Source organism: Nyctereutes procyonoides, unplaced genomic scaffold, assembly GCF_905146905.1.
Source record: "Nyctereutes procyonoides isolate TBG_1078 unplaced genomic scaffold, NYPRO_anot_genome, whole genome shotgun sequence".
In the NCBI taxonomy this organism is placed as follows: Eukaryota; Metazoa; Chordata; class Mammalia; order Carnivora; family Canidae; genus Nyctereutes; species Nyctereutes procyonoides.
The window spans coordinates 61,173,475-61,309,267 of NW_026575126.1; the positions used below are offsets into that span (position 1 = coordinate 61,173,475).

Sequence of the window (135,793 nt, forward strand, 5' to 3'; positions counted from 1 at the left end):
TCCTAGAGGGCAGGAACCCCTAGGACAATATCTAGAACTTAGAACAAACAATTGCTGAATATATGAATGAATAGACTTGGTTTTCCTGGCATCCTGTTCTTTTTGTGCCTTCCATCAGAAGACAGAGCCCTCAAAAATCTGTTTCTCTGTAGTACAACACATTTCTTCAGGACCATATAGTAGTTGGCTATATGTAACTACTTCACATTTCTTTCTTTTATTCCCATTTATTTATTCATTTATATTTAGTGATTCATCACATATAACACCCAGTACTCATCTTAACAAGTACTTCACGTTTTCTAAATCTTGAGAGCATGAATATACAAAATGAATAATAGACAGACCATACACAGAAACAGAACTCTGACCCACAATCTGCAGTAACCAGCCCAAGAAACCCATCCATTAACTACAGTAATCTGCCCAAGAAGCCAGCCTGCCACCTATAAGTCAGACTTGTAGGAAGTCACACCTTTAGCAACTGTTCCAGGAAGCCAAACAATAACCCCTGTACTAACTGGCTCAAAATGACCAGGACTTGATTAATAACTGACAGCTTCCTTAATGTTTGTCCCTGCCTCCAACTAAGTAAGGGCCAACCAGGGAAAGCCAACTATGCTCCCCTAACCAATCACAGATTGTCTTGTTTCTACTTAACCAGCTTCCCTAGGCTGACAGCTTCCAGCTGTGACAGCTTCCAGTCAGGGCACACCTAAAGACTTCTCTTTTATTTTTTTTTAAAGATTTTATTTATTCATTCATTTGAGACACACACACACACACACACACACACACACACACACACACAGAGAGAGAGAGGCAAAGGCAGAGGGAGAAGCAGGCTCCACGCAGGAAGCCCATCATGGGACTCCATCCCGGGGTCTCCAGGATCACAACCTCAACCAAAGGTGGCGCTAAACCGCTGAGCCACCCGGGCTGCCCAAGACTTCTCTTTTATATAAAATTCATCCACTCCTCTTCTCTTGCCTTTAAGTATCTGTCAAGGTGGAAGTGATTAGTAGCGGATTTTCTTGCTAAAGCAAGTTCTGAATAAATAGTCTTTGCCTGAATAGGCATTTTGTTGATTTTCATTTATTTTCACAATCCTCTGGTCCAGTTACTGTGATAAAAAAAAAAAAAAAGCAACGATCTCCTTTCCACTCTATCTGTGGGTATTCCCATTTTGGCATAGACTTTTGAACAATTGTTGAAATCAGTCACCTAATTTGCCCTCATCCCTTGCTGCCAGTTGAAGTTCCAGGCCTCTCTGACTAAACACAAACTGAATGCATTGATTGCCAAGTTCTGCTATTTGCCCGTTGAGAACAATCCAACTACCAAGCCAAGACCAAGATACAGAAGTTGAGCCTGATGACCCAGCCTTACCCCTACTGTCTGGAATTTTCCCTCCTCTAATTCCCACAGGCATCTCCAGGCCAGCCCCTCCCAGGTGTAGCTGCCCTTGGCCTATGTTCTCTCCAAGATGGTAGATGCCTGCTGTTCTGTGCTCCCACCTCATCTTCCTAGGACCCCTTGCTCCTTCTTTTTGCCCTAAAAGGAAATTGAGATTAAATAATTCTTGAATCACTAGATGCTGTCTGTGCCGCTCCCAGATTCCTCGACGTGGTCAAGAACAATTTCTCTATGTCGAATGTGTTGGCTGCTAAAGTTTCCCAGCTGCCCCCTTCTCTGGCGAATCATCCTTGGCTGAACAGGAGCTTTCACTATCCCTGGGTGTGGGAGAAAGTGGAAGAGTGTCCAGTGGTAATGGACACAGCAAGTGTCACAGACCAGACCTTGGCCTTAGGGCCCATTCTGGGATGCAATTCCTGCTCCAGAGCTCCCTCTGGGATCAAGCTGAAGCTAGATTCCAGTCTCATTATCATTTAGCTTTTTTCTCTGCTCCATCCTGCCTTCCCTCATCCCTTTCTCCTAAGAGCCTCCTTCAATAATTATTAGCCCTCAAATTCCCGTCTCAGACTCTGCTTCTAGGAAACTAGACCTAAGGCAATGGCCATTTTAAAGAATGTTCTAGACCATTGCGTCATTTTGTTTTCTTTATAACTTTTATCACTATCTGAAAAAATGTTTGGGTTTGTTTCTTTGCCATGGGGACAATACCTGGTATTGAGCAGGTGCTCAATGGATACTTGCTAATGAATGAATGACAGATGCTAATCTTGCAGTGGTAGCAAGGGAGCTTATTCCTTCTGCAATTTTGGAAATATATTTACTTTTTTCTTTTTTTACAGGGAGCTTGCAGTTTTTTGCAAATGCTAAATCTTGTACAAACTTAGAAAGGAAAGTAGGTATATGTGTGTGTGGGAGAGGAGTGATCTTTTGCACCACAGTTCCTGGTCAAGAAGTCTATGTCACCTGTCAGGTTATTTCCCATGTTGCTTAAACTCAGGCTGCCTATCCCAGCCCACTGTATGTTTAGGCAGGACAACCTTGGAGAAGAAAAGGGGCACTGGTAATACTTAATTAACACGGGGTAGCAGCTCTGGGCCAGAGCCCACACAATTCCCATGTTTAAGGCTCCATTAAAGTCAAGGCATCAAAAAAATGAGGGAAGACTTTTTTCGAAAAGGACATAATATTCTTTCCAAAGAAATATCAAAGTAGTATTGAAGGAAAACCGGGGATCCCTGGGTGGCGCAGCGGTTTGGCGCCTGCCTTTAGCTCAGGGCGCGATTCTGGAGACCCGGGATCGAATCCCAGGTCGGGCTCCCGGTGCATGGAGCCTGCTTCTCCCTCTGTCCCTCTCTCTCTCTCTGTGACTATCATAAATAAAAAAAAAAAAAAAAAGAAAACCAGAACTTTGAGGACCTTTCTTGTACTTACTTTTTCATTTAGAATTGTTTTTGAGTTACAAACAGAGTGGAATAGGCAGAAAGCTGGCATCTTTTCTGGTTTAAGGGCATCTTGATCTACACGTTGCAGCTCAAGTGGAGCTTGAGGACCCATTGTTCAAGGTTCCATGCATTTTTAAGGAGTGTGCCGACCAGACTCTAGTTCAGACACAGCTGGATGAGTCCTGTCCTGAAGGTCAATTCAGTTCTCATGAAACTCTTGACACCTGCCCAGTGAGGCGAGTATTATTGTTCCCATTTTGTAGAAGAGGCTACAGATGATTAGTGAGGTTATGTGAACTTGACCAAGGTCAGGCAGACTTTCTATAGCTTGGACTCCAGCCCCGCTTTGCCTGCTCACCTCTGTGAGCTGAATCTAAGCCTGGGAACTGAGGCAGCATTGTGGAGACTTCAGATGGAAAGTATGAGTGTTCTCTCCAAGGGAAACCCAGGAGATAAGGCCAGTAATCAAAACTTCAGCTCCTACCCCTCTTACTCTGACCACATCGTTTCTGTTCTCTTTTCTCTTCTTTTCCCCTGTTTACTAGTGACTTGTATTTGCATCTACTTTTCTCTTCTGTCTCTGTTTCACAGAACTTAAGTACAAATTAAGTTCTTCTATATTCTTCTCATTCCATTCTTCTCATTCTCTTCACTTACCAGCAGTGGGAGTTAGAGCAAAGGCAACACTTTGACTCTCCCAGGGGTTGGCTCATGTCTGTACATGAGCCAAGCCAGTGCTCCTACCTCTTCCCTTCAGTGTTGCCCAGGGTTTTCCTCATCTACCAGGTTCATGTTTGCTGTGTTCCCTAACATTCCTCTACTTATTTCCTAAAGCCTTTTACTCAACCTAAGAAAATCCCTATTGTATCAAAAATTTGCTCCAATTCAAGTTAGTTTGCTTCCTAGAAAGGCTGCTTCTGCTTATTCTGAGGCAGCCTTCTGATTTATACAACTGTTGAGCAGGTCCCAGGATGCTCCGGGCTGAATACGTGGTCCATTAACTTCAGATCTGTGCAGACTCCTTTTCCACATACCCATCCACCCCACTTACCCACCCATCCACTCATCTTTCCATTTACCTAGTCACTTACTCATTTGTCCATACACAAACTCATCTATCCTCTTATCACTCATTTACCCATATATCCAACAGACATGTTTTAGCCTTGTTGTATCTACTCCAGGCCTAATGGCCACCCTTGGAGAGACAGAGAAATGAGCATCCACTCTCAATAGACTCACATTGAGAGGGTGTCACCTTTTATCTTCACTAAGGAAGACTGATTGTTCATGTTCACCCTTGCCCTCAGCCTATTTTTTTAAAGATTTTATTTATTTATTTATTCATGAGAGAGAGAGAGAGAGAGAGAGAGAGAGAGAGACGGAGAGACAGACATAGTAGAGGAGAAGCAGGCTCCCTGTGGGGAATATGATGCAGAACTCAATCCGAGGACCCTGGGATCACGACCTGAGCCAAAGGCAGACACTCAACCCCTGAGCCACCCAGGAGTTCCTTGCTCTCAGCTTATAACAACTGCAGCAACAGATAACAGCAAGTGCTATTTCCCAGGCACATAACTGAGCTGCAAATGACTGAGACCAGAACTGTTGGATCTTCTGTACAAAAGCTTGTTTCCTTGCCTGGGATTAGCTCTGCCATTCTTTAATTTCATGTGGTTATCCATTGGTTGCTTCCTATGTGTCTGGTGTTGTGCTGAATGGTGGGGATAGAGGGGCTAGAAGGACACAGTCAGTCCCTATATATTTTTTTAAGATTTTATTTATTTATTCATAGAGGTGCAGAGATTGAGAGAGAGAGAGAGAGAGGGGGGGGGGGCAGAGGGAGAAGCAGGCTCCATGCAGAGAGCCCGACATGAGACTCGATCCCGGGACTCCAGGATCATGCCCTGGGCTGCAGGCGGCGCTAAACGGCTGTGCCACCCGGGCTGCCCAGTCAGTTCCTATATTGAAGAAATCTATAGTCCCTATCCAAATCCATGGAGTATCAAGGCATTTTTTCACCTCCAAGCATCTCCTTCTTAAATTCATCAAAGCAGAGTTAATCACTTCCTCCCTGAGCCACTCAAGCCATTCTGCTGTCTAGTAAAACTTGTGATTTGAATGCATGAGAATATTGTTTTCCTTTTAGGGTATGATCTACTTGAGGGCCAGTACACTTTTCTGCTTGTCTTGCTTCCCCAGCAGCCAGCCCACAGCCTGGGTCACATGAACAGCTCTTGTGTGGGGGATGAATGGCTGAATGAACAAATGCTGCCCAGGCAGCAGGTGGGCTAGAGAGGAGGAATCATTAGAAGTGTGGTCAAGACTCTGGTGCCTTCATAGATTAATGGAACAGAAATAGAGGATCCAGAAGTGGACCCTCAACTCTACGGTCAACTAATATCGACAAAGCAGGAAAGACTATCCACTGGAAGAAAGACAGTCTCTTCAATAAATGGTGCTGGGAAAATTGGACAGCTATGTGCAGAAGGATGAAACTAGACCATTCTCTTACACCATACAAAAAGATAAACTCAAAATGGATGGAAGATCTAAACGTGAGACAAGAATCCATCAAAATCCTAGAGAAGAACACAGGCAACACCCTTTTTGAACTCGGCCACAGCTACTTCTTGCAAGATACATCCACGAAGGCAAGGGAAACAAAAGCAAAAATGAACTATTGGGACTTCATCAAGATAAGATGCTTCTGCACAGCAAAAGAAACAGTCAACAAAACTAAAAGACAACCTACAGAATTGGAGAAGATATTTGCAAATGACATATCAGATAAAGGGCTAGTATCCAAAATCTTATTAAACTCAACAGCAAAGAACCAAACAATTCAATCATGAAATGGGCAAAAGACATAAACAGAAATTTCACAGAGGAAGACATAGACATGGCCAATAAGCACATGAGAAAATGCTCTGCATCACTTGCCATCAGGGAAATACAAATGAAAACCACAATGAGATACCACCTCACACCAGTGAGAATGGGGAAAATTAACAAGACAGGAAACAACAAATGTTGGAGAGGATGCGGAGAAAGGGGAACCCTCTTGCACTGTTGGTGGGAATGTGAACTGGTGCAGCCACTCTGGAAAACTGTGTGGATGTTCCTCAAAGAGTTAAAAATAGATCTGCCCTACGACCCAGCAATTGCACTGCTGAGGATTTACCCCAAAGATACAGATGCAATGAAACGCCAGGACACCTGCACCCCGATGTTTCTAGCAGCCATGTCCACAATAGCTAAACTGTGGAAGGAGCCTCGGTGCCCATCGAAAGATGAATGGATAAAGAAGATGTGGTTTATGTATACAATGGAATATTACTCAGCCATTAGAAACGACAAATACCTACCATTTGCTTCAACGTGGATGGAACTGGAGGGTATTATGCTGAGTGAAGTAAGTCAATCGGAGAAGGACAAACATTATATGGTCTCATTCATTTGGGGAATATAAAAAATATTGAAAGGGAATAAAGGGGAAAGGAGAAAAAAATGAGTGGGAAATATCAGAAAGGGAGAGAGAACATGAAAGAGATTAGGGAACTCCTAACTCTGGGAAATGATCTAGGGGTGGTGGAAGGGGAGGTGGGCAGGGAGTGGGGGTGACTGGGTGACAGGCACTGAGGGGGGCACTTGGCGGGATGAGCACTGGGTGTTATTCTATATGTTGGCAAATTGAACACCAATAAAAAATAAATTTATAAAAAATAATAAATAATATAATTATTAATAATAAAAAAGAAAGATGAATGGATAAAAAAGATGTGGTCTATATATACAATGGAATATTACTCAGCCATTAGAAACGACAAATACCCACCATTTGCTTCTACATGGGTGGAACTGGAGGGTATTATGCTGAGCGAAATAAGTCAATCAGAGAAGGACAAACATTATATGGTCTCATTCATTTGGGGAATATAAAAAATAGCGAAAGGGAGAAAGGAGAAAGGAGAAAAAATGAGTGAAAATATCAGTGAGGGTGACAAAACATGAGAGACACCTAACTCTGGGAAATGAACAAGAGGTAGTGGAAAGGGAGGTGGGTGGGGGTGTTGGGGTGACTGGGTGAAGGGCACTGAGGGAGGCACTTGATGGGATGACCACTGAGTGTTATGCTATATGTTGGCAAATTGAACTCCAATAAAAAATAAATTAATTAAAAAAAGACTCTGGTGCCTTGAAATCTGCCCTTTTTTTGAGGTTTAAAAAATTTATTTGAGAGAGAGAGAGAGAGAGAGAGAGAGAGAGAGAGAGAGGGAGGGAGGGGAAGAAGCAGACTCCCTGCTTAGTGGAGAGCCCAACATAAGGCTCCATCCCAGGACGCTGGGATCATGACCCAAGCCAAAGGCAGACACTTAACTGACTTAGCCACTCTGGTGCCCCAAAATCTGTCTTTACCTTGTACTATCTGGGCAACTTGAGGCAAATGACTCAATTTCTCTGTGCCTCAATTTTGCATCTGTAAAATGGGGATAATTGCAGCGCCTCACCTTCAACCCCTTGTGAAGATTTTGTGAGCTAACAGACATAAAGCGTACAATGATATGTTAGTATCACCTCAGATATTTTGTTCTGCCACCAAGATGTTAGTACCCTGTGCCTGCTTCTCCCTCCCATGACCCAATCTTCCCAACCACTGGCTAAAATCTTCTAGCACTCTCAAATCATCACAACAGAACGCCATGCTTAGGGCTCTGGGAATTCAGGGAGAACCAGTTAATTGTTCTTGGAGGGCAGCCTCTTCCTGAGAACCTGATTATGCATGTGTGTTTCTACACTATAGAATTAAATAAATCCTGTTTTGAGAAAATTTGGTGGTGAGGTGGGCAATGCTCCTCAAAGAGAGAGAAGTGAGACCAATTGCATGTAGTAAGAGGAAGGGCAGAAACTCTAGGGAAAATCCATTAAGGCGGCATGGGTAAAGGTGGGGTGGAAATGGACTAAAAAACACAAGGGTTCCCACCCACCAGATTTCTGTTCTCTTTCCACAGAAAAGAAACCACCAAGGAAAGAGACCCCAAATTATTCAGTTCTACTTAGTTCAGGCAAATCAAATCTGAATTAAAGCAGCTTCTGTCCTGGTTTCTCTAGTAGCTGTTTTCCTCACCCAGTATGTGACAGATCAGATGCAGCTCCTCTCGCCCCACCGCCCTGCCAGAAACGTCTTCAGGCAGCACCTCTAGGCTCAGGGACAGAGCAGAAACTTACTGAGTGAGGAATGCCAGCAGTGGGAAAAGCTGGTTGGCCTCCTAACTTCCCCAGACCCTCCCCCTCTGAACACCCTAGAGGTAACATATGGACAGAACTGGATGTGACTGACTCATGGCCCCACGGGGCTGAGGAGATTAGGGAACTTGGCTGTCCACTCCTTCCTTGCTTATATTATCTCCCTCAGCTGCCATCCTTTTTCTGGAAGTGTCACACCATGATTCACTGAAATGAAAAGGGGCTGTGAGTGTTAGAGGCTCACTGCCCTCATCTGTAAAATGGATGGGTTGAATTAAAGATATATCCTGTTCTACACTTTTATGGTTTAAGTAATCTGTGCTAAAGGTGAAATGTCTTACCTTGCTTGGCTTTTCCCTGAAGTATCATGGAAGTGTGTTGGGCAGCTTGAAAGAAGAAATGGAGTCTTATCTGTCCAATATTCTTGTCTTGTGTACTCTCACTTACCAACGGTGGAACCCAAGCCCGAGGAAAGGAAGCAATGGAAAGGCCAGGATGCAAAGTATCTTTGAAGGCTGGGGGTCCTCTCTGGCACTCACCCTGTCTGGAGCTCTCAGTCTCACAGGCATCTTCTGGCTTGAGTCATTTCTGGTTTGTCTTTTATTCTCTTCGGAATCTGTGTCACTTCTCCTTTCTCTTTATTGGGTTTCTCTGTCACAGTTTCTTTCTCCCTCAAATTTTCTTCATCTCCAACGATTCCAGGGGTTTTCTCCAGCCATATTGTATCTGAGGTCTTTTCAGGGCTGCTTATCTCCAGTCACTGCTGCCCACATTCCCCATTCCCAACACCTCTCCCGTTACCCTGGCACAGCTGACTCTAGGGTCCCTGGCAGCTTCTGTTGTCAGAACTGGAGACTTCTTCATTTCTTACCTAACTTGACATCTGGGAGCCTGTGACACTGTTTAAACTCCTCTCTAGGCAGTCCTTCCAGGATGCCTTTTTTTTTTTTCCTGCTGGGTTACTTTCTCCCTCTTTGAAGACTCCTTTCTTCTCCGTTTTCCTTTACTCATATTCTGCTGCCAACACTGGCTTTCTCCCCCTCCTCTACCCATCTTTCTCTTCTCTCTTCGCACTTCCACCAGGATCTCATCCAGCACTTCTGATGAATCCAAAACTCATCTCCAACCCAGTCTTTTCTCCTGAGATCCAGCCCCATCCACCCAACCTTCCTCTAGGACATCTCCTGTTTGAAGGCCTTCAGTCTCCTCTTACCCGTAACAATCATCACAGCATAGCCAATAACAGAAACTCTTACACATTCTTCTCAGCATTTCACATTTGCTAATTCAACCTTCCCAGCATCAATAAATATGTATTTTTTTTAGATTTTAAAAAAGATTTTATTTATTTATTCATGAGAGACACACACACACAGAGGCAGAGATATAGGCAGAGTGAAAAACAGACTCCTTGTGGAGAGCCTGATATGAGATTCAATCCTAGGGCCCTGGGATCATGACCTTGGGCAGATGCTAAACCACTGAGCCACCCAGGTGTCACTGAAGATTTTTTTTAAAAGATTTATTTATTTGAGAGAGAAAGAGAGAGAATGAACAGAGAGAGAGAGAATATGAAGCAGATTCAGTGCTGAGCATGGAGCCAGATACGGGGCTTGATCTTATGACCCTGAAATCAGACTTGAGATGAGACCTGAGCCCAAACCAAGAGTCAGCCACCCAACTGACTGTGTCCATTAGGCACCCCTTTTTCTGGAGATTTTTTTTTAAGTAATCGCTATACCCAACGTGTGGCTTGAACTTACGACCCCAAGATCAGGATTCATATGCTACACTGACTAAGCCAGTCATGTGCCCAGGGAAGTGTCTACCTTTATTATCACCCTCTTTTTGTAAATGAGGAAACTGGAACCTAGAAAGATTGAAAGAGTCCAAGCTCTTAAACACTAAATTTTGGTTCTCTAAAAACTGAAGTTGTCCACTAGCTCACTCCATAGGACCATATTACCTTCCTCCTAACTGATCTGTCTCCGGCTAGTTCCCAATGAAACCATGATCCATGCAGCTCCTCTTTCTTGCTTTCTAAAATGTAAATTTTAAGATCTTAGTCTTCCCAATTTGATTCAATGCTTCCCTCTGCCCTCAGGATAAAATAAACATGTCTTAAGGGGGCTTTCCAGGTCTGGGGCCTGCTTCCCCTTCCTCCCCATCCCCTATGGTACTGACCTCATCTCTAGCCACTTCCTACCTCCCACTCTCTGGTTTCCCAAGAGGCCCTCCACTTTCATGCGTCTTCCACATTTGGTTACCCTTTCTGAAATGTACTCTTTTATAGTTAGTTACCTTCAAGACTTAGCCCAAGTCCCCCTCCAGAAAGCCTTTCCGGAAATCCACACCCTTCTAAATTGGGTAAGGTACTTTGTGGTCAGTGGGCTTCTTATTTCATAGCAACATCTTGCTGCTTGCACATTGGCCTTCTCTACTAACCCCAGGGCTGGGCCTTGTGGTTTGTGTTTTATCTCTTTGCTAACAGAGAGGTACACAATCAGCCTCAAATTAGCATGTTGAGTAAATGACTGAATACTTACTCTGTTCTCCTAAGGCCTGGATGCTTGATTCCTAGCCCAAAGATTTCCAGGTCTCAAGTAGAGGGTTCCCATCAGGGTCTTCATTAGGGCCCAACCTTATCATGGCATCTGTCCACCCTCCCTCCCCAGGAGAACTGAAGTTTCAACATCAAGAGGAATCTTCTGCCAGTTGAAGTAGAGAAGCTTAGAGAGGTGGTGCAGGGCAGGGGATTTGCATCCACCTAAACTTAGTTTGGTAAGGCACAAGAAGCAAGCCAAGACATCTCTGGTTAGAAAGACTCTTGGAGGGGCACCTGGGTGACTCAGTTGGTTAAGCATCCGTCTTTGGCTCAAATCATGATCCCAGGGTCCTGGGATCAGGCCTCACATTGCACTCCCTGCTCAGTAGGGAGCCTGCTTCTCCCTCTCCTACTCCCCCTGCTTATGCTCTCTCTCTTTCTCTGTCTAATAAATAAATAAGATCTTAAAAAAAAAAAAAAAGAAAGACTCCTGGACCCAGCATGTGTGGGTTGCCTCAATTCTTTTTTCTGTTTATTTTAGTCCTATTCTCCGCCCTCCAACTCTGAGTCATTCTGACAACTTCCCTCCCTGCTTCTAGTCTCTTGACCACCTCTCTGTTCACTTGCTTCCTCTGCACCTTGGTCTAGCTGTTCCCTTGGTGGCTGAGGAACTCAGAAGCCCATGTCTAACCTTCTAGTCATGACCAGGACCAGAATATCCCTCCTTCTATTGATGGGTAAGTCATGGGCCCCAATGAAGGGACATGAGAAGATTGGAGTCCAGATAGACAGAGAGCTGAGGATATACATGTTTTAGACCCAGACATTAGGAGAGGGACTTGGAATTACCCAGGGTTTCGGTTCTGGAGTTTTTGGAGGGACAGGATATTGAAGAACTAATTTTAGGGGAGTTCAAGAGGTGCTGGAAAAGGAACCAGTTGCCTGAACAATCCAGAGATTTCCCAAGTGGGCAGAACAAGTCAAACTTGTGCTCTATCCACAATGTCACTTTGGCCCAAGTTTTCCTGGATTCTTCCTCCTAGAAGCCCCAGTGGTGGGGTGGCAAAGGATTGTCTTTAAAGCTTGTGTGTTGCTCTATGAAAATGGAGAATTGAAACCTGCCATCTGGCCAATGGGTGAAGAACTATTTCTAGACTGCCTGCAGGAGGGCAGAGGAAAGCCTGAGCTTGGGAGTTCAGAAGTCCAGCAGATGCTGGGGCATTGGACCTAAGGGGGGAGCCAGTGCTAGGGGCTGGAGAGATGGAACAGGAGGAAGACCCTTCTCCACAGCTTCTTTTCTCACCCCCTTCCCCAGCCTTGGCTTCTTCTCTCTGCTTCAACTTGGACACGGAACAGCCAAAAAGCTTCCTTATGGAAAGTGCTGGATTTGGACACAGCGTGGTCCAGTATGACAACTCCTGGTGAGGACTGGGTGGTGACTGGCCTTTGGTTCTCATCAACTTCTCTTCATGCTCAGGGTCGTGTCCTTCCCCATGACCCTCTTCTCCTCTGTCTGGTGTGGCAATTCTCCTAGTATATGAAGAGATAGACTGAAAGCAGGTGCTGTCTTGCCATCTCAATAATCACAACTAATATTTATTGAGCACTTACTAAGCGCCCAGCACTGTGTCAAGCACCCTTTATGTGGGCACTGATCTATTTTGTTTTATTTTAATTATTTTATTTTATCTTAAATTCCAGTAGAGTTAACATATAGTGTTATTTTAGTTTCAGGTGTATAATATAATGATTCAACAATTCCATATATCACCTAGTACTCATCATGACAAATGCACTCCTTAATCCCCATCACCTATTTTATCCATCCTCCTGTGCTCCTCTCCTCTAGTGACCATTGGTTGGTTCTCTATAATTAAGAGTCTCTTCTTGGTTTGTCTCTCTGTCCCTTTGTTTGTTAGCTTTGTTTCTTAAATTCCACTTATAAGTGAAGCCATATGGTATTCTCTTTCCCTGACTTATTTCACTCTGCATAATACTCTCTAGCTTCATCTATGTCATTACAAATGGCAAGATTTCATTCTTCTTTGTGGCTGAATAATATTTCTAACATCTCTATCTCTATCTATCTATACTACATCTTCTTTATCCATTTATCAATTGGTGGACCCTTGGGCCACTTCCATATCTTGGCTATTGTAAATAATGCTGCTATAAACACCAGGGTGCATGTATCCCTTTGAATTAGTATTTTTGTATAACTTTGGTAAAAACCCAGTAGCACAATTGCTGAATATATATAGTATATATATATATATATATATATATATATATATATATATATAGTATTTCTATTTTCAACTTTTTTTTAAAGATCTTATTTATTTTTTCATGAGAAATGCAGAGAGAGAGAGAGAGAGGCAGAGACCCAGGCAGAAAGAGAAGCAGGCTCCGTGCAGGGAGCCTGATTCAGGGCTCAGTTCCAGGACTCCAGGATCACGTCCTGGGCCAAAGGCAGACGCTCAACCGCTGAGCCACTCAGGTGTCCCTATTTTCAACTTTTATTTTTATTTAAAGATTTTATTTATTTATTCATGAGGGACACACAGAGGGAGAGAGGCAGAAACACAGGCAGAGGGAGAATCAGGCTCCATGCAGGGAGCCCAAAGCGGGACTCTATCCGGGGACCCCAGGATCATGTCCCAGGCCGAAGGTGGTGGTAAACCACTGAGCCGCCGGGGGCTGCCCTATTTTCAACTTTTAGAGGAAGCTCCATACTGTTTTCCATAGGCCGCACCAGTTGCATTCTCACCAACAGTGCACAAGGATTCCTTTTTTCTACATCCTCATCAACAGCTGTTGTTTCTTGTGCTGATTTTAGCCATTCTGGGATAGGTGTGAGGTGATATCTCATTATAGTTTTGATTTGTATTTCTAGGTGAGCACTGATTTATTCCTCACAATAACCTTATAGGGGTAGGTAGGCATCAACCATTCAACATATATTTATTGAGCACCTACTACTAAATGTCTCAGGAGCCAGGCATACACTAGAGAACAAAACAGACAAAAACTCCTCTCATGTGGAACTTAAATTATTGTTAATCTCCACTTTGCAGATGGGAAAACTGAGGCTTAGAGAGGTGGAACAAACTTGCTGAGCAGCAGTCTGGCTCCACTGTCTACATTCTTAATTGCAGTGTTCTTTGTTTCCCTCAGGGTGGTAGTTGGAGCCCCCCAGGAGATAAAGGCTGCCAACCAAACAGGTGGCCTCTACCAGTGTGACTACAGCACTGGCAAGTGTGAGCCCATCCAACTGCAGGGTGAGTCACTGCACCTCCTTGGGATCCACGTCCAGACCCCCATGCTTTGGGGACCTGCAGGGAGCACAGAAGACCCACTTCCCAGCTCTAGCTTTGTCTGAGACTCTTAACCTTAGACAAGCTTCCTGACTGCCTCATGGCCTCCCTACCCATCATACCCCTGTACCCCCAGGGCTCCAACAAGACCTGAAAGCCCCCTTCACCTGTCAGATCTCCTTGTCTTGCAGGGTTGAGGTGACCCCTGCCCAGATATTACAAAGCATCTTCTGTCTTGAGGGTGACCATGCACATATCTGTCCCCTCAGTCCCCTTGGAAGCTGTGAACATGTCCCTGGGTCTGTCTCTGGCAGCCTCCACTAAACCCTCTCAGCTGCTGGTGAGTTGTACTGGGTTGTAGAGCTGTCCTGAGGGAAGGAATGGGGACCTGGGTCTAGTGGGGCTAGGGGTCTTGGGGAGGGTGAAGGTGCTGGGATAGGAGGATGGGATGGAAGCAGGAGCAGCCCCTCCCATCAGGTGCCTCTGTCCCTAGGCCTGTGGCCCCACAGTGCACCATACATGCAACGAGAACATATACTTGACTGGGTTCTGCTTCCTGCTGGGCTCACCTTCCTGGCAAGCCCAGAGGCTCCCAGCTGCCCTGCAGGGTAAGTGTTGGTGGCTACTGGCTCCTTTGAGGAGCATACACACTTGTGATTGGAGTACAGTGGGCCAGAAACACTCTAGAGTGGATAAAAAAAGAGCGATCTGGAGAAAAATATTTACTGGTTGGGATAGTGGTTCCAAATATGCGCTGGGGAGTCACTTACTGATTTCACAACTTGCCCTGTTGCCGTCCCACTTTCCTATGACTTTACCCTCCTGGAGCCTTAGTCTCCTCATCTGTCAGATGAGAACAATGTCACACCCAGCCTTGAGAGTGACAGATGATTGTCCATGGCCAGGGTTTAGCACAGTGCCTGGCATGTGGTGAGAGCACAATTAATGCTAGCTATTATTTTTAGGGAGAAGGGGATTTATTTTCACCCAATACACCCTGGGATATAACCAATTGGTTTGTGCAGCAGACTGGGAAAGGATGATGAGGGTGCAAACAGTCTGAGTGTGTGTATGTGTGTGTGTGTGTGTATGTATATGGATGTATATATGTGTGCTTAAGCATATATGTGTGCATGCATGTGTGTCTGCATGTATACTTGCATGCAAGTATATGTATGCATATGAGTATGCAACTGTATATGTGTATGCATATGTGAACATGCGTGTACAAATATACGTGTGCACACACATGTATATGTGCATGCATGTACATGTGTATGTATGTGCATGTGCATGTATGTGCACATGTGCATGTGTGTGTGTGTGTGTGTGTGTGTGCACGCGCACAGATTGAGGCATAGGGCCTGACATCCCTACTGTTGATGGAATGAGAGATAAGGAGGTAAAAGAGTGAGCTTTTCTGACCCAGCCTGGCAGACCTAGGCCCCTCCTTGATTTCACATTTACATTCAGGTCCCTGGGGAGGCTGACATCTAGCCACTGAATTGAGTGCCCTTCTAGCACCTCCCAGACTCTAGACTTCACCCATAGGAACCTGGGCTCCCTTCAGAACACCTGGGAACCTCTGAATAGAAAAGGAAGCTGCGAGCTCTCCTCTCAAACTGGGAGAACTTCCTTTTTTTTTTTTGGACCAATTCTGAATTTACTTAGGAGGGGCCTTGGGGCCTATATTTATGCTGAGTATAGAATAGGGACAGTGTGTGGCTGTTGCCAGGGATGACATTAAAAATATTTAACGGAAGTACAGTTTGGCACTGACTAATGAGGACAGACTCTGACCAGGAACCGTCTCCTTTCATTGCCGGATCATGCCGTGTGGGGGAAGAGGTAGAGTGGGGTTCGGGAGAAGGACGCAGACAGCCACAGGTAGAAGGAGGGGCTGGCTCCCAGCTTCTTACTCTCTGGATTGAAAGAACTGTCACTTTTTTATAAACCAAGCTGGGTACACAGGTGTGAGCAGCTGGATCACAGAGAGAGCCTTTTTAAGGACTTTAGGAGGCCAAAGGGCCCTGTTCGAGGCAGGGACTGGGGAAGCCCCTGGGTCAGGGGGCAGTGAGTTCTCATGGCCAAAGGGCTGAGGGCCTGGGCTCTGGGAGTGTTCCTTGGAGGACTAGGCCCACCTTCTTTCCCAGAGTGTCCGAAGCAAGAGCAGGATATCGTGTTCCTGATCGACGGCTCGGGCAGCATCTCCTCCCGTGATTTTATCAAGATGTTGAATTTCGTGAAGGCTGTGATGAGCCAGTTCCAGAGACCTAGCACCCAGGTGTCCCTTGGGGGAGGGATGGCAAATGTGCAGGGCCCCCTGTAGGAGGTTTGGGGGTGGAATGCCTGGGGTTCTGGTCAAGTGGCCTTGGCTCCGAGCCCCCTGCAATTTTCCCAGTTCTCCCTGATGCAGTTTTCCAACAAATTTCGGGTGCACTTCACTTTCAAAGGCTTCACAAACAACTCAAACCCGCTAGCCCTGTTGGATTCTGTATCCCAGCTAGGAGGGCTCACTCATACAGCCACAGCCATCCGAATAGTCACGTGAGTCCTGACTTCTCCGGGGTCCTTCCCTAGAGTATCTGGGTGTTCCTTTAGACCTCATCTTTCTCCATGAGAGAGAGAAAGGTTGGGACTGAAATTCAGCCTGTGGTCTCCTCATCCAGCTAGGAGCCTATGGGTGGGACCAAGGCCTCCGAGAGAAAGGGGCATCTCCTTGTTCTCAAAAGGCATCTCAAAAGGCTAGCAGCAGGTCTGTTCACAGGTCTCTGGATCCTCTTCTTCTTTGACAGAAACGAACTGTTCAGTGCCTCAAAAGGGGCCCGAAAAGATGCCTCCAAGATCCTCATTGTCATTACCGATGGGCAGAAAAAAGGAGATAACCTGGGTTATGAAGATGTCATCCCTATGGCTGAGGCTGCGGGTATCATCCGCTATGCAGTTGGGGTAGGATGTGGACATGCTCTGCCGCCCCTTCCTCCCCTTGCTTCCTCTTAAGGCAACTTCCCTTTCTAGGACCCCCCCCCCCAACATCTACTACCTTCAGGGTGAAAGCTGTGTTCCAGCCCGGGGACCCTGATCCTTTTCTCTAAACTCCTTGATGCTGTCTGAGCCTCATTTTTCTCATCTGTATACTGAGTGTAATAATATTGACCTTGTGGGGTTATTGGTGGATATTGGCACCCAGCATGTGGTAAGCATATTAGATTTATGATTGTTTTCACTGAGTTGGCCTTCGTTGGAGACAGGTAGGAACAGCTTTTCAAAAGATGCAGTCCTGGAAAGAATTAAATGACATTGCATCGAAGCCCTCCCATGAGTACATTTTTAAAGTGGAGAATTTTGATGCTTTGAGAGACATTCAAAACCAACTGAAAGAGAAGATCTTTGCCATTGAGGGTAAGTCACAGATAAAGGTACTCCCTTCAGAAACCCTCACCTTTAAATACTTTCGCTTCTTGAACCTGGACCCCCATGTCATAGGCACAAACCCTTCCCTTTGGGTATTAATCTCCAACATTAGATCCTCTAAAATGCAGGTGTCCTTTTCAGTCTTGGCAAAGCCTATCTTTCCCTCTGGAACCCAGGTATATAATACCTTCCCTCAGGTACGCAGACCATAAGCAGTAGTTCCTTTGAAATGGAGATGTCCCAGGAGGGCTTCAGCGCTGTGTTCACACCTGTGAGTGGGGCGTCTTTCAGGCCTTTGATGTAGGAGGAGGGAGAGTGGGAGGAAGTGAGTGGAAAAAGAATTCTAAATAATGAGCAGAGTCTGTGGTAGACCTTGCTTTGGAATAGGCATTGTCTTCTTTTAGCTCAGGCCTGCTGCTCAGCCCTGGAATCCTTTCCTCCCAGGATGGACCAGTTCTGGGGGCTGTGGGGAGCTTCAGCTGGTCTGGAGGTGCCTTCCTGTACCCCCCAAAGACGAACCCCACTTTCATCAACATGTCTCAAGAGAATGTGGACATGAGGGACTCTTACCTGGGTGAGAACAGGCCATGGTTGGGAGCACAGGTGGGAGATGAGCTGCCTGTGGGCCAGGAGCTCAGGGGTGGGCAGGAAGCCTTTGTGCTGAGGCCTGCTCTCCTCAGGTTACTCCACTGAGCTGGCCTTTTGGAAGGGAGTACAGAGCCTGATCCTGGGGGCCCCCCGCCATCAGCACACCGGGAAGGTTGTCATCTTCACTCAGGCATCCGAGCAATGGAGGCCGAAGGCTGAAGTCTCAGGGACCCAGGTTGGGTGTTGAGGAAGCCAGAGCAGAACATGAGGGTGGCAGCATCTCTAAGGGCCTAGAGGGAGGAGATGAAGGGCCTTGGGGGCCCATCAAGGAAGGCCCTGGTGGCTGGGGGGAAGTGGGACCTGTCCCTGGGGGTGTACTCTCGTAGGAGCAGGCAAGATGACTTCAGGCTCTGCCCTGCAGATTGGCTCCTACTTTGGGGCCTCCCTCTGCACAGTGGATGTGGATAGAGATGGCAACACTGACCTCGTCCTCATCGGGGCTCCTAATTACTACAAGCCGACCCAGGGGGGCCAGGTGTCTGTGTGCCCCTTGCCCCAGGGGGTGAGTGTCTGATGAGCCTGGGCCGAGTGGGGCCTTGGGTGTGGGGTAGAGGGATGACCTCGGTTGGGACCTGACACTGGTTTTGTCCTGCAGAGGGCGAAGTGGCAGTGTGAGGTCATTCTCCGTGGGGAGCAGGGCCACCCCTGGGGCCGTTTTGGGGCAGCCCTGACAGTGCTGGGGGATGTGAATGGGGACAAGCTGACAGACGTGGCCATCGGAGCGCCAGGAGAGCAGGAGAACCGAGGTGCTGTCTACCTATTTCATGGAATCTCAGGACCGAGCATCAGCTCCTCCCACAGTCAGGTGAGGCCCAGTCACAGGTCCTGTTGTTACAACAACCTCTTCCTTGCTTCTCCCTGTGTTCTATGCTGCCACCTAGAAAATTCTCCTTTACCTCATCTGACTTCCTTTGCCCAATACTGACACCTTGGAGGCAGCAAGCAAACTCTGTGGAATTTTAGAAATGAACACATTGGTATGTTCTCTGCTCTTATGAGGACTTGATTTTTGAGTGAGATCTCAGGCCTTTTAACCTTCCAGTGGCTTTACAAGGTATATAGGCCCAGGCATTAGCATGCCCACTTTAGAAATGAAATCTGCAGCAAGGAGAAGAAGAAGATCAGTGATTTGACTTGTCCAAGGCTTTATAGTGGATCAGGAATGGTGATGAGGTAGGTTCCAATCTCCTGACTTCTAACCCAGTGCTTGGTCTCTTGTTGGCTCCCTGTTGCCAATCTAGGTCTGGCTGCCTCAGTCTCCCTGTCTACTCTCCTTTTCTCTTCCCTAAATGCTATATGACTATTCCCTTTATACCATCAGCAATCCTGCCAAATGTCTGTCTAGTTGGGGATGGTTTCCTGGAAAGGGAGACTTTCTTTTCTTCCCTTGGTAAAAGTTAAAGAAAGCCCCAATTAAAAAGTAAGCAAAGAATCTGAATAGACATTTCTCCAAAGATGATACACAAAGGACCAATATGCGTGTGAAAAGATGTTAACTATCATTAGTCATCGGTCATCAGCAAATCAAAACCACGAGACACCACTTCATACCCACTGGGATGGCTAGAATGAAAAAGACAGATAATAACAAGTGTTGGTGAAGATGTGGAAAATTTGGTACCCTCAGACTGTGATGGTGGGAATATAAAATACTGCGGCTACTTTGGAATACATCTGGCAGTTCCTCAAAAGGCTATATGCAGAGTTATTGTGTGACCCAAGAGAATTGAAAACCTATGTCCATATAAGACATACATGAATGTTAATAGTAGCATTATTGATAATACCCCAAAGGTGGAAAGAATCCAAATGTCCATTAACTGATGAACAGATAAATTCTATCGTTAATAAATTCCCATACAATGGAATATTATTTGGCCATGAAAGGAATGAAGTACTAATATTTGCTATAACATGAATGAGCCTTGAAGACGTTATTGTAAGTAGAAGAAGCCAGAAACAAAAGGTCACATATGTGATCCTATGTATATGAAATGTAAATAGGTAAATCCCCACACACCGACAGAAAGTAGATAAGGGGTTGTTAGGTTGTGATGGTACAGGAAAATGAGGGACATGGGGGTGAGTGATGAGAGGTATGGGTTTTTTTTGGGGGGTGATGAAAATGTTCTAAAATTGATTTGGTGATGGTGGCATAACTCTGAGAACATCCTAAAACTGTTGAGTTATATTCTTTATTTCTCTTTCTTTTCTTTTTTCTTTTCTTTTCTTTTCTTTTCTTTTCTTTTCTTTTCTTTTCTTTTCTTTTCTTTCTTTCTTTCTTTCTTTCTTTCTTTCTTTCTTTCTTTCTTTCTTCTTTCTTTCTGATTTTATTCATTCATTCATAAGACAGGGAGAGACAGAGAGGCAGAGACAGAGGCAGAGGGAGAAGCAGGTTCCCTGTGGGGGAGTCCCTGATGTGGGACTCCATTCCAGGACCCTGGCACCATGACCTGAGCCAAAGGCAGACGCTCAATCACCGAGTCACCCAGTCATTCCTGAGGTGTACACTTTAAAAGAATAAATTGTATGGTATGTGAACTGTATCTCAAAAATTTGTTAGGAAAAAAATCAGGGGATCCCTGGGTGGCTCAGCGGTTTAGCGCCTGCCTTTGGCCCAGGGCGCGATCCTGGAGACCCAGGATTGAGTCCCGTGTTGGGCTCCCGGCATGGAGCCTGCTTCTCCCTCTGCCTGTGTCTCTGCCTCTCTCTTTCTCTATGTCTATCATAAATAAATAAATAAATCTTAAAAAAAAAAAGAAAAAAGAAAAAAATCAAAGGAGATCCCTACAGTACTGTTACTTCCCAGCTACATGATCTTCGTCATTATGCAGCTCTCTGTGCTCAGTTTCCTTATCTGTAAAATGGTAATAGTAAGAGAACCAACCTCCCCGGGCTGCTGCTGTGTGATTGAGTTAGTACATATAGAGTATATACCTAGTATAAATATACATCTGTACCTGGCGTATAATAGGTGGTACACTATTATAATCAGCTATTGTTAGTATAGTTTGACAATTGAAGAAGTTCTAAAGAACTTGGAAACTTAAGGAGAAAATTAAAGGCTTTGTTGACAATAACACCTGATGTCAAGAAACTGCATTCATTCTACACCAACTGGTTTAACTTCCTCTTGCATATCTATGAACACCCTCAACTGAAAATACCACTTGAGTTATAACAGAAAGGGTTGACTCCAAGAGGAGGCCTTTCCAGATTTGCTGGTCCACCATGATTTTCTTCCTTCCTGCCATGATATATCCCATCACATTACTTGACTGGGAAGGACTTGTCTTTTCCCCACTGGGCCTACATACCAACCTGAGGATATGGTGGTAAGATCAGCTTTCCTGAGCATGAGGCCACTTGACCAAGTTTGTACTATCTCTACCTACCTCTTCCTTTCGAGACATCCTTAGTAGTTGGCAAATTTCTCTTTTATTTTATTGTTACTATGCTTAATGTCTGCCTGTCTCAGCAGCACCCAGGGATTTTAAAGGGCACATTATCCAAGCAATTGGTCATTTTAAGAGCAATGGAAATAAAAGAGAAGGAACTCACAGAGGAGGCAAGTTTCCAGAGCATAGAATTTTCTTACGGGTACAGCCATGCCTCATCCCAACTTTTTCCCTCCTTGTCCTCTGAAGAGATAGGGTGGCCCTGGGGAGCAAAAGGGGTCTTGGGCATGGGGTCAGAGGATCTCATTTTAGGTCTGGAGTTGGCCTCTTAAAGGTGGTGTAGCCTTGAACACTGTCTGCAAAGTGGGAAGTGGGGCTGGCTGAACCCTGAGTTCTCTTCTAGCCGTAATACTCATCATAATCAGCGACTAGTGACTTTTGCTGTTCACAGAACTATATGCATTAATTCATTTGCTACTCACAGCTAAACTCTAAGGCATTATCCCCATGTGAAAGATGAGGAAACTGATGCATAGTAAGATCGAATCCTGGCCCAAGGCCTCATAGTTCAAGAGAGGAATCAGAACTGGACCTGAGACTAAGTAGATGAATGAATGAATGAATGAATGAGACATAGGTCACCAGGCCAATCTTTCAATCACAACTTCTTTATCGATGTCTTAGGGATCTTTCCTTTTCTTTGGTCATCTTTCCCTACCCCACTCCTCTTTATAGGTACTACTGGTGACATCTTTTCACTGCTCACCTCTTCTTTCTGTCTCCCTCATTCCTACCTTCCTGTTCCTTTTTTTTTAAAGATTTTATTTATTTATTCATAGACTCAGAAAGAGAGGCAGAGACACAGGCAGAGGGAGAGGGAGAAGAAGGCTCCATGCAGGGAGCCCGACGTGGAACTCGACCCCGGGTCTCCAGGAACACACCCCAGGCTGCAGGCGGCACCAAACCGCTGCGCCACCGGGGCTGCCCCTTCCTGTTCCTTTTGTTGCTGATTTCCAACTTGTTTCCATCAACCTGACTTGCCTTTTCCTCTCTGTTCAGAGGATCTCAGGCTCCCAGCTCTCCCCCAGCCTCCAGCATTTTGGGCAGTCACTGAGTGGGGGTCAGGACCTTACCATGGATGGACTGGTGGACCTGGCTGTGGGTGCCCAGAGACAAGTGCTGCTGCTCAGGTGAGAAAAGTCCTCCTCAGACATTTCCAGATCATTCTAAGTCTGCCTAGGATTCCAGCCTCTTCATTCCTATCCCAGTTTGTCTTCCTGGGACCAAGGGCCTGCCCTCAGCTCAGTGTTCTGCCCATAGGACCAGACCTGTGCTCAGGGTGTGGATGAGCATACAATTCAAACCTACAGAGATAGCCAGGTCTATATCTGAGTGTCGGGAAAAGACTTCCTCTGTCAAGGCACTGGGTGATGCCAATGTCTGCCTTCATATTTATGAAAGTCCCAAGAATCGGCTGGGTGAGTCCTCTTCTTTTTGACCCAAGAAATCCTGACCTTTAGAGTCCCTCAGCTCAGGACACCTGTCTCTTGCCTTGACCCTTGTTCACCTGGGGAGTTCCTGGCTCTCTCAGCCCTCATCCCCTCCTTTCCCCTACAGGTGACCTCCAAAGCTCTGTGACCTTTGACCTGACTCTTGACCCGGGCCGCCAGAGTCCCCGTGCCATCTTTGAGGAGACAAAGACCCGGAATCTGACTCGTGTGCAAGTCCTTGGCCTGAGACAGTACTGTGAGACTGTGAAGTTGCTCCTCCTGGTAAGGGGACCTCGGAATCCTGCATATGGCAGAGATTCTGAGGCTGGCAGTGGCCTGGGCAGGGAAGGAACAGGGTGTGTTCTGACTCTCACTGTGGCTTAGCCCCAGCACAGGATCTGGGATGCAGGAGGTACATAACATTTGTTAGCTGATGAGTAAGTGAGTGAGCAAATGAATAAATGGATGGGCCCTCTACAACTGCTGAGGCTACACACCTGGATTTTAGGAGAGTATTACTACTTCAGAAAACTATGGAGTGAAGTGCTGTGATTCTTTTAGGAGTTGCTTCTCTGAGACAGGCTCTGTCCTAGGCCCTGGGGATATGGCAGTGGACAAAACAGTCATGCCAACAGGAAACTCTGAGAGAAGGCCAAAAACAATCAAGTTCCTAGATAATAGATGTCAGGTAATGATGAATGCTATGAAAAAAGATAGGGAGGAGAAGAGAGAAAATGTTGGGAGACCTCTTGGATCAGGTCAACTTTGGGAAGATCCTGAATAGAATGAGTGAACCATGTGGGATGCTGTGGGGAAGGAGTTTAAGGCAGAAATCAGGCAAAACAGAGGTTCTACATGGTAGAATTGCAGCAGTTGAGCACAGCTGGGTATCATTATTAACCCATTTTACAGATGAGGGAACAGGACACAGCTAGTGACTATAAAGATGCGTTCCTTAGCCACTGCTGTCTTCAATGTCCATCCTCTAGGCCTGTGTGGAGGACACAGTCACCCCCATCACCTTGCGTCTCAACTTCTCCCTGGTGGGCAAGCCTATCCCTTCCTTTGGAAGCCTTCGGCCTATGTTGGCTGTGGATGCTCAGAGATACTTCACAGCCTCTGTAAGTCCTGGTATTGGAATCTTCCAGAAGGGAGTGGAGGATGTGGTCTCCAGATCTTGGGGAAAACCCTGCTTTGCCTTCCCTCTCCTCTCAGCTCCCCTTTGAGAAGAATTGTGGAACTGACCATGTCTGCCAGGATGACCTTGGCATTTCCTTTGACTTCTCAGGGTGAGATACCATTGCCTTAGACCTGCCTGGGTTCCTCAGCTCCTCTTCTGGAACCTGGAACTCTTGTTCTGGCTCTCCTTAACATTTCTAACCTGTGCTCAGAAACCCTGTCCACCATTTCTCTCCTACCTCTCCACTTTGTTTCATCCCCAGACTTTTTCTAGCCCCAGTCCCAGAATCATCTCCTGCCCTCTCCCCTAACACCTAGATTGCAGACCCTGGTGGTGGGGAGTACCTTGGAGCTGAACATGAACGTGATGGTGTGGAATGATGGTGAGGACTCCTATGGAACCACAGTCACCTTCTTCTACCCACCAGGGCTGTCTTATCGACGTGTGGTAGAGAGCAAGGTATTTCTTTCTGGGGAAGAAAGTAGCTGATGGCTGGAGATCAGTCGAAACTCCTGTGCTGGGTTCAAAGCTCAGGCAGGTGCTGCCATTGCTTAGCAGCTTCTTGTAAGCCAGGAGGTCTGAGCTGATCATAGTTGGATGGATATGGTTGTGTTTCTGGGGCTTTCCTTGGCTCATACTGTGTTCAACTCTGGGTATTGCATTTTGGAGACACTGACTACCAGGAATGAGTTCCCACGAGGCTGCTAATGTGGAGAGAGAAGGGACTCTGCCTTAAATTTCTTTGTATCCCACATCATATCAATATTCCTCTTTTAAAGAAAGCATATCTTGACCTTCCAATATTTTAAACATTGTTCTGTAGAAGAAAGAGTTGAATTTATTGGTTACTCTAGATCGGGGCTTTGCATACTTTGGTAAGCAATCCCAAGTCTATATGCCTGATGCACAGCAAATCCAATCACTGAAGTATTGAATATGGAGCAAGGAAAGGGTTTATTGAAGAGACAGCCAAAACAGGAGACAGGAAAGTCAGCCTAAAATCTACCCCCTCTATGCTAAACGAAATAAGTCAGTTAAAGAAAGACAAATACTGTTTGATTTCACTCATACATGGAATTTAAGAAACAAAACTGATGAACATAGGGGAAGGAAAGGAAAAATAAGGTAAGATGAAAACAGAGAGGGAGGCAAACCATAAGAGACTCTTAACTATAGGAAACAAACTGAGGGTTGCTGGTGGGGGATGGGTTAACTGGGTGATGGACATTAAGGAAGACATCTGATGGAAGGAGCGCTGGGTGTTATATGCAACTGATGAATCACTAAATTCTACCCCTGAAACTAATAATATGTTATATGTTAACTGAGTTGAATTTAAGTTAAAAAAAACCCCACACATACACACAAATCTAATTTGTCTGATATAAGTATGGCTACTCCAGCTTTCTTTGACGTTCCTTAGCATGATAGATGGCTCTCCCAGCCCTCACTTTCTTCTTCTTCTTTTTTTAAAAAAAGATTTTATTTATTTACTTGAGAGAGCAGGAGAGGGAAAGAGCACAAGTAAGAGGACTGGAAGAGGGAGAGGGAAATGCAGGCTCCCCGCTGAGCAGGGAGCCCAGTGTGGGGCTTGATCCCAAGACCCTGGGATCATGACTTGAGCCAAAGGCAGACAATTAACCAACTAAGCCACCTAGGCACCCCTCCATCCCTTAACTTTCAATCTTCAGGTGTCTTTAGGTCTGAAATGAGTCTCTCATAGATAGCATATAGAGGGATCTTGTTTTTGTTTTGTTTTTTTCTCCATTCTGATACACTATGTCTTTTGATTGGAATATTTAGTCTATTTATATTCAGAGTGATTATTGAAATAGACTAATTTAGTTCCAGTGTGTTACCCGTGGAATGGATGCTTCTGGTGATGTTCTCTGGTCCTTTCTAGTCTATGTTGCTTTTGGTCTTTTTTTCCCCACTCAAAGGGTCCCCCCTTAATATTTCTTGCAGAGCTGGTTAGTGGTCACAAACTTCTTTAGTTTTTGTCTGGGAAACTCTTTATTTCTCCTTCTATTCTGAATGACAGTCTTGCTGGATAAAGTATTCCTGCTGTAGATTTTTCCCATTCGACACATTGAATATATCCTGCCACTCTCCTCTGGCATGCCAACTTTCTATGGGCAGCTCTGTTGCCAACTTGATCTGTCTTCCCCTTGTAGGTTAAAGACTCCCCCCCCTTGCTGCTTTCCAGATTCTTTCCTTGTCTGTGTCTTGTGAAATTGACTATAATATGCCTTGGCAATGATTGACTTCTGTTGAATTTAATGGGAATTCTCTGTACTTCTTATATTTGATGTCTGTCTTTCCCCAGATAAGGGAGGTTTCCAGCTTACAATTTGAATAAACCTTTTGCCTCTGTTTCTCTCTCTTTATCTTCTGGAACTCCTATGATAGGAATAGTATTACATTTTAATAGGTTGCTGAGTTCCCTAAGTCTGCCTTTGTGATCCACTACCTTTCTTTCCCTCTTTTTTTCAGCTTCATTATTTTTCATAATTTTATCTTCTATATCACTGATTCATTCCTCTGCTTCATCCATCCTAGTTTTTATGGCATCCATTTGAGTTTGTATCTCAGTTACAGCATTTTTAATTTCAGCCTGACTAAATTTTAGTTCTTTTATCTGTGCAGTAAGGGATTTTCTAGTGTCTCCTATGCTTTTTTTTCAAGCCCAGCTAGTATTCTTATAATTGTTATTTTAAATTTTAGTTCAGACATCTTGTATCTGTATTGATTGAATCCCTTGCTGTCAGTTCCACTTCCTGTTCCTTCTTTCTGGGGTAAATTTCTCTGTCTTTTCATTTTGTTCAGAAAAGAAAAGGAAAGAATAGAAAAGAAAAAAACCAAAAAAACAAAACTAGATTCTGGGTGTGTTCTGGTCTGCTTTTTAAAAGAAGCTAGATCCAGGGCAACCCCAGTGGCGCAGCGGGGCAACCCCGGTGGCGCAATGGTTTAGCACTGCCAGTGGCCCAGGATGTGATCCTGGAGACCCGGGATCAAGTCCCACATCGGGCTCCCTGCATGGAGCCCGCTTCTTCCTCTGCCTGTGACTGCCTCTCTCTCTGTGTCTCTATGAATAAATAAATAAAAATCTTAAAAAAAAATAAAAGAAGCTAGATCCGAAAGAAGGGAAGAAAGAAAAAATAAAATAAATTAAAAAAATTAAAGTGAAAATAATAATAGATAATAAAAAGAATTGAAAAAATAATAAAAATAAATAAAAAGGAAGCTAGTTCCTATTTCACCTAGACCTGAAGTTTTTCAGCCCTTTATGATCAGTAAACTTTGTGTGAGTGAGTTGTTTGTGCTTGTTTTCTGGGGGAGAGGCCGGTTGTGCTGATTCTCAAGTGGTCTTGCCCTAGTGGAAATGGGCTTCTGCCTCCCGGTGTGGGGCTTGCTGTAAGGGGCTCCAGATATCACTAGGTGGCACTGTTTTTGCTCCCTGAAGGCTTTCAGGGCTGATGGGGGTGGGGGTTGCGGGTGGGGATGAAAATGGCTACTCCTTGCTTTCTAGCTCTACTGCTGAGAATTTACATTTCCCTCATCAGGAGTCCCTCACAGAAGAGCTGTCAGTCACTCCTCTGTGTCCCTGGCTTCCTTCAGATTCCTGCCTTCACCCTGCTTATTTCTAAGCTGTTTTATCTCAGGCATGTGACTGGGTTTCAGAACTCCAAATTTTAAGAATGCTTGCTGCATGGACCAGCATTAATCCTGTGGGGTCAGGTCTCACCAGGCTTTTGCCCTTTGCGGGACCCTGTCAGGAAAGTGCACAATTTCCCTGTGGTTCAGAGTTTATGTCAAGGTAGAACAAGAGAGCCAGTGCCCAGGCTCCCTGTCCTTAGTTGGAGTCTCTGCTTCTATGCCTGGGAACAGAGCAGCACATCCACGCCACCCATTCTTCTTGTAACCCAGGGGATCCTCAGACTTTGCTGTCCACTTCTGGCTCTCTGTCCTGCTTCCTCACCTGAGCATCTTTAAGTCAGGCAAAATCGTGGTGGTGGCGGACTTCTAAAATTTCAGATGTTGTGCTCTGTTGCTTATAATTCTTTGTGGTATTCATAAGAAGGGCTCTCTCTCCTCCCCCCAGTTATCTCCCCCAAATCAACTCTCTGAACCTCCTACTTCCAGAAGGTGGTTGCTTTTCTACTTGCAGACTTGCAGTTTTGTTTTCTCAGACCTTAGATTGATTGCTTGGGTGTTCAGAATGATTTGATAACTATCTAGTTGTGTTTGAAAGATGAGACAAGCTTACAATGTCCTTACTTCTCGGCTGTCTTAACTCAGCCTCTCCCCCATATTGATCATTTAAAAATTTTCTGGTGCTTCCAGATCAGTATCAGTGCATTTCTGATGTGTCTAAAAAATTCAAGAAATTCTGAAGTCTTCTCATTCAGTTTTTGCTTAACTTCTTGACTTTTATTTAATCTTCTTTGCTTTGGGACCCTTTTTCTTAGTTCAACCAAAATATAATCCTGATAGTATTCAAGCTAATCTCAGTCTCCAGTGTTGACATTCTGGTTGGGATCCATAGTAGCAATGGCCATCATATCAACAGCTCTTAAGGAACTATTGGGGGTTTCAGGATGCAGTGGATTAGCTTCTCTAGCCTTTTCTGGCATCATGCAATATTCTTTGGAAGTGAGAAGAGTCTTTAAGAGATTTTGTGCATGTGTCCAAGTGGGGTTGTGGGAGGCAAGAGTAGAGAACAAATTTTCCATTTTCTTGGGATCATCTCTATAAGTAAGCATATTGTTTTTCCAAGTAAACAAATTTGAAGTAAAAAATAGAGAGTGGACTCAAATCATTCCTGCAGGTAGTCCTCCAGCATCTAAGCATCCAACTGGGAGTTGCCTTAGCAGATATTGCCCTCCTCAGGAATGGGTGACTCCCTGACTAAATTGAATAGCCTGTTGGGTATAAGAAGGGGAGATTGCTCCAACCTCTGGGCCCCCAAGGTAGGGGGGCCTGGTTCAGGGTCCCTTTGTGGCTCAAGTTATTCAGAATGGGGCTGCTGGGAACGGTAGCCACTCTGGCACCCCCTTGGGGCTTAATTCAGTAATCAATAGGTCACCCTCTTTTCTCCAGTTAGCATCAGGCAAGAGGTTTTTAGTGTTACCGTGCTGTTGAAGTAAAATTTTACATCTTTTCTGTGCCAGCTTATTCAGATACAAAAGCATAAAAGACTAAACATAAAGCATTTCATCCCATTTCCTTCCCTTTTACAAAAATCTAATTGTAAGATGGTATTATAATTTATGAATCTATCAATTGGCCATTCTTCTCCAGAGTCTAATGAATATTGTGGCCAAGCTGTGTTGTAAAAAATAACTTTTTTCATAGTTTCATAACTAAATATTACCCAATTTTGAACAATAGAGCCCAAAGAGCTGCATGCAAGAATTAAATTGTCATTTCCCATTTTCTAACTAGAACATGACCAATTTTATGCAAAATTGGTCCCAAAAGCTGCAGCAGCAAACATACCAAATGAAGCCCAGAATACTTCTGTGAGCATTAGTTCCTCCCCTAAAAGTTGGGGCTTCACTGACTGAACCAACTGGCTTTCTAGCCAGACTTTTTTCTTTTTATTTATTTCTTCTTCTTCTTCTTCTTCTTCTTATTATTATTATTTTACAGATTTTATTTATTTTTTCATGACAGACACACAGAGAGAGGCAGAGACATAGGCAGAGGGAGAAGCAGGATCCCAGTGGGGAGCTTGATGCAGGACTCAGTCTCAGAACCCCGGGATCACAACCCAAGCTGGAGGCAGATGCTCAACCACTGAGCTATCCAGGCGTCCCTCTAGCCAAATTTTTCTTAATTAAGCAAGAAACAGAGGCTTAGAAGCCAAACCAAACCTCCCTATTTGGAGGCAAATGAATAGGAGGAAAGAAATAAGCTCACATGCTATCACACACAAAATATGCACTAAAATATGTCTGTTCAAACCAAAGCTGTTTTCTTGTCACAAGAATTAAATTAAACATGGAAAGTCAGTGGTGCCAAATTGGGATGGTATCCCAGAGATGGTCTCTAGGACAAAAGAGCTTGGGCAGCTGCTTGGACTCATCACCAAACTCCTGTTACTGGGTGGAGAATGGAGCAAAGAGCTCCTTGCTAGCTTGCCAAATTTGTAACCAAATACAAGTCCATATCCCCAACATGCAGCCAGGCCAATCATTGAGATATTGAGTAAGGAAAGAGAGAATCAGGGATATTTAAAGGCAATTAAAGAAGGGGTCTGGTTATAGGGGAGAGGAACTACACAACTTTAGGATCAGATAAAGGAAGTTAATAAATAGGGGAGGGTTGAAGTCATTTTATTACCTGTACTGTGAGAAGCTTCTACATAGGCTGCCATGTGATCTATGACCAGAAAATGACATCCTTAGCATGATATGAAGATAGAGTTTCAGGCCCTTCTACGTCAAAAGTTCATCTGTTGTGCATTTGCATGTGGCCAAAGAGACATTCAGTGGTCCTGATCAGTTTTGGACAGTTTCTTGATGAGGCCTCAAGACTCTGAAAAACCACTAAATCAACTATTTTATTATCATGATGTCAGGCAAGATTGTTATGTACAGAAACATGGTAGCAGACTGCATTCAGAGAAGAAAATTTGGGTAAAATGTTGTCGTTGCACTTGTTATTCCTGTTAATCCTTTGGCTACTGTTTCTCCTATTTTCTATAAAGGACTAGATAGCAAATATTTCAGCATTGTGGGTCACATGGTACCTGTTACATCTACTCAACTCTGCTTTTGTAAAGTGAAAGCATCCACTGACATTATGCATATGAATGAGCATAGCTATCTTCCAATAAAAATTTATTTATAAAAATTGGTGGTGAGTTGTCATTTGGCAACCCCTATTCTAGAAGATATAACTAGGACAATAGGGAGTCAAAGAGAAATAGATTGTTTAACAAAAATTTTATAATGAAATGTTAAACATTAATAAAAATAGAAAGTAGTCTCAACAAACTTCCCCAAAACTTTTTATTCAGATTGAACAATTATCAACATTTTACCACATTTATTTCATCTGAGTTTTTTCCCCTTTGCTGAAGTATTTTAAAACAAACCCAGACATCATGTTTTTGTACTCCTCCTTATTTCACTCTAAAGCTCTAGACAGTGGGTACCTCTTACATTACCTAAATGTATCACATTCAATAAAATGAATGATTCCTTGATATTTGGAACATAGTCTAATTTCCTCAGTTGTCTCAAAAAAAATTTTTTTTTACATCTGGTTTATTTGAATCAACGTCCAAACTAGGTTTACATCTTCCATTTGGTTGGTTGATCTCCTTTGTCTTTCTTAGGCTAGGACTATTCCCAATGGGAGCATATTTTGACTTATGTATGAATTAATGCACTAGGAATGGCAAACTCTGACTGTGTGAGGGGTGAGCACCCTATCATTGAATATGCTGGTAGATGTTGTCAACCAAAAGCGATGTGTGGACTTTCATTGGATATTCATTTTAAAAATAGCTTTAAAAAATAAATAAAAATGAACTGTAAAATAACATTATTGGAGAAAATCTGAAGAAGACTGAATATGACCTGGATGTTAGTTGATATTGAATTATTGTTAATTTTGTTGGATGTGTTAAGTCTTGTGGCTATGCTAAAAAAAATACCTTGTCCACAAAACTAAAAGGCAACCTATGGAATGGGAGAAGATATTTGCAAATGATTTATCAGATAAAGGGTTGTATCCAAGATTTATAAAGAATTTATCAAATTCAACACCCAGAAAACAAATAATCCAGTTAAGAAATGAGCAGAATATATGAACAGACATTTTTTAAATAATAAATTTATTTTTTATTGGTGTTCAATTTGCCAACATACAGAACAACACAACACTTGCTCATCCCGTCAAGTGCCTGTTCAGTGCCGGGCACTGAGGGGGGCACTGAATAGACATTTCTCCAAAGAAGACATACAAATGACCAATGGACATATGAAAAAATTCTCAACATCACCTAGAGTCAGGGAAATACAAATCAGAACCACAATGAGATACCACCTCACACCAGTCAGAATGGGTAAAATGAACAACTCAGGAAACAACAGATGTTGGTGAGGATGTGGAAAAAGGGTAACTCTCTTATACTGATGGTGGGTGTGCAAATTGGTATAGCCACTGTGGAGAACAGTATGGAGGTTCCTCAAAAAGTTAAAAATAGAATTACCCTACAACCCAGCAATTGCATCACTAGGTATTTATCCAAAGGATACAAACATAGTGATCTGAAAGGGCACCTGCACTCCAATGTTTATAGCAGCAATGTCCACAATAGCCAAAATATGGAAAGATCCCAGATGTCCAGCAACAGATGAATTGATAAAGAATATGTGGTGTATATATACAATGGAATATTAGCCATCAAGAAGAATGAAATCTTGCCTTATGCAATGACACGAATGGAACTAGAGAGAATTATGTTAAGCAAAATAAGTCACAGAAAGACAAATACCATACGATCTGACTCATATATGTACTTTGAGAAACAAAACAGATGAACATACGGGAAGGAAGGAAAAATGAAATAAGATGAAAACAGAGAGGGAGGCAAACCATAAGAGACTCTTAACTATAGGGAACAAACTGAGGGGAGAGGAAATGGGTAGAGGGATGGGGTAGTTGGATGATGCGTATTAAAGAGGGCACTTGACATAATGAACACTGGGTTAGTTATATGCAACTGATGAATCGCTAAATTCTACTCCTGAAACTAATAATACAGTATATGTTAACTAAATTGGATTTAAATTAAAAAAATAAAGAAATGCAAAAAACAAAACCCTTATATTTTGGTGGCATACGTTGAAGTATTTCTGGATAGAATGATATGATATTCAGAAGATGCTTTAAATTTTTCAGAAAAAATAATGGCAAAGAGCTGAATAAAGCAAGAGCCGAAAAATGTTGGTAATTAAAATTGAGTGATGGGAACATGGGGGATTGACTTACCTAGTCTCTCTCTCTATTTTTGAGTGTTTCAAATTTTCTATAATAAAAAGCTTTTTAAAAAAGAATAATAAATAAAAAGGGGGTAAACTCTAATGAATCTGGCATTTCTATTAGGAAGAAGTTTGACCAGATAGTGTCTAAGGATTTTTTTTAAGTGCCTGAGGATTTTTTAAAAAACATTATTTTAAGGTAGATACCAGGAAACTGTCACTACTTTGTGGAGTCCTTTTGGAACATGAACAAATGCTCACCTGCCTTTTTTTCACCTGCCCTTGCCTAGAGCCAGCTACAGCCACACTCCCCACGCCTGACCTGTGATGGCGTCCCAGCCCAGGGCCAGGGTACTCAGAGCACCCGCTGCAGCATCAACCACCTCATCCTCCGTGAAGGTGCCCAGGTCAGCCTTGCTTCTGTCCACCCCCAGCTCCCCTGCCTTTGCCCTGTCTCACTCCTTGGTGACCTCCCTTATTCCTGCCTCTTCCTCAGATCACCTTCACAGTCACGTTTGACGTCTCTCCCAAGGCCATGCTGGGAGACCGGTTGCTTCTGACAGCTAATGTGAGCAGGTGAGCTGGGAGTATTTAGACCTCCCTGCCCCTGGCCTCCTCCTCTGGGGTCCTTGCCAACTAGGCTCCTCCTCTTTCTCCAGTGAAAATAACACTCCCAGGACCAGCAAGAGCACCTTTCAGTTGGAGCTCGTGGTGAAGTATGCTGTCTACACAGTGATCAGCAGGTACCATACCACAGTCTCTCTATCATTCTGATTGGGCTTGGAGAGGTTTTCAGTCCCTGCAGCAGTTGAACACCTGGGGAATTCAGTTTTTGTCACCACTCTTTCTATTGGTAGGTGATACTGCTAACACCTACTAATCAAGTATCAAGTGTTTATTGTGGGCTACCTATGATAATAATAATTGTGATACTATTATCATTGCATCATACATTTAATAGAACTTATGGTTCTCAGAAGACTTTCTTAAAAGCACCAAGATTGTCCTGGATTTCCTGAGAGATATGAGACATTTCCCTGTCTTGAGGTTTTTACAGCTTTGTTGGAGAGTGAGGTTATCCTGACCCAAGGCGGAATCCCAGTCTCATCAAGGACCTCTCCATAGTTTTGTACCCTGAGGTTATTATGAGTTTCTAAGAGAAGCTAGAAACTCCTTTCAGGGGAGGCCTCAGCTGAAGGTTGAAGAGTCCATAGCATTGAACTTAGCCAGCAGTCATTCTCAAAGGAGCCCTTGACCTCCATTGCAAGGAACAGATCTACACCCTGTAGGACTTTTAGGAAAGCTACTCCTTCCTTTCCCAGTCCCCTTTGGGAGGTATAGGGAGAAATTACCTGCTTGCTGCAGAGGCTGTTAGGGCGAAGCTAGATAAAAGAAAAGACTTTAAAATGCTGCTCCAGGAGGGTAACAGATGACGTGTTTAAAACTCAGGAGTCAGCAATTGCACTGCTGGGGATTTACCCCAAAGATACAGATGCAGTGAAATGGCAGGACACCTGCACCCCAGTGTTTATAGCAGCAATGTCCACAATAGCCAAACTGTGGAAGGAGCCTCGGTGTCCACTGACAGATGAGTGGATAAAGAAGCTGTGGTCTATATATGCAGTGGGATGTTACTCAGCCATTAGAAACGATGAATACCCACCATTTGCTTCTACATGGATGGAACTGGAGGGTATTATGCTGAGTGAAGTAAGTCAATTGGAGAAGGACAAACATTATATGGTCTCATTCATTGGGGAATATAAAAAATAGTGGAAGGGATTAAAGGGGAAAGGAGAGAAAATGAGTGGGAAATATCAGAGAGGGTGACAACACATGAGAGACTCCGAACTCTGGGGAACGAACAAGGGGTAGTGGAAGGGGAGGTGGGCGCGGGGATGGGGTGACTAGGTGACGGGCACTGAGGGGTGCACTTGACAGGATGAGCACTAGGTGTCTTATGCTATATGTTGGCAAATCGAACTCCAATAAAAAATATACAAAAAAATAAAACTCAGGAGTCAAGTTATGTATTTGAGCAGCCACTTTCTTTCTGTAAATACCTTCTTAGTATTTGTTATGTTCTAAGCACAGTGCTGTGGTTGCTTTCTATAAATTCATTTGACATTCAACAAAGATTTATTGTGCCTCTATTATGTATAATCTAATCCAGATGTAACCATCTGCCCTTGTGCAATGTGAACACTCATGCTGTACAACAAGCCCAGGCTTAATCTAGGTACATTCCCCTGTGCTAGTTCTGCCCTTGTGCCTCATTGGACATCCTCTTCCTGCCTGGTTTCACACTCTAAATCACACCTCCACACCAGGAACTCGCAGTAGCCCAGCCAGGTGCATGCTCTGAGCTTGCTTGCTAGAGTGTGCACTGAGGATCCCTGGGCAGGGGACACTACATCTAGGTTTATATTGCTCTACAGTTCAGCTGTACTCTACTGAGTGGGTGAGAACATTCAGAGAGGCCTGCAAGATGAGGTTGGGGCATTTGGGGGGGGGGCTCACAGAGGATAGATGAGAATTCAGAGTAGAAGTGGTATAGAATTAGGACTGTGCAGGCAAAGGGCAGGTACTTAAGAAGTGGAGCAAGAAGGGACAGAGGTGAGACCACCCACCTGTGTGAAGGGCTAGGCTGCTCAGAATGCCTCAGGAGGAATTGTTACACTGAGATCCAGCCGACAATCTCCTGTTAGACCTTCCCTCACCTCTAAGCCCCATGCCCAGAAAAGCCAAGAAAATAGGAGAGGAGGGAGGGCCTGTGGGAGGCCAGACAGGGGTAGTGTCCAGTAGACATTTGGAGAGACTTGGGCATCTGCCAAGTCTTTCCAAAACTCTGCTGTGTCTCACATGCACATTTAGTATCGTCTGTGCCCATGAAAGTCTGAAAGGAAAACTAAAGCACAGAGAGGGATGGCCTGGCCCCTGTTCCCCAGTGAGTCAATGGTATAGCTCTGGGTCCATTTCACTGTAGTCCCTGTCCAGTCCTCTGGGAAGTTTCCTCTGTTGGGAGCTTCTGCAAGAAACTTGCACCCAGCTTGAAGCCCAGCCTTGCTCCACAAACTCTCCCATTATCCCAGTATCAGCCATAGACTTCTTTGCAGGCCACCCCAAGGCTCCCCTCACTACCTATTCTATCATGCTGCTAGCTAGAACCTCTTTAGGAGGCCCCCATGGAACTTCAAATACACCCATGCCTCATTTTTCCCCAGCCACGAACAGTCCACTAAGTACCTCAACTTCTCAGCCTCAGACCAGGAGAAAAGCAGCCAGGCTCACCATAGATACCAGGTAAGTGATGCTGACTCAAGAAGAGGGGCTGTGGCAGGGGGCTGAGAGCCGGTGATTATGGAGGGAAATGGGATTTGACATGGTCTTTGTCCTCACTGCCCTCTTCTGTTGACTGCAGGTCAACAACCTGGGACAGAGGGACCTGCCTATCAGCATCAATTTCTCTGTGCCTGTGGAGCTGAATGGGATGCCTGTGTGGACGAACTTAGAGGTCTTCCACCCCCAGGTACTCTACGACCGTGTGCAGCCAAGCCCTTTACCTCATGAATCCCTGAGGGCCCCATTGAAATGTTTGCTTTCTGTGTCTTCCTAGAACCCATCCATTCAGTGCTCTTTAGAGAGAACAGTGCACACAGAGTCTGACTTCCTGACCCACATTCAGAAGAATTCAGTGGTGGTAAGAAGGGCTCTGGGCCAGTTCCACTTCAAGTCACACATCAGAGGAATTTAATTCAAAAAATCTGTATTATATTCAGATGCCTATTTGCTGAACAGCCTTCTTGAATTCAAGTGTGGCTGCTCTTCTCATCACTCAGTGATGTCTTCTACCTTTAAAACCATCTTTCCCTAGCCTGATGTTACTTCTCTGTCCCTAGAACTGCTCCATTGCTGACTGCATGAGGTTCCACTGTGATTTCCCCTCCTTTGGCATCCAGGAGGAACTTGACTTCATTCTGAAGGGCAACCTCAGCTTTGGTTGGGTCAGCCAGGTGTGTAGGCCCAACAGCAGAGTCTCTCCCCAGGACCAGATGTGTCTGTGCCCACTCTCAAACCAGGACTTTAATTGAACTCTGGACCTTTTCCCAGAGCTACATCCCCAGCTCCTTCCCTCTGTTTGCAGACATTGCAGAAGAAGGTATTGGTCGTGAGTGTGGCTGAAATCACATTCAACAGATCTGTGTATTCCCAGATTCCAGGACAAGAGGCATTCTTGAGAGCTCAGGTAGTGACTATGTGGTAGGCAGCAGCCAGGCTGGTAAGAGGGTTCCTAATGCTAAATCTGTGGTGCTGTGTGGGAGGCTCAGAAGCCTGGAGGGAGGAAGGATGAAGGTCCATCAGCAGGAGAGTTTTCCCAAGCCTTTGAGTGTTTCTGTATCTCACAATTTGGAGAAAGGGATGGAGGGGAGGGAGTTAAAGGTTGGGGAACCTAGGAAGAGTCTGGGACAGCAAGAATTCTGATACTTTCTGATGAGATCACCTCCACTCCAGGTGGAGACGGTACTGGAGAAGTATGAGGTCTACAACCCCATCCCCATTATTGCCGGAAGCTCTGTGGGAGGACTGCTGCTGTTGGCCCTCATCACAGCCATCCTGTACAAGGTGAATGTTTTCATCCTGCTTTTGACACCACCAGCAATTTGATCACACTATTCTTTCTATAGTGTAAGAAAGAGCTCAACTTGGATATAGGTGCTAAATCTCTGCGTATAAGAGGTCCTCTTCCACCTATGACATCACTGGTCCCCCATTGTCCCCTGCGTCCATGCCTTCTTCCTTGTCTAATTCTCCTGCATCCTTTAATTGCTGTCCCTGTTTTTTCCACCCTCTTCTTCCTGTCTTCTATATTCTCGTTTTCCTCAGGACATGTTTCCCTTCACAGCAGATTGTAACATAAAAGCAGTGGCCTGGATTTGGTGTTGATATCACCACTGATTTTTTCCATGAGTCTAGGCAGTGCCTAGTCCATGCTGAGTGTTGATTTCTCATTCTGAAGGTGATTCCCCCTAGCTCACAGATCATGGTAAGGTCTAAATGACCCAGTGTGTCTGAAGATTCTAGTGTAGTCCCTGAACATAGTAGGAGTTCTAGAAATGGTGATCCCTCTCCATCCCCAGCCTTCTCTTTTCCTCCTTCTTCTTTTTAAAAGGGATTTTATTTATTTATTTGAGAGAGACAAATAGTGATAGCAACTGAGAGCACAAGCACGGGAAATGGCAGAGGGTGAGGGAGAAGCAGACCCCCCACTGAGCAAGGAGCCCCATGCAGGGCTTGATCCCAGGACTCTGAGATCATGACCTGAGCTGAAGGCAGACACTTAACAGACTGAACCACTCAGGGCCCCACTTTTCCTTTTTCCACTGGGCTTCCTAATTCTCTTTTCCTTCCTTCCCACAGGCTGGCTTCTTTAAACGTCAGTATAAGGAAATGATGGCAGAAGCAAACGGACAGATTGCCCCGGAAAATGGGACATCAGATCCTCAAGTTGCCCAATAAACATCTACCCTCTATTGTCCTTTGGACCTGTTATCCTCTGAGAGGTTTCCTGACCCTCTTACTCCCATCTAAGTCAGGCCTGCAGGGGGAGAAATGTTCCATGTGAGGGAGGCTAGGATCAGGCTGCTTTCTCTCTCTCTCTGGGAGGAAGCAATGTGTTCACACAAAGTGCCTTGCCTGGAAAGGGCCATTTGTCTTGTCAAGGCTGCAACTCGAAACCCCAGAATGAGATCCTCACTATGACCCTTGGTGGACTTAGTTTGGATTTCTAGCTACAAATACATGAATAGGGGCACCTGGGTGGCACAGTTGGTTAGGCATCTGACTCTTGGTTTCAGCTGAGGGTCATGGGATTGAGCCCCATGTTGGGCTCTGTGCTGGGCTTGGAATCTGCATGGGATTCTCTCTCCCTCTCTCTCTGTCCCTCCCTGCTTGCCTATTCACTCTCTAAAATAAATAAATAAATAAAATCTTAAAAAAAAAAAAAAGAAATACATGAACAATAGCCTCAGGCTCTAGACTCGCTTCCTTCACTAGCCACCGATGATCTTTCTAAAATGTAGTACTAAACGAGCCACAATCCTCATCTATTTTTGGTGTTTGCCTATAATTTGTAGGATAACATCTGAACTTTCCAGCTTGATGTTAGGAATCCAGTTCCATTTCCAGAAAGTGGCCTTCAATGCACACATGTGTCTCCCTGTCTCTCTCATTCCTGGTAAAATACTAGCAGTATCAGCTCTTTGTCTCAAGAATCTCAGTCCAGGGATCCCTGGGTGGCGCAGCGGTTTGGCGCCTGCCTTTGGCCCAGGGCGCGATCCTGGAGACCCCGGATCGAATCCCACGTCGGGCTCCCGGTGCATGGAGCCTGCTTCTCCCTCTGCCTGTGTCTCTGCCTCTCTCTCTCTCTCTCTCTCTCTCTCTCTCTGTGTGTGACTATCATAAATAAATAAACATTTTAAAAAAAAAGAATCTCAGTCCAGATTTTCCAGACTGAACTGGGAATAAAATGTCTACAGATTGGAATTTGTAAACTTAGATTTCTGCCTTTGTCAGCATTGCTGGCTAGGATGGATGAATAGAACCCCAGCAGGGGTATTGCCCCAATGTCACCTTGGCTCATCTAGCTCTAGCATCTCTCAGAGATCAAAAGGCCCAAGACACTTGCATTTTTTGAGGTTGCAAATACAGTAAATGAAACATGATTACCAAAAGTGTGTGTTTTAAATGTTTGTATTGACAAATTGCACAAAACCAATGTGTATGTACCTTTAGTGGGGAATATATGAAAGGTCTAACGTTAAGGCCTTTTAGGGATGTGAGTCCTGTACAATGATGCTCATGGTGTCCTAATCATGGTGGATGCTGGCCAGCCCTGAAGCCTGGAGCCATGACTAGAAAGTTAAATGGAGGGGAGGTTAACATCCTTATATTGGGGTAATCTGACTTCTTAATCTACTCACCAGATTCTCAAGCTGTCACTGATGGGAAGCTGATGGGGATGTCGAGGTGGGCAAGAAGAAGGGGCTCACCTAGAAGGTTACTAGAGTGAACCAGTACGCAGGTGTTTCTTACAAATCCTAGGATGTAGTGAAGGTGACATTGTTTGCATATGGTTAGTGATGGAGGGCACTTTTAAGTCCTATATCAGAGATCTGCTGCCCCCAATAAGGTCATTCTTATTATTATGTCACCTATCTTAGCATAAGGCTCAAAGTGATGGTTGGCACTGAGCTGGGAGTCAACACGTAGCAGGGTATTACCTGCCCTGGAGTGATCTCATTTCTGCTGCTTCCTTCAAGGTATTTGGGTCATGTGGATGTTCTAATTAGAAGTACAGAAAGGGGAGGCAGTTGATTATGTGATTTTAGGGGAAGCTGGAAAATGACCCTTCAATCCCACCCAAAAGTTTCTCCTTCATTCACCATCATAGGGTTCAAAACCCCCTTGGAGTTTCCAGAAGGACCAAATATGCAATAGCCTTGAGTAGGGCTTCAGATTAGACGTTATGAGAATCCAGGTTTATATTGTTTCTTAAAATGTGTTCCATGAATCACTGGTGGTCTCCTAAATGCTAAGTTTTAGAGAAGAAAACAGCAAGAAACAGTTTTAAACCTATACATCTCACACATTTGAAATGGTAACTTTCATAGAAATCCTGCTCTATCCTTAGTGTTGTATTCCTTAAGGTTGTCCATGGACTCCAAGGGCTACAGCAGTGGGCTCTTGTGTAAAAATGAAAGCAACAAGTTTATTTTCACTTATTTTTTCCTTTGCATGTTATTGCTTGCATTCATTTTATTTGCATTTTTCAGAGTTGCTACTATGTTGTATTACATACCTAAATCAGAAAAATGGATCAATGGCTCAAAATGTTTTGATTGAAGCATAAAAATTGCAATTAAAAAGGTAAACTGTTATAACTTAGAAAAATGTCATCAAAATCAATATTGAATGAGATTCCAGTGCACAATTAGTGTAGGGATGGATAAATGCTGGGATGAGTGAATCTGATTCAAAATAGCAGGTGGGGGATGGGGTGACCAGGTGACGGGCACTGAGGGGGGCACTTGACGGGATGAGCACTGGGTATTATTCTGTATATTGGCAAGTTGAACTCCAATGAAAAAATACAAAAAGAAAAAATCTGATCCAAAATATAAAATATATCTAGAAAATATCATACCATTGAAATTGGATCTTATTTGGTCAGATATCTGTTTTCTAAGGCTGTCATCCATTATGAAACTTTATCACATAATGGCTTGAAGCTATCAAAGATTTTGTGTCATTTTGAAACACAGCATAATGACCTCTCAGATAAGGCAACAAGAATTTCTTAGAACGACTGTAACATATTGCTTTCCAATCCCAAATAAATTCATTTTATCATTAAATACAGAGAAGACAACAAGACTAGAGTGGCATAAATCAAAGTTACTCTTATAGCAAAAGTATGTGCAAGTCATATAATTTCCAAGAAGCTTATAAAACCATCATTGAGGTTAATGTCTATACCGGAAGGTTGCTTTTGGCTGCGGGTAACGGGGGACAATCAAAATGCATAAGGTCATATAAAAAGCCTTCACACAAGATGTACAGATATAGTCGGTTAATTCAGACTCTGAACAATAACATTAAGATGCAGCCATCTTTGTGATGCTTTTGTCTTAGACTGTCCTCTCCTCATTGCAAGATGGCTGCCAAAGCTCTAGGCATTTTATCCTCAGACAATAGTGCCCAAAGGCAAAAAGAGCACTGTGTTGGAGGAGGTCACTGAGAGGACATGACCATGGTTGACCCGGGCAACTAGAGGTTCCTCACCCCAGCCCTGTTCTCGGAATATATACTCTGCCCACCATTCCCATAATGAGAGCCTTTTTCAAGGACACAGCCTTGAGAGAGCTATATATTATTCAGTGTTTCTGGATGGCACGTATGCCTGAACCTAGTTAAGGCTTCTATATAACCTTAAGATTCTGGATGGCAGTTGTAAAGATCTACTTTTCTTGTAGCTGCCTAAGACAAGCTTCATATGTAATTTCCCTTGCTTATTAACCCAGCTACCAACCAGTCTGGAGTGGTCTGCCTTTTTTTACTGTCTCTGGCTTCTGTATGGAGGTCCATTTCAAATTTCACCCTGGGAATTCCTGAGTTTGCAAACCAACAATGTGCTAGTCAGCCAGGAAACTGAAGAAATGGGTTTTAGGAGTTGGTTATGACCTTTATGTGGAGAGGGGTGACCCATATGTAGGATGCTTGTGGACCACTGCGTGAATACAGGATGTCCCCTAAATGGTGACCAGTCTGATGCTCTTGTTTGAGGAAATGCACAAAGTGCACTGAAGCAGAAAAGGGAAACACCTGGCTGTGTATTGGGATGGCTTCTATTGTGGGCTGGGCATTAGTGCCCAACTAGAGGCTGAAACTTGCATTATAAGTTAGGAAGAACAACTGAGGTTAGAGAAACATGGACAGATGTCCACTACTCTGCTGGCCTCAGGGGCTGACAGACAAGGTGGGAGAATAGGATAATTAGTTGGAGATCCTAGCATGCTACTTTGCAAAGCTAGGAAAGGACAAGCTGGTATGCTCATGACAAATCCTGATTGGGATGCTAAGAGGTGGAATATCCAAGAAAGTGAGGAATGTGAGGAGCACAATGTTGTGGTGGTTGACAGTGAAATGATGAAACACTTTATGCTGTTTGACCCTTAATATGAGGGAAAGCAAAAACACAACAATAGCAATAGGAATAGCTGACTTTTTTTTTAAAAAAAGGTTTATTTATTTATTTATGATAGACAGGGGGGAGAGAGGGAGAGAGAGAGAGAGAGAGAGAGAGAGAGAGAGAGGGAGAGAGGGAGAGAGGGAGAGAGAGGAGGGAGAAGCAGGCCCCATGCCGGGAGCCTGAGTGGGACTCGATCCCAGGACTCCAGAATAGTGCCCTGGGCCAAAGGCAGGAGCTAAACCACTGAGCCACCCAGGGACCCCTAACTGACTTTTCTAATGCATAGATAACAAACACAGAGAGTTAGACAAAATGAAGAGACAGAGGAATATGTCCCAAATGAAAGAACAAGATAAAACCACAGCAAAGGAGCTAAATGAAATGAAGGTAATCAATATATCCGAAAAATAATTTAAAGTAATGGTCATAAAAATACTCACTGGAGAATCTCAGTGAAGCCATCGATAGAGATAGAAAATATGAAAAAGAACTAATTAGAAATGAAGAAATCAATAACTGAAACCAAAAGTACACACTAGAGGGTTGAGAGACTGAGGTGTTAGAGTAGTAGGAAGCTTGCCTTCACCCTCCAACACAGCTAGATAAATATTAAATCATTCTGAATACCAAAGAAATTGATCTGAGGATTAACAGAACACACTCCACAAGTAGAGGGAGACTGGAGGCCACATTGTGGAAGGTAGGAGGTGCAGAGACATGGTTTTTGGGAGAAATGGATTGTAGGTACTGTGAAGGGGTTGAGCCTAGGTTGCAAAGAGAGATGAGAGAGACATAGATGGAGATAGAGATAGAGATAGATAGATAGATAGATAGATAGATAGATAGATCCCCAGAGGGGATTGCACAAGGAAAACACTTCCCCAAAACCACTGACTGGAAAACTAGAGGGGCTGATTTTTGTGAATTTTTTTAACTAGTAGCACTCAAAGACTGGTTTAGAGGTTCATGGAGTGTCTGCTGTAGAGAACCGAGAACACTGCAGTGTTCCTGTGGAAAAGAGATGCAAGTAAACCCAGCGGGAAGGCAGTACAATCTGAGGATGTCCTGAGATGCACTGGGAGAGAGAGTTCCCCCTTCTTGCAGCACATGTGAGAGAAATGGCATTGCTTTTTCAGGGACAAAGGAGCTGGCAGGTGTTATTACCTTCTCCCAGCATAGTGTCAGTACTGAGGGCAGCTAACTCAGACACTGGCTACTTAGTGTGTTGCTCCAAATTTCATGCTCCTGATCTTTGGTGTGACTGCCCTTCTGGGTCAAATATGCGTTAATCCCAATGTGGTGAGACGCTCCCCCAGAAGACCAGTGCAGGACCCTGTCATACCAGGTCCTTAAAGTTTGAAGTTAGAAAACTCAGCCAGCCTGGGTGGGATAAAGCCCAAAGTTCAGTGCACTTCTCCAGGCAGGCAAGTGACTTGGACACAGACAGTGTATAAGTAGTGATCTGAAAAATACCTAGGACATACAAAGGAAATTAATTCAGTCTTCTGGGAGGGCTTCCCTGACAGCAGCAAGCACAAACTCTTCTCTGGGGACAAAGGAGCTCACTGGCACTGTTTCCTCCCACCCCTCAGCATAATCTAATTTTGGTAATTAGCACAGTGCCAACATTGACTGCTTAAATTGCTTACATCAGGGCATCCTGGGTAGCTCAGCGGTTTAGCGCTGCCTTCAGCCTAGGGCCTGATCACGGAGCCCCGGGATCTCCTGGAGATCTCATGGAGCCCCATGGAGAACCCTGCATGGAGCCTGCTTCTCCCTCTGCCTGTCTCTCTCTCTCTCTCTCTGTCTCATGAATAAATAAATAAAATCTTAAAAAATTGCTTACATCAATTCCCATCCCCCTGCACTCTGCTCTTAATGCTTTTCTTGGGCAAGTGTGCCTGAGAATAAGCACAGCAGGCCCCTCTGCCAGAAGACCAGCATAAACCTCTGCATGCACCATATTTCCTGACCATAAAGTTCTACAAACTTCAGCTCTAGTGGAGATAGCACTTTTAACAAGAAGACCAAAGCACACCTACTTAAAACTCAGCATTCTCTGACCAAGGTCCAAGTATTCCCTACTGCAGGCAATGATAACTTTGCAAAGGGCTGACCTGAGGGATACAACAGCCATAACACAGCAGAAGAGTGCACACATCATAACCAGAGACAATTCCTGAAGCTCCAGGTTCTGGAAATTATATGACCTCTTCTTTATAAAGCCATTGCTCTCAGGAGCAGGAGATATAAAAGGCTTTCCTACCACAGAGAAGACAGAGATCTAGATAAAATGCCAAGACAGAGGAATTCATCCCAAAAGAAAGAACAAGAAAAAATCACAGCCAGGGATATAATCAAAAGATATAAGTAATATGTGTGATCCAGAATTTAAAGCAATAATCATAAGGATCCTAGCTAGTTTGAGAAAGCATAGAAGATGTCAGTGAGTCCCTTACCACAGATATAAAGCAGCTTACAACCAATCAGGCTGAAAGGATAAATGCAACAATAGATTTGAAACTGACTGTATGGAGAGACCACAGGATGGAAGAAGCTGAGAAATGAATAAGAGATAAAATAGAATTATGGAAAATATAACGAAGCTGATCAAAAGAGGGAAAGAAAAATCCTGAATCACAAAAGTAGACTTAGAGAACTCAGTGACTCCATGAAGCATAACATTCATATCATAGGACTCCCAAAAGAAGAAGAGAAAAAGGATAGAAGGTTTATTTGAGCAAATTATAGAAACTATCCCTAATCTAAGGAAGGAAACAAACTTCCAAATCCAGGAAGCACAGAGAACTCCCATCAAAATCAGCAAAACCAGGCTAACACCAAGACATTATAGATAAATTTGAAAATACAGAAATAATGAAAAAAATCCTAAAAGTAGCAAGGCAAAAGTAGTCCTTTACTTACAAGGGAAGAGAAATAAGTTTAGGAGCAGATCTCTCCACAGAAACTTGGCAAGCCAGAGAGTGACATGACTTGGTGAATGGGGAAAATCTACAGCTAAGAATACCCAGAAAGCTATCGTTCAGAATAGAAGGAGAAAAAGGGGTTTCCAGACAAAAACTAAAGGAGTTTGTGACCAATGAACCAGCCCTGCAAGAAATATTAAAGGGGACTCTTTAAGTGGGCAAAAGACCAGAAAGGAACAGAGAAAAATCTATAGAAACAATGGCAAAACAAGCAATAAAATGACATCAAATTCATATCTAGCAATAATCACTGAAAGCAAATGAACTAAATGCTCCAATCGAAAAATAAAGGGTGTCAGAATGGATAAAAAAACAAGACCCATGTATATGCTGCCTATAAGGGGCTCATTTTCAACCTAGAGACATCTGCAGATTGAAAGTGAGGGGATGGAGAACCATCTATCATGCTAATGGATATCAAAAGAAAGCCAGAGCAGCTATACTTATATCAGACAAACTAGATTTCATTTTATTTTTTATTTTTATTTTTTTACAAACTATATTTTAAACCAAAAACTGTAAGAAGTGATGAAGAAGGGCACTATATCATTATAAAGGAGTCTCCCCTACAAGAAGATCTAATAACTGTAAAAGTTTATGCCCCCAACTTTGGGGCACCCAAATATATAAAACAATAATGAACATAAAGAAATTCATTGATTATAATACAATAATAGTAGGGGACTTTAACACCCGACTCATAGCAATAGATCATCTAGGCAGGAGATCAATAAGGAAAAAAACAAGGGCTTTGAATGACACACTGGACCAGAAGCACTTAACAGATATACTCAGAAAATTTCATCTTAAAGCAACAGAATACACATTCTTCTCGGGTGCACATGGAACATTCTGCAGGATAGATCACATACTGGGTCACAAATCAGGCCTCAATAAGTATAAAAAGACTGAGATCATATCATCCATGTTTTCCAATCACAATGCTATGAAACTTGAAGTCAACCACAAGAAAAAATTTGGAAAGACCAAATCTACATGGATATCAAAGAACATTCTACTGAAGAATGAATGCATCAACAAATAAATTAAAGAAGAAATAAAAAATGGAAACAAATGATAATGGAAGCATGATATTTCAAAACCTTTGGGTTATAGCAAAAGTGGTCTTAAGAGGGAAGTATATAGCAAAATAGGCCTACCTCTGAAAGCAAGAAAATCTCAACTATGTAACTTAACCTTACATGTAAAGTAGCTAGAAAATGAACAACAAATTAAGGCTAAGGCCAACAGGAGAAGGGAAGTAATAAAGATTAGAGGAGAAATAAATCATATAGAAACAAAAAGACTCAGAAGAATAGATCAATGAAATTAGGAGTCGGTTCTCTGAAAAAAATTCATAAAATTAATAAACACCTCGCCAGACTTTTTAAGAAGAAAAGAGAAAGGACCCAAATAGGAAAATCATGAGTGTAAGAGGAGAGATCACAACCAACACTATAGAAACACATTTATCGGAGAATATTATAAAAATTACATGTCAACAAAATTGGGCAATATGGATGAAGTGGATAAATTCCTAGAAACATATAAACTACTAACAGTGAAACAGAGAGAAATAGAAAATTTGAACAGACTCATAACCAGGAAAGAAATAGATTCAGTCTTCAAAAATATCCCCACAAACTAAAGTCCAGGGCCAGATGGCTTCCTAGGGGAATTCTATCAAACATTTAAAGAAGAATTAATACCTGTTCTTCCCAAATTGTTCCAAAAAAATAGAAAAGGGAGGAAAACTTCCAAAATCATTTTATGAGGCCAGCATTATCTTGATTCCAAAACCAGACAAAAGACCACACCAAAAAAAGAATTACCAAAAAGGGCCTGATGAACATGGATGCAAATATTATTCCATTTAACAAATGTTAAAATATTAAGTTATTAAATATTAAAATATCAAGGGTTGAATGTTAAATTCAAATATGTTAGAAGTTTCCTCTCCACCTCATATGAGGCAATCACTGTTCTATTTCTACACTCAAAGATTAACTTTGTCTATTTGTATGAAAGGAATCAAACACGCACCCTGCTGTCTGACCTCTTTTACTTATGGCGAGGTTGAGATTCACCCATGTTGTTACATATATCTGTAATCTGTTCTCTTTTATTGCTGACTAGTCAGCCCATTGTATGACTACTAAGCCCACTTACCTATTTTATTTTCCATTTTCCTCTTGATGGAGTCTGCTTTTTTAAACAACACCCTCACTCATGCTCCCCCTCAACACTGCTATCTGAGGTGGAGGTCTGCCTCTCTCCAGGCTCACATCCATGCAGTAGGGCCTCTGCAGCCATCTGTTTCATCCCTTCCACTTACATGCAGCCCGGTTTCTGAGGGTGCAGAGGAGTCCCAGGTCATCCTGGATACCAACAGCATCTCAAAGGCTGGGGGAAGGTGGTCTTCTGGGAAAGCCAGGTCCTGGAAAGGAAACCATCTCTAGAGATGGTGGTTGTGGGAGAGTACAGAGGATTTTCCCTAAGAGTGTCTTTAACTGCCTGCCCCTGTCTGTTCTATGATTAACCAAAGACTTCCTGACTGTGCCCCTCCTTCTGTCATTTCAAGGTCCTGAGTCACTATTTTAACTCTCCCCTAGGACACTGAGTGCCCTTCAGTGCTCTACTGCTCAACACTTCACTTCTCCTTCAATGCGGTGCTCAACAATGGCTTTTAAAATTATGCTCCTCCTGGGTGGTGAGTGAGGGCCCTCAGGGCTGGGAAAAGCCTAGGGGGACATCTCTATCTGGTAGGACAGTCTGAGGCTGGTGGTTAGCTCATATAGCTCTCTGGAGGAGCTGAGAACAGGGTGGGGTGGGGGGCCTAGTGTCCAGAGTCTTGTGTGGAAGGAAGAATGGTCTGGAATTAGGGGAAGGTCATAACCTGGGCAAAGATGAGAGAGGATGGACTAGAAGGTTATGCCTGGATGGAGGATAAGCTCCTTCTCCATAATTCCTCCTGTGGTGGCCCTGGTGTTTGTGGTACGGGGGATAGGAGACTGCCTCAGAGCCCAGGGAGGGGAAATGTGGGATATCACCTCCTTGGTCCTCCACATCATTCATGTCCTGATTTCAGGAATGCTATCCTAACTGCTGCCAAGAGAATAGTCCAGAAATGGAAAACTGTATCAGGACCACATTCGTGGGTCATTTGAAATCACTTGCATGTCAGCTAAAAATCAGATTCCACACAAAAATCCAGATTGTCAGCTTCTCTTAAGAAATGGGATGGTCCAGAGCTCTGAACACTAGAGCCTGGTAATGGCTACTTCCTTTAAAAAGGTCACAGACTTTAAGTGCCCGTCATTTCGGGGTCCTCACACAGACCCACTTCACCGACTGATGTCACCTGCCTGGTCTCTGAGGCATTTTGTCTGAGATCCTTGGCACCCTCCTACCTGTCAGGTCATAGAGCCTGTTTTAAGACTCAGAAATAGAATCATTCTTTGAAAGGAAGATGTGTTATGTGAAGCACCCTTGCATGTGGCCATAGTAGGGTTGCAGCACCTTCAACATCTGGCCTTTTCTCAGAGCCCCAGGGTTCAGGTGTCTGGACCCTGCCTGTCACTTCCTGGCCTGACGCTTTACCTCCTTAGAGCTTCCCTACTTTTGGGGTTGGATTTGACTCCTCTATCCAGAGACAGCTGGGATTTTAGTAGAAATGGGGAGGAGAGATATTGCTTGGGAGTGAAGGTTTTGGCAAAGGCCCTTGAACTAAGGGGGTCTTCCCATGAAGTTGTTGAGATTAGTCACCAGACAGGAGAATCTCAAGGGTCAAGAGAGTGGATTGGAATCCTGGCTGTATCAGTGACTTGCTATGCAGTTTGAGGCCAGTCAAAAAATAGTAATTAGTCATCTGCTAAGGACTGGGCACTGTACCAGGCACCACACAAGACTGTTGCAGTCCTTGCTCTCTTAGAGCCTAGCACCAAGCGAGGGGCCTATGTGAAATCAAAATTATAAATAATTAGTCATAAAGTCCTCAGTCTGTTCTCTAAATTGAGCCTCAGGGTCTTTGTATAATGAGGAGATGGAGGAGGACATCACTAGAAGGGTGACCCTATGCTCTAGTCTGTCTGGTCCAGTCCCAAAGACCCTGGTGTAGTTATTCATGGTGCCCCCTTCATTCTCAGAAGGTCTCAGTTGAGAATATAAATTTACGGACACTTTATCTTTATGGGACATGCCTGATCTAACACACCAGGAGGTGACAGGCCTAATTTCAGATTGTGGATATCCTTTGAAATGTCCTTGAGGGGGCATTTCTCTGGATTATCGCTCTTTGTCTCGTGGGTTGATTATTTCTGAGGGAGGAGGGAGACGGGAACCACACAGATGGCAAATCAGGAAACAAAGAAAAAGAGAACACCCTTCTCCTGGGCAGATGAGCTGGACTGGGGTGGGCATCAAGATCCCAAGAAGTCAGGGGCCCGGAGGAGATGGAGCTTTTCTGACTGTCCCACAACCCCGTCTCACCTCCCTCTCCATATTCCTCAGTCCTGGCTTCTTATCATGGATTCAACTTGGATGTGGAGGAGCCCATGGTCTTTCAAGAGGATGGAGCTGGCTTTGGACAGAGCGTGGCCCAGCTTGGTGGATCTAGGTAGGCCAGGCCCACTTCCCCGACCTCTATCCCCTTCAACCTGCAGGCGAATGGCCGATCGCGGTATGCTCAGGAGGTATCCTGGAGGAAGGGCAGCATGGGCAAGAAGCCTGTCCATCACTCCTCTGAGGCCTCTGACCCCACTACTTACTAATTCACAATCCCAGGAAAGGCCACATGCTCTGCACAAGACCCTGCGTCAGGTGGGAGGTCTCGAATCTGTTTTTCTGTGACCAGTACAGGTGACCAGACTACAGTGTTTTGTAGTCTTCCTCCTGAAATTATTAATAACTTAATCTTAGCTTTTGTGCTTTGTAAGTAAAGACCGATGGGACAGTGGAGATGTGTAGGGCTTTGGAGCCTTGGCTCTTATTCAGCCTGACCTTCCAGGGAATGTTTCTCAGCTGCTGCCCTCAGCCCCTGGCGTGAGCTGAGCAAGGTCAGACTCGGCTTAGGTGCAGGGTCGCCCAGTCCTATGAGGGTTTGCCCTGGCTCCGTGAGTATCCCTATGCCTGAGGGAATGCAACACTAAAGAGCAAACAGGAAATAGCAGGACAGACAGAGAAGAGGATTGCCAAAAAACAAAACAAGACAAAAAACACCCCCTAAACCCCAAAGCACCTTTCCCCCCATGAACAAGAGGCCCTTCATTTTTATTTTACTCTGGGTGGAATTAAATAAGTGAAGGTACAAATTAAGTACCTCACTCTGCCTCCAGGAGCTCGCATTCTCAGGTCCCAGTGACAGGGACAGGGACCAAGATGTTGAAGTGACCATGTGATACAAGCATAACTAAAGTCTGGGAGGCATAGGAAGGGAGGGATCAAACCCAGGAGGGAATTCCAGGAGGTGGCATTGGCAATGAGCCTGGGAGTGCAGGAAGATTCCATTGACCAACAGGTAGCATCATGAGGTCACTCAGTTCTACAGGCACATCCATCCCCCCTCCTCACCCAGCTGGCTGGCTGGGAAAAATGCCAGGTGCCAGAGTTGTGTCTTTGTCTGTTTGGGAATACAGAGCTCGGAGACTGAAGTGCACAAACTTGAATGGTCCAACTGATGAATTTTTCCTATGTGTACAGCCAAGTGACTGCAGCCTAGATCAGGGTGTGGAACATCTTCAGCTCCCTCCCCTGGGTTCCCTTTGGGCCCTTCCTGTGGACACAGAATCGAAAGATAGTCACTGCCCCACTTCCATCACCATCAGTTTGTGTTCAGGCCCTACTGATAACTATATATATGCATATAACTATTGATTGACCACTGTTCACCAATATTTACAATAAAGTAAATAATATATATTGGATGACATTCTGATTGCTACACAGTTAGTGTTTTTCCTGGTTTCTGTTGAATCATAACCCAAATACTGGAAAGATAAGCCTGTGTGTAAGAAGGAATGGAGGAGATAAAGAAAAACCTTCAGATCAATGGTTAAGATCATGAGTTTGTTCACCATTTATGCCACTATTTCCAAACTGCTACATCTGCTACGTCTCTGTCTCATTTGGTCTTCATCAGCAAGTCTCAGACACGCAGGAATTTCAGCTTTCCATAAAGGGATAGCTTTCTAAAGGAACCTTTAAATGCTAACTTAACAAGGCTTGCTTGGCTAATTAATTAAAATACAGCAATATTTGTCTAGTTTTCTCATGTGAATGGAGAGATTATTGATATATACTTCTATTTCAAAATTAAAAAATTCCCTCCTTTCAAGGAATTCTGCAAAAATTATTGCACTAATAGGACTATAGATATTCATATGGATTCTGATACTGCTGCTTTAGATTGTCCAACTTAAATTATTTATATTTAAATTGTCCAATTAATTACAGAATCATCTATCTGTCTTGATAACTCATGGCTTTAGGAGATTTTTCCATCTAACCTGAGGTGATCTATTTCTTGGGTGGCTCAGGATAACGCACCCCAGAAACAAAATGCACTTACCTATGGCTGGGAAATGCTGTTTTTGCTTTGAATAGTTTTATTTTTGGCGAATGCAAAAAACCAACAACACTCAAACCATTTGTGTATATAAGTACACATTTATTTATGTGTACACGCACACAAACAAAAAGTTCAGCATGCTCCTTCAGCACACGTGGGGTTAAACTCAGACCCTCATAGTTGAATAGCCTCATGAGTGGCAAATGCGGAGAGCTTCCCTCTCAAAGTCTCACTTCCCTGTACGTAGCGATACTTCCTCACCTGAAGCGTCCTGTGCCCTTACCCCTCCTGCAACTATATGTCATGCTTGTGCCTTCAGACTCGTGGTGGGAGCCCCCCTGGAGGTGGTGGCGGTCAACCAAACAGGAAGGTTGTATGACTGTGTGGCTGCCACTGGCCTATGTCAACCCATACCACTGCACAGTGAGTGACTCCGCCCAAGACTTGTGGCCCTCAATCTTCCTATACCGCGGTTTCCTTCCTATTGCCTTGGTTTCTGGGAACTTTGACTCTCTCCCCCAAATGAGGGCATGGCCATGAGTGTGATCATGTGTACCTGCCCTCTCAGCACCCCCAGATGCTGTGAACATGTCCCTGGGTCTGTCCCTGTCAGCCGCCGCCAGTCGCCCCTGGCTGCTGGTGAGTTTCCCTGAGTCATAAGAGGGTCACAAGGGAAGGGTGAGGGTAGGGCAGGGGTCAGGGGAGGATGGGGCTGGAGGAGATGAGTATGGAGAGTTCTGGGGGCCTCTTTGCTCACACAGGTCTCTGCCTTTAGGCCTGTGGCCCAACCATGCACAGAGCCTGTGGGGAGAATATGTATGCAGAAGGCTTTTGCCTCCTGTTGGACTCCTATCTGCAGACCATTTGGACAATACCTGCTGACCTACCTGGTAGGTCCCTTTAGAAACAGTGATTCTATGTGAGCACATGCTGGCACTGAAGAGTGAGCAGATCATAAGACCGTAGTTTGGCTTCCTATGTCCATGGCCCCTTCCCAGAGGCCTCATCAAGCCCAAGTAGGTCTGGAAAATGGTTTGGGCTAGCAGGAAGGGCAACTGACAGAAGGAACTCTAAGTTGGTTGCAGGGAGAAAGTTCCGATGGGGCAGAAGTTAGCATCACAGTGCTGGCTTCAGGAGGCATGAGGGTCTCACAGTCATCAACAGGTGAAGGGATGCTTCTTGGGCTTTCCAAGAGGAATGGCCTTGGATGCTGAAAATGTGATGAGGATAATAGTTCCAAGGATAGAAGAGGGAGGCAGTTCTGGATCATTCAGTGCTAAGCTTTAAGGGTATCAAATGATAGGGCCATGGAAAATGTAATGTTCAATTTTTCCAACACTGATGTCTTCCACAGCAAGAACTTGTTGGGGACTCTAAGCAGCATATGAGAGTCAGTCTGAATAAGTTTGTCTTCTGTGTCCTTGGGGCAAGTGACTATGCCCTGGTCTTTAATTTCCTCACTGGTTAACTGGGTCTTAATAATTAAGATGCTTATGAAGATCAAAAGATTTGATATACATAGAGTGCTTAGATCTTGCTTGACACATAATATGTGAATACCTATATGACTGATCTTCTAGCTAGGACCATGTGTTTGCACTAGGAGGAAGAGATAGTGGGCTCCAAGTGAGAGGCCACTCAAGGTGTTGACTGAGCAATGCTTTGGACTAGAGAAGGCATGATGCCAGGTGTAGTGGACTTTTAGGAAAAGGTGAAATTGCAGCAGAAACGACTCCCACCCAAATTGTGAGAGTAGAGTCTACAGAGGGCACAGAGAGAGTGGCGGAAGGGTATCCAGGACTCTTGGGGCTACCATGACCTGCCTGGGATGTCTGTGCAGCCAGGGTAGGGAATGTGGCATTTAAGCACTAGGAGGTCTCTTCTCCCAGATGTCTCCATGACTCATGAGGTGGGATTCCTGATGAAAATGGAACATGGGTGCATAAGCCTGGTATAGGCAAAGCAGGTTTGAGTAGAGTAGATAGAAGGGATTGGGTGCCACACAGTGCCTGATGCCTGGTGTACATCATTATTGCATCCTCACAAGAGCTGAGCTCCTGCTGTTAGGAAGTGAGCCCAGAGCTGGAACCAACCTTGCCTTATTGATTTGGTCTTCTTTTCAGAAGGCGCTCAGCTATAGCCTGATGCCTGCTGTTTGAAGCCCAATAGATACAGAAGGAACAAGAAAGAGAAGTGATATTGTGAGGGAACTTGCCGCCATCCCGGCCTGAGAGAGGATAGGAGGGGCAGTTTTGTGGTGCAGTTAACAAAGTGAGCACAAGTGCAAGATGTGGGAGATGGGGGCCTTCGGCCACGCAGCTGTGGGGGATATCAGATGAGGAGGGGGGCACTGAGGGCTTCTTGGTCTGCCACAAGGGGGACTGAAGAAAACAGGAAAGGAAGTGAGCTTCCATTTCTTCTCAGCAAGGGTGAAATACCACCTGGTTTCACAGGGGTAATGGGGGAGGTGTGGGGAGCAAGGAGAAAGTATTTTTGCTTCAGTGGTAGGAGGCCAGCTGCTACAGTTCAGCATCACACCTCATTACTGTTTGTGGTGGCCCGATTTCCCACCACCCTGGGAGAACACAGGATGAGGGGCACAGGAAACTGGACACACTACCAACTGTGTCCTTCACACAGGCCACAAGCCCTTGTGTGAGTTTGGGGTCAATCTGAAGTGTCTTATTTGTTTATGGGTGATTTTCCACTATGGTGGACTCCAAGAGGACAGGAATGGCAATTTTTAAAAAAATAACTTACTTGTTCAGCCCTGCTCTCTACAAGCCTGGGAGATTATGACACCTTTTAAACTGTGTACTCTGAGCTGTGTAATAGCAGTAGTGCATGAGAAATGTTAGCAAAAGTTCTGAAAAAAAAAACCACAATGTTTTACAAAAAAGATCACAGTGTAACCTACTAGTGCTTCTAGGCAATTGCCACAATTCCAGGCAATTCTGGTAAGGGATGGTATCTTTTTTTAAGCTGTCGTTTTAGACCAGATTTCCTGAGAAATAGACTCTGATCCTCATTCAACAATATTCTTGGGAGCAATAGTTCTGAGAGCATCAGCCAGTGGTTATCACAACAAGTGCACTCCTTAATTCTCATCACTATTTAGCCCATCCCCTCACCTACCTCCCTTCTGGGTACCTTCAGTTTGTTCCTTTTGGTCATGAGTCTCTTCCCCCCTTTGTCTGTCTGACTGTCTCCTTGTTTTTGCTTGTTGTTTTATTTCTTAAAGTGTTTATGTATACAATGGAATATTACTTAGCCATTAAAAATGACAAATACCCACCATTTTCTTCGACGTGGATGGAACTGGAGGGTGTTATGCTGAGTGAAATAAGTCAATCGGAGAAGGACAAATATTATATGGTCTCATTCATTTGGGGAATAGAAAAAATAGTGACAGGGAATAAAGGGGAAAGGAGAAAAAAATGAGTGGGAAATATCAGAAAGGGAGACAGAACATGAGAGACTCCTAACTCCAGGAAATGAATTAGGGGTGGGGGAAGGGGCGGTGGGTGGGGGAGGGGGTGACTGGGTGACAGGCACTGAGGGGGGCACTTGATGGAATGAGCACTGGGTGTTATTCTATATGTTGGCAAATTGAACACCAATAAAAACTAAATTTACAAAAAAAAAAGTGGGCAACGGATTTAGGTATTCTCTGTGGAGGGTGTGGGAACTGGATGGGAACTGTTTCCTAGGCCAAGAATGGCCCCTTAACTCTGTGGAGCAGGAAGGGTTTCTGGGCCCTGGGAGACAGCTGAGACTCACATATGTATCTGTGTTTCCTTCCTCCTTCTCTACAGAGTGTCCAAGTCAAGGGATGGACATTGTCTTCCTGATTGATGGTTCTGGCAGCATTTATGAAAGTAGCTTCAAGCAGATGAAGGACTTTGTGAGGGCTGTGATGGGACATTTTGAGGGCACCAACACCCTGGTGAAGACTGGGTCCCTGAGGCCTGGGGAGTGGGGTGCGAGTGAGAGTTGCCTTGGGGAAGGCCAACCTAGGAGGAGGCCTGGCATTGCTGGGGGTTGGTTCAGTGGACCTGTGCCATGGTGGGGCTAAGTGTCCTAGTGCAGGGCTGATTTGAGCCCTAACCTGAGGAAATTCCCTCATGGAAATTAATATGTCCACACATGGCCTAGGAAATACACTTTTTTACTGTTTACAAGCATGGAAACAAATGTTTTGCTGTGAAATTAGACTGAAGGTGTATTGGCCAAATAATTAATGATTTCTTTATTATGTTTTCCATGTAACTCATGATTTATCTTATTATTTTATTTCCCAGTAATTAGTGTATAGAGTGCAGAAATTCTTGAAAAGTGAGGAAATACAGCCTACAAGTTGTTATGAAATTTTCTAAAAATCCAAGTTTAAGAATATTGAGGTTGGCAAGGTTATTCCTTGCAAACTATGAAAGAAGCATTGTTTGGTTTTGATTTTCTAGTGTTCTTTTGGGGCCAAATTTCTCCTGGGTTTTAGCCTCAAAAACACATGGGAAATGGTTTATAAATCCAAAGTTATTCCAAGATAAAAAGTTTACTAAAGAATAACTCCTGAGCCCCAGGTCTTTTCTCTTGTCCTTTGCAGTTCTCACTGATACAGTACTCCCACCTCCTGAAGATCCACTTCAGCTTCACGCAATTCCAGAACAGCTGGAACCCTCTGAGCCTAGTGGATCCCATTGTACAGCTGAAAGGCCTGACATATACAGCCACGGGCATCCGGAAAGTGGTGTAAGTTCCGCCTTCTGCCTCATGTGGGTATGCCACACCACTTCCTCATGCTGGTGTGCACAGTCCTTCTCCAGGGTTGGGAACTCTGGGGAAAGGGGCTCAAAAGGGAAATAAGGGAGCTGTAGGTGGAGACATTCTTGGAGTGTTCCCCAATATAGGAACGTTCTGCAGTGTTTCTCTTTGCCTGGCCTTGGATGGCTGGAGCTTGGTTCCACCTGGGCATCCAGAGACTTGGGCTTTGATTCAGACACATCCGAGTTCTCATTCTGGCCCCCCGCCGGTGACCTGGGCAATCCTGGGAGGTACTGACTCTTTCTATGTCTCAACAAACTCTCAAATGAGGATAAACTTACAACTTGATTGTAAAGATGAAAGCAGATAACATTCATGCAATGCCTCTGCACAAGAAGTGTTAGCTAAGTGTTTGGCATTTTATCCAGAGAAGCGTGCACCCCCTTTTTACCTTCCTGGCAGACACTTGGGAATTGTTGCTAAGCGTCTTCTTTGTGCCTCTCTCCCCACCCACTCTACCCTCACGTTCCTCCTCCATGTGAGCTTTCTGCATTAACTGAGTGCTTACCATGTACTTGTCCAGCCTTGGGTGCTAGCCATCCATGAAGAAATAAGTTATTGGTGTGGCCAGAACAGAAGATGTGTCTCTCATGGGAAAGGACTGGGCTGGAAGTCTGGGATCTCCAACCTCCTGGGTGCCTCCTTGGGGGTGGTGTTGGAGAAGTGCTGAACAAGGGATGCTCCTGCCAGATGTACCCTCTCTATTTCTGGATGGCTTTTCTGCTTTGAACACTGACCTCATGGGACTGGACAATCAAGAAGAATGTTTCTGTCTCTTAAGTTGAAAGTCACACAGGAGTGGCATCCCTTCCTAGACCTCGGAGCTCCTGTCAGTGGTGGGTGGTGGTGTGGTTCTCACCAACATCCATCCTGATCCTGCTCCCGTCACCAAGAACAGCAGGTTCCTCACTCCCCAAGGCCAAGCCCATCTCAGGGGCTCTCTGCCAATGACTACTTTTTGTTCATCTTATTTTTAGAAGTTGCAAAAAAGATAAATATTCAATAACCTTTAGGCCATTTTTGGAAAAAAAAGTATTAGAGTTACTCTACCAATCACTTCACAGTATTTTAGCAAAAAAGGATTAGTACAAATGAATAAACAAATCCCTCCAGTAAAATACAGGGTCATTTTTATCTTTGTCTTTATTCAGACATATTTCATATAGTCACATTGTTGGCAGAAACTAGTTTCATCCTGCCTTTTTTTTTTCATGTGTTATATAAACCTATGCCATATTGCTCTATTGTTTCCCTTTGAAATAGCTGTGTACTTTCTCACTAAGCAACTAATTTGCTAAACCTTTCCTGATGATGGATGTTTAGGTTGTTTAATCATTGTAACAGCGATCTAACATAGAATTAATGCTTACCGGTAGGCCATTCACGTTTTAAAAGCTTTACTTTGGGGTGCCTGGGCAGGTCAGTCCATTAAGTGTTCAACTCTTATGTCTACTCAGGTCATGATCTTAAGGTCCTGACATTGAGCCATGTGTGTGGCTCTGCGCTGAGTGTGGAGACTGCTTGAGATCCCTATTCACACCTCACCCAAAATTGTGAATATAATAGAAGGGCTGAGGCGATTTCCTAAAATGTCTTACAGAGTCTGAAAGTACCAGGACTCCCCAGTCTCTACAGATGAGTTTCTAGAGCTATTTATTCCTTTCCAGAATCAATTTCATCTCCAGAGAATCATCTCCTTTTCTTCCCTTACAGGGAAGAACTGTTTCATAGTAAGAATGGGGCCCGTAAAAGTGCCAAGAAGGTCCTCATTGTCATCACAGATGGGCAGAAATACAGAGACCCCCTGGAGTACAGTGACGTCATCCCCCAGGCAGAGAGAGCTGGCATCATCCGCTATGCCATTGGGGTATGTCCTCTTCCTCACGTCTCCCTCGGACTCAGGCTGCACCTCACCAGGGAAGAAAGGCTGGCGGGCTCCTCCTCAGTGGCCTCTCTGCCACAGGTGGGAGATGCTTTCTGGAAACCCAGTGCCAAGCAGGAGCTGGACAACATTGGCTCAGAGCCGGCTCAGGACCATGTGTTCAGGGTGGACAACTTTGCAGCACTCAGCAGCATCCAGGAGCAGCTGCAGGAGAAGATCTTTGCACTCGAAGGTAAAGGCAGGGTGTGCTTGGGTCTTGGAATTGAAAGGTTCCAGACCCCGTTGTCCTCGCAATTCTGTGGGTCCATCCCTAGTCACAGCTCACCCAAAATTGTGCCCCAGACCTGAGCTTCAGATTCATTCTTCTCCTTCTGCTCTGAGTCCTTGTGGTCTCCTGGCCCCCACCGCCTGAGTGATCTGTTTCCCTACAGGAACCCAGTCGACGACAAGTAGCTCTTTCCAACATGAGATGTCACAAGAAGGCTTCAGTTCAGTACTCACGATGGTAGGTGGAGCACATACCTGACACCGGGCACCAATCCTGAGCCAGCCCTGTGCTGGGAGCTGGGAACCAAAAGTAAAGAAGATAACGGATTCTGTCTTCAAGGTCACTGTCTGTTTGGAGAGACACATATAGGCAGTGAATGGAGGTGCTAGGAGCACAGCAGAGAACGGATAGTCAAGGTTCTTGCTCTCATAGGGCACATATCCAGTGGGAGGAGACAACAAAAATCTTCAGATGTTGCTAGGTGTCAGATTAGAGCAGGAGAGGTGATCAGAGGAGACCTGAGGAGTGACAACTGAGGCGTAAAGATGAGAAAAGGTTACTCTGGAAAAATCTGGAAGAGATTGCCCCAGGTAGAGAACAAAGCAAGGGCAAAGTTCCTGAGGCATGAACAAGGTTACTGTACTAGAGAGATAGATGGGCCAGCACAGCTGGAACAGAGTGAGTGACGGAGGTGGAAAGATGGGAAAGGCTGATCATGCAGGTGAAAGAAACGGCAATATAGCATGACTTGTGTGAAAGTAGATGTGTGTTGAAACTAACCAGAGGGGTTTGCTTCAAAGTAATTTTAGGGGTGACTTAGGGGGACACAGAAGTGAAACAAAATTGGTCATGAATTTATTTTGAAGCTATGGGTACTTAATAGGTTCTTTTTCCTGCTTTGGCATATGTTCTCAATTATCGGTAATCAAAAGCTTTAAAAAGGCAGTAAACAAAGTATGCTGAGGAGGAAACGCCTATCACTCCCTGTGGGAGCCAAAGAAGACCTCCCATGGGAGGTGAGGTTGAGCTTGACTCTTCCCAAGAGAGGAGCTGAGTCGCATAAAGAGAGAAGAGAGAGGTGTCGAGGTCAATTGCTTCATGTCTTTAAAATATCGGGCAACTCCACAGGCTTGACAGGGTATGGCCTTGGATGTCACCTCAGGGGCTTGGTGACTAGGAGTCATCCTGGTTTGCCAGCAGGGTGGTGGCTATACGTTTGGTTCAGAGGAAACCTAACTCTGGGACACTAAGGATGGAGTAGAGAAGAGCAAACTGGGAGGGCAGAAAGGGAGGTGGGTGAGGAGAGATGGGACTTGTAGGAACAATGGCACTGGGGATGGACTGAGAGACATTAGGAGTGCGGGACACTGAAGCTGCTGAAGAGCACTAAGGAGGCAGAAAGAGAATTGGAAATAATGAGCAGAGTCTGTGGCAGGCCTTGCTTTGGAATAGGCATTGTCTTCTTTTGGCTCAGGCCTGCTGCTCAGCCCTGGAATCCTTTCCTCCCAGGATGGACCAGTTCTGGGGGCTGTGGGGAGCTTCAGCTGGTCTGGAGGTGCCTTCCTGTACCCCCCAAAGACGAACCCCACTTTCATCAACATGTCTCAAGAGAATGTGGACATGAGGGACTCTTACCTGGGTGAGAACAGGCCATGGTTGTGGGCACAGGTGGGAGATGAGCTGCCTGTGGGCCAGGAGCTCAGGGGGTGGGCAGGAAGCCTTTGTGCTGAGGCCTGCTCTCCTCAGGTTACTCCACTGAGCTGGCCTTTTGGAAGGGAGTACAGAGCCTGATCCTGGGGGCCCCCCGCCATCAGCACACCGGGAAGGTTGTCATCTTCACTCAGGCATCCGAGCAATGGAGGCCGAAGGCTGAAGTCTCAGGGACCCAGGTTGGGTGTCGAGGAAGCCAGAGCAGAACATGAGGGTGGCAGCGTCTCTAGGGGCCCAGAGGGAGGAGATGAAGGGCCTTGGGGGCCCACCGAGGAAGGTGGCTGGGTGGTGGCTGGGGGGAAGTGGGACCTGTCCCAGAGGGTGTACCTGTGGCAGGAGCAGGCAAGATGACTTCAGGCTCTGCCCTGCAGATTGGCTCCTACTTTGGGGCCTCCCTCTGCACAGTGGATGTGGATAGAGATGGCAACACTGACCTCGTCCTCATCGGGGCTCCCAATTATTACAAGCCGACCCGGGGTGGCCAGGTGTCTGTGTGCCCCTTGCCCCCGAGGGTGAGTGTCTGATGAGCCTGGGCTGAGTGGGGCCTTGGGTGTGGGGTAGAGGGATGACCTCGGTTGGGACCTGACACTGGTTTTGTTCTTCAGAGGGCAAAGTGGCAGTGTGAGGTCATTCTCCGTGGGGAGCAAGGCCACCCCTGGGGCCGTTTTGGGGCAGCCCTGACACTGCTGGGCGATGTGAATGGGGACAAGCTGACAGACGTGGCCATCGGAGCGCCAGGAGAGCAGGAGAACCGAGGTGCTGTCTACCTATTTCATGGAACCTCAGGACTGGGCATCAGCCCCTCCCACAGCCAGGTGAGGCCACTACCTGCAGCCTCTTCAGTTCCACCTCCTTTTGCAGGTGTCAGATTTGCCTGGTGCTGTGTCTTGTCACTGACCTTAGCAGTAGCCATGCTCCTTTTGGGGGTTTAGTGCCCTGAGTGTCACCGGGCCCACCCAGCGCCAATTATCTCTCCTTTCTCGTTTGGCTCCAAACAGACTTCATTCTGTTGTGGGCGGCTTAGTGGTTAAGAGATTGCAGGCCCTGGGTCAAATGTCTGGCCAGCCACGTCAGCTCTGTGGCCTTAGACAGGTGACTGATTTAGCCTCTGTGAGTCTTAGTTTCCTCCTATGAAACAGTAGATGAAAAACTCCATAGGTTCTTGTAAAGCCGGCTGAGTGGAGCGCTAAGCCTTCTGGTCATCGGATGTTTATGAGGGAACATACAAATGATGAGTAAATGAAGTATTACATTTCTATGGTGACCCTTTTTCTTGTCATTAGCCTGCACCCTCATGACAAGTTGGACCAAAGAAGCTCCCCTCTCTCTGTCTGGGTCCCTGGAGCCTCACTATGCTTGCTTTTCATTCCTACCCTCTCATCTGTCGTTTCAATATTTCTGGTCAGATCTGCCATGGCTGCAGTCTCCTTCAAAATCTTTCTTGTCAAACCTGGCAAATGACCTCCCCTTGACTTCCACTTCTCCTTTCCCTCTCTGGCCAGCGGATTGCAGGCTCCCAGCTCTCCCCTACACTCCAGTACTTTGGGCAGTCGCTGAGTGGGGGTCAGGACCTCACCCACGATGGACTGGTGGACCTGGCTGTGGGGGCCCAGGGACAGGTGCTGCTGCTCAGGTGACAACTCCCCACATCCCACCCTTGCCCACTGTGTGTCCAATTCAGCAAGCTGCCCCCTCCCTTCTGCTCGCTGAGTTCAGAGTTGGGGCCTCAGCCCCTGCATGCACCCTCAGGAGTCAGCCGGTGCTGAATGTGGGAGTGACCATGAGATTCACGCCCTCGGAGGTGGCGAAGGCTGTGCAGCAGTGCTGGGAAAAGGCGCCCTCCGCCCTGGAAGCTGGGAATGCCACAGTCTGTTTCACTATCCAGAAAAGCTCACTGGACCAGCTAGGTGAGTCTCTTCCCATGGGACACAGCCAGCCCCTTACTCCCCGAGAGACCCTCACCCCTATCCTCAGGAGAGAGTGGGCCTAGGAATTCAGATGCCACCTCTATATCCATGCAGCTGCAGGCATTGGGAACCTGGGTCCCTTCTCTCCCCTGCTCCCCATACCCAGTCCAGTCGCTCTATCTGTAGGATACATCTGGAGTCTGCCCACTTCTCTCCACCAGCCCTAGCCACTTGCTGCCTTGAGGCCACCACTTCTCTATCCTACCTGTACTTTGAACTGTTTCCATGTCTGTTCTTGCACCCTCCCACCCTTTCTCCACAGAGAAACTAGAGGGATTGATCCTAAAGCAGAAATCTAGCATCCTCACTCGCCTGTTTAACACCTTCAGGACCACATTTCTCTATCTTCCTTTCCACCTCTATCCGAGCACCCAACACAGCTCTGGCCCATAGGAAGTGCTCAGCAAATATTTGTTGCATGATAAACAAAAACAGAACATCCGAGGTTCTCTTGGGCTTTTCATCTTCTGTTCCCCTGTTGTGCTTCAGGTGATGTGCAAAGCTCTGTCAGGTATGACCTGGCATTAGACCCTGGCCGTCTGATTTCTCGTGCCATTTTTGATGAGACCAAGAACTGGACTTTGACTCGAAGAAAAACCCTGGGGATGGGAGATTACTGTGAAACCATTAAGCTCCTTTTACCAGTAAGGGCTTTGGGATCTGGGAAAGGGAGGGGGGAAGGAGCCCAAGGTGAGCTTCTGGCATCTCTGCTCCCTGTTGAGTGAGGTGAGAAGGGGGGCGAGACTGGGGGCTAGAGAGAGGAAAGTTGCGGCCAAAGAGCCTGGCACCATAGCTTGGACAGAATGCTGTCCAGACAGCAGGAAATGGATGCAGTTGAGGAGAAGGGCCAGTGGTGGAAAGTAGGAAGGATCTTGAGGTTCTTGAAAGCTCATTTTCCCTCAGGACTGTGTGGAGGACGTGGTGAGTCCCATCATCCTACGCCTCAACTTCTCCTTGGTTGGGGAGCCCATCCCCTCAGCTCAGAACCTTCGCCCTGTGCTGGCTGTGGGCTCACAGGACCTCTTCACTGCCTCTGTGAGTCTTCCAGTGAATTCCCCAGGGATGTACTGACTTCACTGTGTCTCAGTGTGCTCAAGAACCTGTTGTGGTTCTCAGCTTCCCATTAACCACTTCAAGTCCGTGATGCCTCCACCCAGTCACCAAAGCCCTGCCGAGCTTGGACCCTTACACACATCCCAGCTGGTCAGCACTTTACCTCCACAAAAACTCTCCGATTCTCATTCTCCAAATCCTTCCCAGCTTTTCTCATTCCCACCTTTGTGCCTTTGTCCATGTTGTGCCTTCAACTTGGGAAACATTTCCTTCACTCCACTCAAAGTTCCTCTGTAGTCCTCAAAGCCCCAGTCTTATGTCCCTCTCTTTTGAAATTCACATTCAGCATCTGTCACTTCTTCTCTGGCTTCCTATTACATCATGGTGATACTAATTATTACATGCCTGGCATCTACTTTTGTGGCTCTCCTGAAACTGTGGGTTCTGTGAGTACAAGAACTCTGTCTAATTCATCTGTAGTTTGCACTTTTCCCAACCCCCAACCCAACCCAGAACCTGTCCCTCATTGACGCTTAATAATGTTTGTTGAATAATTGTTCCAGTGTGAGTTGGACTTAACTCTGCAACTTTTGTTCCTGAAGCCAAGGAGCTTATTCTTTTCTATTCTAACTGCACCCTAATGCTCCACTTCTGGTCAGTGTCTAGCACAGGGTTGTGTGTGGGGTTGGTGCTCAGTAATATTCAATAATGAGCACTCAGGATGGGCGGGAATGGAGAAAGAAAAAGACACGGATGGGAAGAGGCTCTACTGTTTTGCTGCAGCTCCCGTTTGAGAAGAACTGTGGACAAGATCACTTCTGCGAAGGGGACCTGAGTGTCAATCTCAGCTTCTCAAGGTGAGCTCTACGTCCTCTCACTTCTAGACCCTCAGCTTTTGGGTCTCCCATCAACTTGGGATGAGAAGTGCTTCTGGTTCCCTTTGCTTCTCCTTCTAACAGAGAACTTACATTTTGGTTGGTATGTTATCATTTCAGGAGTTCCCACAGTCCTGCCCCTACCACTGATCCAGGTCCAATCCATTTCCAGTGGAGTCTCTTGTTCACTTTTGTCCTTCCTCCTCCAGCCTGCAGACCCTGGTGGTAGGGAGCTCCTTGGAGCTCAATGTGACAGTGACTCTGTGGAATGAGGGTGAGGATTCCTATGGAACTGTGATCCACTTCTACTATCCAGCGGGGCTGTCCTATCGAAGAGTGTTAGGAGCCCAGGTAAATAGCTGTCTTGGGCTCTAGTGGCTGAGACCTCTTCCTTCCCCTGGGTTATAGTGGGTTCCTTTGAATTCTTCTATGATGAAATACAAACACACACACGCATACACACACACATACACAATTCTGGAGGAGAAGATAGAGAGAGAGAGGTGCGTATGGCAGATGTATAGTTTAATGAATAATATTAAGCAAATAGTATCCAGGTCAAGAAATAATGCACTGCTATCACCCCCAGAAGTCCTCTATGTGCCTTTCGTCATGTAACCTCACTCTCTCCCCATGGTAACCACTATCCTGACTTTGTGATAATCAGTTCCTTGTGTGTTTTATGGTTTTACCACCCACAAGTACATCCTTAGAAAAATGTAGGAGTTTTGCGAATATTTGAAATTTATGGAAACATCTGTTCTTTTGTATATTTATTCTTTTCTTTAACATGTTCGTGAAATTCATCGATGTTGTTGCTTGTGGCTGTAGAATATTTTTTTTTGTATGTAGAATCCCTTTGTATGACAATACCACAATTTATTTACCCATTCCACAATTTTAAAAAAAGGTGTTATTTAAATACTAGTGAGTTGACATTTAGTGTAATATTTCTTTGAGGACGTGATTCATCACTTTATTAAAACACCCAGTGCTCATTACAAGACTCTCCTTAATATCCATCACTCATTTGTCCATCGTCATCCCACCTCCCCCGGGGCAACATTCGTTTGTTCTCTATAGATGAACTTCTATACTTCCTTCTCCCTCTCTTTTCTCCCCCTTCCCTCGTGTTCACCGGTTTTATATCTTAATTCCATGTAGGAATGAAATTACATGTGTTGGGATCCCTGGGTGGCGCAGCGGTTTGGCGCCTGCCTTTGGCCCAGGGCGCTTTCCTGGAGACCCGGGATCGAATCCCACGTCGGGCTCCCTGCATGGAGCCTGCTTCTCCCTCTGCCTGTGTCTCTGCCTCTCTCTCTCTCTCTCTTGTGACTATCATAAATAAATAAAAATTAAAAAAAAAGAAATTACATGTGTTGTATTTTTTGTAGAGTACAGATCTCTTACATCTTTGGTTATGTGTATTCCTAGGTATCTTATGGAATTTTGTGCAATTGTAAATGGGTTCAGTTTCTCAATTTCTCTTTCTGCTGCTTCATGATTGCTGTATAGAAATGCAACAGATTTCTGTATATTGAATTTATATTCTGTGACTTTACTGAATTTGTGTATTAGTTCCAGGCATTTTTTTGTAGGAGTCATTCAGGTTTCCTAGAGTATCATGTCCTCTTCAAAGAGTGGAAGTTTGACTTCTTTCTTATGACTTCGATGCTTTTTATTCCTTTTTTGTCGTTTGATTGCCGAGGCTAGGACCTCCAGTACTATGTTAAACAAGAATGATATGAGTGGACATCTGTATCCATTCTACAATTTTTGATCATTTGAGTTGTTCCCTGATTTTGGCCATTACTCTTCGTGAGGATGTATCTCGGTGCACCTATAGATAATATTTGGGAGGCATTTGCCATGTATGGAATTGCTTGATCTTGGGTCTGTATATATTCAAATATAATAAGTAGATACAAAACTTGTGCACCTATTTGTGCCTCTGTTAGCAGTGTATTAGAGTTCCTGTGGCTTTCCATCCACTGTACTGCTTGGCATTGCCAGACGTTTATTTATTTTTATTTTTAAGATTTTTTTTTTTTTGGTAAAGATTCCACTCCTTTATTCTATGAGAGACACACACACACACACAACACACACACACACAGAGAGAGAGAGAGAGAGAGAGAGAGAGAGAGAGGCAGAGACACTGGCTGAGGGAGAAGCAGGCTCCCCTTAAGGAGAAGGATGCAGGACTCTCTCCCAGGACCCCGGGATCACACCCTGAGAGAAGGTGGAGGCACACCTCTGAGCCACGCAGGCATCCCCATTGTCAGACTTTTAAATATTTGCTCATCTGGTGATATTTCCTTACAGTTTAATTTGCATTTCTTTCTTTCTTTTTAGATTTATTTATTTGACAGAGAGAGATAGCTAGAGAGATTCTGAAGGGGGGAGGCGTAGTGAGGAGGGTGAGGGAAAAGCATGCACACTTGCTCTCTCTCTCTCTCTCTCTCTCTCTCTCTCTCTCTCTCTCTCTCTCTCTCTCTCGTGTGTGCCCACGCCCACACATACACACTGAGCAGAGAGCTCCACCAGGGGCTTGATCCCAGGACCCTTGGATCATGACCTGAGCTGAAAGCAGACCCTTAATTGACTGAGCCACCCAGGGGCTCCTTAATTTGCATTTCCCTAATGAAGTTGAGCACCTTTTCATCTGTTTCCTGGTCATATTGATTTCCTCTACTAGGAAGTACCTGGGCAATCTTTTCCTTATCCTTCTATTGAGTTGTCCATAGTTTTACTTGCTTTGATTTTTTATTTAAATTCGAGTTAGTTAACATAAACTGTATTATTAGATTCAGGAGTAGAATTTAGTGATTTCACCGGTTGCCTATAACACCAGTACTCATTCCATCAAGTGCCCTCTTTAATGCCCATCTCTCAATTACTCCATACTGCCACCCACATACTTTTATTAACTGCAAGAGTTTTTTAATATTCTGGTTGCCAGTACTTTCCCAGTTATATGTGTTCAGAAATATTTTCCAACCCTATAGCTTCTCTTTTCAGTCTCTTTATAGTGTTTTTTAATAAACCAAATGTGTTAATTTGATTGTGCTGGATTTTCACCAAAACTTTTCCTTTAGGTTTAGTTTTTTATGTTCTGATCTTGTCTAAAAAATACTCCCCTATTCCAAGGTTATGAAGACATCCCCCTTTATTATCTTAAGAACTCAATAAGTTTCCTTTTCACATGAAATCTTTAATCCAGTTGGAATTTAAAGTATGGAGACAGGTGGAAATCTAATGTTTTGTTTTTGTTTTTCTGTTTGCTTGACCTTATTTGCATGGGCCACTTTTCCTAGCACCATTTATTGAAAAGTCTGTCCTTTCTCCCACTGCTCTACAATGCCACCACTGTTATATATCAAGCCCGTATATGCATGTCGGTAATGGTTTTTCATTCGTTTTCCTCCTCGGGAAGCAACCCCATCAGCGCCCACTGCGCTTGGCATGTGAGGCTGTGCCCACTGGAAATGAGGGCCTGAGGAGCAGCAGCTGTAGCATCAACCATCCCATCTTCCATGAGGGCACTAAGGTGAGTGCTTCCCCCATATCCTCCTCACTCTCCTCCCTTGTCCTGACCCACTTCCTCCCTTACTCCCCCATGACCTGCCTGATCTCCATTCTTTCCTTCTCCTTCCCTCAGGGCATCTTCATAGTCACATTTGATGTTTCCTACAAGGCCACTCTGGGCAACAAGTTACTCCTGAGGGCTAATGCAAGCAGGTGAGTCCATGTGTATCCCTCACTCTTTCATCTCATGCCTCAGGCAGAGATTTCTCTCCTGGATTCCTTCCCAATGAGGCTCCCCTCTCTCTGTCTCCAGTGAGAATAATAAGCCTTCAACCAGCAAGACCACCTCTCAGCTGGAGCTCCCAGTGAAATATGCTGTCTACATGGTGATCAGCAGGTGTGGACCTTTAACCTTTCTCTAAGCCCAATACCTCCTCTTGCAGCTCAGGCTGCTCTTTAAGGGTTAGGTATCTAGACTAAGCCTTCTAATTCCTCTCATTAGAATACTTGTGACCAGCCATATGTTTATGGCACAATAACATATACCATATGCTTCTTGCTTCTCCTCTGATGAATTAGGACACACACACTTTGTTTCCCCGTGCTCTCCTCCCTCTCTTCTCCAAGGCGCAGGTTTCCTCTAATATTAGGCCAATTCTGTTCTTGTGCGAAACATGAGCATGCTCACGCCAAACTGACTAGATAAAGATCAAGGGTTTTATGAGAGCTCTGAAGTGGGGAATGTGGTTTGTCACCACACAGAGCAAAAAAAAGGTACGGTTTTCACACTACTACAGGGAGACCAGAGATGTGACAAACTGCTGAGAAAGTCTCTAAGAGTCCAAGGTTGTGGCAGGCCCCAGGAAAGTCAAGTGCAAGGCTGTTGTTCTCAGTTCTGAAGGTGGGTGGAGGAGCAGGGGCAGGCCAGCTTGCAAGCAGGGCAAGGAGCCTCACATACTTGGCTAACCTCCAAAGGTTTAGAGAGTTGGTCAGAAGCTCATAATATTGTCATAGGACAGAATTTGCTACTGTTGTTTCTGCTGATGACAGTGTGATGTCACTGACAGTCACATCTGTTGGAACTGTGGGGGGTCCGTAGAGTTTCTGTATGGCTGGCCTTGCTTTTGTACACTAGATGCTGGTGAGTATGTATAGTATCCCTCCTCATTTGCTTGATTCCACTGAGACCTTAGATGTAACTGTGGCTTGTTAACTGTTGAATCTGCAGAGCCAAGCAAACAGCCAGGCACAGGGTAAATGTATACTGAAGGAAACTAGGGATGGATGCATGGATGGTTGGATAGATGGATGAATGGATGGATGCATGGATTGAGGAAAAGCCACTGCAGCCTGGAACATTCATGTCTACCAGGGGTTTGTGTTCAGGCACCACCCTTCCTCATTTAGTTAACTTCCTCAGACTAGCCACATCTATTTTCTTCATTCCATCACAGAGGCACCATCACTGCATTTATCTCTGAGTGATCCAACTATGATTCCCTCAAGCTCCCCTAGGTATATTTGTTCTGGTAGCAGCCTCTGCAAGCATTACCTGAGGCCAACCATATACCTAGTAGAGGAGAAAGCCATGTGAACACCTTTTTTTCCCATGGGAAAGTGTTTAAATATTATGAGAGGTAACGTTTAAGTTGGGCCTTTAGGTGAAAATTTCCAGAAGGGGAGTGGTAAGGATGTTCCAAGCAAGGAAAGAACTTGAACAGAGTTATGAGGATATGAAAGAGCCCAAGGTATCAAAGGACAAGCTAGCAGTTCTGGGTGACTGGGGCATGTGCCACAGGAGAGGAGCCTGTGGGAATCATAATTATTTCACTGGTCGTCATCCTTTGCGGTGCCCAGCAGAGCCCTTGGCAGCAGACTGGGGCACAGCTAAGGGTGGCTACAGGGCTACTGCTCACCAATAAGCCCTCTCTCTCTCTAGGCAGGAAGACTCTACCAAGTACTTCAACTTTTCAACTTCTGATGAGAAGAGCAAGAAAGAAGCTGAGCATCGGTATCGTGTGAGAGGCCAGGGGGCATGCATATCTTCCCTCCCATGGTGCTGCTAATGTTGGGAGCTGGTGGGAGAAAGGAAGAGGAGCCAAGGGCTGGTTCAGGAGAGAGGTGGGGCTGCTCAGGGACCAGGATAATGTTCCGTTTCCATTCTCTGCAGGTGAATAATCTGAGTCAGCGTGATGTGGCCATCAGCATTAATGTCTGGGTTCCTACCCTGTTGAATGGTGTGGCTGTGTGGGATGTGGCTTTGCTGAACCACTTACAGGTGCCTGCTTGCCTACCTAACTCTCCAGAGTCTGACCCTACAGTGCCTCACACCCTCTCATCAGTGAAGTGTTGATCATTCTGTGGTCATTTCTCTCTCACTAGAGTCTCACTTGTGTGTCGGAGAGGGAACCTCCTCAGGATCCTGACTTCCTGACCCAGATCCCAGGGAGTCTTGTATTGGTGAGAAAGACCCTGGATTTCCATTGGGGGATACAGGGCAATGCACTTGCTAGGATGGAGATCTATCTATCTATCTATCTATCTATCTATCTATCTATCTATCATGTTTTATAATTGTTCATCTCTTCCTCACCCCAAACCTGACAGACTTCATTTTCTCCTGTGTTTCTTCCCTCAATTCCTTCCCCTCCTGTCCCCAGAACTGCTCCATTGCTGACTGCCTGAAGATCCACTGTGACCTCCCCTCCTTTGGCATCCAGGAGGAACTTGAGTTCACCCTGAAGGGCAACCTCAACTTTGGCTGGGTCAGCCAGGTGTGTAGGCCCAACAGCAGAGTCCCTGTCTTGGATTTGAGTGGTACAGATAAGTCTGTGCCCATCCTCAAGCCAAGAGTTTATTTGATCTCTGAGCCCTTTCCCAGAGCTACTTCCGCAGCTATGCCTGTGTGTATTGCAGACATTGCAGAAGAAGGTATTGGTCGTGAGTGTGGCTGAAATCACGTTCAACAGATCTGTGTATTCTCAGCTTCCAGGACAAGAGGCATTCTTGAGAGCTCAGGTAGTGACTATGTGGTAGGCAGCAGCCAGGCTGGTAAGAGGGTTCCTAATGCTAAATCTGTGATGCTGTGTGGGAGGCTCAGAAGCCTGGAGGGAGGAAGGATGAAGGTCCATCAGCAGGAGAGTTTTCTCAAGCCTTTGAGTGTTTCTGTATCTCACAATTTGGAGAAAGGGAAGGAGGGGAGGGAGTTTAAGGTTGAGGAACCTAGGAAGAGTCTGGGACAGCAAGAATTCTGATACTTTCTGATGAGATCACCTCCACTCCAGGTGGAGACGGTACTGGAGAAGTATGAGGTCTACAACCCCATCCCCATTATTGCCGGAAGCTCTGTGGGAGGACTGCTGCTGTTGGCCCTCATCACAGCCATCCTGTACAAGGTGAATGTTTTCATCCTGCTTTTGACACCACCAGCAATTTGATCACACTATTCTTTCTATAGTGTAAGAAAGAGCTCAACTCGGATATAGGTGCACCTTCTTGCTAAATCTCTGTGTGTAAGAGGTCCCCTTCCACTTATGACATCACTGGTCCCCCATTGTCTCCTGCGTCCATGCCTTCTTCCATTCTGATTCTCCTGCATCCTTTAATTGCTGTCCCTGTTTTTTCCACCCTCTTCTTCCTGTCTTCTATATTCTCGTTTTCCTCAGGACATGTTTCCCTTCACAGCAGATTGTAATATAAAAGCAGTGGCCTGGATTTTGTGTTGATACCACCGCTGATTCTTTCCATGCGTCTAAGCAGTGCCTAGTTCATGCTGAGTGTTGATTTCTCATTCTGAAGGTGATTCCCCCCAGTTCACAGATCATTTCAAGATCTAAATGACACAGTGTGTCTGAAGATTCTAGTGTAGTCCCTGAACATAGTAATGGTTCCAGAAATGGTGATCCCTCTCCATTCCCAACCTTCTCCTTTCCTTTCTTTCCTTTTTTTTAAAAAAAGTTTTATTTATTCATTTGATAGAGACAGACAGTGATAGCGACTGAGAGCACAAGCAAGGGCAGTGGCAGAGGCTGAGGGAGAAGCCGACCACCCCCCGCCCCCACTGAGTAAGGCGCCCCATGGAGGACTTTGTCCCTGGACCCTGAGGTCTTGATCTGAGCTGAAGGCAGACAGACTGAACCACTCAGGGCCCCACTTTTCTTTCTTCCACTGGATTTCCTAATTCTCTTTTCCTTTTCCCCACAGGTTGGCTTCTTCAAACGTCAGTATAAGGAAATGATGGCAGAAGCAAACGGACAGATTGCCCCGGAAAATTTGACATCAGATCCTTAAATTGCCCAATAAGAATCTACCTTCTATTGTCCATTGGACCTGTTATCCTGAGAGGTTTCCTGGCTCTCTTACTCCCATCTAAGTCAGGCCTGCAGGGGGAGAAATGTTCCATGTGAGGGAGGCTAGGATCAGGCTGCTTTCTCTCTCTCTGGGAGGAAGCAATGTGTTCACACAAAGTGCCTTGCCTGGGAAGGGCCATTTGTCTAGTCAAGGCTGCAACTGGAAACTCCTGAAGGTGTCTGTCACCATGACCCTGGAAGGACTTGATTTGAATTTCTACTTAGAAATACACCAACAGGGCAGCCCCGGTGGCGCAGCGGTTTAGCGCCGCCTGCAGCCCAGGGCGTGATCCTCGAGACCCTGAATCGAGTCCCACGTCGGGCTCTCTGCATGGAGCCTCCTTCTCCCTCTGCCTGTGTCTCTGCCTCTCTCTCTCTCTCTGTCTCTATGAATAAATAAATAAAATCTTAAAAAAAAAAGAAATACACGAACAATAGCCTCAGGCTCTAGTCTCTCTTCCTTCACTAACCACCAGTGATATTTCTAAAATACAGTATTAAATAAGCCACAGTCTGAATCTATCTTTAGTGGCTCCCTATAATTTGCAGGATAATATCTGAACTCTAGCTTGATGTTAGAAATCCAGTGTCGCGGCAGCCCGGTGGCTCAGCGGTTTAGCGCCCCCCTTCAGTCCAGGGCCTGATCCTGGAGACCTGGGATCCAGTCCCACGTCAGGCTCCCTGCATGGAGCCTGCTTCTCCCTCTGCCTGTGTCTCTGCCTCTGTCTCTGTGTGTATTTCTCATGAATAAATAAATAAAATGTAAAAGAAATAAGAAAGAAAGAAAGAAAGAAAGAAAGAAAGAAAGAAGAAGAAAGAAAGAAAGAAAGAAAGAAAGAAAGAAAGAAAGAAAGAAAGAAAGAAAGAAATCCCGTATCATTTCCGGTGGGTGGGGCTTTGAAGCACACCATGAGTTGCTCTGTGTCTCCCTATCATCCTCATTACTATTCAAATACTGTCAATATCAGGCCTTTGTTTCAGGAATCTGTGTCAAGATTTCCCAAACTGAGTGGAAATAAAATGTATATATTGGAATTTGTAGACTTGACTTCAGCGTTTGTCAGAATTGCCACCTGGGATGGAACAATACAACTCCAGCAGGGGTATTACCCCAGTGCCACTTTGGTTCACCTAGTTCTAGCATCTTTCAGAGATGAAGAGGACAGCATACTTCCATCTTTTGAGGTTGCATATATAGTAAATGAAGAAATACTGAAATAATTGTAAAAGGCTCACATTCGTTTTATTTGCATTTGTAAGAGTTGCTATTTTGTTGTGTTGTATCCCCAAATAACAAAAATGTATCAATGAATGGCTCAAAAATGTTTTATTGAAGCATGAAAAATGTGATTAAAAAAGTAAACTGCTGCAACTTAGAAAAATGTCATCAAAATCAATATTGAATGAGATTCCAGTGCACATTTAGTATAGGGATATATGAATACTGGGATGAGTGATTCTGAGCCAAAATTTAAAACATATTTAGAAAATACCATACCATTGAAATTGAATTTTATTGAGTCCCATATGTTTTCCACAGTCCATTGTTCATTATGAAACTTTGTCACATAATGGCATGAAGCTATCAAAGATTTTGTGTCATTTTGAAACATGGCATAATAACTTCTCAGATAAGGCAACAAAGATTTCTAAGAACAGCTTTAAGACTAGAGGTTTCGATGATGCCCCTCTCCATGGGTTAATTTGCTAGAGCAGCTCACAGAACTTATGGAAACATTTTATTTATTAGATTACCAGTTTATTATAAAAAGATATAATGAGGACTAGCCACATGGGAAGGACACATTGGGCAAGGTGCAGTGAAAAGTTGTGAGCTTCTAGGCCCCCTTCAAGTGCACCACTCTCCCCAAATCTCTATGTGTTAATCAACCATAAACTCTCCAAACTCCATCCTTTTTGGGTTGTTATGGAGGCTTTGTTATATAGGCACAATTGATTAAATCACTGTCTGTTGGGGATTGATTTAACCTCCAGCCCCTCTCCCCTGCCAGGATGTTGGAGGTGGAGGGTGGGCCTGAAAGTTCCAATGACATTGTTGGCTCTATTGGCAACCAGCCCTCACCCTTAGCGTCTTTCTAGCCATCAACTCGGTAATGTAACAGAAGATATCTTGATCATTGCACAAAGTAAGTGCTGTAAAATTGGCCAAACAGCACAGACTTGTCAAAGCCCCTGACTGATAAAATGGATCCCCTGATCTCCATGAAGTTTGAGAGGGATTCTGCATGTAGAATAATCGTTTCTAACAGAATTTTAGCCACAGAAGAGATGTTGGCCTGTCCACAAGAGGATGCTTTGGTCCAGTGAGAAAACATACAAACTATGAGATGGGGAAGCTGTATGAAATTCATCTGTATAAACAGGTTTCCCCAGATTATACTTTGGACAGGTGGGACAAGTAAGGTGAGTATTTTTTTGTGGCCTTATTAACTGTTCTCCACCAATATTGGCTCATGAATGCTGCCATTTTGTCAGTATACCAATGATTTAATCCATGTTACAACTGTAAATATTGGGGATTTTAGAATTCCTGGAATGGCCAAATTGTTATTTGGTCAAAACTAGAGTCCTCTCCTTGTCAAGCTGACAATTATTAAATTTCCAACATTATTTCTCCTTTTCTGTGGTCACGTTTCCCCATCTTTTTTTGTAGTCAATTTTCTCAAAATTTATCATTTGGGAGAATATCCTTTTCAAACACAGCAGAGTTTTAGCTATGGATCTCCTTATAAGTTGCAGTTATGGTGGATATATCAGTGAGGAGGTTTCATTTGGCATCCATAGAGTTGAGTCCGGAATGCCTAAGAACCATAATAACAGCTACATCCACCTACAAAAGTATGACAGCTAATAAATGTTGGATGTAGGAGCCATTTTTAATCTTATCCCCATGGGGGGGGGGTAAGGAAACCCCATTGTTTCTATAACATTAAAAAATCATGAGCTACCCTAAAGGCATACTGACCATCAGTATAAATGTTTGTGGTTTTGCTCTTGGTTAAAGTATAAGCTTGAGTAAGGGTATATAATTGAATACATAAACCACATCTTCTTTATCCATTCATCTTTCAATGGATACAATGGAATATTACTCAGCCATTAGAAACGACAAATACCCACCATTTGCTTCAACGTGGATGGAACTGGAGGGTATTATGCTGAGTGAAGTAAGTCAATCAGAGAAGGACACAGTGTATGTTCTCATTCATTTGGGGAATATGAATAATAGTGAAAGGGAATATAAGGGAAGGGAGAAGAAATGTGTGGGAAATACCAGAAAGGGAGACAGAACATAAAGACTCCTAACTCTGGGAAACGAACTAGGGGTGGTGGAAGGGGAGGAGGGCAGGGAGTGGGGGTGAATGGGTGACGGGCACTGAGGGGGGCACTTGACAGGATGAGCACTGGGTGTTATTCTGTATGTTGGCAATTGAACACCAATAAAAAATTAATTTATTTAAAAAAGGGGGTATATAATTGAGCCTGCTGGGCTAAAGTAGCCAAAGGTAAAGGCACTGCAATGACTTCAAAGAGAGTTACTATAGCACACCCAGAATAATATTTACCATTTTCATCTTTTACGTAAGAATCATCAGTAAACTATGAAAAAATTGCATTGGTTAGAGGAGTTACCTGTAAATTTGCATTGGGATTTAAAAGGTAATCTATCAGTATTAAGCAGTTGTGAGGCATTTCCTTTGGATCCAAATGCAGGCCTTATTTTGATCCAATTCCCTAAATATAGAACCTGAGCCTGAAAATTGTAATCTTTCTTTGGAGACTTTGCGTCTTTTAAGACCAAAAGTGATAACAGATGGTGGTGTCTTTCTGTGAACAGGTTTGAGGAGGGGGAGCAGAGAAGCAAATCATCTGTATACTGTAACAAAGTAGAGCCTGCAGAAAACTTTTATCATTTAAATCAGCTTTTCAGATTTATAAAAGTAGGAGTGCCTAGCTCAGTGGTTGAGTGTCTGCCTTAGACTCAGGTCTTGATCCTGGGATCCTAGGATGGAGTCCCACGTCAGGCTCCCTGCAGGGAGCCTGCTTCTCCCTCTGCTTATGTCTCTGCCTCTCTCTGCGTGTCTCTCATTAATAAAAAAAATAATATCTTAAGAAAAAGATTTATAATCTTTTATAAATGTAGCAATGATTGTTCTAGGGCATGACTGTCCAGGTGTATTTCCATTTTTCCCAAGTGAAAGCAAAAAACTATTGTTTTTTTCTATTAACTGGACTACTAGAAATGCACTGCATAAATCAATTGCAGTGAAAAATTCTGCTTTCAGTGGGAATAGATGTTAGCACTTGGAGGTTAGGAACAATAGGGTTCTGAAGGATAACTGTAGCTATTTGTTATGTATTGCTCAGAGGTCTTGCATAAGTCTCCAACATTGGCCATTGAGTTTTCTCCTGGGTATAATAAGGGTGTTGCAGGGACTAGTGGAAGGGATAATTAGGCCCTGAGCCTCATGATCTTCTATATTGGGCTTGATGCCTTGAAGAACTTCTTTATAGTCTATTGATTAATTATGGGAGGAAGTTTAAAAAAAAGTTTTTAATGATTTTTGTTTTTATTTTGTCTATCATCCAATTATTGCAGGTTCACTTCTTTTTTTTTTTAATTTTATTTTTATTTTATGATAGTCACAGAGAGAGAGAGAGAGGCAGAGACACAGGCAGAGTGAGAAGCAGGCTCCATGCACCGGGAGCCCGATGTGGGATTCGATCCCGGGTCTCCAGGATCGTGCCCTGGGCCAAAGGCAGGCGCCAAACCGCTGCGCCACCCAGGGATCCCTGCAGGTTCACTTCTAATTTCAATCCCGGAGGAGGGGCAAGATGGCGGAAGAGTAGGGTCCCCAAATCACCTGTCCCCACCAAATTACCTAGATAACCTTCAAATCATCCTAAAAATCTATGAATTCGGCCTGAGATTTAAAGAGAGAACAGCTGGAATGCTACAGTGAGAAGAGTTTGCACTTCTATCAAGGTAGGAAGACGGGGGGGGGGGGGGGGGGGGGGGGGGAGAAATAAAGAAACAAAAGGCATCCAAGGGGGTGGGGCTCCGCGAGGAGCCGGGCTAAGGCCGGGGCATGTGTCCCCAGGACAGGAAAGCCCCATCCCGGAGAAGCAGGAGCTGCACCAATCTTCCCGGGCGGAGAGGCGCTCGCAGGGAGTTAGAGCAGGACCCCAGGAGGGCTGGGATGCCCTCAGGCTCCCTGGGACACTAACAGAGCAACTGCGCCCGGGGAGAGTGCGTCAGGCTCCCTAAAGGGCTGCAGCACGCGCAAGCATTGACCCGGGAGCAGCTCGGAGGGGCTTCGGCAGCCGCTCCGCGGAGGGGGCTGCACCACCGGGAGCGCGAATCCAACAGCGCAGACCGGGGGCACAGGTCGTGGGGGACACAGCCCAGGATCCGGCCTCCCTCTGGGACAGGCAGAGGGCAGGAGGGCCCAGGACAGCAAGGACGCTCCTGCCCCGAGCTGAGCAGATCAGCGGCCCCGCCCCCAGAGCATCCAGGCCCCTGCAGACTGAAAGCTCCGGAGTTCCTGAGGGAGCTGACTCCAGGGCTCCAGAACTGGCCGCCGCCACTGTGGTTGTTCCTCCTGGGGCCTCACGGGGTAAACAACCCCCACTGAGCCCTGCACCAGGCAGGGGGCAGAGCAGCTCCCCCAAGTGCTAACACCTGAAAATCAGCACAACAGGCTCCTCCCCCAGAAGACCAGCTGGACGGACAAGTTCCAGGGGAAGTCAAGGGACCTAAAGTATACAGAATCAGAAGATACTCCGCCGTGTTTTTTTTTTTCTTTTTGATTTCTGATTGCTTCCCCCACCCTTTTTTCCCTTTCTTTCTTTTTCTTTCTCTCTTTCTTCTTTTTTTCTTTTTCCCTTTTCTTTCCTTCTTTCTCTCCTCTCTTTTTCTCCTTTTCCCAATACAACTTGTTTTTGGCCACTCTGCACTGAGCAAAATGACTAGAAGGAAAACCTCACCTCAGAAGAAAGAATCAGAAACAGCCCTCTCTCCCACAGAGTTACAAAATCTGGATTACAATTCAATGTCAGAAAGCCAATTCAGAAGCACTATTATACAGCTCCTGGTGGCTCTAGAAAAAAACATAAAGGACTCAAGAGACTTCATGACTGCAGAATTTAGATCTAATCAGGCAGAAATTAAAAATCAATTGAATGAGATGCAATCCAAACTAGAAGTCCTAACGACGAGGGTTAACGAAGTGGAAGAACAAGTGAGTGACAGAGAAGACAAGTTGATGGCAAAGAGGAAAACTGAGGAAAAAAGAGACAAACAATTAAAAGACCATGAAGATAGATTAAGGGAAATAAACGACAGCCTGAGGAAGAAAAAACTACGTTTAATTGGGGTTCCCGAGGGCGCCAAAAGGGACAGAGGGCCAGAATATGTATCTGAACAAATCCTAGCTGAAAACTTCCCTAATCTGGGAAGGGAAACAGGCATTCAGATCCAGGAAATAGAGAGATCCCCCCCTAAAATCAATAAAAACCATTCAACACCTCGACATTTAATAGTTAAGCTTGCAAATTACAAAGATAAAGAAAACATCCTTAAAGCTGCAAGAGACAAGAAATCCCTGACTTTTATGGTGAGGAGTATTAGGGTAACAGCAGACCTCTCCACAGAGACGTGGCAGGCCAGGAAGGGCTGGCAGGATGTATTCAGGGTCCTAAATGAGAAGAACATGCAACCAAGAATACTTTATCCAGCAAGGCTCTCATTCAAAATGGAAGGAGAGATAAAGAGCTTCCAAGACAGGCAGGAACTGAAAGAATATGTGACCTCCAAACCAGCTCTGCAAGAAATTTTAAGGGGACTCTTTTTTTTAAAATAAATTAATTTTTTATTGGTGTTCAATTTACCAACATACAGAATAACACCCAGTGCTCATCCCGTCAAGTGCCCCCCTCAGTGCCCATCACCCACTCACCCCCACCCCCCGCCCTCCTCCCCTTCCACCACCCCCTAGTTCGTTTCCCAGAGTTAGGAGTCTTTATGTGTTTTTTTTTTTTTTATTTACGATAGTCACACAGAGAGAAAGAGAGGCAGAGACACAGGCAGAGGGAGAAGCAGGCTCCATGCACCGGGAGCCCGACGTGGGACTCGATCCCGGGTCTCCAGGACCGCACCCCGGGCCAAAGGCAGGCGCCAAACCGCTGCGCCGCCCAGGGATCCCAGGAGTCTTTATGTTCTGTCTCCCTTTCTGATATTTCCCACACACTTCTTCTCCCTTCCCTTATATTCCCTTTCACTATTATTTATATTCACTTGGCCGTGTCTTGTTGTGGACCTCTTTGCATTGATTTTGTTTGGAGTTATCTGTGCTTCCTGGATCTGGTTGTCTGTTTCCTTCCCCAGGTTAGGAAAGTTTTTAGCTATTACTTCTTAAAATAGTTTTTTGCTCCTTTCTCTCCCTCTTCTAGTTCTGGGACCCCTAAAAAGCTAAGTTGGTGTACTCAATGCTGCTGTAGAGGTGTTTTAAGCTATTCTCATTTATGCTGAGTGAAATAAGTCAATCGGAGAAGGACAAACATTATATGGTCTCATTCATTTGGGGAATATAAAAAATAGTGAAAGGGAATAAAGGGGAAAGGAGAAAAAATGAGTGGGAAATATCAGAAAGGGAGACAGAAACGAAGACTCCTAACTCTGGGAAACGAACTAAGGGTGGTGGAAGGGGAGGTGGGCGGGGGGTGGGGGAGACGGGGTGACGGGCACTGAGGTGGGCACTTGACAGGATGAGCACTGGGTGTTATTCTATATGTTGGCAAATTGAACACCAATAAAAAATAAATTTATAAAAAAATTTAAAAAATTGTTTTGCTGTTCAGGTTCGGTGCTTCCCACTACCCTCTTTTCCAGATTGCTAATCTATTCTTCTGCCTCTTCAAATTGTAGTGATTCCTTCTAGTGTATTTTTCATTTCAGTTACTGTATTCTTCAGCTCTGACTTGTTATTTGTATCTTCTATTTGTTGAAGTTCTCACTGAATTTATCTACTCTTCTCTCAAGTTTGGTGAGTATCTTTATTACTTTGGACTCTTCTTTATCAGGTAGATTGCTTATCGGTGTTCAATTTAACTATTTTTCTGGGGTTTTATTTTGTTCTTTCATTTGGAACATATGTCTCCTCCTTTTGTCTAACCCTCTGTGTTTCTTTCTATGTATTGTGTACATCAGCTTTGTCTCCTAGTCTTGAAAATAGAAGCCTTATGAATTTAACAGCCTGTGGTGACCAGCAGCACAATCATCTGGTCACTAGAACCAGATGTTTCAGGGGTGTCCCCCATGTCAGTCGCTTGTGCCCTTCTCTTGTGGTTGGGTGATGACTATTGCAGACATGCTGGTGGGTGAAGCTGACCCTCAGTCCAGTTGTCAGCAAGGACTGGCCATGACTGCTGTGGGTGCACTGGTGGTCAGGCTGCATCTGGTGCTGCTGACCAAGAGGCCTGGCTATAGTTTCTGCATGTGTACTAGTGGCTGGGGCTAGCTTCCCCACCCCTTGGAGCAGGAGCCACTCTGGAAGACACTGTCTGCTGAGTGTGGCAGTCACTTTAGGAGTCTGGCCCTGAACAATGTTGCCTGTCAAGTATGGGGGTGTGGGAGCAGCTTTGGAAAAATGCCTGCCAGGGTAGATGGGCTGAGTGAGGCAGGTCCACAGGGGAAAGCTAAGGTGGGGCAAGCAGTGCTAGCAAAGTAGATGGAGGGTGTGAGAACTGGGTTTTGCAAGCATCTGGGCAGCTAGGTTGAAAGAAGACAAAAAAAAAAATGCTGTCTTCCAGCACTTCTGTTTTAGGAGAAAGCTCCTACGGAGATGTGTCCCTCCAGCATACATCCTAAAATTAGTCAGTAAATCTCCTTCATTAATAACGAGGTGCTTTTCATATAGATGCTTCTGTCTGAGGCTCTGACCAAGTGATATAGTGTGCTGGCCCTTTATGAGCAGAGACTTAGTTTCCTTAGCTCTCTGGTTGTTTCAGAGTTAAATCTTGCTGTCTTTTTTTTTTCTTGCTGAAACACATGCTGAGGTTTATTTATTTTATTTATTTAAATTTTGTTAGTTAACATACAGTGCAATATTGCTTTCTGGAGCAGAATTCAATGATTCACCAGTTACATGCAATGCCTAGTCCTCATCATAAGTGCTCTTTAGTACCCATCACTCATCTAGCCCATCCCCCACCCACATCCCTGCATCAACCCTCAGATTGTTCTCTATCATTAAGAGTCACTTATGGCTTGTTTCCCTCTTTCCTTTTTTCTCTTTTCCCCCTTTCCATATGTTCATCTGTTTTCTGTCCTAAATTCCACATATTAGTGAGATCATATGGTATTTGTCTTTCTCTGACTGACTGACTTTGCTTAGCATAATACACTCTGGCTCCATCTATATTGTTGCAAATGGCAAGATTTCATTCTTTCTGATGGCTGCATAATATTCCACTACAAATGTATATTACATCTTTTTTTATCCATTCATCAGTTGATGACATTTGGGCTTTCTCCATAGTTATGCTGTTGTTGATAATGCTGCTATAAACATTGGGGTGCATGTACCCCTTCAAATCTGTATCTTTGTATCTTCTGGGTAAATACCTAGTAGTGCAATTACTGGATCATAGGGTAGTTCTATTTTTAACTTTTTGAGGAACCTCCAAACTGTTCTCCAGAGTGCCTGCATTCCTACCAACAGTGCAAGAGGACATATTTTCTCCACATCTTCACCAACACCTGTTGTTTCTTGTGCTGCTAATTTTAGCCATTCTTACAGGTGTGTGATGGTGTCCCATCATGGTTTTGGTTTGTATTTCCTTGATGATGAGTGATGTTGAGCATCTTTTCAATTGTCTGTTAGCCACTTGGCTGTCTTCTTTGGAAAAGTATCTATTCATGCCTTCTGTCCATTTCTTAACCGGATTATTTTATTTTGGGGTGTTGAGTTTGATAAGTTCTTTATAGATTTTGTCAGATATATTGTTTCAGCCTTGCTGATTTTCAAAGCTATCAGAGGTAAACCCTGATCATTTTCTTTTTTTTTTTTTTTACTCCCAAGAGACACACAGAGAGAGGCAGAGACACAGGCAGAGGGAGAAGCAGGCTCCCTATAGGGAGCCCGATCTGGGACTCGATCCCAGGACCCCGAGATAATGACCTGAGCCGAAGGTAGACGCTTAACCACTGAGCCACCCAGATGCTCAGCCCTGATCATTTTCAAAGCCAGACATTATGGATGCTCTTCTGCCCAGTGCAAGTCCCCAGGGGTGCCTTGCGTGGGTCTTGATCCCCTCTGTCCTCCATGCCTGTGACATTCTTCCCACTTTTGGGTCACTGTGCTGGGGGCACGGTTCCTAACCATGTCCCTGCCCATCCTACGGTTCTTGGGGTGGCCTTCTCTATGTTTTTAGATGTAGAAGATCTGTTCTACCAGTCTTCAGGTCGCTTTCATGGTGAGTTGCATTACATGTAGTTTGTTGCCTCACTGTGTCTGTGGGAGAAAGTGAGTTCAGGATCTTCCTAGTCTTCCATCTTCTCTCACTTTCTCAAAGTTATAGGTAGCATTTATCCTGACTTAGTTCATCAGCTATTCTTATAAAATCAGTCAGCTCTCCTGTGTCTCTGGGTGACTGCAAATTCTGTAAATAGTGCTGTTCTGTCTTGTGGGGACAGTTTTTAGGGTGGACTTCTTAATTTCTTCTGTTGCTTCCACATGTAGCAAATAGGAGAGTGTCTGTTCCCTCTCAAATCATAGCCAATAGTCCTAATTTTTAAAATTATATTAGTAGCTTCCCCCGTTATTTTCCAGTGAGATGTTTTGAGGGATGACATTAGATATAGGTACTCTTATTCGCTAGGCTGCTGCTACCTAGTCAAACAAAAATCTTTGTAAGTTAGTATTATTTTCCTCAAATGCTTAAGATGTTGATTAAATTGAGCATTAGGGGTAAGAGGTCTGAGTTGCACAACCTCTGCTCCTGTGAGGATCAGATTGTGTTCGCATTTGGACCATAAATCTAACAGCCTCTGGGTTTCTGTGTCTCAATCAGTTTGTTGAGATTCCATCCTAATTTTTGTCAGTTCTTATCTAGTATAAACTCTCTCTTCAGTGACTCTGGTTCCATAGTATCATTTGCTGTACCATTGTCTGTCTTCATGGGCCTTGCTTCTACTAAGTTAGAGTTACCAGGGTCAAAATGGTTAAAATAATTCTCGTCTTCAGAGTATGGATTGGTGCTTTTAAGAGCAAAAAGGTCCGGGTTTCTTTCTGCTCTGGAAATCACTTTTTGTGCTAACACTTTTCTGTTCTACCTACTGAGATCTATGTTACTTAATGCTCCTAAGAAGAACATTAAGATGTCTTCCTTAAAAAAAAAAAAAAAAAAAAAAAAAAAGATGTCTTCCTTATTTTCTCTTTTAAATATAGGACATAACTCACTGGGGTGGGAAATCAGACCAACATCTGATGTTTCTTTTTTTTTCTGGATTAAGTCTCAGTACATCTCCAAGGATCCTCAGAAATTACATAGTGCAATCTACCCCTGAACCACCTCTTGAGTGATTTGGGTAAGGTTAATGAGTGAGGGATGTTTACTATTGTCCTTCTGCCTTTCACAACAGCATTCAAAGTTTTATTTTAAAGATGTTTAATAGGGCATTCCAAAATGTTTATAATATGGTAAAGCAGTATTAAGATAATTATTGTGGCTGATGTTAGCATCCAAACTATAATAGTTCTATAAATTTTGTCTCATGGGGTAAAATAGCTGTTTATAATTTCAGTAGAATGCCATAGATGGCAAATAGTGTATTAAATATAGTTTACCAGACCTATAATGAGCTTTACCAGGTTTTTATTTTTTTAATAATAAATTTATTTTTTTATTGATGTTCAATTTGCCAACATACAGAATACTCCTAGTTCGTCTCCCAGAGTTAGGAGTCTTCATGTTCTGTCTCCCTTTCTGATATTTCCTACCCATTTCTTCTCCCTTCCCTTCTATTCCCTTTCACTATTATTTATATTCCCCAAATGAATGAGACCATATAATGTTTGTCCTTCTCCGATTGACTTATTTCACTCAGCACAATACCCTCCAGTTCCATCCACGTTGAAGCAAATGGTGCTTCACCAGGCTTTAATCAATTATAAATTTAACATAATTTGTCAATCTGTATTTCAATTTTGACATGGAGTATGATCTAACCCATAGCACTGGTCACTTTTAATTATTGTTAGTTCAGGTTGAGTACCAACTATGCCAATTGTTTTTGTTTGGGGGAAAATTAATCCTCAGATTAAGGATGGTCTTTGCTAGCAATTTGTTTAACAGTGGGACTTTCACAAGTCAACAGCATGCAGAACAATGCCTCTTAATAAGCCAATAAAGAAAAAACATACTCCAAACCACTGATGGATAAATCACACTAGTGTTCTAGGCAAGGCAAGATGAAAGGAATCAAATCCAAAGTTAGTTGAGATGTATCTTTATAGAGTTGAAACTCAGCAGAGACAGTTTAGCCAACTAAGAACTAATGTCCAGCTGCCATTGCAGAAATAAAATTCCCCTGTTGCTACAGCATTTTTTTAAATAAATTAATTTTTATTGGTGTTCAATTTACCAACATACAGAATAACACCCAGTGCTCATCCCGTCAAGTGTCCCCCTCAGTGCCCGTCACCCATTCACCCCCACCCCCCGCCCTCCTCCCCCTCCACCACCCCTAGTTCGTTTCCCAGAGTTAGGAGTCTTTATGTTCTTGTTGCTACAGCATTTTGATAGGGAATTATGGTGCCAGTGTTGGTGCGCAAGATGATCTTCACAGGGTAGCTGCATGGCTTTCACCACTGCTGGTTTTACCATGGCAGGAGCTAACTTCCCCAAGGTCTTCAGAAGGCTATTTATTTTTCTTTAAATATTTTATTTATTTATTCATGAGAGACACAGAGAGAGAAAGAGGCAGAGACACAGGCAGAGGGAAAAGCAGTCTCCATGCAGGGAGCCTGACGTGGGACTCTATCCCAATCCCGGGTCTCCAGAATCAGGCCCTGGGCTGAAGGCGGTGCTAAACCGCTGAGCCACCTGGGCTGCCCCAGAAAGCTATTTGGATCAGGAAATTGTAGCCTTGCCTAGACTAAACATTCTTGCACAGTCCTCACAAACCCTTGGTGTTTGTAGTCTAAATGTCCCCTTTCATAGTCACTTCTTTATAAATATAAATATAAATATAAATATAAATATAAATATAAATATAAATATACATAATTGAAGTTGGATTTGCCAACATATAGTATAACACCCAGTGCTCATCCCATCTAGTCTCTTCTTTATATATTTTTACTGGTACGCCTCCAGCAGGTCCCCTCAGCAGCTGAGCTACTGAGTTCTTATCAGTGAGAAGAGATGAGATAATGACACCCTGATACAACTCCTTTGTTTCTTTCCTTTACTTTTATACCATACCAATTTTACTTCTAAAAATAATTTAATTTTGTCTTTGTTATCAACAAGGGGTTTTGAAATCATATCAAACCAATATACAATATTTTTCCTTTGACCCACTGGCTATAGATTAGAGGTCCCAAACAACCCCCTCCTTGGGTTTGACCAATTTGATTGAGCTCACAGAACTCAGGAAAACATTTTACTTACCATATTACTGATTTATTATAAAAAGATATAACTCAGGGACAGCCAGATAGAAGAGATACATAAATAAGGTAAGGCTGGGGAAAGGGCATGAAACTTTCATGCACTCTCCAATCATGCCATTCTATCCGAATATCTACATGTTCACCTACCTGGAAACTTCAGAATTCTGTCCTTTTGGATTTTTATGAAGGCTTCATTACATGGGCATGATTGAGTTGATTAAATGATTGCCTGTTAGTGATTGAACTCACTCTGACTCCTTTCCCTTCCCAGGAAGTTGGGGGCAGGGATGGGACTGAAACTTCCAACCATCTTATTACATGGTTGGCTCTACTGGCAACCAGTTTCAATTCTTAGGTGCTTTCCAAAAGTCACCTTGTTACACGAGACACCTTTGTTGTTCTCATCACTTGGGAATTCCAAGAATTCTAGGAGCTCTGTGCCAGAAACAGGCCAAGCATGTATTTCTTATTATAAATTACTATATGAAAAACAGTTTTAAATTTTACTGATAGTTGGTGGTTCTACTAAATGTGGAACCCCCATTAGGTGCCCTGAAGATACCTAGAGTTGAGGAATATCACCTACAGCAACTGTTGGAGGAGTCAGAGCCTTGGGACCTTCAGCACCAGACCTAAGAGAAAGATACTTTTATGGCAGTGTGTGGTATTCATAAGTATTTGAATATCTTTTTGCAATTTGCTCTTATTATTTTTAAAAAACGAGTGGAAAACAAACTTTTGCTGAGACAAGCAATAATACAATTGAGGCAATGTTAGGAATCCTTACAGTTGATGAAATCAGCAAAATGTTGGCCTCAAGCTTTGCTTGGGAAGGGAAGTCCAAAATTAAAGATTATGTGTGAAATGTTAATTCATTCAAGTTTGTGTCTAAAACTGAAGTGTGGTGAACATGGAGGAAGTGAAGAGATCTTTACATTTTGTATTAAGGAGAATTACCAAAAATTACTTTGTGGTTCTAAACACAAGGGATAAGTTCACAGATCCACAGACTGATGAGAGGGCAAACCAAACCTGGCTTTGACATTCTTTGCAGGAAGTAGGTAAGTCAGCCTGAAAGCCAGCCGTCATAATCCTTGGCACCATTCCCTGCATCAATGCCCTTCTCAGCATCTAATTAACTTTTTCTGTTCACTAAATATCAGCTCAAGTAATTTGAGCTAAAATGTTTGTTTAGAAAACTACTTTATGTTGTCTATCCTTGACATGTAACCTATATTTTAAGTGTTTTAATAACTGTCATATACATATATATTATATATACTTAAAATAATATGCCATAGTTAGGAATTTTGTCATGCCTTATACCCTTCTAACTCTATTCCTGGGCCTTTACACTTTCACCTTTTTCAGGTGTTTGAGAAACATTCATGTATGTTTAATTGTAGAATATTCAAAACACACAGAAAATTACAGAGAATAGGTAACAACCATCTATTATCTACTATTCTCCCATTTATCAAATATTAAAACATTAAATTATTAATATTAAAATACGAAGGATTGAATCGCAAATTTCACAAATGTTAGAAGTCCTTCCCCACCTTATCTGAGGCAATCACAATTCCATTTCTATCTTCATAGATTAGCTTTGTCTATTTGTATGAAAGGAATCAAACACGCACCCTGCTGTCTGACCTCTTTTACTTATGGCGAGGTTGAGATTCACCCATCTTGTTATGTATATCTGTAGTTTGTTCTCTTTGCTGACTAGTCAGCCCATTGTATGGCTGACTACTAAGCCCGTTTACCCATTTGATCATCCATTTTCCTCTTGATGGAGTCTGCTTTTTAAACTACACCCTCACTCATGCTCCCCCTCAACACTGCTCTCTGAGGTCTGAGGTGGAGGTCTGCCTCTCTCCAGGCTCACATCCATGCACTCTGCAGCCATCTGTTTCATCCCTTCCACTTACATGCAGCCCAGTTTCTGAGGATTTAGAGAAGTCGTAGGTCGCATTGGATACCAACAGGGTCTCAGGGGCTGGCGAGGGTGGCCCTGGAAAAGGAAGCCATATCTATAGAGATGGTGGTGGTGAGAGAGTATGGGGTACTTTCCCTAAGAGTGTCTTTGACCTCCTGCCCCTGTCTGTTCTATTATTAACCAAGGACTTCCTGACTGTGCCCCTCCTTCTGTCACTCCAAGGTCCTGAGTCAGTATATTAACTCTCCCCCAGGACACTGAGTGCTCTTCAGTGCTCTGCTGCTCAGCTCTTGACTTCTCCTTCAATGTGGTGCTCAGTGATGGCTTTTAGAATTATGCTCCTCCTGGGTGGTGAGTGGGGGCCCTCAGGGCTGGGAAAAGCCTAGGGGGACATCTCTATCTGGTAGGACAGTCTGAGGCTGGTGGTTAGCTCATATAGCTCTCTGGAGGAGCTGAGAACAGGGTGGGGTGGGGGGCCTAGTGTCCAGAGTCTTGTGTGGAAGGAAGAATGGTCTGGAATTAGGGGAAGGTCATAACCTGGGCAAAGATGAGAGAGGATGGACTAGAAGGTTATGCCTGGATGGAGGATAAGCTCCTTCTCCATAATTCCTCCTGTGGTGGCCCTGGTGTGTGTGGTACGGGGGATAGGAGTCTGCCCCAGAGCCCAGGGGGAAGGCCACAGAGTCACCAGGGAGGGGAAATGTTGCATATCACCTCCCTGGTCCTCCACATCCCTCATGTCCTGATTTCAGGAATGCTGTCCTAGCAGCTGCCAAGAGAATAGTCCAGAAATAGATAACTGTATCAGGACCATATTTATATGTCATTTGAAATCACTTGCATGTCAGCTGAAAATCAGAGTCCATACAAAAATCCAGATTGCCAGATTCTCTTAAGAAATGGGATGGTCCAGGGATGCCTGGGTGGTACAGTGGTTGAGCATCTACCTTTGCCTCAGGGTGTGATCCTGGAGTCCTGGGATCAAGTCCTGCATGGGGCTCCCTGCCTAAAGGGTGACCCTTTGCTCTGGTCTGTCTGGGTCACTCCCAAAGACCCTGGTGTAGTTATTCATGGTGCCCCCTTCATTCTCAGGAGGTCTCAGTTGAGAATATAAATTTACGGACACTTTATCTTTAAGGGACATGCCTGATCTAACAGACCAGGAGGTGACAGGCCTAATTTCAGATTGTGGATATCCTTTGAAATGTCCTTGAGGGGGCATTTCTCTGGATTGTCGTTCTTTGTCTGGTGGGTTGATTATTTCTAAGGGGGGAGAGAGACGGGAACCACACAGATGGCAAATCAGGAAACAAAGAAAAAGAGAACACCTTTCTCCTGGGCAGATGAGCTGGATTGGGGTGGGCATCAAGATCCCAAGAAGTCAGGGGCCCGGAGGAGATGGAGCTTTTCTGACTGTCCCACAACCCCGTCTCACCTCCCTCTCCATATTCCTCAGTCCTGGCTTCTTATCATGGATTCAACTTGGATGTGGAGGAGCCCATGGTCTTTCAAGAGGATGGAGCTGGCTTTGGACAGAGCGTGGCCCAGCTTGGTGGATCTAGGTAGGCCAGGCCCACTTCCCCGACCTCTATCCCCTTCAACCTGCAGGCGAATGGCCGATCGCGGTATGCTCAGGAGGTATCCTGGAGGAAGGGCAGCATGGGCAAGAAGCCTGTCCATCACTCCTCTGAGGCCTCTGACCCCACTACTTACTAATTCACAATCCCAGGAAAGGCCACATGCTCTGCACAAGACCCTGCGTCAGGTGGGAGGTCTCGAATCTGTTTTTCTGTGACCAGTACAGGTGACCAGACTACAGTGTTTTGTAGTCTTCCTCCTGAAATTATTAATAACTTAATCTTAGCTTTTGTGCTTTGTAAGTAAAGACCGATGGGACAGTGGAGATGTGTAGGGCTTTGGAGCCTTGGCTCTTATTCAGCCTGACCTTCCAGGGAATGTTTCTCAGCTGCTGCCCTCAGCCCCTGGCGTGAGCTGAGCAAGGTCAGACTCGGCTTAGGTGCAGGGTCGCCCAGTCCTATGAGGGTTTGCCCTGGCTCCGTGAGTATCCCTATGCCTGAGGGAATGCAACACTAAAGAGCAAACAGGAAATAGCAGGACAGACAGAGAAGAGGATTGCCAAAAAACAAAACAAGACAAAAAACACCCCCTAAACCCCAAAACACCTTTCCCCCCATGAACAAGAGGCCCTTCATTTTTATTTTACTCTGGGTGGAATTAAATGAGTGAAGGTACAAATTAAGTACCTCACTCTGCCTCCAGGAGCTCGCATTCTCAGGTCCCAGTGACAGGGACAGGGACCAAGATGTTGAAGTGACCATGTGATACAAGCATAACTAAAGTCTGGGAGGCATAGGAAGGGAGGGATCAAACCCAGGAGGGAATTCCAGGAGGTGGCATTGGCAATGAGCCTGGGAGTGCAGGAAGATTCCATTGACCAACAGGTAGCATCATGAGGTCACTCAGTTCTACAGGCACATCCATCCCCCCTCCTCACCCAGCTGGCTGGCTGGGAAAAATGCCAGGTGCCAGAGTTGTGTCTTTGTCTGTTTGGGAATACAGAGCTCGGAGACTGAAGTGCACAAACTTGAATGGTCCAACTGATGAATTTTTCCTATGTGTACAGCCAAGTGACTGCAGCCTAGATCAGGGTGTGGAACATCTTCAGCTCCCTCCCCTGGATTCCCTTTGGGCCCTTCCTGTGGACACAGAATCGAAAGATAGTCACTGCCCCACTTCCATCACCATCAGTTTGTGTTCAGGCCCTACTGATAACTATATATATGCATATAACTATTGATTGACCACTGTTCACCAATATTTACAATAAAGTAAATAATATATATTGGATGACATTCTGATTGCTACACAGTTAGTGTTTTTCCTGGTTTCTGTTGAATCATAACCCAAATACTGGAAAGATAAGCCTGTGTGTAAGAAGGAATGGAGGAGATAAAGAAAAACCTTCAGATCAATGGTTAAGATCATGAGTTTGTTCACCATTTATGCCACTATTTCCAAACTGCTACATCTGCTACGTCTCTGTCTCATTTGGTCTTCATCAGCAAGTCTCAGACACGCAGGAATTTCAGCTTTCCATAAAGGGATAGCTTTCTAAAGGAACCTTTAAATGCTAACTTAACAAGGCTTGCTTGGCTAATTAATTAAAATACAGCAATATTTGTCTAGTTTTCTCATGTGAATGGAGAGATTATTGATATATACTTCTATTTCAAAATTTAAAAATTCCCTCCTTTCAAGGAATTCTGCAAAAATTATTGCACTAATAGGACTATAGATATTCATATGGATTCTGATACTGCTGCTTTAGATTGTCCAACTTAAATTATTTATATTTAAATTGTCCAATTAATTACAGAATCATCTATCTGTCTTGATAACTCATGGCTTTAGGAGATTTTTCCATCTAACCTGAGGTGATCTATTTCTTGGGTGGCTCAGGATAACGCACCCCAGAAACAAAATGCACTTACCTATGGCTGGGAAATGCTGTTTTTGCTTTGAATAGTTTTATTTTTGGCGAATGCAAAAAACCAACAACACTCAAACCATTTGTGTATATAAGTACACATTTATTTATGTGTACACGCACACAAACAAAAAGTTCAGCATGCTCCTTCAGCACACGTGGGGTAAACTCAGACCCTCATAGTTGAATAGCCTCATGAGTGGCAAATGCGGAGAGCTTCCCTCTCAAAGTCTCACTTCCCTGTACGTAGCGATACTTCCTCACCTGAAGCGTCCTGTGCCCTTACCCCTCCTGCAACTATATGTCATGCTTGTGCCTTCAGACTCGTGGTGGGAGCCCCCCTGGAGGTGGTGGCGGTCAACCAAACAGGAAGGTTGTATGACTGTGTGGCTGCCACTGGCCTATGTCAACCCATACCACTGCACAGTGAGTGACTCTGCCCAAGACTTGTGGCCCTCAATCTTCCTATACCGCGGTTTCCTTCCTATTGCCTTGGTTTCTGGGAACTCTGACTCTCTCCCCCAAATGAGGGCATGGCCATGAGTGTGATCATGTGTACCTGCCCTCTCAGCACCCCCAGATGCTGTGAACATGTCCCTGGGTCTGTCCCTGTCAGCCGCCGCCAGTCGCCCCTGGCTGCTGGTGAGTTTCCCTGAGTCATAAGAGGGTCACAAGGGAAGGGTGAGGGTAGGGTCAGGGGTCAGGGGAGGATGGGGCTGGAGGAGATGAGTATGGAGAGTTCTGGGGGCCTCTTTGCTCACACAGGTCTCTGCCCTTAGGCCTGTGGCCCAACCATGCACAGAGCCTGTGGGGAGAATATGTATGCAGAAGGCTTTTGCCTCCTGTTGGACTCCCATCTGCAGACCATTTGGACAGTACCTGCTGCCCTACCAGGTAGGTAGAGACAGCGATTCTATGTGAGCACATGCTGGCACCGAAGAGTGGGTAGACAAAGAAGGTGGACCTCGATGGATCAGAACAGGGGCCTCAGCCAAGCCAGAGGAGCTTGGAGCATGGCTGGATGCAGGTTGCCCCCAGGAGCAGGAGGTGTAAATTTGGGCATCTCCTGAGTTCTCAGCTGGGAGCCATCCTCAGCTACTCCCTGTAGCTGATAATAGGGACCTGTGTCCTGAGAGGGGTGGGTTTTGGTGGCAACCTTAGCATCTGCTGTAAGTGTGTTCTTGTGCCTGGAGCCATGGTCCTAATAGCCAACCTTTATGGGGAGCCAGGGCCTATTTAAGCATTTTATGTACACATTAACACTTTTTACCCTATCCCATGTGTTAGGCACTATTATTATTCCCATTTTACAGATGGGGGAAACTGAAGCCAGCAAAGTTCCATAACTTGCCTGAATAGATGACTGAGCTAGGATTTTAGCCCAGCATGCTCAGAATGCACACCTGAATCACATTGCTAAATTGCCTTCCCCTTGTGCTCTATGACATTCCTGGTGTGTATTCAATAAATGTTTGTTGAGTAAGTGACTAAAGAGTCCGTATGGCCTCTGTCCTTTACTTCTTTTACCCTTTCTAGGCCTTGTGAAAGGAGAGAGGAATAGGGACTCTGCCAAAGTGGGACGGGCTTGGGCATCAGATTTTTTTTTTTTTTTAGTTTAGAACTCTTTTTAAATTAAGTTTTAATTTCAATTCCAGTATAGTTACCATACAGTATTATATTAGTTTCAGGTGTACAATATAGGGATTCAACAATTCCATACATCAGCTAATGGTTATCAAAGGTGGACTCCTTAGTCCTCATCACTATTTAACCCATCCCCCTGCCTACCGCCCTTCTGGGTACCTTCAGTTTGTTCCCTTTGGTCATGAGTCTCTTTCTTTCTTCATCTGTCTGTCTGTCTCTCTGTTTTTTTGCTAGTTGTTTTATATCTTAAACTGTGGGCAATGGATTTGGGCCTCCTCTGTGGAGGATGTGGAAACTGGGTGGGAATTGTTTCCTAGGTCAAGAACGGCCCCTTAACTCTGTGGAGCAGGAAAGGTTTCTGGGCCCTGGGAGACAGCTGAGACTCACATATGTATCTGTGTTTCCTTCCTCCTTCTCTACAGAGTGTCCAAGTCAAGAGATGGACATTGTCTTCCTGATTGATGGTTCTGGCAGTATTGAGCAAAGTGACTTTAAGCAGATGAAGGACTTTGTGAGAGCTGTGATGGGACAGTTTGAGGGCACCAACACCCTGGTGAAGACTGGGTCCCTCAGGCCTAGGAGTGGGGTGCGGGTGGCAGTTGCCTTGGGGAAGGCCAACCTAGGAGGTATTGCTGGGGGTTGGTTCAGTGGGCCTGTGCCATGGTGAGGCTAAGTGTCCTAGTGCAGGGCTGATTTGAGCCCTGATCTGAGGAAATTCCCTCATGGTAATTAACATGTCCACACATGGCCTAGGAAATACAGTTTTTTACTATTTATAAGCTTTGAAAAAAAAAGTTTTGCTGTGAAATTAGACTGAAGGTCTCTTGGCCAAATAATTAATGATTTCTTTATTATGTTTTCCATTTAACTCATGATTTATCTTATTATTTTATTTCCCAGTAATTAGTGTATATGTGTGTAGAAATTCTTGAAAAGTGAGGAAATACAGCCTACAAGTTGTTATGAAATTTTCTAAAAATCCAAGTTTAAGAATAGTGAGGTTGGCAAGGTTATTCCTTGCAAACTATGAAAGAAACATTGGTTTTGATTTTCTAGTGTTCTTTTGGGGCCAAATTTCTCCTGGGTTTTAGCCTCAAAAACACATGGGAAATGGTTTGTAAATCCAAAGTTATTCCAAGATAAAAAGTTTACTAAAGAATAACTCCTGGAATAAAAAAAAAAAGCCCCAGGTCCTTTCTCTTGTCCTTTGCAGTTCTCACTGATACAGTACTCCCACCTCCTGAAGATCCACTTCACCTTCACGCAATTCCAGAACAGCTGGAACCCTCTGAGCCTAGTGGATCCCATTGTACAGCTGAAAGGCCTGACATATACAGCCACGGGCATCCGGAAAGTGGTGTAAGTTCCGCCTTCTGCCTCATGTGGGTATGCCACACCACTTCCTCATGCTGGTGTGCACAGTCCTTCTCCAGGGTTGGGAACTCTGGGGAAAGGGGCTCAAAAGGGAAATAAGGGAGCTGTAGGTGGAGACATTCTTGGAGTGTTCCCCAATATAGGAACGTTCTGCAGTGTTTCTCTTTGCCTGGCCTTGGATGGCTGGAGCTTGGTTCCACCTGGGCATCCAGAGACTTGGGCTTTGATTCAGACACATCCGAGTTCTCATTCTGGCCCCCCGCCGGTGACCTGGGCAATCCTGGGAGGTACTGACTCTTTCTATGTCTCAACAAACTCTCAAATGAGGATAAACTTACAACTTGATTGTAAAGATGAAAGCAGATAACATTCATGCAATGCCTCTGCACAAGAAGTGTTAGCTAAGTGTTTGGCATTTTATCCAGAGAAGCGTGCACCCCCTTTTTACCTTCCTGGCAGACACTTGGGAATTGTTGCTAAGCGTCTTCTTTGTGCCTCTCTCCCCACCCACTCTACCCTCACGTTCCTCCTCCATGTGAGCTTTCTGCATTAACTGAGTGCTTACCATGTACTTGTCCAGCCTTGGGTGCTAGCCATCCATGAAGAAATAAGTTATTGGTGTGGCCAGAACAGAAGATGTGTCTCTCATGGGAAAGGACTGGGCTGGAAGTCTGGGATCTCCAACCTCCTGGGTGCCTCCTTGGGGGTGGTGTTGGAGAAGTGCTGAACAAGGGATGCTCCTGCCAGATGTACCCTCTCTATTTCTGGATGGCTTTTCTGCTTTGAACACTGACCTCATGGGACTGGACAATCAAGAAGAATGTTTCTGTCTCTTAAGTTGAAAGTCACACAGGAGTGGCATCCCTTCCTAGACCTCGGAGCTCCTGTCAGTGGTGGGTGGTGGTGTGGTTCTCACCAACATCCATCCTGATCCTGCTCCCGTCACCAAGAACAGCAGGTTCCTCACTCCCCAAGGCCAAGCCCATCTCAGGGGCTCTCTGCCAATGACTACTTTTTGTTCATCTTATTTTTAGAAGTTGCAAAAAAGATAAATATTCAATAACCTTTAGGCCATTTTTGGAAAAAAAAGTATTAGAGTTACTCTACCAATCACTTCACAGTATTTTAGCAAAAAAGGATTAGTACAAATGAATAAACAAATCCCTCCAGTAAAATACAGGGTCATTTTTATCTTTGTCTTTATTCAGACATATTTCATATAGTCACATTGTTGGCAGAAACTAGTTTCATCCTGCCTTTTTTTTTTCATGTGTTATATAAACCTATGCCATATTGCTCTATTGTTTCCCTTTGAAATAGCTGTGTACTTTCTCACTAAGCAACTAATTTGCTAAACCTTTCCTGATGATGGATGTTTAGGTTGTTTAATCATTGTAACAGCGATCTAACATAGAATTAATGCTTACCGGTAGGCCATTCACGTTTTAAAAGCTTTACTTTGGGGTGCCTGGGCAGGTCAGTCCATTAAGTGTTCAACTCTTATGTCTACTCAGGTCATGATCTTAAGGTCCTGACATTGAGCCATGTGTGTGGCTCTGCGCTGAGTGTGGAGACTGCTTGAGATCCCTATTCACACCTCACCCAAAATTGTGAATATAATAGAAGGGCTGAGGCGATTTCCTAAAATGTCTTACAGAGTCTGAAAGTACCAGGACTCCCCAGTCTCTACAGAAGAGTTTCTAGAGCTATTTATTCCTTTCCAGAATCAATTTCATCTCCAGAGAATCATCTCCTTTTCTTCCCTTACAGGGAAGAACTGTTTCATAGTAAGAATGGGGCCCGTAAAAGTGCCAAGAAGGTCCTCATTGTCATCACAGATGGGCAGAAATACAGAGACCCCCTGGAGTACAGTGACGTCATCCCCCAGGCAGAGAGAGCTGACATCATCCGCTATGCCATTGGGGTATGTCCTCTTCCTCACGTCTCCCTCGGACTCAGGCTGCACCTCACCAGGGAAGAAAGGCTGGCGGGCTCCTCCTCAGTGGCCTCTCTGCCACAGGTGGGAGATGCTTTCTGGAAACCCAGTGCCAAGCAGGAGCTGGACAACATTGGCTCAGAGCCGGCTCAGGACCATGTGTTCAGGGTGGACAACTTTGCAGCACTCAGCAGCATCCAGGAGCAGCTGCAGGAGAAGATCTTTGCACTCGAAGGTAAAGGCAGGGTGTGCTTGGGTCTTGGAATTGAAAGGTTCCAGACCCCGTTGTCCTCGCAATTCTGTGGGTCCATCCCTAGTCACAGCTCACCCAAAATTGTGCCCCAGACCTGAGCTTCAGATTCATTCTTCTCCTTCTGCTCTGAGTCCTTGTGGTCTCCTGGCCCCCACCGCCTGAGTGATCTGTTTCCCTACAGGAACCCAGTCGACGACAAGTAGCTCTTTCCAACATGAGATGTCACAAGAAGGCTTCAGTTCAGTACTCACAATGGTAGGTGGAGCACATACCTGACACCGGGCACCAATCCTGAGCCAGCCCTGTGCTGGGAGCTGGGAACCAAAAGTAAAGAAGATAACGGATTCTGTCTTCAAGGTCACTGTCTGTTTGGAGAGACACATATAGGCAGTGAATGGAGGTGCTAGGAGCACAGCAGAGAACGGATAGTCAAGGTTCTTGCTCTCATAGGGCACATATCCAGTGGGAGGAGACAACAAAAATCTTCAGATGTTGCTAGGTGTCAGATTAGAGCAGGAGAGGTGATCAGAGGAGACCTGAGGAGTGACAACTGAGGCGTAAAGATGAGAAAAGGTTACTCTGGAAAAATCTGGAAGAGATTGCCCCAGGTAGAGAACAAAGCAAGGGCAAAGTTCCTGAGGCATGAACAAGGTTACTGTACTAGAGAGATAGATGGGCCAGCACAGCTGGAACAGAGTGAGTGACGGAGGTGGAAAGATGGGAAAGGCTGATCATGCAGGTGAAAGAAACGGCAATATAGCATGACTTGTGTGAAAGTAGATGTGTGTTGAAACTAACCAGAGGGGTTTGCTTCAAAGTAATTTTAGGGGTGACTTAGGGGGACACAGAAGTGAAACAAAATTGGTCATGAATTTATTTTGAAGCTATGGGTACTTAATAGGTTCTTTTTCCTGCTTTGGCATATGTTCTCAATTATCGGTAATCAAAAGCTTTAAAAAGGCAGTAAACAAAGTATGCTGAGGAGGAAACGCCTATCACTCCCTGTGGGAGCCAAAGAAGACCTCCCATGGGAGGTGAGGTTGAGCTTGACTCTTCCCAAGAGAGGAGCTGAGTCGCATAAAGAGAGAAGAGAGAGGTGTCGAGGTCAATTGCTTCATGTCTTTAAAATATCGGGCAACTCCACAGGCTTGACAGGGTATGGCCTTGGATGTCACCTCAGGGGCTTGGTGACTAGGAGTCATCCTGGTTTGCCAGCAGGGTGGTGGCTATACGTTTGGTTCAGAGGAAACCTAACTCTGGGACACTAAGGATGGAGTAGAGAAGAGCAAACTGGGAGGGCAGAAAGGGAGTTGGGTGAGGAGAGATGGGACTTGTAGGAACAATGGCACTGGGGATGGACTGAGAGACATTAGGAGTGCGGGACACTGAAGCTGCTGAAGAGCACTAAGGAGGCAGAAAGAGAATTGGAAATAATGAGCAGAGTCTGTGGCAGGCCTTGCTTTGGAATAGGCATTGTCTTCTTTTGGCTCAGGCCTGCTGCTCAGCCCTGGAATCCTTTCCTCCCAGGATGGACCAGTTCTGGGGGCTGTGGGGAGCTTCAGCTGGTCTGGAGGTGCCTTCCTGTACCCCCCAAAGACGAACCCCACTTTCATCAACATGTCTCAAGAGAATGTGGACATGAGGGACTCTTACCTGGGTGAGAACAGGCCATGGTTGTGGGCACAGGTGGGAGATGAGCTGCCTGTGGGCCAGGAGCTCAGGGGGTGGGCAGGAAGCCTTTGTGCTGAGGCCTGCTCTCCTCAGGTTACTCCACTGAGCTGGCCTTTTGGAAGGGAGTACAGAGCCTGATCCTGGGGGCCCCCCGCCATCAGCACACCGGGAAGGTTGTCATCTTCACTCAGGCATCCGAGCAATGGAGGCCGAAGGCTGAAGTCTCAGGGACCCAGGTTGGGTGTCGAGGAAGCCAGAGCAGAACATGAGGGTGGCAGCGTCTCTAGGGGCCCAGAGGGAGGAGATGAAGGGCCTTGGGGGCCCACCGAGGAAGGTGGCTGGGTGGTGGCTGGGGGGAAGTGGGACCTGTCCCAGAGGGTGTACCTGTGGCAGGAGCAGGCAAGATGACTTCAGGCTCTGCCCTGCAGATTGGCTCCTACTTTGGGGCCTCCCTCTGCACAGTGGATGTGGATAGAGATGGCAACACTGACCTCGTCCTCATCGGGGCTCCCAATTACTACAAGCCGACCCGGGGTGGCCAGGTGTCTGTGTGCCCCTTGCCCCCGAGGGTGAGTGTCTGATGAGCCTGGGCTGAGTGGGGCCTTGGGTGTGGGGTAGAGGGATGACCTCGGTTGGGACCTGACACTGGTTTTGTTCTTCAGAGGGCAAAGTGGCAGTGTGAGGTCATTCTCCGTGGGGAGCAAGGCCACCCCTGGGGCCGTTTTGGGGCAGCCCTGACACTGCTGGGCGATGTGAATGGGGACAAGCTGACAGACGTGGCCATCGGAGCGCCAGGAGAGCAGGAGAACCGAGGTGCTGTCTACCTATTTCATGGAACCTCAGGACTGGGCATCAGCCCCTCCCACAGCCAGGTGAGGCCACTACCTGCAGCCTCTTCAGTTCCACCTCCTTTTGCAGGTGTCAGATTTGCCTGGTGCTGTGTCTTGTCACTGACCTTAGCAGTAGCCATGCTCCTTTTGGGGGTTTAGTGCCCTGAGTGTCACCGGGCCCACCCAGCGCCAATTATCTCTCCTTTCTCGTTTGGCTCCAAACAGACTTCATTCTGTTGTGGGCGGCTTAGTGGTTAAGAGATTGCAGGCCCTGGGTCAAATGTCTGGCCAGCCACGTCAGCTCTGTGGCCTTAGACAGGTGACTGATTTAGCCTCTGTGAGTCTTAGTTTCCTCCTATGAAACAGTAGATGAAAAACTCCATAGGTTCTTGTAAAGCCGGCTGAGTGGAGCGCTAAGCCTTCTGGTCATCGGATGTTTATGAGGGAACATACAAATGATGAGTAAATGAAGTATTACATTTCTATGGTGACCCTTTTTCTTGTCATTAGCCTGCACCCTCATGACAAGTTGGACCAAAGAAGCTCCCCTCTCTCTGTCTGGGTCCCTGGAGCCTCACTATGCTTGCTTTTCATTCCTACCCTCTCATCTGTCGTTTCAATATTTCTGGTCAGATCTGCCATGGCTGCAGTCTCCTTCAAAATCTTTCTTGTCAAACCTGGCAAATGACCTCCCCTTGACTTCCACTTCTCCTTTCCCTCTCTGGCCAGCGGATTGCAGGCTCCCAGCTCTCCCCTACACTCCAGTACTTTGGGCAGTCGCTGAGTGGGGGTCAGGACCTCACCCACGATGGACTGGTGGACCTGGCTGTGGGGGCCCAGGGACAGGTGCTGCTGCTCAGGTGACAACTCCCCACATCCCACCCTTGCCCACTGTGTGTCCAATTCAGCAAGCTGCCCCCTCCCTTCTGCTCGCTGAGTTCAGAGTTGGGGCCTCAGCCCCTGCATGCACCCTCAGGAGTCAGCCGGTGCTGAATGTGGGAGTGACCATGAGATTCACGCCCTCGGAGGTGGCGAAGGCTGTGCAGCAGTGCTGGGAAAAGGCGCCCTCCGCCCTGGAAGCTGGGAATGCCACAGTCTGTTTCACTATCCAGAAAAGCTCACTGGACCAGCTAGGTGAGTCTCTTCCCATGGGACACAGCCAGCCCCTTACTCCCCGAGAGACCCTCACCCCTATCCTCAGGAGAGAGTGGGCCTAGGAATTCAGATGCCACCTCTATATCCATGCAGCTGCAGGCATTGGGAACCTGGGTCCCTTCTCTCCCCTGCTCCCCATACCCAGTCCAGTCGCTCTATCTGTAGGATACATCTGGAGTCTGCCCACTTCTCTCCACCAGCCCTAGCCACTTGCTGCCTTGAGGCCACCACTTCTCTATCCTACCTGTACTTTGAACTGTTTCCATGTCTGTTCTTGCACCCTCCCACCCTTTCTCCACAGAGAAACTAGAGGGATTGATCCTAAAGCAGAAATCTAGCATCCTCACTCGCCTGTTTAACACCTTCAGGACCACATTTCTCTATCTTCCTTTCCACCTCTATCCGAGCACCCAACACAGCTCTGGCCCATAGGAAGTGCTCAGCAAATATTTGTTGCATGATAAACAAAAACAGAACATCCGAGGTTCTCTTGGGCTTTTCATCTTCTGTTCCCCTGTTGTGCTTCAGGTGATGTGCAAAGCTCTGTCAGGTATGACCTGGCATTAGACCCTGGCCGTCTGATTTCTCGTGCCATTTTTGATGAGACCAAGAACTGGACTTTGACTCGAAGAAAAACCCTGGGGATGGGAGATTACTGTGAAACCATTAAGCTCCTTTTACCAGTAAGGGCTTTGGGATCTGGGAAAGGGAGGGGGGAAGGAGCCCAAGGTGAGCTTCTGGCATCTCTGCTCCCTGTTGAGTGAGGTGAGAAGGGGGGCGAGACTGGGGGCTAGAGAGAGGAAAGTTGCGGCCAAAGAGCCTGGCACCATAGCTTGGACAGAATGCTGTCCAGACAGCAGGAAATGGATGCAGTTGAGGAGAAGGGCCAGTGGTGGAAAGTAGGAAGGATCTTGAGGTTCTTGAAAGCTCATTTTCCCTCAGGACTGTGTGGAGGACGTGGTGAGTCCCATCATCCTACGCCTCAACTTCTCCTTGGTTGGGGAGCCCATCCCCTCAGCTCAGAACCTTCGCCCTGTGCTGGCTGTGGGCTCACAGGACCTCTTCACTGCCTCTGTGAGTCTTCCAGTGAATTCCCCAGGGATGTACTGACTTCACTGTGTCTCAGTGTGCTCAAGAACCTGTTGTGGTTCTCAGCTTCCCATTAACCACTTCAAGTCCGTGATGCCTCCACCCAGTCACCAAAGCCCTGCCGAGCTTGGACCCTTACACACATCCCAGCTGGTCAGCACTTTACCTCCACAAAAACTCTCCGATTCTCATTCTCCAAATCCTTCCCAGCTTTTCTCATTCCCACCTTTGTGCCTTTGTCCATGTTGTGCCTTCAACTTGGGAAACATTTCCTTCACTCCACTCAAAGTTCCTCTGTAGTCCTCAAAGCCCCAGTCTTATGTCCCTCTCTTTTGAAAATCACATTCAGCATCTGTCACTTCTTCTCTGGCTTCCTATTACATCATGGTGATACTAATTATTACATGCCTGGCATCTACTTTTGTGGCTCTCCTGAAACTGTGGGTTCTGTGAGTACAAGAACTCTGTCTAATTCATCTGTAGTTTGCACTTTTCCCAACCCCCAACCCAACCCAGAACCTGTCCCTCATTGACGCTTAATAATGTTTGTTGAATAATTGTTCCAGTGTGAGTTGGACTTAACTCTGCAACTTTTGTTCCTGAAGCCAAGGAGCTTATTCTTTTCTATTCTAACTGCACCCTAATGCTCCACTTCTGGTCAGTGTCTAGCACAGGGTTGTGTGTGGGGTTGGTGCTCAGTAATATTCAATAATGAGCACTCAGGATGGGCGGGAATGGAGAAAGAAAAAGACACGGATGGGAAGAGGCTCTACTGTTTTGCTGCAGCTCCCGTTTGAGAAGAACTGTGGACAAGATCACTTCTGCGAAGGGGACCTGAGTGTCAATCTCAGCTTCTCAAGGTGAGCTCTACGTCCTCTCACTTCTAGACCCTGCAGCTTTTGGGTCTCCCATCAACTTGGGATGAGAAGTGCTTCTGGTTCCCTTTGCTTCTCCTTCTAACAGAGAACTTACATTTTGGTTGGTATGTTATCATTTCAGGAGTTCCCACAGTCCTGCCCCTACCACTGATCCAGGTCCAATCCATTTCCAGTGGAGTCTCTTGTTCACTTTTGTCCTTCCTCCTCCAGCTTGCAGACCCTGGTGGTAGGGAGCTCCTTGGAGCTCAATGTGACAGTGACTCTGTGGAATGAGGGTGAGGATTCCTATGGAACTGTGATCCACTTCTACTATCCAGCGGGGCTGTCCTATCGAAGAGTGTTAGGAGCCCAGGTAAATAGCTGTCTTGGGCTCTAGTGGCTGAGACCTCTTCCTTCCCCTGGGTTATAGTGGGTTCCTTTGAATTCTTCTATGATGAAATACAAACACACACACGCATACACACACACATACACAATTCTGGAGGAGAAGATAGAGAGAGAGAGGTGCGTATGGCAGATGTATAGTTTAATGAATAATATTAAACAAATAGTAACCAGGTCAAGAAATAATGCACTGCTATCACCCCCAGAAGTCCTCCTGTGCCTTTCCTCAAATAACCTCACTCTCTCCCCAAGGTAATCATTATCCTGAGTTTGTGGTAATCATTTCCTTGTATATTTTATGGTTTTACCACGCATGAGTACATCCTTAGAAAAACCGCGGAGTTTTGCGAATATTTGAAATTTATGGAAACATCTGTTCTTTTGTATATTTATTCCTTTCTTTAACACGTTTGTGAAATTCATCGATGTTGTTGCTTGTGGCTGTAGAATATTTTTTTTGTATGTAGACTCCCTTTGTATGACAATACCACAATTTATTTACCCATTCCACAATTTTTAAAAAGGTTTTTATTTAAATACTAGTGAGTTAAGATATAGTGTAATATTGCTTTCAGAATGTGATTAATCACTTCATAAAACACCCAATGCTCATTACAAGACTCTCCTTAATATCCATCACTTATTTGGTCCATCGTCATCCCACCTCCCCTGGGGCAACCTTTGTTTGTTCTCTATAGTTGAACTTCTATGGTTTGCCTCCCTCTCTTTTCTCCACCTCCCCTTGTGTTCACCTGTTTTGCACCTTATTTCCATATAGGAATGAAATTACGTGGTGTTCATCTTTCTCTGATTACTGTATGTTCGCTTAGCATAATACCCTCTAGTTCCATCCATGTTGTTGCAAATGCCAAGATCTCATTCTTTTTGAAGGCAGAGTAATATTCCATTGTATATGTATATCTTCTTTATCCATTCATTACTCAATGGACATTGGGGCTCTTTGCATAGTTAGGCTTTTGAATTCAATGCTGCTATAAACATCGGGGTGCATATATCTCTTTGAATCGGTATTTTTGGCCCTTTATGTAAATACCTAGTAGTGCAAATACTGGATCATAGGGTTGTTCTCTTTTTAACGTTTCAAGGAATCTCCATAGTGTTCTCAGGAATGGCTGCACCAGTTTGCATTCCCACCAACCGTATAAGAGGATTCCCCTATCTGTGCATCATTGCCAACACGTGCTGCTTCTTGTGTTGTTAATTCTAGCCATTCTGACAGGTGTGAGGTGATCCCTCAATGTAGTTTTCATTTGTATTTCCCTGAGGAGTGATGATGAACATCGTTTCACGTGTCTGTTAGCCATCTGCATGTCTCCTTTGGGAAAATGTCTGTTCATGTCTTCTGCCCATTTCTTAACTGGATTATTAATTTTTTGGTTGTTGAGTTGGATAAGTCCTTCATAGACCCTGGTTACTAACTCCCTATCAGATATGGCATTGGGAGATATCCTCTCCCATTTTGTTGGGTATCTTTTTATCTTGTTGATTGTTTCCTTCAGTGTGTGGAAACTCTTCATCTTGATGCAGTCCCAAAAGTTCATTTCGGCTGTTGTTTCCTTGCCCCCAGAGACGTGTCTAGTAAGAAGTTGCCACGGCCAAGGTCATAGGGGTTGCTGCTTGTGTTCTCCTCCAGGGTTTTGAGGGTTTCCTGTCTCACATTTAGGTCTTTATTCCATTTTGAATGTATTTTTGTATATAGTGTATGAAAGTGGTTCGGTTTCATTCTTCTGCATGTGACTGTCCAGTTTCCCCTCACCATTTGTTGAAGAGACTGTCTTTGTTCCATTGGTTATTCTTTTCTGCTCTGTTGAAGATCAGTTGACCATAGAGTTGTGGGTCCATTCCTGGGCTTTGTATTCCATTTCACTGATCCACGTATCCATTTTTGTGCCAGTACCATGCTGTCTTGATGGCTACAGCTTTGTAATATAGCTTGAGGTCCCAACTGTGATGCCTCCAGCTTTGCATGTCGGTCTCAAGATTGCTTTGGCTATCCAGGGTCTTTGCTGGTCCCATACACATTTTAGGATTGTTTCTTGCAGCTCTGTGAAGAAAGCTGGTGGTATTTTGAAAGGGATTGCATTGAATGTATAGACTACTTTGGGTGGTGATGACATTTTAACAACACTGTTAATCCAGCGCATGAGCATGGAATAGTTTTTTATTTCTTTGTGTCCTCTTCAATTTTTTTCATAAGTGTTGTATTTTTTGCACAGTACAGATCTCTTACCTCTTTGGTTATGTGTATTCCTAGATATCTTATGGAATTTTGTGCAATTGTAAATGGGTTCAATTTCTCAATTTCTCTTTCTGCTGCTTCATGATTGCTGTATAGAAATGCAACAGATTTCTGTACATTGAATTTATATTCTGTGACTTTACTGAATTTGTGTATCAGTTCCAGGCATTTTTTGTAGGAGTCATTCAGGTTTCCTAGAGTATCATGTCCTCTTCAAAGAGTGGAAGTTTGACTTCTTTCCTATGACTTGGATGCCTTTTATTTCTTTTTTGTTGTTCGATTGCCGAGGCTAGGACCTTCAGTACTATGTTAAGCGAGAATGGTATGAGTAGACATCTGTATCCATTCTACAATTTTTGATCATTTGAGCTGTTCCCTGACTTTGGCCATTACTCTTCTTGAGCATGTATCTCGGTGCACCTATAGATAATATTTGGGAGGTATTTGCCATGTATGGAATTGCTTGATCTTGGGTCTGTATATCTTCAAATATAATCAGTAGAGACAAAACATTTGCACCTATTGTGCTTCCATCAGCAGTGTATTAGAGTTCCCGTGGGTTTCCATCTTCTGTACTGCTTGGCATGGCCACACTTTTATTTTTTTTTTATTGTTTTATTTTTTAAGATTTTTTTTGGTAAATATTACACTAATTTCTTCGAGAGAGAGAGAGAGAGAGAGAGAGAGGCAGAGACACTGGCAGAGAGAGGAGCAGGCTCCCCTTAAGGGGCAGGATGCAGGACTCTATCCCAAGACCCCAGGATCACACCCTGAGTGAAGGCAGAGGCACAACTCTGAGCCACGTAGGCATGCCCATTGTCAGACTTTTTTTTAATAAAATAATTTTTTATTGGTGTTCAATTTACCAACATACAGAATAACACCCAGTGCTCATCCCATCAAGTGTCCCCCTCAGTGCCCGTCACCCACTCACCCCCACCCCCTGCGCTCCTCCCCTTCCACCACCCCTAGTTCGTTTCCCAGAGTTAGGAGTCTTTATGCTCTGTCTCCCTTTCTGATATTTCCCACACATTTCTTCTTCTCCCTTCCCTTATATTCCCTTTCACTATTATTTATATTCTCCAAATGAATGAGAACATACACTGTTTGTCCTTCTCCAACTGACTTACTTCACTCAGCATAATACCCTCCAGTTCCATCCACGTTGAAGCAAATGGTAGGTATTTGTCGTTTCTAATGGCTGAGTAATATTCCACTGTATACATAAACCACATCTTCTTTATCCATTCATCTTTCGATGGACACCGAGGCTCCTTCCATAGTTTGGCTATTGTGGACATTGCTGCTAGAAACATCGGGGTGCAGGTGTCCCGGCGTTTCATTGCATCTGAATCTTTGGGGTAAATTCCCAACAGTGCAATTGTTGGGTCGTAGGGCAGGTCTATTTTTAACTCTTTGAGGAACCTCCACACAGTTTTCCAGAGTGGCTGCACCAGTTCACATTCCCACCAACAGTGTAAGAGGGTTCCCCTTTCTCCGCATCCTCTCCAACATTTGTGGTTTCCTGCCTTGTTAATTTTCCCCATTCTCACTGGGGTGAGGTGGTATCTCATTGTGGTTTTGATTTGTATTTCCCTGATGGCAAGTGATGCAGAGCATTTTCTCATGTGCGTGTTGGCCATGTCTATGTCTTCCTCTGTGAGATTTCTCTTCATGTCTTTTGCCCATTTCATGAGTGGATTGTTTGTTTCTTTGGTGTTGAGTTTAATAAGTTCTTTATAGATTTTGGAAACTAGCCCTTTATCTAATAGGTCATTTGCAAATATCTTCTCCCATTCTGTAGGTTGTCTTTGAGTTTTGTTGACTGTATCCTTTGCTGTGCAAAAGCTTCTTATCTTGATGAAGTCCCAATAGTTCATTTTTGCTTTTGTTTCTTTTGCCTTCGTGGATGTATCTTGCCAGAAGTTACGGTGGCCAAGTTCAAAAAGGGTGTTGCCTGTGTTCTCCTCTAGGATTTTGATGGAATCTTGTCTCACATTTAGATCTTTCATCCATTTTGAGTTTATCTTTGTGTATGGTGCAAAAGAGTGGTCTAGTTTCATTCTTCTGCATGTGGATGTCCAATTTTCCCAGCACCATTTATTGAAGAGACTGTCTTTCTTCCAGTGGATAGTCTTTCCTCCTTTATCGAATATTAGTTGACCATAAAGTTCAGGGTCCACTTCTGGGTTCTCTATTCTGTTCCATTGATCTATGTGTCTGTTTTTGTGCCAGTACCACACTGTCTTGATGACCACAGCTTTGTAGTACAACCTGAAATCTGGCATTGTGATGCCCCCAGATATGGTTTTTTTTTTTTTTTTTAGAATTCCCCTTGTTATTCGGGGTCTTTTCTGATTCCACACAAATCTTAAAATAATTTGTTCTAACTCTCTGAAGAAAGTCCAAGGTATTTTGATAGGGATTGCATTAAACATGTAAATTGCCCTGGGTAACATTGACATTTTCACAATATTAATTCTGCCAATCCATGAGCATGGAATATTTTTCTATCTCTTTGTGTCTTCCTCAATTTCTTTCAGAAGTGTTCTATAGTTTTTAGGGTATAGATCCTTTACCTCTTTGGTTAGGTTTATTCCTAGGTATCTAATGCTTTTGGGTGCAATTGTAAATGGGATTGACTCCTTAATTTCTCTTTCTTCAGTCTCATTGTTAGTGTATAGAAATGCCATTGATTTCTTGGCATTGATTTTGTATCCTGCCATGCTACCAAATTGCTGTATGAGTTCTAGCAATCTTGGGGTGGAGGCTTTTGGGTTTTCTATGTAGAGTATCATGTCATCGGCGAAGAGGGAGAGTTTGACTTCTTCTTTGCCAATTTGAATGCCTTTAATGTCTTTTTGTTGCCTGATTGCTGAGGCTAGGACTTCCAGTACTATGTTGAATAGCAGTGGTGAGAGTGGACATCCCTGTCTTGTTCCTGATCTTAGGGGAAATGCTCCCAGTGCTTCCCCATTGAGAATGATATTTGCTGTGGGCTTTTCGTAGATGGCTTTTGAGATGTCGAGGAAAGTTCCCTCTATCCCTACACTCTGAAGAGTTTTTTTTTTAATTATTTATTTATTTATTTATGATAGTCACAGAGAGAGAGAGAGAGGCAGAGACATAGGCAGAGGGAGAAGCAGGCTCCATGCACCAGGAGTCCGATGTGGGACTCGATCCCGGGTCTCCAGGATCGCGCCCTGGGCCAAAGGCAGGGGCTAAACAGCTGCGCCACCCAGGGATCCCCTCTGAAGAGTTTTGATCAGGAATGGATGCTATATTTTGTCAAATGCTTTCTCTGCATCTAATGAGAGTATCATATGGTTCTTGGTTTTTCTCTTGCTGATATGATGAATCACATTGATTGTTTTACGAGTGTTGAACCAGCCTTGTGTCCCGGAGATAAATCCTACTTGGTCATGGTGAATAATTTTTTTAATGTATTGTTGGATCCTAATGGCTAGTATCTTGCTGAGAATTTTTGCATCCATGTTCATCAGGGATATTGGTCTGTAATTCTCTTTTTTGGTGGGGTCTTTGGTTTTGGAATTAAGGTGATGCTGGCCTCATAGAACGAATTTGGAAGTCCTCCATCTCTTTCTATCTTTCCAAACAGCTTTAGTAGAATAGGTATGATTTCTTCTTTAAACGTTTGATAGAATTCCCCTGGGAAGCCATCTGGCCCTGGACTCTTGTGTCTTGGGAGGTTTTTGATGACTGCTTCAACTCCCTCCCTGGTTATTGGCCTGTTCAGGTTTTCTATTTCTTCCTGTTCCAGTTTTGGTAGCTTGTGGCTTTCCAGGAATGTGTCCATTTCTTCTAGATTGCCTAATTTATTGGCGTATAGCTGTTCATAATATGTTTTTTAAATCGTTTGTATTTCCTTGGTGTTGGTAGTGATCTCTCCTTTCTCATTCATGATTTTATTAATTTGAGTCTTCTCTCTCTTCTTTTTAATAAGGTTGGCTAATTGTTTATCTATCTTATTAATTCTTTCAAAGAACCAACTCCTGGTTTTGTTGATCTGTTCCACAGTTCTTCTGGTCTCGATTTCGTTGAGTTCTGCTAGAATCTTTATTAACTCTCTTCTTCTGCTGGGCGTGGGGTCCATCGGCTGTTTTTTCTCTAGCTCCTTTATGTGTAAGGTTAGCTTTTGTATTTGAGTTCTTTCCAGTTTTTGAATGGATGCTTGTATTGCGATGTATTTCCCCCTCAGGACTGCTTTTGCTGCATCCCAAAGATTTTGAATGGTTGTATCTTCATTCTCATTAGTTTCCATGAATCTTTTTTTTTTAAACTGACAGTGACCATTTCCTTTTTTATTTTTTTTAAATTTTTATTTATTTTTATTTATTTATGATAGTCACACACACAGAGAGAGAGAGAGAGAGAGAGAGGCAGAGACACAGGCAGAGGGAGAAGCAGGCTCCATGCACCGGGCGCCCGATGTGGGATTCGATCCCGGGTCTCCAGGATCGCGCCCTGGGCCAAAGGCAGGCGCCAAACCGCTGCGCCACCCAGGGATCCCCTACATGAATCTTTTTAATTCTTCCTTAATTTCCTGGTTGACCCTTTCATCTTTTAGCAGGATGGTCCTTAACCTCCACGTGTTTGGGTCCTTCCCAATTTCTTGTTGTGATTTAGTTCTAATTTCAAGGCATTATGGTCTGAGAATATTCAGGGGACGATCCCAATCTTTTGGTATCAGTTCAGACCCGTTGTGTAACCCAGTATGTGGTCTATTCTGGAGAAAGTTCCATGTGCACTTGAGAAGAATGTGTATTCAGTTGAGTTTGGATGTAAAGTTCTGTAGATATCTGTGAAATCCATCTGGTCCAGTGTATCATTTAAAGCTCTGGTTTCTTTGGATATGTTGTGCTTAGAAGACCTATCGAGGGTAGAAAGAGCTAGATTGAAGTCACCAAGTATAAGTGTATTATTATCTAAGTATTTCTTCACTTTGGTTATTAATTGGTTTAAATATTTGGCAGCTCCCACATTCGGGGCATATATTGAGGATTGTTTTTTTTTTTTTAATTGAGGATTGTTAAGTCCTCTTGTTGGATGGATCCTTTAAGTATGATACAGTGTCCCTTTTCATCTCTCACTACAGTCTTTGGGGTAAATTTTAGTTTATCTGATATAAGGATGGCTACCCCTGCTTTCTTTTGAGAACCATTTGAATGGTAAATGGTTCTCCAACCTTTTATTTTCAGGTTGTAGGTGTCCTTCTGTCTAAAATGAGTCTCTTGTAGACAGCAAATAGATGGGTCCTGCTTTTTTATCCAGTTTGAAACCCTGCGCCTTTTGATGGGGTCATTAAGCCCGTTCACGTTCAGAGTTACTATTGAAAGATATGAGTTTAGTGTCATCATGATATCTATTCAGTCCTTGTTTTTGTGGATTGTTCCACTGAACTTCTTTTTAAAGGGGAGTTTTAAGAGTCCCCCTTAAAATTTCTTGCAGAGCTGGTTTGGAGGTCACATATTCTTTCAGTTCCTGCCTGTCTTGGAAGCTCTTTATCTCTCCTTCCATTTTGAATGAGAGCCTTGCTGGATAAAGTATTCTTGGTTGCATGTTCTTCTCATTTAGGACCCTGAATATTTCCTTCCAGCCCTTTCTGGCCTGCCAGGTCTCTGTGGAGAGGTCTGCTGTTACCCTAATATTCCTCCCCATAAAAGTCAGGGATTTCTTGTCTCTTGCTGCTTAAGGATCTTCTCTTTATCTTTGGAATTTGCAAGCTTAACTATTAAATGTCGAGATGTTGAACGGTTTTATTGATTTTAGGGGGGAATCTCTCTATTTCCTGGATCTGAATGCCTGTTTCCCTTCCCAGATTAGGGAAGTTTTCAGCTAGGATTTGTTCAAATACATATTCTGGCCCTCTGTCCCTTTTGGCGCCCTCGGGAACCCCAATTAAACGTAGGTTTTTCTTCCTCAGGCTGTCATTTATTTCCCTTAATCTGTCTTCGTGGTCTTTTAATTGTTTGTCTCTTTTTTCCTCAGTTTTCCTCTTGCCATCAACTTGTCTTCTATGTCACTCACTCGTTCTTCCACCTCGTTAACCCTCGTCGTTAGGACTTCTAGTTTGGATTGCATCTCATTCAATTGATTTTTAATTTCTGCCTGATTGGATCTAAATTCTGCAGTCATGAAGTCTCTTGAGTCCTTTATGTTTTTTTCTAGAGCCACCAGGAGCTGTATAATAGTGCTTCTGAATTGGCTTTCTGACATTGAATTGTAATCCAGATTTTGTAACTCTGTGGGAGAGAGGACTGTTTCTGATTCTTTTGAGGTGAGGTTTTCCTTCTAGTCATTTTGCTCAGTGCAGAGTGGCCAAAAACAAGTTGTATTGGGAAAAGGAGAAAAAGAGAGAGAGAAGGGAAGAAGGGAGAAAAAGAAAAAAGGAAGAAAAAAGGAAAAAAGAGAAGAAAAAGAGAAAGAAAAAGAAAGGTGAAAAAAAGGATGGGAGAAGCAATCAGAAATCAAAAAGAAAAAAAAAGAGAAAAAAAAAGAAAAGAAAAACACGGGGGAGTATCTTCTGATTCTGTATACTTTAGGTCCCTTGACTTCCCCTGGAACTGGTCCGTCGAGCTGGTCTTCTGGGGGAGGGGCCTGTTGTGCTGATTTTCAGGTGTTAGCACTTGGGGGAGCTGCTCTGCCCCTGCCTGGTGCAGGGCTCAGTGGGGGTTGTTTACCCCGTGAGGCCCCAGGAGGAACAACCACAGTGGCGGCGGCCAGCTCTGGAGCCCTGGAGTCAGCTCCCTCAGGAACTACGGGGCTCTCCGTCTGCAGGGCCTGGAGGCTCCGGGGCGGGGCTGCTGATCTGCTCAGCTCGGGGCAGGAGCGTCCTTGCTGTCCTGGGCCCTCCCGGCCTCTGCCTGTCCCAGAGGGAGGCCGGATCCTGGGCTGTGTCCCCCGCGACCTGTGCCCCCGGTCTACGCTGTTGGATTCGCGCTCCCGGTGGTGCAGCCCCCTCCGCGGAGCGGCTGCCGAAGCCCCTCCGAGCTGCTCCCGGGTCAATGCTTGCACGTGCTGCAGCCCTTTAGGGAGCCTGACGCGCTCTCCCCGGGCGCAGTTGCTCTGTTAGTGTCCCAGGGAGCCTGAGGGCATCCCAGCCCTCCTGGGGTCCTGCTCTAACTCCCTGCGAGCCCCTTTCCGCCCGGGAAGGTTGGTGCAGCTCCTGCTTTTCCAGGACGGGGCTCTCCTGTCCTGGGGACACTCGCTCGGCCTCAGCCCGGCTCCTCGCGGGGCCCCTCCCCCTGGATGCCTTTTGTTTTTTATCCCCCTGCCCCCGTCTTCCCACCTTGATAGAAGTGCAAACTCTTCTCACTGTAGCATTCCAGCTGTTCTCTCTTTAAATCTCGGGCCGAATTCGTAGATTTTCAGGATGGTTTGAAGGTTATCTAGGTAATTTGGTGGGGACAGGTGACTTGGAGACCCTACTCTTCCGCCATCTTGCCCCTCCTCTCCCATTGTCAGACTTTTAAACTTTTGCTCATCTGGTGATATTTCCTTACAGTTTAATTTGCATTTCTTTCTTTCTTTTTAGATTTTATTTATTTATTTGACAGAGAGAGATAGCTAGAGAGATTCTGAAGGGGGGAGGCGTAGTGAGGAGGGTGAGGGAAAAGCATGCACACTTGCTCTCTCTCTCTCTCTCTCTCTCTCTCTCTCTCTCTCTCTCGTGTGTGCCCACGCCCACACATACACACTGAGCAGAGAGCTCCACCAGGGGCTTGATCCCAGGACCCTTGGATCATGACCTGAGCTGAAAGCAGACCCTTAATTGACTGAGCCACCCAGGGGCTCCTTAATTTGCATTTCCCTAATGAAGTTGAGCACCTTTTCATCTGTTTCCTGGTCATATTGATTTCCTCTACTAGGAAGTACCTGGGCAATCTTTTCCTTATCCTTCTATTGAGTTGTCCATAGTTTTACTTGCTTTGATTTTTTATTTAAATTCGAGTTAGTTAACATAAACTGTATTATTAGATTCAGGAGTAGAATTTAGTGATTCACCGGTTGCCTATAACACCAGTACTCATTCCATCAAGTGCCCTCCTTAATGCCCATCTCTCAATTACTCCATACTGCCACCCACATACTTTTATTAACTGCAAGAGTTTTTTAATATTCTGGTTGCCAGTACTTTCCCAGTTATATGTGTTCAGAAATATTTTCCAACCCTATAGCTTCTCTTTTCAGTCTCTTTATAGTGTTTTTTAATAAACCAAATGTGTTAATTTGATTGTGCTGGATTTTCACCAAAACTTTTCCTTTAGGTTTAGTTTTTTATGTTCTGATCTTGTCTAAAAAATACTCCCCTATTCCAAGGTTATGAAGACATCCCCCTTTATTATCTTAAGAACTCAATAAGTTTCCTTTTCACATGAAATCTTTAATCCAGTTGGAATTTAAAGTATGGAGAGAGGTGGAAATCTAATGTTTTGTTTTTGTTTTTCTGTTTGCTTGACCTTATTTGCATGGGCCACTTTTCCTAGCACCATTTATTGAAAAGTCTGTCCTTTCTCCCACTGCTCTACAATGCCACCACTGTTATGTATCAAGCCCGTATATGCATGTCGGTAATGGTTTTTCATTCGTTTTCCTCCTCGGGAAGCAACCCCATCAGCGCCCACTGCGCTTGGCATGTGAGGCTGTGCCCACTGGAAATGAGGGCCTGAGGAGCAGCAGCTGTAGCATCAACCATCCCATCTTCCATGAGGGCACTAAGGTGAGTGCTTCCCCCATATCCTCCTCACTCTCCTCCCTTGTCCTGACCCACTTCCTCCCTTACTCCCCCATGACCTGCCTGATCTCCATTCTTTCCTTCTCCTTCCCTCAGGGCATCTTCATAGTCACATTTGATGTTTCCTACAAGGCCACTCTGGGCAACAAGTTACTCCTGAGGGCTAATGCAAGCAGGTGAGTCCATGTGTATCCCTCACTCTTTCATCTCATGCCTCAGGCAGAGATTTCTCTCCTGGATTCCTTCCCAATGAGGCTCCCCTCTCTCTGTCTCCAGTGAGAATAATAAGCCTTCAACCAGCAAGACCACCTCTCAGCTGGAGCTCCCAGTGAAATATGCTGTCTACATGGTGATCAGCAGGTGTGGACCTTTAACCTTTCTCTAAGCCTAGTACCGCCTCTTGCAGCTCAGGCTGCTCTTTAAGGGTTAGGTATCTAGACTAAGCCTTCTAATTCCTCTCATGAGAATACTTGTGACCAGCCATATGTTTATGGCACAATAACATATACCATATGCTTCTTGCTTCTCCTCTGATGAATTAGGACACACACACTTTGTTACTCCGTGCACTCTTCCGTCTCTCTCCAAGGTGCAGGTTTCCTCTAATATTAGGCCAATTCTGTTCTTGTGCGAAACATGAGCATGCTCAAGCCAAACTCTCTAGATAAAGATCGCTTTATGAGCACTCTGAAATGGGAATGTAGGTTTGTCACCACACAGAGCAAAGAAAAGGTACGGTTTTCACACTACTACAGGGAGACCAGAGATGTGACAAACTGCTGAGAAAGTCTCTAAGAGTCCAAGGTTGTGGCAGGCCCCAGGAAAGTCAAGTGCAAGGCTGTTGTTCTCAGTTCTGAAGGTGGGTGGAGGAGCAGGGGCAGGCCAGCTTGCAAGCAGGGCAAGGAGCCTCACATACTTGGCTAACCTCCAAAGGTTTAGAGAGTTGGTCAGAAGCTCATAATATTGTCATAGGACAGAATTTGCTACTGTTGTTTCTGCTGATGACAGTGTGATGTCACTGACAGTCACATCTGTTGGAACTGTGGGGGGTCCGTAGAGTTTCTGTATGGCTGGCCTTGCTTTTGTACACTAGATGCTGGTGAGTATGTATAGTATCCCTCCTCATTTGCTTGATTCCACTGAGACCTTAGATGTAACTGTGGCTTGTTAACTGTTGAATCTGCAGAGCCAAGCAAACAGCCAGGCACAGGGTAAATGTATACTGAAGGAAACTAGGGATGGATGCATGGATGGTTGGATAGATGGATGAATGGATGGATGCATGGATTGAGGAAAAGCCACTGCAGCCTGGAACATTCATGTCTACCAGGGGTTTGTGTTCAGGCACCACCCTTCCTCATTTAGTTAACTTCCTCAGACTAGCCACATCTATTTTCTTCATTCCATCACAGAGGCACCATCACTGCATTTATCTCTGAGTGATCCAACTATGATTCCCTCAAGCTCCCCTAGGTATATTTGTTCTGGTAGCAGCCTCTGCAAGCATTACCTGAGGCCAACCATATACCTAGTAGAGGAGAAAGCCATGTGAACACCTTTTTTCCCATGGGAAAGTGTTTAAATATTATGAGAGGTAACGTTTAAGTTGGGCCTTTAGGTGAAAATTTCCAGAAGGGGAGTGGTAAGGATGTTCCAAGCAAGGAAAGAACTTGAACAGAGTTATGAGGATATGAAAGAGCCCAAGGTATCAAAGGACAAGCTAGCAGTTCTGGGTGACTGGGGCATGTGCCACAGGAGAGGAGCCTGTGGGAATCATAATTATTTCACTGGTCGTCATCTTTTGCGGGGCCCAGCAGAGCCCTTGGCAGCAGACTGGGGCACAGCTAAGGGTGGCTACAGGGCTACTGCTCACCAATAAGCCCTCTCTCTCTCTAGGCAGGAAGACTCTACCAAGTACTTCAACTTTTCAACTTCTGATGAGAAGAGCAAGAAAGAAGCTGAGCATCGGTATCGTGTGAGAGGCCAGGGGGCATGCATATCTTCCCTCCCATGGTGCTGCTAATGTTGGGAGCTGGTGGGAGAAAGGAAGAGGAGCCAAGGGCTAGGTTCAGGAGAGAAGTAGGATGGGGGCTGCTCCAGGGACCAGGATAATGTTCCGTTTCCATTCTCTGCAGGTGAATAATCTGAGTCAGCGTGATGTGGCCATCAGCATTAATGTCTGGGTTCCTACCCTGTTGAATGGTGTGGCTGTGTGGGATGTGGCTTTGCTGAACCACTCACAGGTGCCTGCTTGCCTACCTAACTCTCCAGAGTCTGACCCTACAGTGCCTCACACCCTCTCATCAGTGAAGTGTTGATCATTCTGTGGTCATTTCTCTCTCACTAGAGTCTCACTTGTGTGTCGGAGAGGGAACCTCCTCAGGATCCTGACTTCCTGACCCAGATCCCAGGGAGTCTTGTATTGGTGAGAAAGACCCTGGATTTCCATTGGGGGATACAGGGCAATGCACTTGCTAGGATGGAGATCTATCTATCTATCTATCTATCTATCTATCTATCTATCTATCTATCATGTTTTATAATTGTTCATCTCTTTCTCACCCCAAACCTGACAGACTTCATTTTCTCCTGTGTTTCTTCCCTCAATTCCTTCCCCTCCTGTCCCCAGAACTGCTCCATTGCTGACTGCCTGAAGATCCACTGTGACCTCCCCTCCTTTGGCACCCAGGAGGAACTTGAGTTCACCCTGAAGGGCAACCTCAACTTTGGCTGGGTCAGCCAGGTGTGTAGGCCCAACAGCAGAGTCCCTGTCTTGGATTTGAGTGGTACAGATAAGTCTGTGCCCATCCTCAAGCCAAGAGTTTATTTGATCTCTGAGCCCTTTCCCAGAGCTACTTCCGCAGCTATGCCTGTGTGTATTGCAGACATTGCAGAAGAAGGTATTGGTCATGAGTGTGGCTGAAATCACTTTCAACAGATCTGTGTATTCTCAGCTTCCAGGACAAGAGGCATTCTTGAGAGCTCAGGTAGTGACTATGTGGTAGGCAGCAGCCAGGCTGGTAAGAGGGTTCCTAATGCTAAATCTGTGGTGCTGTGTGGGAGGTTCAGAAGCCCAGATGGAGGAAGGATGAACGTCCATCAGTAGGAGAGTTGTTCCCAAGCCCATGGGTATTTCCATATCTCACACTTTGAAGAAAGGGAAGGAGGGGAGGGAGTTTAAGGTTGAAGAACCTAGGAAGAGTCTGGGACAGCAAGAATTCTGATACTTTCTGATAAGGTCAACTCCACTCCAGATGGAGACGGTACTGGAGAAGTATGAGGTCTACAACCCCATCCCCATTATTGCTGGAAGCTCTGTGGGAGGACTGCTGCTGTTGGCCCTCATCACAGCAATTCTGTACAAAGTAAGTGTTTTCAGCCCACTCTCAATACCACCAGGCTCTAAACCAAACCCTTCCAGAGACCGGATGGTATAGTGGGGAGAAATCAGGCAATGGATTCAAGCAGACCAGTTCGCACATTTTGACTCTGTCCTACTTATTCTTTAATATCAAGAAAGTTGCTCAACTTCTCTGAGATTGTTTCCTCATTTGGAAATGATAATAATGCTTCAGAGTAGCTGAAGTGAGACATATATGAAGCCAGGATGTGTGTGTAGGCCTAGTATTTATTTTCGGTTTTCTACTATAACTTATATGCATAACTGCTGTGCTTGCATACAGTAGATAATACATGATTGCTGTTTTTCAGTTAAGTGTTCTGGAACATAAATACAAGTCAGCTTATTTCCCTTCTCTTATTCTCTCTCAGCTTCTTCCTACTCCCAACTTTCTTCCCTGCCCTCTTACCCAGCTCTTCTGATTTACTTCCCTTCACAGCTTGGCTTCTTCAAACGTCAGTACAAAGAAATGCTGGATAACAAACCGGAAGACACTGCCACATGCAGTGGGGAGGATGTTAACTGTGATGCCCCCAATTTGCCTTTGTCCTAATAATTTACTTTTCTATTTATCCCTACCCCCATGGACTGGTCTTGCCTTTGCCTACAAATCTACTTCCATGGGAATAATTTCTGTATAGATCTGGACTGGTCTGAACAACTTACTAGGTGCTAAGCCAACTTCTCAAGGCATTGAAAGGTTTTTATATTTCAACATATTTGTCAGTTCTTCAGTAAAGACTCATTTTTTACAGGAGGAAACATGATGCAAGCATGAATTTTCACACACACACACACAAAGAATTGCCACATTAAATGAGGATGTTTATAACACATTATTCTTGTATGAAAGGGCTTTAATTCAGGTACCTGAGTCCTGTTCTAGGAAGAGTTAGGAGAACTTCCTTGTGGGCCTAGAAAATATCCTCTCACTTTTTTAGGAGACTGAGGCCTGAGATAATCTTTTCTTGATGGTGCTATGAGTAGTATCAGGAGAGAAGCCAAAGGAAGAAGTGTATGTATGTGTTGCTCATGGGTTTCAGCACAGGCTTTAGGCTGCTTGGTAATGGCAAATGAACAGGGGTGTGAAATGCCCTGAACTTGTTTGAACCAATATCCCCATTGAATGAGGTCCCCAGAGACTGGGAGAGCCAGGCTTCCAAAAAGGAGCATCTGATATCCCAAACCAGCAGAAGACCCATTAAGAGTGGTCATAGAGGATGGCTGAAATATTCCAAATCCACAATTAGGTCATGAAGCCTCACACATAGGGCTGTAGGCCCTCTATTAGAAATCAAGGTTGTCTCCAGAAAGCCAGAATTCACAGATACTGTCAGTGCGTGTCAGGCAAAAAGTGGTATTTCACGGTCTGCAGCTCTGAGTTTCCAGGGGCCCTCTAAGGAGGGGCCTCATTTAAGCCATTTAATCTTTGAGAATCTCAATTCCTCCTCTAGAGAAGGGGATCCAAAATTATATTGCTCCCAGAGTTACTGTGAGGATTCAGGGTTATGTGAAAGACCTTTACAGTCTAGAGCCCTAATTACTAATAGGTGAGAGAAAAGGAGTGGGGATGGGAATCTCCTATGTAGTCATCAAGGATGCTCCCTGGAGCATCTCCCAAATCAGGGCCTTGGGAAGAGCAAGTGGAGCACAGGCTGTACTGTGCACTTGTGCCCAGGAGAGCTCCTCAGATGCCCCCCAACCCCATTTCCAACCTGCGGTCCCCAGGGAGCCAGAAGACACACAGCTTCCACACCTTTATTGCCTGGGAGCATCTGCCTGGACCTCAGGGCTGTTCATAGCCAGTGGGCAGAGGGTTGACACGGGGATTGTGGAATAGAGTGCGGTTGCCATCTCCCCAGGAGTAGGGCTGTGAAAAAAGGGAGAGCAGATTGTCAGTGCAGTCCAGGCCTGGGGGCCCCCTGGCACCCTTTGCCTACCTGACCCTTGCTCCCATCCTGCGGGTAGAGGCCTCAGGCCAGCGTACCTTGGTGCGGATACGGAGGTGGTGGTAGGGGATAAACTTGGGGCGTTCGTGGTGGCCTGCGTGCAGCCAGGAGTTGAGGGTGCAGAGGGCCACACTCGGGAGTGCCAGGACGAAGGTCAGGAGGCGCCAGGTGCTGGCTGCAGAAGGGGGAGAAAGGGGGAAGCAGAGATGAGAGAGAAGTGGGGAAGCCAGGGCCTCTGAAGATCAGAGTGGGAGGGTCGGTCAGTGAGGGTGTCCTCAGGACTTTGGAAGGCCACAGAGGCGGGAGAGGGGTACAGGTATGCCACTCACCTCCTGCCCCTCCGTGGTCTCCCTTTGCTGAACTTGCCAAGCCCCGACTCAAGGACCTCAGAGGCAGAGCCATTGTAGTGGGTGAGAGAAGCTGGAAAACAGTGTGCTGTCCTTTCACTCTCCTTCACCAAGGCCTAAATTCCCTTCCCCTCTTTTTGGGCCAATCACCTGTTGAGTCTGTAACATGGGTGGCTATTTTTAGGGGGTTTCTATATTTAAAACGAAGCCTTACTGGCATGAGGTCCTCCTTCTCTCCAGACAGCTGCCATTTGGTACCTGTTATTTTGGTAAGGGACACTTAAAAAACAATATGTCATTCTTTTTATAGTTGCAGGGAACTATTTCCTTCAATCCTCTATTCCTAGTGGCTGGCATACAGGTCTTTAATAAATATTTGTAGAATAAATTAAGTATCTCTTTGAATCTCAGTTTTTTCATTGGTAAACTGTGTAATAATTTGTACCTTAAATGAAGTTTATGAAATTTAAGTAAAGTAACATAGGGATATGTCAGTTTAATGTCTGGCATGAAACAGTAGCTCAGAATATGAATTAGTCATCGTTCTTTGCAAAGAACAGAACTCACTCTAACTGGTTTTAAAAAGATAAGCAATTGAAACCCTTAGGTAGCTCACAGTGTCCCTGGTGTAGCCAGAGAGGCCAACAATCTGTACAGCCAGAAACAAGCTGTTCTGTGGGCTAGCTCCAGTGAGATAGCACCACAATTTGCAGTGCTGGACTCTGAATGCCCAAAACTTCACCCATGGTGTTCTGGAAAGCCAGATTCTTCTACCCTAACATCCTCTGGAAAGTGGATTCTTCATGAAGTTTGTATTCTTGAGTTGATGTCTTCTGAATCAGAGAACCAGTGGGTCCCAGTTGACAATAGCTAGGTCATAGCCTATGCTCTAGCTTCAAGAAAACCTGGCCGCCTGTCTTAAGGAGGCAGGAAAAATCCCCAAATTACAAGAAGAGTACCAATATCAGAGATACTGGGTAACCACAGACTTGGCAAGTGTCTACTGCTAAGTATGTTATTCCAATCTGAAAAATCTGAGTACTTAAAGGAAAAAGAAGAAAGCCTACGCAGGCCTGCATAAGCCCTGTATCAAAACAGGTCACTAGAAAGCTACAGGATAGGGCAGGGTTAATTTCTGCCCGGTTTACTGTTCTGTTCTCAGCACTAGCACAGAACCTGGCATGAAGTAGTTGTTCTAAAAATATGTTTTTATTGACATTAGTTACCATGTTACATTAGTTAACCCTATATACATGCCTTTGCAGAACTATAATCCAACAGGATGTCTCCAGCTTTGATCAGGACTGATGTACCTAATATGAATTTAATACATAAAAGAAAAATAAATTTTTGTACTTAATCTGAATAAATAAAAGAAAAATGAGAAAGGTGCATTTTCAGGAAGGGGCTCCATATCTATTCCTCCTGTTTGAAACTGAACACTAGCTTCTACTTAACTTTCTGAGGCTTTATTTTAAGTAACTTTATTGAACAGTCAAACGTTATTGGTGCTTCTAAATTCTTGAGCCCTCACTGAGCTATAATGGAATTCTTCCTATGATTGCTTTTTCCCAGTTGGGAGTTTGGACTTGCTGCTGAGAAGATGGGTCTTATTCCAGTTCAAGTTACTTGGCATCATCCTCCACGTACAGTCCCCTCAGCTTATGATTATGGCTTTTGGAGAAAGCAAATGACCAAGGATGTTTTTACTTGAAAACATTCTAGGCTCTCCTCCCTCCACTCAGAGTTTTGCTGGTTATTGCCAAACAATTGCCTGGGCATTCCCATCCCTGTTTCAGCTTGGAAGTTTCCATGAAGAATTTTTCTTGTTGGTACTTGGTGAATGCCCTGAGATGCTACTATCCTCTGCTACTGTTGCCCCCATGTGGCGCACCTGCCCAGTACTCAGTCTTGTATTTAGGTAGTCTACGCTTTCCTAGCTGATCTGTGTAGAGGCAGTGTAGAGCACCTCCTTCAATCTTTGTATCCTTCAATCATTGTTTCATAAGGTCTCTCTCATGCAATTTATTTATTGGGCTGCTTCCAAAGCTTCTAGTTTCTAGAGGTTTAGGTTTTTCTTTGCTTTAGGCAAGGAGAACAAACTTACCAGTTGTTAAGTAAACCCCATTGATGTGCTATCCATCAATCCATCAATCACCAGGGAAATACAAATTCAAAACCATGATGAGTATCCTTACATACCCATGAGAATGCCTAAAATAACAGACTCACAATACAAAGTGTTGCCAAGGATGTGGAATAATTGGAACCCTCCTACATTGCTGGTGAAATGTGAGTGGTCCAGCCACTTTGGGAAACAGTTTGACAGTTTGTTAACAGTAAATTAAATGCATACTTACTGAATGACCCAGCAATTCTACTCTGAGGTATTTACCCAAGAAAAATTAAAGCATGTCCACACAAAGACTTTATTACAAATCTGCACAGCAGCTTTATTTATAAAGGTAAAAAATGGAAACCGTCCAAATCCCTGTCAACAGATGAAGGAATAAACAAATTGTGGGGTACCCATATAATGGAATTCTTCTCAGCAAAATAGATGAATCTTGAATTATGTCAGAGCAGAGAAGCCAGACATAAGAGTACATATTGTATGATTCCATTTTTTTAAAGATTTTATTTATTTATTCATGAGAGACACAGAGAGAGAGAGGCAGAGACACAGGCAGAGAGAGAAGCAAGTTCCACGCAAGGACGCTGATTCGAGACTCGATCCCGGGACTCCAGGATCATGCTCTGTGCTGAAGGCAGGCGCTCAATCGCTGAGCCACCCAGGCGTCCCTGTGTGATTCCATTTATATGAAATTCTACAACAGGCAAAACTAATTTATAGGAGCAGAAAACAGACCAACAGTTATCTGGAACTAAGTGGGGTAGGGAGAGGCTGACTGGAAGGGATGATAAAACTGTTCTGTATCTTGATTGTGATGGTTACATTAGTGTATACATTAGTGTATACATTTATGAAAGATCAGACTACACTTAAAATGGGTGCATTTTATTATCCATAACTTCAATAAAGCTGTCAGTCCAAATATGCTAAGGTTTTTCTGAGGTGTAGAGCGTGGACAGGAGTCTGATTGCCAATTCTTTAAAGATTTTATTATAAATAACTGTTTAAATAGCTAGCACTTACAGAATAATTACTATATGCCAGGTGCTGTTCTAAAAGTTTCCACATAGGGACGCCTGAGTGGCTCAGCAGTTGAGTGTGCCTTTGGCTCAGGGCATGATCCCAGGATCCGGGATTGAGTCCCACGTCGGGTTCCCATCATGGAGCCTGCTTCTCCCTTTGCCTGTGTCTCTACCTCTCTCTCTCTGTGTGTGTGTCTCTCATGAATGAATGAATGAATGAATGAATCTTAAAAAAAAGTTCCCACATATAGATTAAATCTCCCAACAACTCTCTAACATAAGGACTATTACCCCATCTTATAGATGAAGAAACCGAGCCACTGAAAAGTCTTAATCTTGCCAAAGGCCATCCATTTACTAAGTGGCAGAACCAGGACCCAAATAATCTGGCTTGAGAGCTTTCTCCAAATTTCCATGCTACCATGCCTTTCACTGGGACAATTTTGAGAAAGAAATTCCCTTTTCTCCATAATCTGACCTTCTCTAAGAAAAATCCGTTCACATTTGCAAGTTTCTTCAGGCTTTGCTGACATGCCTACATATTTAAATACTCTATATAATCACTGTTTAGCTACTGAGCAAGGGGAAGTTACTCCAAGCAAAAGATGAATCTAATTCTCTTTCTAAAAAGAAGATTCTTTTTTCACTTATGAATGTTTTCTGGTTTATTCATAGCTTCATTATGATATTCTAACACTAGCTATTTATTTTTAAACATGTATTTATTTGAGAGTGTGTGTGCACTCGAATAGAGGAGGGGCAGAGGGAGAGGAAGAGAAATCCTCAAGCAGACTCCACACTGAGCACGGGGCCTGACCTGGGCCTGGATCCCAGGTTACTGAGATCAAGACTTGAGCTGAAATCAAGAGCCAGAGGCTTAACGGACTGAGCCACCCAGGTGCCCCTGAATGCTAGCTATTTAAATTAAATTCTTTTGTTTTATTCACTTCCTTTATTATTAAATATATCATTTGTATAGATAATGCTATAATAAGCATTTTCATGCCATGCACAGAGCTTATTTTTTCCCTGTTAAATCTCTTGTGAGGAATCATCCCCAGGAGTGCAGCTACCGCCCCATACCAGAAAGGGCCTCCAGCCACCATAAAGCAGCTCTTCTAACTCTATGAATGGTTGCAGTTCAATTTGCTAGTGCCTGACACTGAGCCAGCCACAATGAACCCAGCCTACCCATGGTCTCGAGGGTTCTAGAAAGACTACAATAGTTCTGGCGATTCTCTTTTGGGAGTCAGCTAGTATATGTTAGTGCAATCAGCCCTTATGACTTAAAAGTGCCACAGCCTGCCAAAAACTTCCATCTAGGTAGCCACCATAGTCTGTCACTGTTTCTGTGACTGTCACAACTGTCTCCTCCTATATTCCCTGTCACTAATCTAGCCCAGGCTTTCTTTACCTCATCCAGAGATTACTGCATTGTTTCCTACTTGGCCTTTTGGGCTTGCTTTGCCTTATTTCCAATTACCTTACACAAAGCTGTCAGGCATGTTTCTTAATATAGGGCAGTGCTTTCTGTTTTCACAGGGGACACATGGAAAATGTTAACAATTTGTGTAGCACACTAGGATAAAGAGTTGATGCTTTTCCCAGCTGGAGGTGCCTGGTCCAGTGCTTCTGGCCACCCCAGGCCCCACCTACCTGCCCTCAGGGTTGAAGCAGTGGCTCTCTACGCTGGCTGTACATTAAAATTATCCAATTTCTAAAAATTCTTGTGCCGGGCTGCACTCAGGTGTAATCATAGAGTATACAGCCAAAACTGAGGACCTCTGAACTAAAGGGATATCTCAGTTTATCCTCAGTGACCTCTACAGGTTACCTCTCTTTCACTATAGCCCTTCCTTTTCAGTAATGGGTCTAGGGTATTAATAAACTAAGGTCAAGGCCCTGAACTTAGATGTGTGGAGCTCTCATTAGTGGACTGGATGCCAAGTGATAATATAATTTAACTTTACCAAACTGGCTAAGGCTAAATGAGCGTCTCTAGGCTGGAGCTATACAGACTTTTAGCGACAGTGGTGTAAGAACTTTACAGAGAAAGGTGGATCAGACAGCCTGGGTGAGTGTTTTGGGGTAGGTGGGGGTGGGGGGGCTGGTTAAAGGCAGAACTGAGGGGAGGCCATGGGAGTAGTAGGAGCTCTGGATTCCAAGGCCAGGAGGGGCTGTGGTGCCGCAGGTGTTAGTGAGCGGTTGGGAAATGAGTTAGCTAATGGAGTGAGCAGATTCCAGGAAGAGAGTGGAGGACACAAGGCTAAAAAAGGGCAATGGAGATGCTCGTTCCCGCCCTGCCAGCCCTGGTAACACAGACGTGCTTGCCGAGGTTGGTGGAGCGACCTATCCAGGGGGCTCGGCGGAGGCGAATGCCCAGAACTGCCCTCTGCTCGTAAGAGCAGCAGGCTCGGGCTCCCACCATTCAGTAGCTATTACCTAGGGAGATCCCGCCCCGCGCGTCTCCTGCATGACACCTGTGGGTGCAGCCAAGCAGGGCGGGTCACCCCCACTCTCCCGACCCCAGACCCCGAGAGAACGCCGCTGCTCGGCGGGAGCGCCCTCGGAGAAGCCTGCCAGGAAATGCAGTCGCCCCGAAGGGGCCTCGGCCACAGTGAGAGCAGTGTCCCTGCCCCCGCGCCCCTCTCGCCGGAGCCCCCGCGACCGCCCCAACCATGGAGGCGGGGATGCCGGGGGTCCCGGGCATCCTTACCCAGCTTTGGCCAGGGGCGCTTCGATCCGGCCCGCCCTGCGCTCTTCTCACTTCCTAAAATAACTGCCCGACGCGTCCCCTGGCGTTCCCAAGAACCGGGCGGAACGCTCTGGGCAGTGAGAACACCACAAAGAGCCGGGGGTCGGGGGACGGGGACCATCCCCCAGCGAGAGGCTTCAGCACCCCACTAGCCGCGCGAGGCTGGGCTGCCGCGCCTGGGATCGCACCTGCGCGCACCTGCCCGGGGCCGGCGACGCGCGCACGCGCCCACCGCGCACCGTCCCGGGTCCCCGGGCCTGGCGCCTCACCTGGGGATGGAGAGTGAACGACCTGCAGGAGCCGGGACGACAGCGCCCCCTAGGGACAGAAAGCAGTGGTGACGGCCGGGCTGGAAAGCGCCGGAGAAGGTTTAGGATGGAGAAGTCGAAGAGAGACCCCTAACTCTGGGAAATGAACAAGGGGTGGTGGAAGGGGAGGTGGGCGGGAGGGTTGGGGTGACTGGGTGATGGGCACTGAGGGGGGCACTTGGCGGTACGAGCACTGGTTGTTATGCTATATGTTGGGAAATTGAACTCCAATAAAAAATGAATGAATGAATGAATGAATGAATGAATGAATGAATGAATAATAAATAAATAAATAAATAAATAAATAAATAAATAAATAAATAAATAAATTTAGGATTAAAATTTTTTAAAAAAAGAAGAGGGGCGTTGGGTGGCTGAGCTGGGAGTAGGGTGAGGAGAGTGAGGTTCTGGCTTCTGGCACAGGATTTAAGGGGGTGCCCAAGAATTTGGTAATCAAAATAAATAACATTTTCAGTGCAATATCTCAAAAAAAATCAAAATGAATACAAAAAATCCACCACCGTGAAGAAAATACCAAAATTTTAAATGAAGACGAAATTCAATCCTTATACTTTCACAGCCTTGCCTCACTTAGCTCTTCCTGACCATGGCCCTGGTTCCAAAAAAAACTTTAGTTACAAAAACAGGTGGCTGCATAGGCTGTAGTTTCCTGATTTAAAAAAAAAAGTGAAGTATTCATCTTGGTTTCCAAGTATCATGCTTCCTTACATTTTATACCATAAGTCAGTGCCTTGCTCATCGTATCCTGGTGCCACCTGCCAAATTCCCTCAGTTTTGGGGGGCACAGACATGGGCTACATCTGCAAAGGACCCTGATAATGGTCTGAGTTCTGCCACCAGCTGCCTGAGTGACCTTGGGCCATTCACGCTCCTCCTTTCCCTGCAGTTGCCCTTTGTAGAATTAGGGAAAGTCCAACTGCATGATTAAGAAGAGTCCTGGTAGTGCTGAAAAGCAGGAATTCTCACAGTAATTCTCACAAAAGAAAGTTCACTAGAAACTCACATACCTGTATATGACTACAAAGTGGTCCTAGAAGCATTGTTCCTAATAGCCAAGAATTAAAAACAATGTTCATCAGCAATTAAATGGATATATAAATTAATGGCATTTCAAACAGTGAAATACTATAGAACAACAAAAATGGATGATTACAACCATGTGTAACTACTTTGCAAACGTTGTAGCACAGAAGAAATGAGACAGAATAATAGAGTCCAATTCTATTTCAAAAAGACTCATAAAAAAACCAAAAGACTCAAAATCAGGCAAAATCACAGTATGTTTTTTAGAAATCCATATATATATGGATGCATATATATATGCTCTGCATGGAGTTAGCCAAGGCTGTTGGTGCCCTTCTTGAAAGCTCTTACTCTTACCAACTTCTGTACACACCTGATTTCTAACTATCAGCACTCATGTTCTTTGAAGACTCTCTGTGGATTCCAGAGCCAGCTTTGCCTGCTGCTTGGCAAGTCAGAAGTGTATAATCAGAAAACAGCTATTTTGAGTTGCTGTGTAGGCATTTTACTGTATAATAACCCTGTTCACAGAGTCTGGACATTTATATTAAGAACTGAGCTTCCTGCCTCAAGTTCCCATTTTGTTTTTCCCAGGGCATCTTTTAAGATAACCACTTGGAGTTGAGCCCTTGAAAATTAGTGACTTCTGCCCCAACCACCTTTGGTGGTTGCTTAGGTAGGTACTACCCTGCTCTCTTTCTCCTGTGGTCATGACCTGGGACAGAGGGCTGCCCTTCCTCAAGCTCATTGCTCTTCCATGTCTGGGATTTGTAAGTGATAAATCTTGTGACTTTCTTTCTTCCCTGAAGCTATGCCTTCAATCAAAATGACACCAGGAGTTTTCAATTTCCCAAAGTAGGGCCTTGGATACTGAGGGAGCTACCTACTGACCCCTTGTGGGTGCCTTTTGCTTCTTCATCCAGGGGATCATAAACTGCATATTCTTAATTTAATACACCATTTACAGCGCCCCCCAACACGAGACTATATAGTACATTACACAAATACTTGATCTCTACATGTAAGAGAATGAATTTGAAGCCCTACCTCACAACCATATACGAAAATTAACTCAAAATGATCAGAGACATAGATGTAAACTAAAACAATAAAGAGAGAAAAAGAGAGAAAACTCTCTCTTAAAACTCTTAGAGTCTTCATAACTTTGGATTAGGTAATGTTTTCTTATATATATGACACCAAATCGTAATCAGCAAAAGAAAAAGTATAAACTGCCTGCCATCAAAATGAACACCTTTTGTGTTTCAAGGGGCATTTTTGAAAAAGTGAAACACAACCCACCGAATGGGAGATATGTTTCAGCCAAATATCTGATAAAGAACTTGTACCTAGAATACATAAATAACTATGGCAGCTCAATAATAAAAATACAAATAACTCCATTTAGAAATGACCTAAATAGATAGTTCTTCAAAGATGATATACAATTGGCCAATAAGCACATGATGCTCAACATCAGTAGCCATGAGGGAAATGCAAATCAAAACCACAATGGGGGGATCCCTAGGTGGCTCAGCAGTTTAGCGCCTGCCTTCGGCCCAGGGTGTGATCCTGCAGTCCCAGGATCGAGTCCCATGTTGGACTCCCTGCATGGAGCCTGCTTCTCCCTCTGCCTGTGTCTCTGCCTTTCTCTCTCTCTCTCTGTCCCTCATGAATAAATAAATAAAATCTTAGGGGATCCCTGGGTGGCTCAGCGGTTTAGTGCCTGCCTTCGGCCTAGGGCCTGATCCTGGAGTCCCGGGATCGAGTTCCGCATCGAGCTCCCTGCATGGGGCCTACTTCTCCCTCTGCCTCTCGCTCTTTCTCTGTGTCTCTCATGAATAAATGAATAAAATCTTTAAAAAAAAAAGCTTTAAAAAATAAATAAAATCTTTAAAAAAAACCACAATGGGGTACCACTTTATACCCATTGGGATAACCATAATTTAAAAGACAAATAATTAACAAATATTGCAAGGATATGGAAAGATTGTAACCCCCACGCAATGCTGTTGGGAATGTAAAATGACACATCTGCCTTAGAAAACAGTTTGGCAAGTCTTCAAATGGTTGAACATAGAGTGAAATGATCCAGTAATGCCACTCCTAAATATACATCCAAGAAAAATAAAAGAATATTCCCTCAAGTCTTGTCCATGGGTGTTCATAGAAGCATTATTTATAATAGTCCCAAAGTGGAAACAACCCAAATGGCCAGCAACTGATGAATGGATAAAGAAAATGTGGTATATCCATAAAATGGAATAAAAATTCTCAATAACCGGGATCCCTGGGTGGCTCAGCGGTTTGGCACCTGCCTTTGGCCCAGGGCACGATCCTGGAGTCCCGGGATCAAGTCCCGCGTCGGGCTCCCATCATGGAGCCTGCTTCTCCCTCTGCCTGTGTCTCTGCCTCTCTCTGTCTCTCTATCATGAATAAATAAATAAAATCTTTTTAAAAATTCCCAATAAAAAGTAACAAAGTACTGATACAGCCTATGACTTGGATGGATCTTGAAACCATTATGGTAAGTGAAAGAAGCCAGTCATAAAGGCCCACACATTATATGAGTCCATTTATATGAAATGTTCAGAATAGGTCATCTATAGAGATAGGAAATATATTAGTGGTTGCCTAAGGCTGGAATGATAGGAGGTCTTATGGATATTTCCCCAAAAAACATATATGTCAAAATTTTAATTCCTAATGTGACTACATTTGGAGATGGGGATGGCAAGGGAGTGATAAAGGCTAAATAATGTCATAAGGGTGGGACCTTAATCTGACAGGTCTGGTGTCCTTACACAGAGAGACACCAGAGCTCGCTTTCTCTTCATTTCTTCATCTCTCCCTCCCTCTCTCTTTCTCTCTCCCTTTCTCCACATTTCCTCTCTTCCTTTCTCCCCTTTCCTCTTCCCCTTCTCTATCTCTCCCATCCTCCTCCCTTTTCTCCTCCTCCCTCTTCCTCCTCCCCTTTTCTCCTCCTCCTCCTCTTCTTCTTCTCTTCCTCTCTCCTCTCCTCTCCTTCTCTCTCTCTCTCTTCTCTTCTTTCTCTTCTCTCTCTTCCCCTCCTTCTCCCTCCTCCTCCCTTTTCTCCTCCTCCTCCCTCTTCTTCTTCTTCCTCTCTCCTCTCCTCTCCTCTCCTTCTCTTCTCTTCTTCTCTTCTCTTCTTTCTCTTCTCTTCTCTCTCTTCCCCCTCTCCTCTCTCTCTCTCTCTCAAGCCAGGAAGAGAGATTTCATCAGGAACCAAACTGGCCAGCATCTTGATTACCAATACAGTAGCCATAGTAATAGTAGTCACCAATGTGTGAAACTTCCCAAAACTCGAGGCTCCTTATATCTCTGAAATCCTGTGATTCTGTGATGCCTGCTTCTCCAGGGAGGAGAACCTCTGGCCAGTTGAGGGAGTAGCCTGGCTAAGTTTCTTTGCTTTTAGTAAGAGTTAAGTCAGTGGGGTGACGGTGGTTACTTCAGGCCAAACCACACTTATTGGGTATGTAGAAGAAGTATGACTTCTGTTTGGCTTTGTGAAATGTTGACAATAACGGTCTCTCACCACTGCCTTACACAATCTCTCCCTTTTCAGAAAAGAAAAGATGTCAGACTTGCTGGAAGGCAGTGCTTCTATCCCACTCCTTATTCTGTCTCTTCATCCTCCAGGGAGGTGATTGAAGGTACAGCTGAGGGGTGTAACAGGGAAGGCAGGAGGGATACCTGGGTGGCTCAGCGATTGAACGTCTGCCTTCAGCTCAGGGTGTGACCCTGGGGTCCCAGGATCGAGTCCTACGTTGGGCTCCCTGCATGGAGCCTGCTTCTCCCTCTACCAGTGTCTCTGCCTCTCTCTGTGTCTCTCATGAATAAATAAATAAAATCTTAAAAAGGAAACAGGGAAGATGCGAGAACCAAGGAGGTCTTAGCTTAGCAGGAAACTCAGCTTTGAAAGGTATATTAGTTTCCTAGGGCTGCATATATCACTATCTATTGGGTATTACTATATGGTGGGTGGTTTAAAACAAGATAAATTTATTCTCTTGCAGTTCTGAAGGTTTGAAATCTGAAATCAAGGTATTGGCAGGGCTGTACTCCCTCTGGAGCCTGTGGGTGAGGATCCTCCCTTAGCTTTTCTGTGTTCTGGTAGCTGTGCTATTCATTGGCTTCGTCAGTTTGTGGCCACATCATTCCCATTTCTGCCTCTGTCGTCACATGTCCTTCTCCTCTGAGTGTCCTCTCTTCTTTATTTTTTTAAGGGTAATTACCATTAAATATAGGACCCACTGGGTAATCCAGGATGATTTCATCTTAATATTAATTTAATTATATATGCAAAGACCCTTTTTTCAAATAAGGCAACATTCACAAGTTCCAGGAATTAAAACATGGACATATTTTGGGGATGGGGGTGTCACCATTCAATCCACTGCTGGAGGCAAATGAGCCTGGTTGAAATCCCAGCTTTAACATTTTCTAGGCAGGTGACCCTGAGTGAGTCACCTTCCCTTTCTATCTGAGTCTTAGTTTCTTAACCTGTGAAAGGACAATTGTACCCATTGTGTGAGGAGGTTGTAAGGAATGTCTAACACATGGGAAAAGATCAATAGGGTGGCCACTGGGAGGCAGTTGAGGTAGTTCCTTCTTTTGAATTCCTCTAAAGCCCTGACATTCTGTCCTACTCTTTTGTCCCTCATCATTCATTGCCTTTATTATTTCATGCCAAATTCTTACCTCTCTAGTGAGTTTTCACCTCTAGAGGGAAGGGTCAGTTTGTATTTCATCTTTTAACTCTTTATATTCCATAGAATTACAATAATGGTGAGAGATATCATCACTGAGACCCTACATGTGCTGTATACTTTATATACATTATCTCACTATTCACAGTAGGCATTATCTTTCCCATTGTACAGGTGAGTCCACTGAAAATTTTTTTAAGATTTTATTTACTTATGAGAGAGAGAGAGAGAGAGGGAAAGAGAGAGGCAGAGACACAGGCAGAGGGAGAGGCAGGCTCCATGCCAGGAGCCCGACGTGGGACTCGATCCCAGGTCTCCAGGATCACACCCTGGGCTGAAGGCGGTGCTAAACCGCTGAGCAACCCGGGCTGCCCAAGTCCACTGAAATTTAAATAAGTTAGCATACCTTATACGTGACAGTATTAGGGCAATTCTACCATAGGTATTTTGAGCTATGAACTAGTTGATTACAAACTTGTTGGCTAGGCTAGACTGAGAAGGCTGGTTCTGTTAACACTACCAAATTGACTCACTAGAGGAGCTTCTGTTACAACCAGGAAAAATGAGGAATCAGGAGGCTGCACTTGGAACTACTAAGTTCAAAAACTACACATCTGTAACTAAGGTCACATAGTTGCAAATCAGGAATTAGGAGGCTGCTTCATTGCCTTTAACCTGCCTTTTAACAACCAAAAGGCTGGAGTTTGGATACTGTAATACTACTACAGAAGACCTCCATGTCTTCTCTACCTTACTAGTCATCAGAAAATGGCCAATTGCAATAAGAAAGTGGCTCCAGTTTCACTTCTACCTTCTAAATCTCATGCATGGACATCTAAGTGGAAGAACCTAATGTGCAAAGAAATCTAAGAAATGTAATTTTTAGTCCAGACTGGCTCATTAGGAGGTAAGAATAGGTTCTGGGTATCAAATGACACCCAAAGTGTAGGAAAGCCAAGTATGAACCCTTGCTCACAGCATGCACCCTACACATAGTAGAATCATTAACTCATTGCAGGGGACTTGAAGACAATTTTATCCTATCTTCTCATTTTGCAGATGATGAAACTGAAGCCCAGAGAGAGGAAGTGATTGGGGGAGTGAGTAAAGAATGGCATAAAGAAAAAAAAAAAAGAATGGCACAGAGGCTGGCATGGATAGGCTGGAAGAGAAATCTTCAGGAAACTTCTTGGTGTCCAAAGAGCTTCTGACTTTACAAAGATTGAATGTTTTGATCTAATTCAGATCCAAGAGGATGCTGGCCACTAAGAGATGCAAGCATTTTGAACTGGGAGTAGATACGAAGTGAAAGGGCCAAGTGATCCAATTCCAAGCTTCAGGATTGTTTTGTTTTTATTTTTGCGGGGGAAATATTGAAGCAATAGAAAAATTATCTGTAGGAGAAGAAATAGTTATATTCTTACTCCCCCTGCCCCCAGAAAATCTTCCCAGGGTGCTGACAAAGCTCAAAATCTCCAGGTTGGGGATAATTTTCATATGTGCTTTTATGTGAGAATCTAGGAATTGTGCCCAACTACTTGGAAAATGTGAGCACCAGCTGGTTCAAAGAAGCAGTGCCAATAGATGTGAGAAGGCAGGTGCTGGAAGCAGTTCTCTGTGCTCTGCCCTCATCTCTTTCTGATTTCTTCTACACCTCCATGTCCTCACCCTTGCCAAGGCCTTCCTCACAATTCATTTGGGGTTTCCCAGAAAAATGCTACCACCATCCTAGGTTGCCCCACCCTGAAATTAGGATGAGATTACGAGAGGGGTTTACATGTGACAGACAGAAACATTTTACAAGGCATGAGTGTGGCCAATGACAGTTCAACTAGGAGTATGGGAGATAACTTTCAGGGTGGCCTCAATGATTCCCACCTCCTAGTAGTCATGCCTTTATATAGTTCTCTCCCCTTCAATGTAGACTGGATTTAGTGACTCCCTTTTAGCAAGTAGAATGTGGCAGAAATGATGGGATGTCACTTCCAAGATTAGGTTACAAAAATGGACCAAAAACCATAAGATACCTAGGAATAACCAAAGAGATAAAAGTTCTGTACACTGGAAACTATAGAACACTTATGAAAGAATTGTGGAAAGAAATTGTGGAAGACACAAAGAAAAATGTTCCATGCTCATAGATTGAAAAAAACAAATATTGTTAAAGTGTCTATACTTCCCAGAGCAATCTACACATTCAATTCAATCCTTATCAAATTAGCACCAGCATTTTTCATGGAGCTAGAACAAACAATTCTAAAATTTGTATAGAACCAGGTAAGACCCTGAATAGCCAAAGTAATGTTGAAAAAGAAAACCAGGGGCACCTGGGTGGCTCAGTGGTTGAGCGTCTGTCTTTGGCTCAGGTTATGATCCTGGGGTCCTGGGATCGAGTTCTGCATCGGGCTCCCCACAGGGAGCTTGCTTCTCCCTCTGCCTATGTCTCTGCAACAGATGTTGGTGAGAATACAGAGAAAGGGGAGCTCTCTTACATTGTGGGTGTAAATGCAAACTGGTTCAGCCACTTTAGAGAACAGTATGGAGGTTCCTCAAAAAATTGAAAATAGAACTACCCTATGACCCAGCAGTTGCACTACTGGGTATTTATCCAAAGGATATAAACATAGTGATGCCAAGGGGCACATGCACCCTAATGTTTATAGCAGCACTATCTACAATAGCCAAAATATGGATAGAACTCAAATGTTCACTGATAGATGAATGGATAAAAAAGATGTGGTACACACACACACACACACACACACACAGAGAGAGAGAGAGAGAGAGAGAGAGAGAGAGAGAGAGAGATATTACTTAGCCATCAAAAAGAATGAAATCTTGCCATTTGCCAAAAAATGGATGGAACAAGAGGGTATTATGCTAGTGAAATAAGTGAGTCCTCTATGGAGGAGCTAGAACACAAGCTGGCATGATGTTTCTTGGCTGATACCACCAGTGAAAAGGCTCTAGACTTGAAGGAGATAGGAGAACTGAGGTTTAGAGTCATCCCTTTGACTCAGGCGTATCATGTACATGATCCCATGGAATCCTCAACACAATGTTGTGAGGTAGCCATCATTATTCCTGTATTACAAATGGAGAAACTGAAGATCAGAAGAGGCAGACCTGTCTAAGGTCATATAGCTAGGAAGAGATAGACCTGGACATTCTGCTAGAGGCTGAGAGAGGAGTTGCTTCACATTCCTTTCCTTTACTTCTATTCTGCCTAATTCTAGATGCAAGTCTGATAAAATAAGGCAAAATTTGGGGATAGGGTGCTATAGGCATGGGGCTAATGGTGGAGGGACGGCCCCATAGGGGTAGGCATTAAACCTCCTCCAACCTCAAAAAGACTGTGCCTCTCCCAGGGACACAGACAGCTATGGAAAGGAAAGAGAAACCCCTCATAGCTTGGACTCTGCTCTGGGCACAGATTATATAGTGTTTTGGGAAGCTTCCCTCTGGCTTCTATAAGTTTTACCAATAGAAGTGCATTTATGTAGGCAGCTCTTTCCAATGTTCAGGCAAAAGAGCCTTAAGTCCTCAATGTGAACTTTATGAGATACACAAGTGAATCTTCACCACTTTTCCTGTTGAGGAATCTGACAAAGTATTCTGAGGAACCTGCAAGGGAAGGGGCACATGATGAACCCTGGGCCTTTTGCCCCTGCCTAGAAATGTCACAAAGCATGAACTCATCAGACAGGTCTCCTGGTCCTTTGGTTGTGGGCCCTACCAGCCCTAGCTTACACTCCTGTAGATGGTTCTCTTTCACAGGGGTGCCTGACATCTGGTCCCATGCCTCTGGGGTGAGGCAATTGCTGCTCTTGAAATGATTAATCCCATCATTCCTTAGGCCCATGAAGGGATCTGATCGGC

At 44.7% G+C, this 135,793-nt stretch overlaps 4 protein-coding genes across 5 annotated transcripts; 3 read left to right on the forward strand and 1 right to left on the reverse strand.

Annotated features, from left to right (window-relative positions):
- The first annotated feature begins 11,191 nt into the window (after positions 1-11,191).
- Positions 11,192-39,758, forward strand: ITGAX (integrin subunit alpha X). Of its 2 annotated transcripts, none has more exons than XM_055341170.1 (30): positions 11,192-11,387; positions 11,966-12,071; positions 13,828-13,931; positions 14,237-14,307; positions 14,461-14,575; positions 16,121-16,251; positions 16,384-16,514; positions 16,763-16,916; positions 17,219-17,369; positions 17,579-17,652; positions 17,826-17,955; positions 18,062-18,204; positions 18,391-18,531; positions 18,625-18,834; positions 22,487-22,617; positions 22,748-22,905; positions 23,045-23,199; positions 23,907-24,038; positions 24,133-24,206; positions 24,415-24,556; positions 33,384-33,500; positions 33,590-33,669; positions 33,753-33,836; positions 36,318-36,396; positions 36,515-36,622; positions 36,710-36,793; positions 36,993-37,106; positions 37,238-37,339; positions 37,606-37,716; positions 38,512-39,758. In XM_055341170.1, exons 1-30 carry the CDS (start codon positions 11,333-11,335, stop codon positions 38,608-38,610), a joined length of 3,486 nt encoding a protein of 1,161 aa, XP_055197145.1. In that variant the 5' UTR covers positions 11,192-11,332; the 3' UTR covers positions 38,611-39,758. The 2 variants fall into 2 exon arrangements, with proteins under 2 accessions (XP_055197145.1, XP_055197144.1); XM_055341169.1 differs by having other exon boundaries at positions 11,193-11,387; positions 16,369-16,514; positions 38,512-39,757.
- An 8,706-nt stretch (positions 39,759-48,464) lies between these two features.
- On the forward strand, positions 48,465-72,991 carry LOC129520152 (integrin alpha-D-like). The gene is made up of 30 exons (XM_055341171.1): positions 48,465-48,538; positions 50,338-50,443; positions 52,713-52,816; positions 52,962-53,032; positions 53,169-53,283; positions 56,209-56,339; positions 56,997-57,142; positions 58,928-59,081; positions 59,178-59,328; positions 59,528-59,601; positions 60,874-61,003; positions 61,111-61,253; positions 61,446-61,586; positions 61,680-61,889; positions 62,577-62,707; positions 62,824-62,981; positions 63,531-63,685; positions 63,945-64,076; positions 64,878-64,951; positions 65,179-65,320; positions 68,406-68,519; positions 68,631-68,710; positions 68,811-68,894; positions 70,437-70,515; positions 70,668-70,775; positions 70,880-70,957; positions 71,158-71,271; positions 71,414-71,515; positions 71,782-71,892; positions 72,701-72,991. Exons 1-30 carry the CDS (start codon positions 48,493-48,495, stop codon positions 72,785-72,787), a joined length of 3,471 nt encoding a protein of 1,156 aa, XP_055197146.1. The 5' UTR covers positions 48,465-48,492; the 3' UTR covers positions 72,788-72,991.
- A 16,077-nt stretch (positions 72,992-89,068) lies between these two features.
- On the forward strand, positions 89,069-118,178 carry LOC129519980 (integrin alpha-D-like). The gene is made up of 30 exons (XM_055340828.1): positions 89,069-89,123; positions 89,945-90,050; positions 92,319-92,422; positions 92,568-92,638; positions 92,776-92,890; positions 94,063-94,193; positions 94,854-94,999; positions 96,785-96,938; positions 97,035-97,185; positions 97,385-97,458; positions 98,731-98,860; positions 98,968-99,110; positions 99,303-99,443; positions 99,537-99,746; positions 100,434-100,564; positions 100,681-100,838; positions 101,388-101,542; positions 101,802-101,933; positions 102,735-102,808; positions 103,037-103,178; positions 114,097-114,210; positions 114,322-114,401; positions 114,502-114,585; positions 116,122-116,200; positions 116,361-116,468; positions 116,573-116,650; positions 116,855-116,968; positions 117,111-117,212; positions 117,480-117,590; positions 118,065-118,178. The coding sequence occupies exons 1-30, from the start codon at positions 89,069-89,071 to the stop codon at positions 118,176-118,178; spliced, it is 3,507 nt and encodes a 1,168-aa protein (XP_055196803.1).
- A 1,191-nt stretch (positions 118,179-119,369) lies between these two features.
- Positions 119,370-120,045, reverse strand: LOC129519968 (cytochrome c oxidase subunit 6A2, mitochondrial). Its single transcript, XM_055340816.1, has 3 exons — positions 119,904-120,045; positions 119,613-119,749; positions 119,370-119,495 (listed from the first exon to the last, which is right to left on the reverse strand). Exons 1-3 carry the CDS (start codon positions 119,974-119,976, stop codon positions 119,412-119,414), a joined length of 294 nt encoding a protein of 97 aa, XP_055196791.1. The 5' UTR covers positions 119,977-120,045; the 3' UTR covers positions 119,370-119,411.
- Between the last annotated feature and the right edge of the window lie 15,748 nt (positions 120,046-135,793).

What these genes read in the sequence shown, in the direction of transcription:
- ITGAX (XM_055341169.1), top strand. Translation starts at nt 11,333, where the DNA reads ATGTCTAACCTTCTAGTCATGACCAGGACCAGAATATCCCTCCTTCTA. An exon ending in ACAGCCATCCGAATAGTCAC is followed by an intron (nt 16,515 to 16,762) that starts GTGAGTCCTGAC and finishes CTTCTTTGACAG; the next exon opens with AAACGAACTGTTCAGTGCCT. An exon ending in ATTTCCTTTGACTTCTCAGG is followed by an intron (nt 24,207 to 24,414) that starts GTGAGATACCAT and finishes CCTAACACCTAG; the next exon opens with ATTGCAGACCCTGGTGGTGG.
- LOC129520152 (XM_055341171.1), top strand. Translation starts at nt 48,493, where the DNA reads ATGCGGTGCTCAACAATGGCTTTTAAAATTATGCTCCTCCTGGGTG. An exon ending in GCCCAGCTTGGTGGATCTAG is followed by an intron (nt 50,444 to 52,712) that starts GTAGGCCAGGCC and finishes TTGTGCCTTCAG; the next exon opens with ACTCGTGGTGGGAGCCCCCC. An exon ending in AAGCTGAGCATCGGTATCGT is followed by an intron (nt 70,516 to 70,667) that starts GTGAGAGGCCAG and finishes CATTCTCTGCAG; the next exon opens with GTGAATAATCTGAGTCAGCG.
- LOC129519980 (XM_055340828.1), top strand. Translation starts at nt 89,069, where the DNA reads ATGGAGGATAAGCTCCTTCTCCATAATTCCTCCTGTGGTGGCCCTGGT. An exon ending in TGGTGGCCCTGGTGTGTGTG is followed by an intron (nt 89,124 to 89,944) that starts GTACGGGGGATA and finishes CATATTCCTCAG; the next exon opens with TCCTGGCTTCTTATCATGGA. An exon ending in AAGCTGAGCATCGGTATCGT is followed by an intron (nt 116,201 to 116,360) that starts GTGAGAGGCCAG and finishes CATTCTCTGCAG; the next exon opens with GTGAATAATCTGAGTCAGCG.
- LOC129519968 (XM_055340816.1), bottom strand. Translation starts at nt 119,976, where the DNA reads ATGGCTCTGCCTCTGAGGTCCTTGAGTCGGGGCTTGGCAAGTTCAGCA. An exon ending in AGACCACGGAGGGGCAGGAG is followed by an intron (nt 119,750 to 119,903) that starts GTGAGTGGCATA and finishes CCCCTTCTGCAG; the next exon opens with CCAGCACCTGGCGCCTCCTG. An exon ending in ACCTCCGTATCCGCACCAAG is followed by an intron (nt 119,496 to 119,612) that starts GTACGCTGGCCT and finishes CTTTTTTCACAG; the next exon opens with CCCTACTCCTGGGGAGATGG.